This window comes from Cyrtonyx montezumae, unplaced genomic scaffold (assembly GCF_038088225.1).
Source record: "Cyrtonyx montezumae isolate F1298 unplaced genomic scaffold, pur_monq_1.0 scaffold_17, whole genome shotgun sequence".
Classification (NCBI taxonomy): Eukaryota; Metazoa; Chordata; class Aves; order Galliformes; family Odontophoridae; genus Cyrtonyx; species Cyrtonyx montezumae.
The window spans coordinates 28,916,059-29,038,896 of record NW_027071903.1 but is presented as its reverse complement, the minus strand read 5'-3'; the positions used below and the strand labels follow the sequence as shown (position 1 = coordinate 29,038,896).

Here is a 122,838-nt window from a genome sequence, read left to right as displayed (position 1 = left end):
TTGCTACATTCATTTGTTCCATCTTGCTTTCCACCGACAGCTTCCCTCCCTGCTCGCTGCCTGCCAGATACCTGCTGCTCACACTCTGCCTCCCCAGAACATCATAAATAAATAAATAAATACAGAGCAGAAACTTCAGAAGAGAGAGAGAGAGACAAAGCTGGAAGTTGGCAACGAGCAACTGAATGAAAATGTGATGGAAAAATACTGAGCAGGTGGACCCACGTGCCACCTCCATGGATGGTTTGTATGATGCAGCCATTCCCCCATCCCTAGCATTTGACTCTTTACGTTGTCAGCTCCCCAGGACAGAAGGCTGATCTATTTAGAGATCTGCAGAGTGCTCATTACGCTTTTAGACACCACTTTCAGAAAACACGTAAGAGTCCAAAGAGCACTGTGCATCCAGATCCAACAGGCTCTCAAACAGCAGAGTGCTGCAGCCAGCAAGTCAGAATCTCACAGGCATGGCAGGGAAGGCAGAGAAGAAAAATCACTGCTTTTGTTTCCATCTAAAAAGCTTTTCTCTGCTCACGTGTCCCTGACAGGCACTTCCTTTCAGCTGGCAATCAAACCCTGTCATAAGATATATATTCTCTATCTGCTGCTGCTGCATTGGCAGAGATCAACACCCAAAGTTTTCTTCAGCAAAAAGGTTTCCTGAGAGGTTCAAACTCCCTGGGTGGCCTTAAGTTCAACTGTGCATCATGAGTTTGCTGAGAAGGAGAAAAGCTGGCCCAGTGAATTGAAGCAGAAAACTCTGAAATCCTTGTGGTGGCAGCGGCCAAAAGAGAGAGGGATGTGAAGAACAAAAGGACACTGCACAGATGAGTATCAGCCTGGCCCAGCACTGCATGAAGTTCTCTCTGCCCCGTACCTGCCCAGTTCTTAAAGGCAAAATTACAGTCCACCTTTTCTTGGCCTTGTTGTAAGTGCCCAATGTCAAAGCAAAGCAATACATTGGGCCTCCTCTGCAGTACCCAGGCTAATCAGAGAGGGATTCTCCTGCACCTTAAGCATCACGGACACCCCCACCCCTCTATGGTGCAGGAACATCAGACAAGGACCTGTTGGCCTAGACCTGCCAAATCCTTATGAGACAGCCAGGCTGGAAATGGAACTAGCTCTTCCCAGCACCCTGCTTTTCCAGGATGGTTTAAGCAACTGCTTGGATGGCTTTTCCTGAGCGTGAGCCGTGTGCTGAGTGGCACAACTCCTTCCTGGCTGCGAGCCACCTCCTGCGCACACCACTGCTCCCACACCAGCAAGCCATGCCATGCCGTGCTAATCATCACATGGGTTTGGCCACAGCAACAACAGCTCCCCACGCACTCAGAGGAAAGGCAGCTTCCTCTGCAAGACACGACTCGGAGGCTGTTTTAATAGCCCACAGTCAGGTTTGCATTCACAGACAGGCTTCCTCCCATCCACCTCAGCTCCCACACTAGAAAACATAGCTGAAACAGCCTGCTTTTCTCCCGGGTTCCTCCTTCCCACCACATCCCTTCTTCTTGCAAAAAGCACACAGCTCAGTGGTTGGGCCCACCGTCACATCCATGGGTGAATTTCTGCTGCCACCCATTCAGTGTTTTTCTCAGATCTCATTCCTCATTGTGCCTAAGCACGTCTGATATAAAAGGCTGCCTTATGTTTTACTTCTTTTCTTCAGCACGAAGCACGCAGATAAGAGTTAGCTTCATTCTGCTTTGCAGCAGCGTGCTGAAAGCTCTCTTCTAATAGCCAAGCTTTTCTTGTGTCTGAGAAATGCCCAGCAGCCTCGAGGACTTAAAGTAAGAGCCCTCAGCACTGCTTCACTGCGTGTTTTCCTGCAGTCCTACTGTGAGCAGTGAGGTACAGCTGCAATCAGCAGGACTGCAATTGCGTGTAATCAAACTCAAACACATTCCTCACACAGTCGGGTAACGGGCTGATACCGGAAGTTTATCTAATAAGCCAATCTCGTGGCTTAATCATAACTCAGCTGTATCCAGTCAGAGCAGACTTTGGCCCAGCTGGGTCACCATCAGGTTTAACAGCCACCGTACACCCCAGACGTTGCTGTGAGGTTAATTAAAAGCTGATGATGAGGAGATGAGCTTAACTGCAAGGTGCAGGTCTCATCCAGAGCTGAGAGGTGAGCAGGGCAGCAGCATAGCAGTCACCAGTTGTGCCTGACTGCCTTCCCCACCGCCGTGACTCAGTGCAAGGCAGTTACTCATCTCTCCAGATACACAACTCTGGAAAATGTGACCAAGAGCTTTCTTGACAGGCAGCTCCAATTCCCGGTAAACAGAGGTAATGAAACGGCTGAGAACAGGGCAAGGATTTTTCCATGTGGTTATATAAAGCGACTGAAAACATTGCTAGAATGTTGATGTCAGTGGGACTGAACACACGGCTCTTCTGGGCCGCCACCACAGAACTAAGCATACAAACATCGCATTGCAGACATTTCTGTTGTTGCTCTCCCTCCGTGCCCTGAGCTGCACCCACAGCCATGTAAGGATGCGGGAAACACTATGGGAGTCCCAAACGGGCCGCACTGTGATTAAACGACCACTTCTGGTCACACTGTAGCCCTGTACTATAGTGATGGCGCAACTGAGCACGCTTTGATGCGATGCCAGCTGCAGGCACCCCATTTTGCTCACTCAGGACAGCCCAGCCCTGCGATACCCTCAGCCGAAGTGGCTCCTAGGGCTGCCCCAATGGCAGGAAGCGGCTGGAGGCCAGACATAGCCCTCACCCACCCCACCCCACCCCACCCAGCCCCGCCTCGCTCCGTAATGGCGCCCGCAGCCGCCGCAACCCACTGCCACAGACAGCCCCGCCCCTCCCCGCCCCGCTTCCCGACTGACAGTCTGGAGAGCCAATGACACCGCACGTCCCCACCCCGCCGCGCAGCCACCGCCCAATAGCACAAAAGCGGCCCTGCCCTCAGCCCGCCCTCCAGCCAATCGCCGCGCGGGGTGGAGCGAGAGCGGCGCGGCGGCTGGGCCAATCGGAGGGCGAGGGAGGTTGCTAATGGACCGTGGGTAGCGGGCCGCCGCAGACGGGCGGGAGCGGCGGTGGCGACCGGTCTGGGCCTGCAGGTGAGCGGGGACGGCGGCGGAGCTGAACCCGAGCGCGGAGGCGGCCGGGCGGTCTCCGAAGGGCGGTTCCTCCGGGGCCGTGGGAAGCGGCGGCGCGGTCGGGGAGGCCGTGAGGGGGGTGGGTTTCATTCTGTAGTTGAGTTCTGAGCGCATCCAAGAGGATGTCGGACGGCTTCCTCTTGCTGTTGGCGTGCGGAAGGCGGTCGGGTGGTAAGGTCCGGTCTGCCGCTTACACGTGGCTGATGTGCTCCCATTTCATCAGTAATAAGCATGTGTGCCTTATTATTCAGCTAACTGCTGCGGTGTCCTGTTTATCAGTGGTTATCGCGCTCGTCCGCACCCACAGCACTGTTCTGTTGGCGTGTAGTCATTGCTGATACGGCGTTCATCGGACGCATCCTTCGGCCCTTTGCATTCTTCGTATGTGACTTTTAGAGGTGTCATTTCCTTCTGTAACGCGGTGCCCAGGTGGGTGGTTCTGTTCTTGACGCCGTGTCCTTGGTGTTTTGTTGGTCTCTCTTCTGGGTTCATCTACTGCAGCTTCTTTCTCAGGCGCTTGTTCAGTGCTCGTGTTATAAGAACAGCTCGAATAAATGATCTGCGCTCCTCTTGTGTCGGTCCTACAGCAGCAAGAACAGTGAAGAACTGAAAGGTATCGTTTGAGTCCTCCTGCTCTCCTGTCTCGTTCTTGAAAGCAGTCATTTTTCAACTTTTGCTCTGGCAGGTCCTCAGCACTCCTGAGTGAGCTACCTGGATAGGGGATGAGGCTGATGGGGCATTGTGCTGGGTTCTGTCTTTCCTAGGGGTGAAATCTCTTCCCTCTGCAACCTCCAGAGAAGCCACAGAGGTTAAGCATAACGCTTTCCACCATCTGGAACTCTTTTTGAAGAAGTTAAGCTAAAAATGGATTTGTTCTGCTCCTCCTCTAAAAGCTGTGTTTTCACTTCAGTGAATATACAGCTGGTTTGTCTGTGTTTTTTAAAGCTGTTTTATTAAATGTCATGTGAAAACACACTGAAATGGGCACTGTTCTGCGGTGTAGAGAAGGAAAGATGACAAAATAGCATCATTTGTCCATGAAGAGACATGGAGAGTTTATCCAAATCTACCAAGTTACAGCTCTACTTACAGATAGGATTTTATGCTCCAGAAAATGGTGGCTTTACAGCAACAGTTCTACCCCTTTGTAGTTAATCACTGGATAACAAAAACATTCTGGGTGCTGCCGTTGTGCTGTTACTCATCTTTCTTGCTTTCCACCTCCTGCCTCTTCATCCTTCATGCTGCCAGCTCTGGCAGTGCCAGAGCTTGGGTTAAGTTAACAAGCAATGGGATTTAGTGACATCTGTAGTAGGGGTATGCATACTGGGGTCCTTAGTGCTTGGAGTTTCAGTTGAATGGTGTGGACACCAGCCTCAGCTGATGTTACCTGGAGCATGCAGATCATATTTGTTCAGGCTTTGGCAAGCCTGTCAAACATCAGAGAAGCACTGTCATGTGTTGTGTGTGAGCTCTGTGTGCAAGAGAGCTGCATGAAAGCTTGATAAAATTAGCAGGTACAAAACAGACTCATAGCTTAGCTGGCATTATTGAAAGTTCAGACTATTTCTGCCTTATGACTGTGTTGTAAGTTAGAAGTTTAGCATTTAATGATACGCTTCCCCTGACAGATGCTTTTGTTTGCAGCAAATCTAGACTGATGTTGTCGTTAGAATACTAGAAATGGCCTGGTGCTTTATAGCCTAATACCATGGGAAAGGCAAACAAGCTTTTCTTGTTGGTTCTGGAAATGACTGGTGGCTCTTGGTGCTCTGGAGCTGGTTTTGTGAACTTCACAGCAAAAGCTGAAATCTTTAAAGTTCTGCTGTGATGTTGGTGTCATCCACTTTTATTAAGCTTCTCTGGACCATCTTATTTCACGATGCTTTAGAGTACAGCTGTTTGTAATGTGTGCCGTAGATCAGCTGTTTCTATATATGGAAAATGAACTTCTGAACAAATATTTGCACTTCTTCAGCCTGATTCTTGGAGATTATGCTTATAAGCAGTATAAATAACTAACCACTCATACTCAGCTGACTGACTTCAGTATCAGATAGTTCATTTCAGTGTGCAAAGGCAATCTGTCCTTCTAGTGAGGACAAAGTCTCATTGTCCAGAATACGTGGGTGGCAGTGATACTAACCTAGTCAGGCAGTGGTCATAGGCTCTTTCATCTCTAGGAAGGATTGGATGCCCAAAGGCTTGTCTTTTCTCCACTTGTACCAACTGACTTGATAATCGTCTGTATCTGCTGATTCACCAGGAAGTGCCTGGCACTGGAAACATGCTTTACTGCTGAAGAATACTTGAGTATACTTCTTGTAGCTTCGGTCTGTCTAGGATAAGTAGCAATGACGGCTTCCTCTGTCAGTATGGACTGAGCTCTGCTAACAAACTGAACCCTTCTGAAACTTCTGCTGTTCTTGTCACTTGGATATTTGGTAATAAAATAGTGCTCTGGGTACCTAATGCAATCCAGGCTCCTTGAAGAAGAGGTCAGCAATGACAAGTTGGCTGCTAGCGGGGCCTTCACTGTTCTCAGAATACCCTACTTCCATCCCAGCTGCTAAACTTATTTACATCTCCCAAATATACCTTTTCAGCACAATGTAGTTTGCAGAAAAATTGCACCAGGAACATTCAAGTCTGATTGCTCCTTAACTGAAACGCCGTGTTGGTTGGACGTGTGGGAATGTGAAAAGCTTACATTAAGGAAAGCAGATGCACAAAGTGAACAGCCTTGTAAAGAGGAATTCCAAAGACGTGTGGTTGTAATATCCCTAACTGCCGTTCACACTCAGCGGGACTGAGCTCTCCGAGCTTTGAGTTGCTGGTGACTGCTCTATCAGTTCAAAACCTCTGCTTGTTGTATTCAGTGGGGGTAGGTATGTGTTGGTCAGGTCCTGTCTCCCTGCATCCTGCTCAATCCTGACACGTTGTTTTGTTTGTGATGGTGTGAATCAGACTTCTCAAGTGCCAGCCTTCCTTCTGCCATGGGCAACTTCAGCGTGAATGGCTCTGCAAATCTGTACAGTGATGGAGCTGAGCTGCTGGAAGAATAAGCAAGTCTTTGAGGACTTCAGAGCAAAGTGTCACCTCAGCTTTTGTTAATGTTCAGGCATTGGTGTTTTCTGGCTGCTTAAGTCAGGATTGGTCCAGTTCCTGTTGGCTCAATGGATGGTGCTTCCCTGATGTGCAGCAGCTGGGATCTGCTTGGATTTCAGGCTGCTCTTCTGAACTCTGACAGCCTGGGGATAGAGGGATCAAGCCTGAGGACAAACGAGGCTTTGGCAGTATGATGCTGTCTTTCAAAATGCAGTGAAGGATCAGAGCAGGTTCTTTTGCTTTTCAATCTGTAATGCAGTTCATATTAGCTCACTTAACTGTGGCTTGGTACTCATAGCTTTCCATTCTGAATGGAGATTTTGAGGTTCTCTGCAACTTGACCTTCCCTCCAGCTTAATGCTGTGCTCTGACACAAGGCTGTGTGGTATGTTATTGGCACTTGCTCATGCTGTAAGACTGCAGGAAGTGTTAGACAGTATTTTTTTTCCCCTCGCAAAGCTTCTACAAAGAGCTGAAGCCCTGCTTTGTTGCTCCATAATGCAGCAATTAGGGTGTGTCAGAGTCCTAAGTCTCTTCAATAACTGATGAATTATGTTTGCTTAAAGATCATAAATCTTTCTGATAAGATGCAATTAATTGATTTCTATGGAGTCATCGGAGCTATAATGGTCTTGTCGTAGTGTAACTTGTATACCAGGTGTGCGTAATAAAAGCTAGCTTGGTGTTTTTCAATGCATGATAAACAAGATCCAGCTGGCTTGCTATGTGGATTCCAATATATACCATCTTTCTCCTTATGTAAGATACAGAAGCTGCCTGTCGTACAGCACAGCCGTTCTGATGAGTTGAAATGATGTGCAGGAACAAAAGCAGCTCTGTCATCTGGAAGGAAGTGAAATTTGAGGCTCATTTGACTGTAAATAAGCCTTCATGGAGAAGTGAAAGACATGAGGAGTCTTTAGCCCTGTGGGCTATAGAATTTTCTTCAGGTATTTTCTCAAGCTAGCTGCCCTGGCATGTATATCTTGCCTTCTGAGGTGCTTGGCTTCTGCTCTGAATGTGTTGGACTTCTCTAAGTCAAAAGATAAAGGAAAAAAAAAGCTCCAGTTAAAGACATCTGTCTTTCTGGCCGTGCTGATGCTGCCTCATGTTATGAACTTTGTCCCTGTAGCCTCGCAGTACCTCCAGATCTAATGCATGAGCCAAGTATTGTATCTGGTGAAAAGGTCAAATTCCAGTGAAGACAGCAGCCAACAAATTCTTGTCGGATCGCGGTGTAAACAGTACCTGCTGCTTTGTATGCTCAGCAGCCAGCCAAATCCTGGCCTGGGTGCTGGCTTTGGTACAAGGCAGAGGGATTTGCACTGAGAGCTTGTGTGCTGTCCAAATACTATTCCAGTAAGCATCCTTGCAAAAGTACATGTCAGCGTGCCCTGTTTGTTTGGGGATAAAAAGAAATCTGTCACATGTCTGATGACAAAACTGCACTGGGCTTTGATAGGTGTGTGATGTCTCTGGTGAGGACTGCACTTTGCTTCCTAGTCGCGTCTCCTGAAAGTCCAAGTGCTCGAGGTGCTCAGCTAACTCTTAATAAATTGCTCTGTCCTTGGAGGTCTGAAACTCAGTTGTCTCTAAATGGCCAGAAGTGCTGAGGAGTGCATCCAGATGATCTCAGTGTGTTTCTGCTATGTTCTCTTCTAAGATATCTCTGAAGATAACAGGTTCTGCGGTGTGTACATAAAAAGATGAGGTCAGTACTGGTGTGGCCCTAATGTATTTGTATCCATGTATTTCTTTGGAGATCTAAAAGAGGCAGTGTAGGCTTAACACTTTTTTACTGGAAAGAATATATATATATTCTATCAGAAGTGCTTGGTAGAAGACAAGATAGTGGGTTGTTGATAAAACTTGAAGATTTTCATTGCTCCTCCTATATTCTTGTGTACTTAGGTAGCTGCAGTGCCCTCCAGCCATCTTGCAGCACTTTACCAAACCTTATTCTGGTACCCATTCCTGTCAAGAGACACTGCTTTAGGGTCTTTCCCAGATGTGTAGGAGCATACCTTCCTTACACAGGTTTGCACTGGGGCTGTTTCTAACCATCTTTCTCTGCGCTGGCTGAAAGGAAGACATGCTGTGACACACTTCTCCATGCTTCCTGCAGTGAGTTTCAAATAAAACACTGACACAAAGCTTAGCATTGTTCCAGAGCATTGTAGTGCCTCAAGTTCCCACCCATTCCTTAATAATATTCCCCATATTACAAGCCTCAGTGCCCTGTGTGGTAGCAACAAGCCCGTAACTTCTGGTTTTATGGTGAATCTTTTGGGAGAGGCATTGGCTTTGACTGTCATTAAAGAGTTTCCTGGAAACATTCCCTGAAGAACTCACTTCAGCGACACAGCCCTTCTCTTCTCTCTTCAAAAAAGGAAGAAAAACACAACCCTTACTTCTGATCTGACCTATGCACAACTGGGTTTCATTTCTCTTGCCTTGTAGGCTTGCTTTCAGGATCTTCTTCTGTGTGCAAGCGGTGAAACCAAGTTAAAAGTCCAGGAAATGTCTGAAACTTCTGAATTGTAGCAAAAAGAGAAGGCACTGCAATTCTTTGTAGGAACTCTAAAGGGGTAAGAAAGGGAGTTTTCAGTGCTTTTAATCTTTCCTGAGTATTCCTCAGTATTTGCTGTCAGCTGAGCTCTGAAAGCACTAGCAAGCTTGAACACAGATAGTTAAGAGGGTATTTGGGAGGATTTTTTATCAAACTTCCTTCCTGGGAACTTAATTCCTTCAAGATTTCTCAGTAGATGTAACTGAGCATAAAATAACTTCCTAGTATAGTCCTTTTGCAGAGGTTGCCTGTTCTTTGGGCTGTAGGCACTTCCGTAGAGCTGTGTCTTAACTTTAGCATCAAGTATTACCAATGCTTTGGTGGAATGAGTCTTCCAGGTTTTAAATTACTTACAAGAAGGTGTGAGGGAGGGTCCCTCTGGGAGTGGCTTTCGTCAGTGCCCTTGTTGGCTTTGCAAAATGCAGGGCTGCATGCAGCTTTGTTATGGGTGGGGGAGCTGTAATGCTTGGTAGCTCCCAAATGCTGCCTGTGCCTCCTTGAGTCATGGGGAGGAAGTGATCTCTGTGCCTAGAAGTCTCCTCTCACCAGGAACACAAAGGTGTGCAAGTCTGATATGCTGTCAGTCATCACAGTACAATGAAATAGCCTGGTGATGGCTTTCCCAATACCTGACACCTTTCGTAAGTGAGGAGCTTGCTGCAGCTCTTCTGCCTTCTGGGGTACTTTCATCTCTACCTGGGAAGAAATATGTGGTTATTTTTTTCCTTCTTATATATGCACAAGTGATGCACTCTGTTAACAGTAGTGCTGAAATAATTATTTTCTGATTGATTTCCAGCTTTATATTCTATGATGAAAGGGCAAAGGACAAGGCTGCACCAACTTAGCACTTGCTTTGCAGTGACTGATTTTTAGTCTTCAGTCACAAACAGAACTTCAGGATATTGACTGGAAGAACTGTAGCTCGTTAGGGCAACAGCTTCAGCTTCCCTAGTACTTCTCTTCATGTTGATCTTGAAAGCTCGTGATGCATGAAGAGGCAGGCTTGATTGCTTCCAGTGATGCACTCTTATTGTGCTTTGCTAATTTTGACTTGCTTGCTAAAAGCAAGTCCTGTGTTCTCTATATAGAAAGGCCAAATGTCTGTTTGTTCATATTAGTACTGACCCATTTTGAGGAGATTCAAGATTAAAATTTTCCTGGCTTGATGCTGTGGTTATCCGTACTTTTTCATCAACTGACAAGTTCATTGGGCCAATGCAAAAAGGGTTTAACGAAAGAGGAGCAAGGTGACCTCATCTCTGCTCATAAATAGGAACATTTGATGTGTGTGATTAGAAGCAGAGAGCTCTCAAATCTATTTCGGTAAGTTAAACCCTTACAATTTTAGAGCTGAGTGCTCTGACACAGCTCCTGCACATCTGCCCTGGCAGAGATGGGTCTGCCCAGGGCTTCAGACCTGGAGAGATGCTGGAAACATGCTGCAGCCTGGCACTGGGCTTACCAATGTTGCTTTCTTAGAATAAATTTGTTGCATAAATTGATTGCTGCAAAGAGCTGTGCAGCTGCAGCAGCGATGCCATCTCTGTTGCTTGCACAAACACTCAGGACTGAGCATGCAGGTCCTGAACCTTTAGCACATGTCATAAGTGTCTTCTAAGTAATAATCCGTGATTTTGTTCATAGATTCTTAAAGGGAAAAATACTGGTTTGTTAAGAGTTGAGAGGATAGTCCTGCCTACCAACTTGCTTATTCTCCTCTGAGCACCACCGAGCTAGTCTGCTTTTTTAAGGTAGCAACAGGCAAAAAAAAACTGGATATAGCAGTACCACGCAAGGTGTGTTTGTAATCCAAGGACTGTGGGGGAGGGGGCTCTGAGAACAGCGCAGGCGAGTTGGGTGAGCTACATTGAGTCACTGGTACGAAGTGCTGATGACTAATCATGCCCTGTTTTATTTTTAACAAATTCAGTAGTGATGTGAGAGCTGTAAACAGCTAACGCCTCGGGTCCAGGCGGCAGGAAGGTCAGAGGTAACATTTCTCCTCACTATTTCATTTAGAGAAGTAACAGAAGATGCCAACAGAATTTCCCTCAGTTGTAGCTGAGGAAGGTGTGCTCATCACCTGGTTGTCATCTAGGCAGGGACTGCTCAGGAACACAGTTCTCTTCTGCTGTTGGCCACGAAGAAGCCATCATCATCACTGTGGTTTGCTGTAGTTTCCTGCTCACTCGGCTGCACAGGTACCAGACACTTGTGGCTCTCCATCCTGCTGGCGATCAATAGCTGATGTCAGACTTGTTTTCCTCCAAGGGATTTTGCTGTAGCTGAACTGAGTACAGAAAGTACTTCTGAGGCTTTGTCCTCCTGAGAGGAAGAAGAGCAGGGCTTCAGTACGGCCTGTCTTGTTGGCATATCTTCTGAGTCAGAGGGAGCAGACAGTGCTGGAGCTGTTTCCTGGAAACCCATTTCCATATCAGCTTATTGTTCCTGTAAGGAATCCAGCTCTAATTGTACATATCGCTTGCACTTTGCAGTTACACGCTGAAAGCTCTCTCGTTTATTAGTACTATCAAATTGCTGTAACGAACCTTGGTGTGTGTGCAGCAGTGTTAATTAGGTAGCTGCATCTCAGCCTGCTGCTGGTTCTCACCCTCTTGTTGGGGTGCTGTGTATAAAACTTCTCAGAATGCATGTGTGTGAACAGGCAGAAAGCTTTCAGTCTGACTTGGCACTTCAGTAACAGGACCTTGTTAGTTCTTGTCTCCTCAGTGTGGAGAGGTTTGGGTAGCTGTTGTAACTGGGAGGAATGTCACCTCTGTCTTGGAAGGTCATAGCTTTTTTCTGAAGCTGCATTAGTTTCTGTTATTGTTTTGTCTGTCCCTTCTTGTGAAGATATTTCTGTGCTGCAGATGGATCAATGTGCTGTAGGCAACTGATCTAGGCTGGCAGCTCCCAAGGTAAGAGAGGTTTGCAGTGCGAGTGGGTCAGGGTTGGAGTGGCTCAGACTGAAGGCACAGATCAGTTGATGCATCTGTGAGGGGGACTGCTTGAAACATTTGTGGTTTTCCTTGTAACAGATATGAATCCTTACTGCTACTGATCAGCTTGCTTTCCCTCCCTTCACAGAGTTGCTTGGCACGTGGGTCCAGACAGTGACCGTTCTACTGAGGACAGGCTATTTCTCCTGGTTTGAAGACGAGTGACATTAGTAAGGCTTTACTTGTCAGTATCTTTCTTGGGTTATCTATGTGGTTGAGGAAGGACCAATGGAAGAATGTGGATGAAGTTCCTCTGTGAACCAAGTGTTTGAAAGCAGCTGGATCAGTTCAAGAATGTGTTTTTGAACTGGAAGGATATTGTTATATTGGGTGTTTTTTTTAAATTCTCCCAGCCTTTCCCCCACTTCCTTTTCTCAGAAGCTCTCAGAGGGATAGGTTTTAACCTAGTCCTCCTTTAGCTGTGGAACAACAGTGAATTAAAAGAAACTTTGAACTCTGTGGCACGTGAAGTAATCACCCTAAGCACACATGGGAGTTAGTAGCAGTATTTGCATAGGGCTGCAGAGTTCAGGCTGAGGAACTAATCAGCGTAGTTCTCTCAAGTTCTCTTTATCAAGACTTAAACATTTCGGAAGAAATATCCAAACTGCTGATGTTCCTTTATAACGTGATTTTTCACTCAGCTTCTGTTTGAGCTGAGTAGTCTTGGCCAAGGTCCCAAAAGCATGAACTGGCTGTGGGGTTTGACACCTGAGACACTGTTACAGTTCTAGTGCAGCACTGATAGGAACAAATCTCCTTCCCAACTGGTCATTCGGTTTCCATTCCTTGTGGTCAGTGCTTTGAGCAGTACGAAACAATCATCCTTTCATCTTAAAAGTTGCTAGTCCAAGCTGATTGACTTAGGATTTCAGTAGTACTGTTAACTGACTAATGAAGTTATCTAATAGTTTTGTATTCAGTGTGGCATTTGATGTTCATATCCAACAGTACGTTGTAGAAGACTTTAATATGGCATTTTATCTCCAGGTTCAACATGAGTGTGATGCTGGAAACCCCTGAGCTGCCGGCCGTGTTTGATGGGGTGAAGCTTGCTGCAGTTGCTGCTGTTCTCTATGTTATTGTTCGCTGTTTGAATTTAAAAAGCCCAACTGCCCCTCCTGAACTCATCTACCAGGACTCTGCTTTGTCCCGCTTTCTGCTCAAATCCTGCCCACTGCTGACCAAAGAGTGAGTAGGATCTTTTTTCCACACTGACTTGTGATTTGCCTATTGTATTTCATAAACCTGGGTGTTAATGAATGGGGGGGGTATTCTCTTGAGGAAGTGTCTATTTTAAGTCAAACACTTTGTTGTTGCTAGTGTACCAGGTAGCTGGGGTAGGACCAATGGCTTTCCATGTGTGGAAAAATGTCTGTGTCCCTCTGTACAGGATGTGTGTGCTGGTACTGCACTGTACAGCCTGTGGAAGCAGGTGAGGGATGGTTGCAATCAGCTCTTGTTCCTGTTCATGCACTCTCCTTTTTAGAAGGAAGGAAATCTGTCAGAGCTCACAGGAAGGAAACGTTTTCGTAGTTGTCCATGCACTTATAATGAATGCAGGGATGGCTCTTAGTTTTGAAGTGCCTACTTTTTGTGTGAAGTGTCTTAAGTTGATTGGACTTTTGAAATCTATTACCAAGTAAAGCTCATCATCATAACTAGTTTAATAAGGTGATGACATAATAGACAGCTCTAAGAAAATCGCTGTCAGTGTGAGCGTCTATCAACTGTGTATTAGAGCAGACTGATCCTTGGCCTCCCATTCTAGGGCCTCCAGAATCAGTGCATGGCCCATACTTCACCAAAAATACTGAGTATTTGCTACAACTTCGTGAGGCTTTGGAGGGAGGGTTGAGGATTTTGGTTACAGTATCTTTTCTACAATCACTCTTTCCAGTCCAATTTAAAAGCCCTAAATACACCAGCTGTCTAGTATAATAAGTACTGAGTGCTGCCCGATGGACTTTCCTTTTAGATCTTGGAAGTCAAGCTGACTTAATGATGGTCATTGTAGGGGAGCTGAGAGGCTTTTAGCAGTGCTGTTCAGTGCCTTGATTGCATGAGGTATAAGATCTTAGGCCATAGGGTTTGTAAACTCTTAGGGGGAACAAAGCATTAACTCTTCAATAGGAACCCAAAGGGGGTTTCCTAATGCACTCTTAATTTGAAAGTAGCATGTCTGTTGAAGCTGAGCATTGAAATTGAATATTGATTATTTCTTGTGCCCTAACTGTAAAGTAGTTACTTTCCTAGAAAATATCAAGTTACCAGAACCTTCTTAAGTATATTTTTGACTCTTGTCATCTAAATGTTGACACTCCAAGCTGGCATGTCTTTAGTCCCTAGAAGAACAGGCATGAAGCTCTGCTGATTACCAGTCTTTAAGGTATATTAATATCAGTAATCCTTGAAACTTAGTTGTATGTGCTTATTTTAAAGTAATTCAGAGTCTCTACCACTTCAGTTCTCATAGTTCTTTATCACTTCACTGTTCTCATTGCACAAGCTCCTAAGCAGTATCATATTAGAAATATGTTTTGGATTTCCACATAGTTGGAGAACAAAGCACTCCTGAAGGAGTGAAAATGCAGAATGTCTAAAAATTGTAGTACATCTGGTGTGTATTAGTTGCAGGCATGAAAAGCTTCTTGCAAAACCCCAGTGTTGTGTTAACAGTGTGCGATTTCAGGCTGTTTGTTTTCGGTGGATAAACTCAGAGCTCACACTTGCTGGCTTCTCTGAAAACTGCAGCAGTGATTTCAAACACCTCATTCTTGTGTAAAACATTGCCAGGAAGGCTTATGCCATCACAGGAAACAAACTCTGAAACGGATTTGGGAAAAAACATGTAAATAAAAGTAGTTGTTCAGTGTTGTCATCTGTCAACTATGTTCAGGAAGAGGGGAATATAATGCTGTTGGTGGTTGGAGAGACAACTCAGCTATAAGATTGTGTGTGATTTTGCTGTTCTATTGAGGTTATCACCATTTTTTCAAAATGCAAAGATGAAAAATACCAAAGAAGGCCTGTCTTTATGCATGAAAGTCCCCTGGAGACTAATGGGGAACAAATGTATTTAAATTCCTGCAATTATGCATGAAATAGTTTGTAGGGCTAATTAGGAAAACTATGTGGAAACAGCTTGTGCTGTACTCCACTGAAAATCCTTGTAAGACTTTGATTACTTGCTAATTATTCAGGGTGTTAGGAAAGCTGATTAAGCAGCTCTTTTCAAATTCTACCATGAAAGCAAAATAAGTAGCCCAGCTATCCCTCGTGTTATATCAGTGCTTGGTTTGCTGTAAGATCCCCCACTGATTCTTCTGTGCAGCTGGAAGCTGGCTTTTAGATGTGGTCTGTTCAGTGCCCTTGTGCTCAGAGGAAGGGTATTAAAAACTGGGTGGCAGAGAGAAAGCAGCAATAGGCAAGACTGTTCTATATGTGCAGCTATTGAAAAATAATTGAAAAACACTTCTCTTGGATTTTATTTTCTCTTTATGGCACTGTCCTTACCTATGGACTTGCTGAATAAATTGTAAACATAGCATCATTCAGTAAGCCAAGTGGTGGTGGGTGAATAATTTAAGAGCTTTGGATAGCAAAACTGCCTGAGGTGGCTGTGTGCCAGGTACTTGCAGATGCTAATACTGCTTCTTTACAGTTCTCTCAACTGCTGGAAGCTTTCTACATCCTCGTAAACAAAAGACTCTCTCTGCCTAAATCAGAGGGAAGCTTCATCTCTTTTATTTTCCTTCCTCAGCCCCTGCCCAGCTCTGTTCTTTGACCAAGTGAAGTAGCGTAATCAGACTTATTTTTTGTTCTGCTTCTTGCTAGAAACCTCTTTGATATCATTTCAGTTATTGGTACCCTCAGGTATTCAGGCCTGTCCACTGGCTGTCTCCTGTTCCCACCTTTCAGATCACTACAGAGAGCCTGCCATCTCTTAGTCCTGTAGAGATGTAGCATGGGTTCCTGTTTCTCATGAAGACAAATTTGGGCTTTGTTTCCTGTGCGGGGATAGAAGGTTTTTTGCTGCTCCTAATTCTCCTGTCAAGTGTGCTTGTGTATCTATTCCTGTGGAGTCATGGCACAAGTATCATCATTATGGAAGGGAATTGCTTCCTGCACACATCCTTAATACAGGCAAGTTCCTCAGAGACTGGAATAAAGGACTGTCAGGCATATTAGTAAACGCTGTTCAAGATCCAAGGCAGGCTTTTCTTGTCCATTGTTTGTGCAGTAATCTGTACTAGATAAGCAGGCATCTTGATACCAGAATATTCTTTGAACAGACCTTTCTCTTCTGTAGATGCAAGGAGAGAAGCAGTTAGAAAAGCAGGCTTTGGGCTTTATGTTCTGTTCCTCTATCTTGCAACCAACTTTATTTGATTCCTGTCAGCTCCTTAGTGCTTCACCCTGGATGAAACACTTCCAGGAGAATAGTAAGCTGAGAACAGTGTTACTCCTGGAGCTTTTGCAGGTGAACATGCTGAGAGGCAGAGGAGAGCTGCAGCTCCCTGTAAGTTAGTTGAAGTGTTGGCCATAGGAAGAAAGGCAGCCTTGTGGGGACCAAGTCCTTTCTGAGCGTTCTGCTGTGGAAGCAACCTGGCATTCTGCAGCTCTTATCTGCAAGGATGATATGCTGTAATACTCATCCACTCTTTTGACTAAAGCACTTCTTGTAGTCACTGGAAGCTGAGGAGGAATGTGTTGTGCACTTTCCTAAATAAAAGCTCTATAAACTGGATAGGAGGTAGCTTAACCAAAGAGGACAGCTGTACTTTTAGGTAGTTCTGGCTTTATGCAGTTTCTGTAGAATGCAGACAGTTCTACTCCACTGATGTTAATCTCTTTTTTAGAGGCTATGGGGACATGGGAGCTTCCTAAACTGTTTTAAAATCATGCTTGTAGATATTTGCTGTGTATTCCCTCACACTGAACGGTTTGGCTCAGCTGCTGCAGAAAAAGCTGCTTTCTGCATACTGAGGGAGAGGACTGAACTCTTCAGACTTCACAATGAGATTTCTTGATTGTAATTTAATCACTTTACCTAGCATGGGAGACAAGGTTCAAGAAAGGCTTGGTTTGTAAAGCATCCTTTAAATTCTTTTAGACAGGTCTGCAAAGGGCAAAAAACCAACCAAAGTCCTGTTGTGATGCAGGAGGCAGTTCTCAGGCTGTCCCCTGATGTGCACACATTACAGGCTTTCTTGGTACCTAGTGTACCACAGAACATCAAAGGTGATGCAAGAGTTAATGTTTAAAGTGTTAATCTCCTCAATTGAAATGAAGTAATACTCCAGAAATAAGCTTGTTGCTGAACTTCTGTTTCACTTCTTTGAGGATCTGAATGCTGATGCTTGCTTGCTAATATAAATAGCACTGGTTTTGTGCTTTGTTTGTGCTGCTTATGCAGCTGCTGCTTTCCTCAATTCCTGTATTCTGGGAAACATACATGCTCTAAAATCGTAATTTGCTCTCTGACAGCCACTAACATTTAATCTACTTGCGCATGATGAAGTTGTTTTTAATCAGAAAATGCTAGGAGGAAGTTTTTGACACACCTAGGTCTTCTTTTGCTTTAAGAGACTGCTGTAGACTATCACCTATCAAGATGAGGGGATGGGTTTCACAGCTAAAATGAAGCACTTGGAGCTAAAGCACTTGCATTTGTGAAGCACATTTATGTAACTGGGTCTGAATTCGTTTGGCCAGTTAAGGCACGTGACATGATGAATACAGTTTGCTAAAATCAGTTTCCATAGTAGTAACTTGCAACCCCAGACTTGTTCTGTCTGTGTTCTGCTACAGAATCCATTTACTGAAATCCTGTCCTTAAAATTCATAGCTATTGAGAGCCTTTATAAACTGCCTTAAACGCTTGTCTTTTCTCAGAGTACGTGATAACTTTTGCAGCTCACCAAATCAGAATGGGAAGATCAGGTGCCTGTGGACACAACCTGATCCTGGATCCTCACATCTGTGTGTGAGCAGCTTAGCTGAGCACTCTGGGGAATGCATAGTGAATCATACTGTGAAACTCACTATCCTTGGATAATCTCTACAAGCATGGTGTGCTACCAAAAGCCACTTTGGTTTGTAGCAGGCATTAGAGAGAAGCTGAGGAAGTTCGTCATGCCCTTGAATACTTTTCCTGCTGATTATCAATGACTGAGGGGAGCCACCTGCTTTTGAGTGGAGGCCCTTGTTTGAAATGTGTGCTTAAATTTAGCAGTCGTTACAGCATTTGCATTAAAATCTAAAGGATGAGGCCTGCCTGTAAGAGTTCAGTCAGCATGTTATCTAGCTCAAGTTTCCATGTGTCACATGCTATCCAGCTTGTTTGCTTAAGGTACAGCCATAGTTAACATCATCTGAGCACATGCTGTCCTGCCTGCAGGGTTATTGTTTCAGAGGAGCATCTTTTTTTCAGCTGTTTACCATGAAGAATGTTGGCCTTATTGCAAAGCAATGTGTACTAGCTGTAGCTATCAGCAATAGATAGTTGAGTGGTTTCAGCTGGACTGAATATGGAACTGGTTTTCATATGATATGACTGAAATAAACTCTAGCTTATCTAACCTGTACTTTCAAAGGGTAGAGTTGCTTGAATAATTCCTGACTAGTGTTTTCTTTATTGCCATTGTGGTATTGTGTGCTCCTGTGATTGAAAAGCTTTTTTCTGTGTTCTCTTCTGTGTATGGTTTTAGAAAAGCAAGCTGAAAATCTGTATAAACCCTCAGTAAAGGATGTATCTTGTCCTTCAGTCCTATGCAGTCTTGCACTGTAGGGCTCAGTTCTTGGTTTTAGAAATTCTTGTTGACTTGCTTTCATTGAAAAATGCAGACAGAAAGCCACTCACATGAAGACTTGAAACAGCAAATCTATCTACTGCCAAAATAGATAGACAAAAATAGTCCTGGGCAAATTGTATGCCTGATGCTGCTACAGATTTTAAGGATGCCTGGCCAACTCCAGCTTGTCCATCAGCTGGGGACAGCTTTAACTGCAACACAGATACAGACATCCCCCTGCCACTGCCTAGACTTCACAGGTTCTATATTAGGTTAGATTAGCAGCTTGTCTTGGTAATAAGTGTAGTGTTTTTAGTCATGGTACTAGCTGTCAGCTTTTGCAGCAGTCTGTTGTGGTGAGTTTTAACCTGGTTTAGTTTTCACTAGCTATGCAGGATTTATGCAATCTGGGCAAGTTCTTTCCCCCTCCCAATTGCAGTCTTGTGGTGTTCAGTCTCCTGGAGCCCTCCTCAAGGGACTTCTGGATTATCTATCTTGCTGTAAGTCTTAGCTGTAGCTTTTAAAGGTCAGTGGGAAAGAAAAGGCAGGTGAAGTACATGTATTTCTGTTTTATCTGCTTTTTCTTAAATGCAATCAGTATAAACTTAATGTTCTTAAGTAAGACTAAGTGGGAGTAACAAATCTCTTCATCAGCACGCTGTCCTGTGCACATTACTCATGCTGGATTTTGCCTTTGAATATTCATCTAGAAGAGTGCAGTTCCATGTGTAGTGACTAATACTCACACATCTTTGCTGCAGGCGGTGCGACACTGCAACAACTGACAAGAGTTAACTTGCAAGATAAGCTGAGCATTTTTCTTCCTCGTCCATGGGATGCTCAGAAACACTAACATTTGTGCTCTGAAGGCACCAAGCAGCAAATACACCCTTTCCACAGGGCTTCATGCTGTTTTAGCATGCAGATGGAAATGTGTAACCCGTAGGCAGCCTCTGTTTGTCATTATAGGTGCAGTCAGTGGTATTCCTGCTTTGGTTTAAGGGTGGGCATTGGTGAAACTGCATGTGCTGTTTGCCTACATAAGAAGGGCATCAAAGATTGAATTATTGAAGATCAGTGCTTCAGAAGAATTCTAGTCAGGTTATTTGAAGGCAGTCTAATTTTTTTCCCCTGAAAGAAACCAGCTGTGACCTGAGGATACAGGCTGTGGTAGGTGGCATGCTGTTGATAAAGCAGTACGTTTGAAGCCATTTGTCAAGATTCAAATGCCAGCAGTTGTGGTGATGTCTTGAAGACTTCTGATTTCCTTTCTAACAACTGTGTGTAGAAAGTCACAAAAACTTTCCAGTGCACATGCACATCCTGAAATGTGACCCATGAAACAGTGTTGATGTCTCAGTGTCTTCTGGAAGACCTGCAAAATCTTATTATGGGCTGTATTTGACAACTCTCCTCTCTCATCCACCAAGACAAAAATGCTGCAGCAAAATCTGTCCACAAAGGACTTCTTAAAGAAGTCAGTAAAGCACCATCTAGCATGGGATACAGCTCCTGAACTGCTTGTGAAGCGAATGACTGAGCAATGGAAGAGCAGTGTCTCCTCCATCTGTGCTGCAATGAGCAGTGTGTGCCTTGGGCAGAGCCATATGAGGCCCTTCTTGTTCGGCCTGGTTTCCATTGACTGTCCCATCACACCATCCCTGTGTATGTCTCCTTTGAATCGTGAGACAGTCCACTGATTTCTCTCCATCTCAAACAGCAGTTAAGGAGAATGAGCTTGTACAGCTTGTTGCTGGGAATCTGCACTACAGGCTGTTCTTGGCAAGCACCCAGCTGCAGTGTGTACTCCCAGTATGGGTATGCTGGGCTGATAAAGATGGATAATGCTGCTGCTCTCATGTAGATTATTTGCAGAGCTTTATAGGTGAGTGATAGAGTCTGGTTGAGGGGGGAGAGCAATTTACAAGGTTATAGGCATCAGTTGGTAGCTCTTGTAGCTTTTTTTTACTTTTTGAAGTAGTATCTCCTTCTGTAAAAATCTGTTTGGGAATTTTACTTGCAAAAACTGAAACTGTGTTATGAGCCATCCTGTGTTGCTTCAGCTATAAAACATCTCCCTTATGGATGATGGGATAGAATGAGTATCCTTCTGCTAGAACTGTGACTCTTGACTTGCTAAACAAGCCTGGAGAGCTTTTATACAAAGTGTTGTTTCCTTATTTAAGGAGTATGTAAGAGGGACAGAGGATTGCAGATCTGACACGAAAGAGCTGCCATGGGAAAGCAGGTCCAACTGTGAGTAGTGCGAGAGCATAAAGCAAGGCTTCTGTCCAGTCACACTCTAATGGGTTATGGGCTTAAGCAGTAAATCAGATGAGCATAAAAGCTGCCTAGTTTTGTGAGCACAGGGAAAAGCACGAAAGAACAGGAACTCTGCTTCATGTGATCTCAAGCAGTTGGAGGGAGTATGCGCAGGAAGCCTGCGCTTACAAGGGGAAGGGAGTTGCTGATCTCGATATACGTAGTGGTGCAGGCAGCTCTCAAGCTTGCTCTAGATCCCCTGCTCTGTGCAGCAGGGACCAATGCTCCTTAATTGGAAGCATGTTCCCTGGAGCTGCTGTTCTCCTAAATAATGAATCATTCATGCTTTCCTGTCAAGAGCTGATGTAACTCTTTATTTTTTCAAGGTGTTTGCTCAGTCCTTTGCAGAGTGGCCAGGCGACTGCACCACTGCCACTTGGTTAGCACTACCTCTGGTTAAACCCCTGGCAGCTCTACTTAGGCAAAACAGATTTTACCCCTTTAACCCCTCTCAACTGATAGCTGTTTAGCTTGGTGTCTTTTTGAAGGCCATTAAGCCAGAAGGAAAAAGACATTCTGCTTTGTCACAGAGCTTTAACGTGTCCTTGATAAACACAGTTGGTAGAATGCCCCTCTTATGTTAAAAGAGAGATTTATTATCCAGGGGAGTTGGGTTGGCCAATTCTCTTACAGGTCCTTGTGAAACTGTTCCTGCTTTATTACCAAACCCTACTTGAGTCAGAATTTCCTTGTACCTTGCTCCTTACCTAACTGAGAAAAGCATTTCAATGCAGAATTGTTGCAACCAGAGTGAATCTTGTGGTTTTAGTCTTCTAGACCTTGCTACCAGTCCTGTGTTTCTGCCACAGGCTTTAAGTGTTCAAGTGCTTACACAAGCCAGTGTGGCTCAATCCAGCAGGCCTCAGTGTTTCAATTAAAGCAGATTTACAACACTTGACAGGTTTTGAAGGTCGGTTTGGTTGGCTGGCAACGTGCTGTTCCAGCCTCGCAAGGCCACTGTGTAGTCTGCAAGAAGCATTTGTGCATGTAACGCTTCCATGTAGAGGAATGTCTGGTTTTTTGGCCTCTTCTACCCGTGCTGACTGCTCAGCATTAGAAGCCTATCAGTCTTATCACTCAGATAAGGCTGCAGAGATCAGTGCTGCCAGTTCAGCCATTCCAAAAACCAATTTGTTACTATATTTGGTACTGAGGGGAAGTTTTGTTATGGGATTGTTTATCTGTTCTGAAAGGCTCGTTAGCACAGCAGGGTATGCAATTAAATTACTGCCTCTTTCAGGTACATTCCACCCTTGATCTGGGGAAAGAGTGGGCATATCCAGACTGCCCTTTATGGAAAAATGGGGAGAGTGAGATCACCGCATCCGTACGGACATCGCAAGTACCTCACGATGCCAGATGGAGCAACAGCAACCTTTGATCTCTTTGAGCCTCAATCTGAGCACTGCATCGGAGGTCAGTCACGCAGCTGCTGGCTGCATTTAGCTGCTAACCTTGATTCTGTGCTCCGGGAGCTGGGGGGGGGGGGGGGGGGGGAGTGGATGAGAGCACTGCTACTTGATTCTCAGAAAGGTTAGGTGTTAATTGTGGTTATTGGAAGGGGCTGCTGCACAGTACTACCCAACGTGTGGAGACACACCGACTTGTTGTGTATTCATATCTCACACGGAATAGGAGAACCCACTAGACTAAATGTGTAGCTGGTGGTAACTTTTTTGTTTGGAGTGCTCTTTACCTGCCAAGACTATAGGATCATAGATCAGAGCATAGCAGTGTGGCATTTTTCATAGCCTGGTGCATATGCGAATTGGGCTTTTATCTCACCCTTACAAACAGATTCTGGGTAGTTTTTGTTGACAGTAGGTGTTTCAAGATCTGTATGGAAACAAACTGCATAGGGTATGAAGGAGTCTTAAGAGGATTCTATGGAAAGAGAGAATCTTGGTGATTCTCCTCTGCATGATGTATGTATATTCACAGTGAATGCCAATTTGAAGCTATTACTGGTGGTAAGAACAGCACTTAAAATTGAATTACTGTGACTTGACTTCAGTAGTACAAACTAAACTTCTGCAGTAACTGATTTTATTGTAAGGCCATGATTCCCATTTTGCCTCAGGTCAGGTTCTTAATGTGGTCAGAGTTGAGGTCTTTGTGATATAATACTACACTGTAACCACTTCTGTTATCACTAAAGAGAATCTGAACAGTACATCCCTAATGAGGCAAAAATCCACAGTGGATAGAAGTACAAGTTAGAGCTTTGTACAACAGAGCAGAGTGTGATAACTAACTGGAAGTGTATATGCTAATCCTGAACATAATTTACTGTGCTCACTTGAATTACAGTAATGACTTAGCTGATGAAATATCTCATTAACCAATGAACAGAGTTGGCGGATCAGTTATCATTATCATTCAGCCATGAAGCAGAGGACGGCTAATATCAGTCAGTCAGAATTTCTGTGCCTAGCAGAGTTTCATTTTGAGTGTCAGAATTACACTGAACTCAAAGCATGGACAAGCAGCAGGCTCTAGAGCTTCCATGCACTTAACAGTTGCAGTGGGCTGCCAGAAGGCAGAACGTGTGTGACGGCAAAAACACTTTTCTTCAAAGGGAAGGATTTTCACTCAGTCTCCAGGAAGTTTCTGTAGAACTGTTTGGGCAGTCTTCCCCAGAGTCAGAAAGCTGTTCATCTCTTGTAACATGAATTACTCTTCCCACATCTTGAGCACTAGAGCTGCTACTCTTCTATCCCATACCAGGCTTTTTGGCAGAATAGTAGGATTTTTAGCTCTTTTCTTGTAAGTGGTTTCCCATGGATGTGCAATGGAAAGTTTCTGAACCTCTTAATTTGCATGAAGTGACATTTACTTTTCTCTTTTTCTCTCTTTCTATGCACAGAGGATGTCACGATGGTAATCTGCCCTGGGATTGCTAACCACAGTGAGAAGCAGTATATCCGCACTTTTGTTGACTATGCACAAAAAAATGGGTACAGATGTGCTGTCCTGAATCACTTGGGGGCCTTACCAAATATTGAGCTCACTTCTCCACGAATGTTCACATATGGTAAGAACTTTATGACAGCTGATGACTTTCAAGCTTGTGGAATTTCTAGGTCTTAACCAGGCTGCTTCAGCATAACACAACTGCCATAGCTGTTTAGGCTAATTGTTTTGCACTGCTTCTTAGGAAATGAATCTAACTTATGAGGAAGAGTGGAGACTAGTCCTTGGGATTCACTTTTCCTTCTTTCTTATCCTAGTTCTTAAACCTCCTAATTAAGGTGGCAATTTTTTTGAAAGAAGAGTATTTTTAAAAAGCACTCATATCTACTAAGAACCTGCTGAATTGATTTGAGAGATTGAGAGATCTCAGTTTGAGAGATGCTTAAATGTCAGTTCAGTCGGATGTGAATAAATTTGGCTTGAAGGATAAAAGTTACGTCTGAGGCTTTGAAAATTCTCGTGAGAGGATTGTGTACCAACCCATCCAGAAAGTACATTTCCATCCTAGGAAGGATGTGGTCCTATTAGTCCCTGAATGTAACACAAATATCAAGGATTGCAGCAGTTCTGCAGCATGTCAGTAAAGCTACAGAAGTGGTAGTGTTTAACTACCATGATTTTGGGGTTTCACCCTGAATATAAGGAAATCTTTCTTACTCAAGAAATTAGAAGGAATGAAGTATTTTGAGGTGGCCTAAGAGTGACTCCTGCTATTCTTAACTGCCCTGCTAAGCACGTAACATGATCCTGGTAGAATGTGGTTCTCTTGCCTGAGACCTGATCTGCTTGTTCCTGAGTTCTGCTGAGCCCTCGTGTCCCTCTGTACTGCAAACATCTATAGGCAGGAATCAACTGTGGGATTAGTAGACTGGTGTTAGGTGCCTTTATTTATTTAAGATATCTTGTGCTTTGAAACTCTGAATCTGGCAGGCAGGTAGGCATTGATGCCTTGTTGCTTGTTTTATAGCTCTTTAATCCACTCCTGAGTGGAAAAACATTTCAGGAGCACCAATAGCCTTGATTTGTTATGAGGTCCTAGGCTAGTAGTTGCTTTGAGTCTGCCATGTCTTGGGAATCAAGCCTGAGCTCGTGAAAGCATTTGCTTTTTTGGTAAAAGCTGAGAGCTTCCTTCCAAAAATAGTACCTTCCTAGGACAGAGTACATTTCCAAAATCTGCAGGCTGTTCTCTGAAATCTTTGGTGGTATCATGCTAGCTTGATACCTAAATCTCATGCCATAGCCTGAATTTTTGAATAATCAGCTGAAATGGTTACTAAGTGTCAGGGGAGATTAACACCACCACCAGGGTATGGCTACCTGCCTGGAATAAGATGGTGATCTAACTTTTCTCTGTCTGGTATGAAGTGCTAGTCTTGATTTCTGAACCCTAGTCTCAATTTCTCAGGGTTTTCTGGAGCTGATGACAGACTCTCTTACTTCATATAGTTTTCCTTTAGACCTTAAGGAGCTGTTCTGCGCTGTAGCTCTGGAGACATACCTTTCTAAATCTTCTAAAGCCTTGGGAAGGGCAGGGAATGCCTAGCACTTCCTTTGAGCAAGACATTAAATCACTATGAAGTGACTCTGCCAAGAGTAGCACTAGCAAGACCCTGAGCAAACTTTGCCTCTAATCCAAATACCCCTTGTCCTTTCAGCTTTTGCTGGGTCCCTGACATATTTTTGGGGAACAAGTAGCATAAACTTGATTTGTTCAAGCCTTTACATCGGTCTTGACCTGTTGCTAGTTTAGCTTCAAGTTTCTGAAATGGTTGCCAGCTGCTTTTGAATGGTGATACTCAAATGCCATAGTGCTTTGACTGCTAGCTTCTTCCAGAGGAAACTAGAGCAGTGCAGCATTTGTCATCTTGTGGAAAACTGCTCATCAAGAATGCTTGCAAGGGAGTGCCCAAGCCCTGATGAGATGCTCATCCAGAAACTTTTTCTTTCACTGGGGGAAACACAAACTTTGCTCAGCGTTTACTCCAGAGCTAGCTGAAATCTGAGGTTGACATCCAGCAAGGGTATGTTGCATTTGGGGTGAGGGCAGACTGGAGCAGTGTTTGGATGGCACATTGTAGAATCCAAAACTCTTAGGATTTACCTTCTTGGAGCAACCCCACAGATCAGAGCTAAAATTCTGACCGTGCATGAATTAAAAGCTGGAATTTTATTATGTTCATATGATTTGTTCAGTTTGCAATCTGGAGTCTGATTGGAAGATTAACAAAGTGCATAGTCAGTTGATACCATAGTCTTAATTTCTCAGGCAATCTGAGGACCACAGTGCTGCCAGAAGCTTAATCCCTCAGTGTTGCAGCCTGTGGGATGCAAGTGAACACGAGCTGAGAGCAGTGTGCATCTGTGTAGAGGTGCTTACCTCTTCCCTTCATGCAGGGAGGCCTGTTCCTCTTGTAAGAAACTGCAGTATTTTACCTCAAGTGGCTGAAAAAGCTCTTAGCTGCTTGTGCTTAAACCGTTCCTTCTAGCTCCAGAGGGCACCTGCTTAGGCTCTGCAGTCCATCGAGTCCTCTGTCCTGACAAGCCAGCTCTGTGTTTTCAACATGGATTTAAGAACCTATGGCTGCCTTGCTGAAAGCAATGAGCAGGCTGCTTTCCAGATACTTCACTTCTGCTCAAAAGTGGCAAATTGCCTCAGAAAGACAATGATATGCTATTGTTTTTAAAGTTGCTTTTGAAAGGAAGAGTTTGGATTGTCAGACTGGCTGTTCCCATGATATTTTTTTTCAGTTCCTATTAATTTGGCAGTCAGTTGAAAAATGAGACATGAGCTAAGGTCCACAGGACTCATAAAACAGATGCATGAGTGTGTGAATCAGAGACCTTAAACCTGGAGGTTATTGAAAAATCAAGAGAAAGAAGCTGAACTTAAGGCATACAACTGGAGCTAGGAATGGAAGTCTAGGGCTGTTGGAAGATGCCTCTTGACACTGTCCTTATTTTCAGGTTGCACCTGGGAGTTTGGAGCGATGGTGAATTACATCAAGAAGACCTTCCCTCAGACCCAGTTGGTTGTGGTAGGCTTCAGCCTGGGTGGAAACATCGTGTGCAAGTACCTGGGAGAGAACCAGGCCAACCAGGAGAGGGTCCTGTGCTGTGTCAGCGTGTGCCAGGGGTACAGCGCGCTCAGGTGAGCCTGGGATGCTGTCCTGGTTTCTCCTGCAGGGTTTGGGGAAAAGGGCACTGTTTCTTTTGCACTTATTCAGTCTTTGTGAATGCAGAGTGCAGGAGCCAAAGGTGCAGCCACAACTTTGTTGATTTGACAGCACAAATAGAGTTTGTCAACAAAGCAAACAAGATTTCTGTGCCTCACCAAGTACAAATACTGGCCGCTTTCATTCTACACATGTGAGTTGCCTAACTTTGTCATGGCAGAAATGCTGTGGTGTGGTAAGAGGAGGCATTCCTCATCCAGTCCTGGCTGAGCAGTGTGACAAACTTCTGAGCTGATGCCAGGTTTAAAGCAATAGCTTACGCTTTCTCATCACTCTGGGAAGTATCACTTGGTTCATAATAGCTCTTCTGGCTTCAGTGTGGAGTTTCATAAGAGCTGTCAAGCTGAGGGCATGGAGAAGCACTTGCAATTGTGTTATTGGCCTGAAATTTGGAAGGTGAAGAGGCTAAGGCTTGTAGATGGCCTGCCTGCACACTGACCTGTCGTTCCCCTCTGGGAAGCCAAGGCTGTAGCTCTGCTTCACAAGAGCTGTAAGGGCTCCATCTAGTGTTAACACGTGTTCACTGATGGTGGATGAGTACAGCACTGCTGCTTGGAAACTGGTAGCTCAACTGATGCAAAGTAAGTTTCCATGTATGCACAGCTAAGGAAAATTAAAGCAGTGCAACTGGCTAAACTGACGCTTCCTTTTTTTCCCTATCTGTACATATAAACAGCTGCTGATGCGTAGCTGACTGCACAGTAACTTAACTGCATCACTGAGCCGTGAGAGTATTTGAAAAGCAAAGGAGGCTATTGATACCCCGGGGTATTTGTGTCAAGGTTCTTTGGACAAATAAAGATGAAACTATGACAGCACTGCGAGGGACTTAGCGTGGAATTTGGCCTTCCAGTATGGTGAAAGTAGCGAGAACTCCCTTGATTGCATTCTTTTGAAGCCAGCTCCTGGAACTGTTTTTGCAGCCATAACACAGGGTTTGCAAGGATCACATCTGGCCTTGGCCTGTTTGATTTATCTTCCGCAGTTGTGTAACATTGTATTCCTGGTCTCCAAAATGCTGTGAGCAATGCTATTCCCTGAGCTGGTTTCTTAGTACTGTGTAATGATTTGCTTGTGGAACGAGAGGGTAAGGGCAACCTGTTTAACACTGCTGCACTTGGATATCCATATGGAAAAATAACAGCTGCCTGCCTGAGTTTAATGCAAATCCTCTGTGGGTTCTCGTGGATTATTGAGCTCTTGACTCCACCTGCTGGGTAAACATCTACTAGCAAATCTCCAGTCATGAAACATCTGCTGTGTGTTACAGTGCACTCAGTGGGAAAGCTGCTCAGATCTCCTGTCTGCCCACCTGATATCTAGTGCTGCTTTTAAATGCTAATTAGAGAGAGCTAGGGGAAAGCAAGGTCAGTAAATATCCACTAAAAAGATGGGGTAGCGTGGGCCTTCTACCCTTCCTGTAAGAGGAGGAGGTACAAAGCATCTCCACGTGGAATTGGTAAGCCTTAGCCTTCCTGGACTTATTCTGAGAGGTGAAAACAAGTGGTCTCTTCCCTCTGTGCTATATGAAAGTGGATTGCTCTGGTAGATGACCAGTTAGCTTACAGGGTGGTTGTTTTTTTCTTAGCTTGTACAACCTTTGTCCCCAGATATCTTTAGGAAGTAAAAGGAAAAAAATTGGGGAAAAGTGATGATGAGCAAGATGAAGTAGATATTTGATATATGAAAGCCTTTTCAGGGCATTAAGCAAGCATCCCATAGATGGGCTTGGTAAAGTAGCAGCAGCAAAATGCCCCACCAGCAGAAAATGGGTCTGTTAGTTTAATGAATTAACACAAAGTTCGGGGAATTTGTTCCCCGAGGCCAAGCAGGGACACGTCTTCTTATTCCTTAATCTCTGCCTGCACAGACTTGATTCTACTTCTTGATCTTGTGGAATGCACCTTCACCATAGCTACGGGCTGTGGGGAGAGTCCCCACCTCTGAGACCTGTGTAGTCCTCAAAACTTTGGGAACTGTATTTTTGTCAGTGCTTGCAGCCCTTCATATTAGCAGTTGTACTGTCTGCCTCTGTAACTGGGGAGAAGAGTTTTAACTCCAGTTGTCTTGACATGACTGTAAAGGTTTGTTTGGAAAATCTTTTCCTGTCCTTATTCCTGTGGCTGGGCATAGTCATGGTAGGCATAGTCTGGCTGTAGGCAGAAGTTCCATGCTCCCGCATGGCTTACTGCAGGCAAACTTAGCTTGCTTACTCTCTGCAGAGGAACTTGTTGGTTGGGAATTCATGATAAGCCCCACTGCAGTTCTCATGGTATGTTAATGTTTAAATGGGAGTATTTCAGTAGCTGAAGTTACTTGCACCCAGCATTCTTAGGTTGCTCAGTAAAATGATAGTGTTTCCTCAGTAACAGCAAACCCTTTTAAGAGTAAAGCTATAACCTGCCCATGACCCTGCATAGCAAAGGAGTGCCCTGTATCTGGCAGAGCTCACAGAAGTCTGGACAACTTTAATTCTATTTTAACAACAGATAAGCTGTGAAGTGCTGTTCTGCTCTGAGAATAGGTAAAGACCACAACTGTGCTTCTTGCAGCTGCAACTAGTATTTATTCCTACAGTTTCTGCCAATGAAGCTGAAACAATGACAGCATATGTGAATGCTGGAAACATCTGCACAAACACTTTTCTCTGTAAAGCTATTACACAAAGTAAACAACTTATTTTTCAGCAGCAGGTTTTAGTTTTTTCCTTATTAGTTCCATTAGGTAAATTGCATTCAACTTAGGGAAAGGGATAACAAAATCCTCTTGTCAGTGTTGAACATCTTGACTGATGGCTCTTAAAGGCTCTGATCAGAACAGCTAATTGCATTGTGCAAAATGAGACTGCAGATCTGTTTTCTGATACCATCAAACTTCATCAAAGTGGAAGTCATTTCCTGGAAAAGGTTAAGCTGGGCAGGTGAAGCCCAGGGATGTGTTTACATAGCCTGCAGGCTGCCATAAGATGTTACGGTGTATTACTCTGATCTTTAAAGATCTCCTTTAGCAGATTTGATTGTTATGCACTTTGTTTACTTCTAGGGCACAGGAAACCTTCATGCAGTGGGATCAGTGTAGAAGATTTTATAACTTCCTCATGGCAGATAACATGAAGAAGATCATCCTTTCTCACAGGTACTGTAGCATATCACTTACACTGATGGTGCTGACTGAGTCAGTTGCTATATAGGATTTGTCTTCTCAGCCCTTTAAATTCAGACTCATGAAGGATTACAATTTCCTTGCTCAGTAGTTTGTAAGTAAAGTAAGGAAAAGAAAGGGGGACCTGTGTCAATCTCATATACTGTAAAATACACAAACTCTGGTGATCCTGATAGAAGAAATCATGGGATATTTGGGGGTTTCTTTTTTTCCTTCTGAGGAGACTTGCTTAATGAGTAAACAAGATGAGCACAGGAAAGCATTGTAATTAAACTTCAAAGTGGAGTATTCAGCATCTGTTTTACTTCTAGCCAAAGAATCCCCTATTCATGGAGCCTCTTGTTCTTTCTGCCACCTACCAGAGGTAGGATTAATCTGCAAGATCTGCTGCATGGGGCTGCTGCTTATCAAATAAGCAAACAGTCAGTCTGTAGATCTGGCTTCTAGCTGTTCTTCAGCAAAGAGCATATAGCCAGCAGAATACTTAAGTGTTGCTCTCCCTGGAGTGCAGATGTAGTTGTAGTATCCTTGTGCTACTGCTGTGATCTGTGGCTCTCACATATGGAAGGATTGTGTTTGTTAAACAGGTGACATGCTCATCATTGGTTTTGCCTCTATAAAAAATTATCTGAGTACTTCTAAGGCAGTGAATGTGTAAGTACCCATCTGTTATGTTTGAAGATCCCTGAGTTCATTCCAGTTAGGTATGTGTGTCACTTGCAAACCTTTGGTTTATTGCTTGCACTCCTGTGCAGCATGAAATACTTGCAGAAGGTGTTAGGTCAACTGATGTGTAGAGTGACCCACGTAATTCACTCCAGACTGACAAATCTTTATACAGCTTGACCAAGTTTAACATATCAAGATATATAAGCCCCCATTAAATGTGCACAGATTCATAAGCCAGAGAAAGGCAGCACTGGCTTGAAGGAGAATCAGTTAAGTAATCTTTTTTCCACAATCATTTGTGCTCTAAGGCAGCTCTCCCAAGACAAAAACCTAGTCTCCCTCTTGTTCTGCCCTGCAGCTGCCTTTAAAAGGGGGGAAAAAAAAACCTTTCCAACTTGTGGCCTCTGTTCTATTTGTTAAGGGAGCGGTTTGTTCTGTTGAAGAAACACATCCTCTCCTGAGGGCAATAACTAATTATGACAAGTGTCCATAGTAAATAGCTTTCTGCTAAGGTAATGCCCCCAAGTAATTTCTGCTGGATGAGCTGACGGCTGTGCTGGGGGAGACTTCAGGACCAGATGGTGAAGGAGGTGCTGTGCCCAGGACTACTAGTGCTCATGCATGAGCCACCCACGGGTTTGGGCTGAAACCAAAGGACCCTACCTCTAACAACACATGAAGCCTCTGTTCTAAATGCCCTTAGTGCTGTCTCTTCTGGGAAGATTCTTTGTAGAGGCTTCTCAGTGCAGTTTTTCAGTATTAAAGGAGAGCATTTTTCTCTGAAGTGGCTGTTAGTTTGTTACGCCTTATTGTGATGGGAGGTGGATGGATAAGCTGTGCTTATTCTCAAGAAAGCCTCATGTATGTAGCTCACTTCTATTCTTGTCAGATTGGTCCTTGAACTGGTCACGGCTTTGCTGCCATTGTTATGATGTTTGGATGATTTCTGCTATTCCTCTTTCAGGCAAGTTCTTTTTGGAGATAACGTGAAGAAGCCACAAAGCCTGTCAGATGCTGATCTGAGCAAACTCTATACAGCAACATCCCTTATGCAGATTGATGACAATGTTATGAGGTATGAAAGGGGACTCTGCTTCTCCTGTTTCAAGTGTTGCTCTTGCACACCTCTTGGTGTGATGTAGGAATCTGCTTAAATGCAGTGCTGACACCCTCAGAAATCCTTCCTTGCCATTACACTGAATAAAACATACCACAAAAAAAAAGTCTTTATTTTTGACACTCAGGGCTTCTGTAAAGTAATCCAGGAAACATTTATTTGTAAGTAATGTTTGAACCTGCAGTCTAGAATGCATTGGGAAGAAGCCAGTCCTGCCGAGAGGTCTAGAAAAAAATAGTGCAGAATGTGGAAAGCAGCTCAGAACTGCTCACAGTGTTCATACTCCATCTTGCATTTTGAAACAAACCCTCCTTCTGCAAAATACTGCTGCCATCTCCATAAACACTAGGGCTGGCTGAGATAACATGAACTTTTTAACTTGTCATGCTAACAGCTAAATTAAGCTCTCTGCTTTTATTAATCTGTAGCTGGTTGCTGCTTGTATCCTTGAAAACGACACAGCACTTTGTTCAGTGTCTGAATTCATGCCATGGCATGTTCTGCATCAGGCACTGACACCCTTACAAAATGCTGAAGCTGTATGCTGTCAGATGTACAGCTTTAAGGGCTTTTGGAGGACTAGCAGCATTGTTGTCTGTTGTCTTTCTAAAAGTGATTCCTAGGGGAAATCTTCCTACATGTCCCTCATCCCTGAGACCTGTGTAGTTTCAGCCTACAGCTGCATCGCTGCTTCCTATTCTCCAAGAGAGAAAAAAAAGGGCACTTGAATAGAGACTCACTGAATTGTGGGTTTAGGGTGAAGGGCTAAAGATACAGCAAAGAACTGTATCTACAGTGAATTCTGTGAATCTTGCAGGCAGGCCCTTTTTGTCCAGTAACTTTGAGGTTTGTAAGCTGTAATGGTTTTACATTTGAAAAGGCTTTCAGGTGAAGAAGTATAAATCAGTAAGTAATTCATACATGTGAAAGAAAGCAAGTGAAGTTTAAAAACAAAATGCCTCATAGGCTGCTGTATTTCAGCTTGTGTGATTAACTTGCTCTGTATGAAAGGAATACACATCCTGCTAGCAGTGTTTGAGTAAGCACAGAAAGCATAAAAGCAAGTGCTGCCAAAGGTGAATTTTGCAGAAGCAGCGAGTAGAAAAAAGGCATTGTCCATAAAAATCCAGGCATCATTCCAGTCTCTGCATCTATGTCCTTACTTGCAAGTGGGAGTTAACCTGTGTACTAGAAACAGGTGATGGCAATGACACTGTCCTTTTCAGGAAGTTCCATGGCTACAGTTCTCTGAAGGAATACTATGAAGAGGAAAGCTGCCTGCATTACTTGCACAGGGTAAGCTCTTGCAGTTGAGGCTGCTCTTGTACCTTCTTTTTTCTACTGGAGATGAAAATGCTTGCTGGTTTCTGTTGCTGATACCTTGACACAGCTGTCTTAGCAGTGATTTTTAGAGGTAATCAGATACAGCATCTTGGAGAAAGAGTTTAGTTCTTACTACCCCTAATGCTGGTGCTAAATGCTCTAAGCTCTTAAGAGTGTATAACTCTGGGTAGTAGCATCCAAGTGATGGAGATAAAGCCACAGGATCAGCTGAACCCCTCTGAGTGTAGGTGCATGAGATGGGAAACAGGTGGTAGCATGCAGCTTTAAGGAAAACAATACTCGATACTCTGGAGGAGGCACAGATGCTATCTGGAAGACAGATGCTTAGCAAGTGCTGCAGAATTGAAACTGGAATATTAATTCCTTCTTAATCTGCTGAACTGGTGGATGGAAACACTCCAAGGGAGTTTCCTGGACTTTAACCAAGGTGTCCATAACAGAGCTGGCAGTGGTTGCCTGGTGTGCAAAGCAGAGTAGAGCAGAAAGGGTGTGACTGTTTGAATTCTGAGAATGGGGAAAAATCTGTGACTCAATCTGTATTTGCTCTGTTACGCTCCTGTCTCTTTCCTGTCTTTTTTTTTCCATACAGTTGAAAAAAATTAAAGTGCTACAAGAGTACTCCACAGGTAAAAAGCCACCACTCTTCATTTTTGACTTTGTTTTTGTGATGGTTTTCCAGGTACAGGATAACTCTGAAATGAGATGTCTGAATCAAGCCAAGTAAGATGCTCTAGCAATTATTAGAAATTCCAGTACCACCTCCTTACTGTTTTTTTCTTCTGCTGTGTTTCTGAATATAGATCTATGTTCCTCTTCTGCTGGTTAATGCTGCTGATGACCCTCTTGTGCATGAGAGCCTTCTATCAATTCCAAGAGCCCTTTCAGGTATGTTGAAGCAGTCTGCACCAGGAGTGCATATTTCTGTACCTGCATCTCCCTTATCTCTTCACAATCTGTGATTACAAAGCAGCTTCACTTGCCTTCTTGCACTTGTAATCCTGTGGGAGGTGTACTAAGCCTCTTTAAAACACCAGTTGCTAGAACTAATGAGGCCAACCACGAGCAGGAAGAACTTGAGTCTTTCTTTCTGGCATCTTCTGCTGTTTCAGCTTATGTCAATTGCCAGCAATTTATATTCAGGTTACATTCCTGAGTAGGGAAAATTGCTTCCTCATGTCTTCATTACTCACTGAGATTTAGTGGAAGGGGGGTTGCTGATGAAGGGAGCACATTCATAGCTGCGTTATTTGATAATCAACTAAGATACGTACTTTGAAGAGAAGTTTTTGTCAGCTGTCTTCAGCCAAGAAAAAGGCAAATAACCTTTAGAAGCTCAGGAGAAGGAGCTGGTTGCTGGGTTTCTTTTTGCACAAATAGTGGGTGCACTGGGAGGAAAACAGGATTCATTCTTTCTTTTTGAAAGCTGTGATGAATTAATCTTCAGCTGCATCAAGATGGATCCAGGCACAGGGATTTTCTCGCTGTACTTGGAACGAGGTGGCTGATCCCAGAGCTTTAGAGTAGCTTGACGTGATTCTAATGGTCCTAGTTCCAGTGTGTGAATTAAAGATGGAAGGCTGTGACCTGTGTTGCCACAAGGGCCTACCCTGCAGCATTTCTTGGGCAGCTGGAATTGGTTCCAATGGACTGTCTTGTTCTGTTGCAAGTTTACATGCTTTTGACTTCAGATTAGCCACGACCTTTGTCAGTGCTTCTGCTTGCTTCATAATGTTGCTCCTGTTGGTTCAGATCCTGCACCAAGAATTAATTTTATTATCACAACTTAAGATGGTTCAGTTCTCAGCTCCAAGATGCTAACGTTCTGGATCTATATGCTTTTTTTTATTTTTTATTTTTTTACAGAGAAACGAGAAAATGTCATGCATGTGCTGCCCCTTCATGGAGGCCATCTGGGCTTCTTCGAGGGGTCTGTACTATTCCCAGAGCCTCTTACCTGGATGGATAAGCTTGTGGTGCAGTATGCCAATGCCATCTGCCAGTGGGAGAAGACAAAGTCTCACTGCTCAGACACAGAGCAGGCGGTGTCTGGCCAGGAGTAATCGACCCAAAGACTCTGGATCACTTCAGTTTATCTCCCCCCTTTGGGAACTCTTTGTTCCCTCACCTGCTGCTTCAGGTTTCCATTCCTTTTGATATCCTATGGCTGGGGTTTGATCACAAGGTTTCCTTCTGAAATGGAGTTAAAACAGAGGTTAATATCTGGTCAGAGAATCTTTGCTTATATAGTCGCTTGGGTTTGTAATTTACTGCTCTGCTTGAAGAATTAGATTGCTTACTGTGACTTCTTACAGGGTTTTCGAGTTGAAGACAGCTCGCTTTGATACAGCAGAAGTTTCATATGTTGAAATCACTTTACCAGCTGATCAAGAACTTGATCTGCAGCATTTAACTAGGTATAGATGACAGGGCACCTATGATTATTTTCTGTCCTGGTTACTAGAAGAGCCCTCTATCAAGCCACAGACCAGTCAGTGGTCCAGACTGTATGCCACTAAATCGTGGCTTGAAAAAACAGATGCTTGACTGCAAGTGGAGTACCAGCCTTGCACCATCTCAAGGGAGTGTGTTACTTCCTCAGAGTGCAGATACACAAGCCTGTCAGTTGAAAAATGTTTAACTTCTCCATGTTTCAGAGACCTGTGGGTTGGGCATCTTTTTGCTGAGATTATTGAGTTTGGGGTATCTTTTTCCCCAGCAAGAGAAAAGCTGCAGACTGGTAATGCCAGTTAATGTTTCAGTGTATTCACACCAAGACCAGACCAGTTACCTTGTCACGTTTGCTTCTTTTTAAATGTAGTCATATGTTTAGTAATGGATTTCTTGTTTGATACAGGGCTTTTTAAAGCTGGCTCTGGCTTCCTCATGGAGGGCAGTGATTCAGAATCTACAGGACCTTTTTTGTGAGCTCAGTATGTTTCAAGAATATTTTGTAGTGAGTACTCTGTTAGGGATTGAACTGTGGGGGAGGACGTATCTATTTAGATTTACTCACCTTGTATCAGGGTACATCATACCAAAATTCTTGCCCTTAACTTTCAAAGCATTTAATGGTTTTCAGACACATGACTTTGCCTTACAGTTGATGGGAACCTGATGAGTCTAGCCCTGTGGAACTAAAATGATTATCTTCATCTAACTACTTCCATATCTATGTAAATGCTGCAGGATTTTACTGGCTCCTCACTTGGATTTGTTTCACACACCCAGACATTCTCTTTTAGTTTTTTCATGCAAAGTGAAGTGTGATAGCTGTTTGCAGGAAGGATGCATTTTCCTTCAGGTGGCTGTTATGGTCTGTGCCAAGGCTGTTACTGAGGACTCTAGTTTATCACCTTGTAGGAAAGTTTCCCCATGACAGTCTGGAGACTGACAAATTGTGGTCAGCATCTTTTTTTTTCTGTTTGTTCTGTCGGTGTTTTTGTCTCATTGATCCATCCTTGGGACTTCTTTATCACAGTGTCAGTGAAGCTCCTTTCCCATCACACTTCCTGCATCAATTAGCACTTTATTGCTTTAGCCTTGGTTTGTGTTTCAGGCACTTTAGTGTGTAGTTTGAAACAAGCTGCAAGACTTCAGTGTGGTGGTGTGCAAGCCTTCTGGACTGCCTTGTCCCCAGACTTCATTCACTAGATTCCAGAGGTATGTTTTTTATTTTAATAAAGCAATAATTAACTATTGTAGCAAAGGTGCATTATCATATCAGGAAACTCCTTTCAGTTTGCCTTAGGCCACACACCCTGGCCTGTGACAATGAACTGTGGCTATCTCCTTGTTAGTAAATCCAGGTTTCCAGTTTTCTCCTCAAAGAAGTGGCCAAGTAAAGCTACTGCAATAGTTGGTAATGCCTGTGGCTGTTCCTTAAGAGCTATTTTAGGGAGTGAGCTAGCAGGGGTATTCTTAGCTGATGGATATCTTGTCTGTGCTGTGATCCTCATATTCATACTGCATCTGTGTATATCAGTAAAATCTGTCATACAAGAAATTCACATCTTTGCTGAAGTAACTGTTCCTGTAACTCTCACAGGATGTGACGTAAATATATTCTCACTTCAACAGAAGTGGAGTATAAATAACATTTGTACACATCGAATAGATACAGCATCAATTTAGGTGTGTAGGGTATATATATTTTTTTTTCTCTCCAGTGGGTTACAACTTCAGAAATCCTTCAGCTTTCATTATGTAGTACATCTGTGGCTTACACAGCTCACAGCTGTCTGCCCTGAGGAAGCAAAGCTGCTCTTCCCATGGCACATGGTGTCATCTTTGAAATGCTCCATGTTCTGCCTCAGTTTGGCTTTCCTGTGTGAGATGAATAACAACTCTAGAGAGCTTCCCTTGGTAATGGTAGCACTGTTGAGGTGAAGAGCCCGTCATATAACCCAATGCATAGGTAACTGTAAAAGGAAGGGCAGCATGTATGAAGCCTCCTCGGTGAGGAGTGTGAGTAGGGGCTTTCAGCACAGGTGGCTGAAGTTCTGCCTTCCTTCCCAGGACCACAGCCTTGCAGGAACAGTTCAGTTGTTGACCGGTCCAGAAAAGGAAAAGTGGAAGTAAGAGAGAATTGTTTGCTTGCTTCTGAGTTGAGGTTAGGGAGCTCAGTGCTTTTTCACCAAGTCATGCCAGCTCATCTGAAAGTAGAGCTTTGTTATGGGAAGGTTTTTCTTGAAGAGCTTTTCCTCCTTCCTTTTTGTAATGGAGAGCATTCTTGACAATCCAGGTTTTGAAGCTGTGTTTTCCTGTTTCTGATACACAAAGAAATTGCTTCCCCAAATGCACCTTCATTTCAAAGAGGCTGATGGCTGTCAATCATAAACCTTTCTAAGCACACTTTTTCAAGGAATACTCTTTCTTTCTGCCCTGCACAACCCATACTTCATGTTTCAGAAGTTTTGTGATGTCAGCAAATGGTCTTCACTTGCCCAGTGAGCCCTAAATGCAATATGAATTGTTCATCTTTGAGGTGAAGTTGTCTTTTTAATGTCATAATCAATGAGGATCATTATGGTGTAGCCTTGGAGTGCAGTTGAAGCCTCCAGCATGGTGAATCTGTCCTGAGCTCTGTTTAGTTCCAGAGTGAGTTAGAAAACGCATTAGCAGAACTCTTCATTTATTCTCATGTGGTATAGACCTCTCTTCCCATCACTGTAAGTAGCACTTGAACGAGGACTCTCTCGATCAGAAAGCAAGTTGCAGAACTATTATTTTGTTGGTGGTTAGGCTGGTCCAGCCATCATCTCTGTCAGTGTGTGGAGAGATGTGAAGCTCATGGGTGAGCAGCTGGGACCTGCTCATACTGAATACAAGGAACTTGCAGCTTCTGTTGCATCAGATCTGCCAGCATATTTAATGGTCCTTTTGTTAATCTTAATGAGAGGTGTTTTCAGATGGGCTGGCGGTGCTGTGGTTGTACTATAAAGACACGCTTGAACCTCCTGCAGGCTTTTCCTGATGGCTTTCTGCAGGTCTTGTTTATCAAGATGCAGGTTACAAGGACAGGGCATTAAGCAAAGATGTTAAGAACTGTTATCTCCAGTATTGAATTTAGCCAAGCTACTTGTATGTCATCTGTCGTGGGTCTGTCACGGATTCCTAGACCGCAGCCCCTTGACACGTGGTGCCTTGCCCTTTTTCTTCTCCCCTGACATCAGCATATCTAGAGACTTCAGTAACAGCTCTATCAGAGCTTTGGGGTTTTGCTTTCTAGTAAAGGGTTTCTCAGACACCAAGTGGTGAGCCACCTCTGGCGATGCACACTGTACAAGTGTGAGCTGATTAAAGGACCTTTGTGGGCAGCCTACAACTTGCTACAGTCTATTCTGAGGCTTAAAATAGCAGTGTATATAAGCAGTGGATCATCTTTCAGCTCTGCTCCTCAAATTTGCCTCTGGCCATAGGGATTTAAGTCATAAAGGGAGGGTTTGCTTGATATGTGGCTTTCTACCATACAGCCCCAAAGTTGTAATGGCTGTCAACTGTTCAGCAGCATAGCTGAGGACGGCTACATCTCAAAAGAGCAGAGCAGTAACTTCAGGAATTAATTGCCAAACAGTTCGGTCACCTGGATTGCTTCCAAGTTGTTTTAAAAATACAATATGTGGAGTTCATTGAAAATTCCTCACAGCCTTTTCCAAGGAGATCAGAAAAGGCTCTAGTCTTGTGCTGCCTGTGTATAAGTCATTTGTTGTGAAGAGTGTCATGTCAAGTCCTGCTCCGTGTGCTCCTCCTTCTGCCAGGTCTGTTGGTTGGGTGGGTTCCAGGCAAAAAGCAAACAGCTCTTCATGGTGTGAGGGCTTCCTGAGCTTTATCCACGCTTAGAATGGCTCAGAGCAATACAGAGCCAAGGAAGGGCTGCCGTGTAACAGTACCCTTTTTGTTGCTGGGAGTGTCTCTCAGCTCAGACATAAGTGCTGTCAATGAATCCAAGCAGTTGCTAGCTTTCCATACTGTAGTGAAAGGATTTCTGGGGTTATCCTGAATTATTGCATTTTGAACATCTTATTTTATGGACAAAAACATTGCAATGCAGGGCAGCATTTATCGGGTTGGATCTGTTGGTGTCAAACAACCTTTCCTGTGTCTGTCTGATAACACTGTCAAAAACCTCTGGCCCTGCATACCCTGTGGATAAAGCCAATGGCTCAGCTCACCCCGTGGCCTTGCCTGACCCAGGTGACTTTAATGCCAGTAAGGAGCAGTCCCACTAGGTGGCTCTACACAATGCCTTTCTGCTGCTGTCTGAATGAGCGTGCATCATCTGTCTCCAGACAGAAGAGCTTTGATTTGGAGCAGAATTTCCTTCTACCATCTCCATTGCAGCTTAGCTGGGATGCTGACGGCAAGCCCTTAAAAAAGAAAACCAGAACCAACACGACTTGCATTTGATCAAACCCAGCCTTACTGCTTAGCACGAGTCAGCAGCTTTCCAAAGGAGCATGTTTTCTGACAGCTCGTCCCTACTTCCCAAGGACAGGTGGCTGGAAATTCCTGAGAATCCCTTCACCTCCTTTCAGGAGGAGCCCCTTCTCTGAAATGCCAAACTGGAGGGGTGTGTGGAGGCCTCAGAAGGGCAGGCCTGTGCTCTTCTTGTGCTGCCGTGCTGGGACAGACTGAGTGACTTCTGATGTTCTCAGTGAGCAGTGTGGTTTACTGTGAAAATGTTCTCAATTTGGCAAAATTACACTCTGGAACAATCCCTAAATGCTGCCCTGAAAAAGCTTGTGTACCGAGGTACCCTCCCTGCCTGTTCTGAGTCAGATTCTCTGAAGCTGACAGCTGCAGGGGAGATGATTTGCAACTAGCAATGCAATTTTTCTATATCTGCTGATGTTTACCTTTAAAATTATATATATATATAAATATATATAAAACAGTGTCTTTGTTTATTTCTTTTTGTTCTTCTGTGTGATGTAAAATGGAGGTTGTTGCAAAACAAAATGTAATTTTGTTATCTTTGATTCAGTGGGATTTCTTTATTTAAAAATAAAGGACTTATTGAAGCCAGTGCTACGTGGAGTGGCTGTGTACAGTGCTTTTGGCGGTGGGAACCTCTTGGCCATCAATCTGGACAGATAAAGCAGCCATTTCTTCCTCTGTTAAAGGATTTCCTCTGGGAGAGGATCGTCTGATGTGGGAATATATTGAGCCAAGAAGATAATGTTGCTCTTCTCCTCCCTACCTCCAGGAGGGAATCGCTGCCCTCGGAGAAAGCCCAAGCGTGCAGCAGGTCGGTGGGAGTAGTGCCCAGGGCCTCTGTTTCAGCACATGGGAGGTGTGCCAGCCCTCGCTACCCCTGCCTTCTTCCATCTGGAGCCTTCCTCTGCTTTCTGTGCTCTAGGAGGCTGCAGTGTGAAGAGCAGTGCTACCATGGCATTGACTTTGGTTGTTTTCTTATGAGGGAGGTGTGGTTGCTTTGCCTCCCAAGCGAGCTGCTGTGTTTGCACTGGCTGCATGGTTGTCACACCTCGTTTCCCTGGGACTGCTGGCTGTGTGGAGAGCCCAGCACAGCCAGGCAGAGCCCAGAAGTGCCTTTCAATCCTTTTTCAGGCTCTTGCAGCACCAGTCTGGGAGCTGCTGAATGCGTGTGCCATGCTGCTCCAGTGACTGAGCAGGGCTGCTGAGGCTGGAGAAAAATGGATTTAACCCCAGGCCCCGCTCAGACAGGCCCCATCCTCCCGGCAGCTTCAGAGCAGACATCCTGTTTGGTTTGAGTCTGAGCCAGTGCCCTGATGAATGCAGCTCTTGTCAGCACCCTGCACCTCGGCTGCCTGCGGATGGGCTCTGGTCCTTGCTCTGCTAATGAAAGGCACTCGTGTGCAACTGCAGAGCTGGGGGAGGGAAAAAGGCGTGCTGTGCTGAAATGGGGATGGGGAAGGAAACCACCAAGTCCCAGGCAGGCAGCAGCCCCTTGCTCTTCTTCAAGCCCCACTGCTTTCGTGGCAGATGGCCAAGTGAGAAGTCCAGCATCTGACCAGCTCTTACATGAGTCAGTTTTTGCTCCACCAGCTCAGATCTTCTGGTTCATAACCCAGAACGCTGCATTCCTTGGCAAGGAGATACTTACACCTCCTCTTCATACCCTTATCTGCCTCCTGCTGACTTCAAGCTAGTGCTGCTGCTGCTCCTTGTTGACTGCAGGCAGCTCCTGTGCCCTTCCCTGCCCTTCTTGGTTACTTTCCATAGAGCTTTTCTGACCTGAACTACTCAGATCTGAGTTCCCTGCCAGGTGCACTGCTAGGAGAGGCAGCTTAGTTAAGGCTTTTAGAGGATTTAGGAGGGTACATTCTGAGTGTTTTCCACTGTCCTGCAGTTAGCATTCATCTCCTGTCCTCAGTGGCTGCTTTTCTTCCCCCCTGGCTGTGGGGCAGAGCAAGAGTTGGGCACTCAGCTCTGCCTGTGCCACTGCTTGATTTGGTGGCACTATATCAGAACCACCGACCCAGGTCTGAGACACACAGGAGCTCTGCTGTTAAATGCTTCTTTATTTCTCCGCATATATGTTTCAGGCAGCCCTAGCAGGGAGCTCCAGCCGTGGCAGCCTCTGGCTGTGTTACCCACACTGTGCTCCCTAGCGACCAGCTGCAGGCACACGGAGCTGGCTGTGGAGACAATGCTCTCCAGCAGCATCACCCCACAGAAGTAAAAGTGAGGCTGGAGCAGAGCAAGGCATGTGCTGCCTGCGTGCCAGCCACTGCCAGCTCTAGGGACAGGAACAGATGCAGGGCAACACACTCAGAGCACCTCATCGGGAGCAGTCACTCATCCATTGCTACAGTAAGAAGGTGGTTGGGGTTAGGGGACCACCTCTGATCTTATTTTACAGGGAAAGGGGAGCAGTCCCCAGCTCAGAGTGCCGTGTCTTCAGCCTCGATGCGGGGCCCGAAGAGCTGCTCTGCAGTTGCTTTGCCATCGTACTTGGGCAGGTTGCCACCGAAGTCTGCTGGCAGTATGTCAGCGTCAATCTCCTGGTAGAAGGACTCCAGCTCCTCACCATGCACAAACACCTGGCACGAGAGGAACCCTCAGCTGAGATGGGCTGTGACAAGTGGCCGAGGGACCCTAGCATTGATCTGATGGGCTGCCTGCCTTTCTTATCGCCCAGCAGCAGGCTTCTCTTCCTAGGGGATGTGCCCAGCTCATCCACCTGCTGCTCTCAGCCCGAGCTTGTCCCCATGTCTCTAAAAGCTGGGAGATTTCCCCCCAGCCCCACTGCTTTACCCAGCCTCTGCCACTCCGCCCCTTCCCCATGCTCACCCTCTCGAGCAGTTTGCTCTTCAGGAACGGTTTGACCACGTTGTAGGTAGTGGTGAAATACCAGGGCTGGTGGATGAAGTGGACCGCCTTGAACCGCGCTGGGAAGGAGTCCTAGGATGCCAAGCCCAGACATGGCTGGTTACAGACTGTGCTGGCCACAAGGAGACAGGAGAGGAGGCAGGGCAGCAAAAGAAACCCTGGCACTGCTTCCGCTCCCCTTCCCCAGCTTTCCATTCTCCTTTCCATCATCCCCTCCTTATTCTGATGAACAGGATCACAGAGGATCAGCTGTCCAAGTCCTGGGAGCACCAGGAAAGCTGCAGAGCCTCCCAGATGGCTCATTGCTTCCATTTCACAAGATCACATAGAAAACGAGCTCTCCATGATGTTTTCTTGTGGTGGCAATCTGAAACCCCTTCTCCACCTCACCTGTAGCATGTCCACCATCTTCTTGAGCTCAGAAGGTTTGATCCCTGATGCCTGCTGCATGGTGAAGCCCTTGAAGTTCTCAATGATGCAGAACCCGTTGATCTGTGTCTCTTCATTTTCCAGCAGTTTCTCCAAGATGACGCAGTAGGCACGAAGGATCTGGTTGCGAAGAGAGGCAGCAAGGTCTGCTATTAGTGCGACTGCAAGGTCTCACCTCCCTTAGACCTCAGGAGGTTCCTGTGGAGCATTAGCCTGGGTCTGCTCAACTCCAGCTGGTTGTCCCAACCAGCCCCAGAGCTTCAGAGCAGAGGGGGCACTGCAGAGGATGCTCAACAACCCTCTCAAGATGTCTCACATCTGGGTCAGAGCTCTGATATAGTCCCAGCAAATTCAGTGCCGAGCAGACATCAGAGCTGGAAGAACTTAAGAACTTATGCTTGAAGGTCTCTTTGCCCAGGAGCCCTTTCCATGCTGTGTGCCAGTTTCCTCCTCTGCCCTGCAGGTCTTTCATTTCTAAAGTACCCTGATCTCATGGTGTGGTGCCTCCCTTCACTCTGTGTCAACTAGGATGGGAGATGCACACCCCAACTCTGCCCTGTATCCTGCACATCAGAAGGGAAGAAGGGGAACTCTTTGAGATGGACCGTAGTCCCCTGGAAGGATAAATTCAAGGTTTTACATAAATCTGGATAGATGGAGCTTACATGTGTCCATACAAACGTGTGTCTGTAAGGGATGCTCTGCTCAGCAGGACAACCCCAGGAACAGAACAGTTCTGTAAGCTCAGGGAGCAATGGCTGGGCTGACCTCATCAAAGGTGATCTCCTCGTAGTCCCAGTTCTCGATATTGAAGAGCATCACTACCCGGCCATACTTGTCCCTGCTGGCCAGGATGCCAGGGTAGCCCGCCTCGATGGTGCTGCGCACGGCCTCGGGGGTCAGGTTGTCAAAGAGTTCAGGGTACTGCTGACGGAAGTTCACATAGCCTGGGGAGAGACAGGAGCTGGGCAGGATGGCAGCTGCTTGCCCATCAGGGAGCCAGGAGAGTGCTGGGGGAGCTCCCCACCCCTGCTCCCCCCACTTCGCACTGCGTGGGCACGAAATATGGAAACGTCCTGGGAAAATGTGGGTGAACAAAACAGCTCATCTGGGAGCCAGCACTGATAATTGCAACTCATTATCTTCCTGGCAGAAGCAAACAGCAGAGTGGGACTCAGCCAATGGCCTTCTTGCTCCATGTCTCTGCCAGCTGAGCCCAGGGACTGGAGGCGCTGGGAGGTACTGGGAAGAGTCAAGGGGCTGCCAGAGGACCCCCACCTTTCAGCAGGTCGTAGGCCCTGTGCACGTCAAACTTGCGGGCACGGATGAAGCGGAGGAAGAAGGAATCATCCTTCCCCTGCACCTTCTCGGCCACGGCCTTGCAGACGTCCTCGCTGCCAGCCCGCTCCTGCACCAGCTCCCGCAGCGCTCTGACTGCCACCTCCCTCTGCTCCTCCGTCTCATTCAGCTCATCTTTTGCCTGGGGGGGAGCACGGATGGGGTCCTCAGCATCAACACAATGCCCTGGGGACCCTGGGCACCCCACAGGGCCACCGGACCCAGCAGCCCAGGGTGCATTTTGGCACCAAAAAGCAGTGTTGTTAGAGCACATCCCCCCACCCATCCTGCCCCACTCGCAGCGGGGCCATGCCTCACCTTCTGCAGGGTGTGAGGGGGGATCTGCTGGCACCTCCCAAAAACAGGGCCGTGGTCCTTGGTGGTGAGGCGCTCCAGTTTGGTGCGCAGCGCCTGCTCCTCTTCTGAGACAATGCGGAAAGTGCCCGTCTAGGGTGAGGAAAGGATGGGGGCATCAGGCATCCTCCACTTATAGCCCCCCATCTCCCTGCCCACCTGCCCCACAAGGCTGGGGACAGTCCCAGTGCCTTGCAGGTCGTTCCAGGGAAGGACGGAGCTGCACCTGAGTAGTGCGGTGGGATAGGGATGGGGCAGTACTCACAACAGCAGACATGTCTTCTTTTAGCCTTGTTCAGCTGCAGGATGCTGGAAGAGAGGAGGAGGAATTACTTGTGGGTATCTGAAGACTTTGCAACCTTGGTGCCCCATCCCTTTTGCTCTGAGCCCGCAGAGGATGCGCTGGAAGCCTGATGGATGGTGAGAGTGCTTGAGAAACACCAGGGGTGTCTGCACTGCCAATAAGTGGGTATTGATCACTCGATGCCTGAAAAATGCTGAGCATTTTTCCTTTTGATGGGAAGCTGTGGGCAGAGGCAGCCCTGGGTTTCTGTGGTTTCACAGCCTCGTAAGCTCACCTCTGCCTTTATCCAGAGCAGCACAGGACAAGATCCCAAAGAGAGGAGTGATGCACCCCAGGTTACCTGGTGCTGGTTGGGCTGTCTTTGGGTGCCAATGGACCTCGTGCCAGCACGGGGAGCCCTGGCGCTGCCAGGTTGTAATGAACAAATGGGGTCTCAAATGCTCCCCTTGGCCCTTGGGCTCTTCTTTTGCTTGAGAGTGATGCAATAAACCTTCAGGCAGCGCCTTCGTCCTCTTCCCTTTAGTGCAGGCAAATGAGGAGGAAGGCCACCCTCCTCACCACCAACCCAGCACCCACCCTGCTGCCCAGCCTGTGTCAGAGATGTCTCTGCCGTGTATCCCAAGACCTCCCAGGATTCCCCAACAAGCACCCCCAAAATCAAACCCATCCCTGGAGGTCAGGGGAAGGCCAGGTTACAGCGTCCAGTGCCAATGTTTGAGGTGTGCATTGTCCCCATACTCACCAGGGACAGGGAAAGCCAAACCGTCCGTGGAGGGTGAGGGCCTGGGGGCTGCTGGAGCAGGGCCGGGCAGCAGGACCAGAGTGGAGCAGCACGAAATCCCAGCGAAAGCTTTGTAGAGTCACCAGGCTGGGATTAGGCCGTCACAAGGCATCAACTCACTGCAGCTTTATAATTAAGTCCGCGTAAACCAGGCAGGAAACCCCACTAAAGCCTTCCAAAAGAAGATGGGGAGAGGGAAGGAGGGAGCTGGAGGGCTGGAAGGGCGGGATGCTGGGCCCGATTAACGGCCGTACAAAAGCTTCCCATTGTGTAACTCGCTCATTAGTGCGGGGCCAGGGGTGGGCAGCGTGCCACCCCCTGCCTCGGCCCCAGGAGCCCGGTGAGGGTGCAGGGATGGTGGTGGGGAGGTGGATCACAGGTGGAGCTTCCAGTGCTCCCGGTGCTTGAGAGCAGTCAGCCCTTGGGATGTGGGCACAGCGTGGGGATGGCAGCCAAACAGGGCTTTTGGGGGTGATTTTGCGGTGTCGGTGCCACGCTTGGTGCTCCCCCAGCCCTGCAGTGGGAAGCGAGAACAGGGGCCCATTGAGGCCAGGCCTTGGCCACGCTCCTGCTGCTCTGGGGATTTGGGGGAGCGGAGGAAGGGGCTTAACACAAGGCGTGTTTTGTAACACGCGGATTTAGGGATTGGGATTCCAGCACGCTGCCCTGCGGGGCAGGAGGGGGGCACGGGACTTCTGCTGAAGGTGGGTGGGGAGCACCAGGCTCACGCCAAGGCCCTGGGAGACGGCTCAGGGCGGGGGACACACTGTGGGGACTCTCACAGGATCCGCCCTGGGCTCGCTCCCATCAGCATGGGGCTCAACGCTCCCAGCCGTGGTCGGACTCCGCACCTAACGCCGTGCGGGGCCCCTCGTGCCCGGCCTGGCGCCAGGGTACCGTGCCCCACGTGCTTCCCTTCGCAGCGGGTCCTGAATGGGCTCTTTGTACCACCGCCACCTCACGCGGGATTCGAACCCGCGGACTCCCCGCGCGGGTCAGGTAGGGAGAGGGCGCGCCTCGCTCGTGGAGAACGGAAGTGACGTATGGGGAGGCGGGGATTGCTGCCAAGGCGACGAGCAGCGCTTCCGGGCGGGAATTTCGGTGCTGCGGCGGATGACAGCGGCCGAGCTATGGCGCAGCGCATCTTGCAGCTGGCGGCCGAGGAGAGCCCCGAGCGGCTCCGGGAGGCTCTTGAGGGCATGGCGGAGGGCGAGGTGCTGGGGGAGAGGGTGCTCCGCTGGCTCTGTCAGGCGGGCGGGTGGGAGGCGGCTTGTCCTGCTCTCAAGGCGCGGGCTGAAGCGGGGCAGCTCACGGCGCGGCCTTCTCTTTCAGCTGGGTGACGTGGTGACGAGGCAGGCCCTGAGGGGCAGGGAGACGGCGGCGCTGCTCAAGGGGATCTTCAAAGGTGGGGGCTGGAGGCGGAGGGGGAAGAGGGAATGGCTGTAAACTGAAAGAAGGGAGGCTAAGGTTAGATCTCTTTTCGTTAAGAGGGCCCTGGCGCAGCTGCCCAGAGAGCTATGGGTGCCCCAACCCTGGAGGTGCTCAAGGACAGGTTGGGTGGGCAGCCTGAGCTGGTGGGGGCACCCAGCCCACAGCAGGGGGTTGGGACTGGATGGGCTGCAATGTCCCTTCCAACCCAAGCCATTCTGTGATTCTATATGGGGTTTTCTTCTGGGAATCTTGAGGTGTCTTTCAGTAGAACTGAACTGACTGGCTGAAAATGAGTTGCCAAGCAAATTCTTCTCAAAACGTTGGTACTTCCTGATCGTGGACAGCAGGTTGAGAGAACCAAAGAATGTGATAGCAGTGCTGAGTGTTTCAGCTGTTCTATCCTAGAGATTCTCATTTCCTGTACTCTTTTCTTTTTCAATCTATTTTGTCAAATATATAAAGAGAGGAGCTGCAGTTGGGTGACAGTTTAGCCCTGCAAATTTCTTGTGAAGTGACATGTTGCTTGTATAACTCTTTTCCCGTTCTTTATTTTCTCATGATAAGGCTCCCCATGTTCCCAGCCGAGCGGTGTTCTCAGGAGGCTGCAGGTTTACAAGCACTGTGTGCCTCTGGTGGAATCAGGAGATCTGCACGTGGGCAAAGTGTCTGAAATCATAGGGCTGCTGATGCTGGAGGTAGGAGCTTATTTGGGCCGGCTTTCCTATGGTCTCTTCTGGTCTCCCTTAGCAAGCAAAGCGAGGCACTTCACCAGACCTCTGAGGAAAATGAGTTATTCCTTGTCCACAGATCTGCTTTGGTCTTGGAATTTGCTTGTGTGTAAATATGAGCTTTGGATATTCAGACCTAAACTCCAAAATCATAATTGCATTTACTCGATTAACTGCGCTTCTCTATGAAGGACACTATTAAAATAGAAGTCTTGGGGATTAAATCCTCTTTTAGGAACGTTGCACTGTAGGAAGTGTCCTTTTCTGGTGTTTGGTGAGCACGTGGACATGTATGAGGAATTCTCCTGAGTACTGCCTCAGGTTCTTCCCTGTTGTTCCACCTCCTCCCAGGCTCACCAGCTGCCAGGCCATGCGCTGGCTGAACTTGCCAACTTGTTTGTTGAAGTTATTAAGGGAGGCAGTCTGTCCAATGGGAAATCCTTGGAGTTGTTTTCCACTGTTCTTACTGCGTTGTCCAACTCTAAGGAGAGCCTGGCTTATGGGAAAGGTAACCCTTCTCATCTCTTTCTCCCCAGTCTGTCTTCACTCCCTTTGCAGTGGGTTCCTAAAAGTCTTATGTTTTTTCAGGTGAACTGAATGGGGAAGAATTTAAGAAACAGCTGATAAATACCCTCTGCTCCAGCAAGTATGTACATCTCTGCCAGCTCCACTATACTTTAGTTTGTTTAAAAATCAGTCAGTGCCTATTTCTATCGGGGCTTTCTACAGATTGAATTCCCTTTGACACCCCACGGGAAAGAAGCTACTTCAATCTGCAGTTGCCAGATGTGTCCACAGCCCCATCAGCTCCCCTTAGTAGCGTGACAAAACTGTTTCATATTACTTTTTGAGAAGGAGTTCAGTGTTCTATCATCTTTGAATCTATGCCCTCCATGACAGTGTCTTTTCTAGCTGGAAAGGCAAGGGAACGCCCTGCTTCCAGATTTTGTAATAGTGTCTCATGAATGGATTGCAGGAAGTGCCAGTTTTTATTCCTTTCTTGGTGTTTGTTACTGTGGGGGCCAGGACAGTTTGGAGCCGTTCTAAATCTGGATATTAAGGTGGCAGTGGTGATTCTGGTTGGAAATATGGCTTCTAATCTTGATGTGGGAGACAGGGAAACTGGATAAAGGGGTAAAAAGTAATTCTACTTCCTCTCAGTTTTCTGACAAGTGTTTATTTTACCAGGTGGGATCCTCAGAGTGTAATACATCTTGCCAACATGTTCCGGTAATTCTGTTTCGCCTTCAGCAAGCATCAATGCCTTCCTGTGCTGCAGTTATGTTTGTGTCCCATTTCACGTGTAGTTTGGGGAAAGTACGAGCAGTCTGAGCATACCAGGCACAGCTCCATGAATGCTTTGGTCAGTGAACATCCACTTTGGATCCGTGTGGATACAAAACACATCTGGGCAAGCATGCTCCAAAGGCTGCTGTGAGCCTAGTGTGTTTCCCAGCTTCTCACAGCCACTTATTCAGTGGCTGCTGGCAGCTTAAGAGCAGAGACTTCTGTTGTATTTTCCTTTGTACACCCAGTGCTCATAGGTAATGTTGCTAGTCTGAGTTACAGACCACCCAATGGCTGTGGGGGTGTGTGGTTGTATGGGTTTTGCTTCCTGCTTGTAGTTGATTTTCCATGTGCGAGCCTTGACAGATTAACAGTATGTCAATGAACAAGCATGATGTGAAGGAGATGCAGGCACTGATGGTTGAATGGTATCCCGAGGGTTCTCTGACAAGTAATTCTGATGAGGACTTTGGGAGCACTTGTCTGTACATATCTACTTATGGGCTGAATCTGCTGCAGGATTCTAAAAGAAGACAACAGAAGTGATTAGGCTGCATCTTTGATTCAACAGGGATATTCCACTCTCAGGAGAGGAGCTGCAGTTTGTGGTGGAAAAGGTCCTTAGGATGTTCTCCAAATTAGACCTGCAGGAAATTCCCCCCGTGGTCTATCAGCTGCTGCTTCTTTCTGCAAAGGTAAGAGCTCATGGAAGCTGGTCTCCCCCTGAGCATATATTAGGAGGAAAAGTTCTCACAGGCTGAGACATGAGATGAATTTCAGAGGGGATTCTGATTGCTCCCAAATTGTTCTGTGGAGAGCAGGAGCAGGGCATCATCTGATTTTTTGGTTTTGTTGTTCTTCCCTCTAGCCTGAAGAAGCTCAGAGAAAGATACAATCTTGTTCTTGCTTGCAGGGAACTGTAACAGCAAACCTTTGGGAAATAAGGGTTGACCTCAGAGCCAGGAGGCAGCAGAGTGGATTGTCTTTGGTATTTTTGAGTGTAGCTTTGCTCACTGTGATCTGCTTGCTTCAAGTGAAACAGTGGCTTGTGCAGTGTAACTCTCTCCTGGGTTGTAGTCTGACTTGTACTAGAAATGTGTCACCTCCTGTGCTCATCCAGCAGGCAGAGGCTGCAGGTACTTGTCTGTCCTCCATCGGTGTTCTGGCTCTTCTTTATTTGTGACCAAGTGGATGCTGAAGTATGTGATCAAGACAAATTGTCTGTCTGTTACAGGACGTCATTTGTATCTGCTAGCTAAAATGTAATGACAGAAATAAGGCTAGGAGTTTGAAAGCCTTCCTAATTTATTAATTGGAAAGGATCTTTCACAATAACTTAAAAAAAAAAAGGAAAACCAAGCAACAAAAACATCTGAGAGGTTCCATTTCCTGCAGTTCTTCAATAATAACTGCAGCCAAAGGAAGCAGACAGACTAAACCAAGTAACTTCACCTAGAAGGGAGCAATGCGAGAGCATTCCCCTGCCTCAGCAATTGATGAAGGGTGATAAAGAATACCAGGACATTTGTGATCGGTGTGGGAATAGAGTGTACTTCTCTGGATCCTGCAGACTGTGCAGTTGCTTAATATAATGTTCTGCTTTGCAGGGCAGTAAGAAAACTGTTTTAGAAGGAATCATCAGTTTTTTCAATCAGCTGGACAAGAGACAGAAGGAAGAGCAGAGGCTTCCACAGTAAGTTCTCTCTCTGCTATTCCCTTTCTTTACTACTTGGGTATTTGCAGTCACCTTCATCCTGCTCGGTATTCCTTGAATGTGAACTGTCAGATCTTATACAGGCACGTACTTCTTGACACCTAAGAAATAATTTATGGCATTGGGTGGCTTGATGGGTTTTTTTCAGGTTCTTTTTGTCTGTGTTTTGATTCTTTTTTTCTGCTAACCCTCACAGATCAGCAGACCTTGAGGTAGCCACAGTGCCCCTAGACCAGCTCCGCCACGTGGAAGGTACTGTTATTCTCCATATTGTTTCTGCTATCAGCCTGGATCAGGACATTGGCGAGGAACTAATCAAACATCTAAAGGTACAGCAAAGATGGACCGGGCACTGCTTTTGAAGGTGTTGATGCAGGGCTTTGACAATCAGCACTGGTTGTCTTCAGAAGGGATTGAATCGTTTTAGGATCATTTTATGATAATATGAAGTGTTAAGTGTAAAGAGATATGTTCCTTTCTGTACCACAACAGCAGTGTGATGTGAGCCTGATAGTTTTCTTCAGCTTGTGTGGTCTTGCAGTTGAGTTGCTCACTGTTTTCTAGACTGAGCAACAGAAGGACCCTGGTAGAGCCCTGTGTCCCTTCAGTGTGGCCCTTTTGCTTTCGGTTGCAGTAAAACACAGATTGCAAGAGCAGGTATGTATGAGTTAAATACGCTGGGAACTTCAGTGGGGTTGTGTGCTGTGCTTTCTTGTAAAAGAAAGGAAGGATGATTAGGTCAGAGTCATATCAGAATCAGGGTAAAAGTGGCTTCAGGATGCTCATGGGGAGGCAGTTAGATTAGAGGTACACTCTGGCTTCTGAACACTACAGAAGACCCCGGGGCAATATCAGAATTTTCCAGACTTGTGTTTCCTGTGGACTAGAGCTGCAGTGTGGGAAGAGAAGCAATGTCCTCTTTTTCTAACGTTTTGGCTCTGTGGTAGCTACCCATAGTGCATCTGGCAGCAAGTTCCCCTCCTTCAGGCACTTAATAAGGTTGGTGTATTTGTCCTGTGAAAGAAGTGAGCTGAAGCTTTTGGCAGATTAGTTCTCTTACTGGAACATACCCAAGGCTTTACAGATCCCATTTCAAAGATCATTTCCTCTTGCCCTGTGATTTTATGTTCCAGATATTTGATTTCTTGAAAACATCAATCACAAGAAGCTGCAAGGACCTGCAGTTCTTACAGGCCTCCAAGTTTCTGCAGGATTTGTGTCCTCAACAACATGATGTAACAGCCGTAATTCTGGAGGTGGTGAAAAATAGGTGGGTTGTTGCCACGTGCTGCAGAGTGCTCAGTGGACTTTGGAAGGGGGAGTGTTTCAGCCTTACTAGAGTTCTCTGGGATCACAAAAGCATTGCTGACCTGCTGCCAAAAGTGAACCGTGTCAAAATCCAAAGTTTCTATCACAGTTTTATACTGATGAATTTAAACAAAAGAATAGATCGATAAGTCTGCTCCTCCACCCCATCTTAGTACGTGATGTTACAGATGACTGAACTGATCAGAGTTGTCTGTTTTTTAGTAGGAAAGGAGATGAAGGTATGAGTCATGCTGCTAGCTGTAGTTTGTGTTCTGATCAAGGCATGAGTGATGGGTTCACTCACTGTTTGCTTTCCCTGTGTGGTTAGTCCTTTAAACATCCTGTGGAATAGCTCTGTGATCTGTCACTGGTTGTCCTGTATTTTGATGTAAGGTATTCCTGTTCTGACTTGATGACCCAGGATCTGTATAGTCTGTACTTTCAGACTGCAGCTCAGCATCACTTTTGGGTGAGATCTGAGTGCAAACCATTCCCCATAAGAAGCAAACGCCTGAACTGGAACAGAAGTCTGATGGTTGGAGAGCCAGGAATGCAAAAGACAAGGGCTGAGCACATGCCCCTCAGCTTAAAGTCAGCCATGAGTTTGAGAGGGATGGCATCTTCCCCGATGTGAACAAGCATCTCTCAGTGCTGTTTCAGATCTAGAATCACCGTGGTAGATTTTGTAATAATCTGGTCTAATCTAAACGTTTCCTGTGACTAAGTTGTTTCTTTCCTGGTCTGTTTAATGTTTTCCTTAGTGCGTTTGGCTGGGACCATGTTACTCAGGGACTGGTAGACCTCGGCTTCAGCCTCATGGAATCATATGAACCAAAAAAGTCCTTTGGAGGGAAAGCTGCTGAGACCAGTTTTGGCCTTTCAAAAATGCCAGCACAGCAGGCTTGCAAACTGGGAGCGAGTATCCTGCTGGAAACATTTAAGGTAGTGTATGATTTGGAGAGCTTTTTGCTGGGCAAGACTATTCTTATTTTCTCTTTGTAAATGGTGTCAAAACCTTGCCAGTGGTATCTACACGAGTGCTTTACAAACAGTACTAGATTTAGTCTCTTTTCTGCCTTCGTCCAGCAGGAAGAGATCATCTTCATAATGACCCATACCTAATCTGTTCCATCTGCTATGGTACTTGTGTAATCTCCATTGTATGAGAGAAACTGCATAGAAAGTAGGGAAATTCAGAGGTACAGAGAAAATGTAGAGGTGGGATTGAAACCAGAATCTTCACTGAAGGGGTAAATTTGGATTTGGATTTGGATTTGCTTTGTACTGGACAGGACCTGTGCTCCGATATAGAGGAATATTTTAAAGTTATGTGGATTTTGTCTTTATTGTTCTTTCTCATTTCAGGTCCATGAGCCCATCAGAAGTGATATTCTTGAGCAAGTCCTGAACAGAGTCCTCACAAAAGCAGCTTCTCCTGTCAGCCACTTCATAGGTAAAAGTACAGAGAGAAGTGTGTACAGCTCTGTTGACACTTTGCAGGAGCTGAGGTTCTGAGAAGTTACATTCAGAAGTGGCTTGAAGCCAAGAAAATCAGTTGTTCCTTCTTTTTATTGAGGTGTCAGCTGCCTCAAATCACCTTGCATTTGTCACAGATGAAAAATACGTTTCAAGGCAGTTGCCATGGAGTAAGTGACGCACAGAACATTGGTATCCGTCAGTTCCTAGCCTTACCTTCCTTGTCGTCCTTGGGTGTGGGTGCTTGGGAGTCCCTGGGGCTGCAGGGATGCCTTTGCTGAATCCTCTTCTCTTATACCTCAGTGCCCTCTGGTGGGGTGAGGCCCTGCAGCTGGGTTGTGAGTATGTTGAGCTCCATGCCTGCAGTAGTACTCAGCTTGTCGATGCTCATCCTGTTATAGCCCTGTAGAAATATTTTGCTCTCTTCCCTAATAAAGACTTTTTTAGCCGCCTGACAGCAGACATTCCTTTTATTTCATTTTTTTTTCAGACTTGCTGTCCAATATTGTTGTGTCTGCTCCTCTTGTGCTTCAGAACTCATCCTCCAGAGTCACAGAGACCTTTGACAATTTGTCCTTTCTGCCCATCGACACAGTGCAAGGGCTCCTCCGGGCAGTACAGGTAAGGCTTTGCGTTTCTTCATAAATATCCTTGTTAGTTTAGTTCCAGTGATAGCTTTAGGCCACAATTATATGCATGATCTAATAATCCTTCTTGTAAAATAAGCCTTAATACTCTGCTATATGTTGTTCAGTGTGGCATAGAACTGTTCTTCAAGCTTGGGTATGCATATGCCCTCTAGCCAAAAAGAAAAACATATGGTGCGATCTGGAACGGTGCCGGACTGCTCTGTGCTGACCTTTCATCTGGAAGATGCCCAGATGCTGCACTGTAGAAAACTAAGTATATGGTGTTCAGCTGAACAGCTTTAGCTGTCACTGTTGATTTTTCTCTGTCTAAGCTCTATGTCAGTATTTCTCTTCGCCTGGACTGAGGTATTGCCCTGGAGTTCAACTTCTACCTGCTTGGTCCGCTCTGGGGACGACAGTTCTTTCCCAAACCCTTGCCCTTTGTCCTCACTAGCCTGCCAAGGTATCCTGCTGCTTCTTCTCTCCGGGTTTAATTTTATGTTATTTTAAAATATTTTGGTTTCCCTGCTATACTGATGACAGTATTAAAAATCAAGGGCCAGATGGACCCAAGGAAGATGAGCTCATAGGCCCCAAGGGCTTGGCATGCCCTAGTGTTTTTGTCTCCAAAGTATGTGTTTCTTTCCAGCCCCTGCTCAAAGTCAGCATGTCGGTGAGGGACTCCCTGATACTTGTTCTCCAGAAAGCTATATTTTCCAGGTAAGATGGAGAGAGGATTCTTTGAAGATATTTCTGCAACTCGTTTGCATTTATTTTTTTTTTTTTGAGCAGAGATACTTGCTGTGTGCTTTGGCTAAGTGTCTCCTTTCTGTGTTCTTCCCATAACTTGATAGTGACATCTATCCCTTCAGCCCAGGACTGTAATGCAGTCACGGCTGTTCCCACTGAGACACAAATCCCAACCCTCAGACAAGTGGTGTTTGGAAATTCAGAAAGCTGTTGGGAACTCCAAATAAGAATGCAGAATTAAAACCATTTCTAATACTCTACACAACTGAGTGCCTCCGGATGCCACAGAGAGTTTAGACAGAGCCACTGGCTCAGAGGGAAGGTGGCATCTCAGCATTCTGATCTCTTACAAAATGGTACAGAAACAGCCTTGTTGTCTTGGTAATGCTTTGAGCAATACATCCTGCTGCCTTCGTAACGCTGTGATCACAGAGTGAGTTTTGTGGGGCGATGGCTGTCTGATGATGAAAACAGAATTCATAATTGAGTGCTGCTATTTAAGGCAAGGAACTTGGTCTTCGGGAAAGATCTGGGATTTCAGTGAGCAAAGCAAAACACCAGCTTTCTGTGAGGAACTTTGCAGCTCTGGGAAGAGCTCTGTGAGTTGCTCCCGTTTAAGGTTTCAAGGGATGTTTAATGCTTGAGTCTTGATCTGGGGCTCTCCTTCAGTTTAAGCACTGTGAGGGCAGAAAAAGAAATTGAATGTTGTGATTGTAGAGCAAAGGAGTTCCCAGCAAACTACCAAACTCACAACTGCCTGGGGCTGTGTTGCTCTCCTGGGGAGTGCCACTGGGCCCAATCACACTGTTTTTGTGAACACTTTTTCATTATTGAGTTGTTCCTGTATTTCCTTTTGAACTTCTTGCTTCCTTTTTTCCTTATGCTTTGCTTCTCTCCCCCTGACTCACAGGCAGCTCGATGCTCGTAAAGCTGCAGTTGCTGGCTTTTTGCTTCTGTTAAGGAATTTTAAGATCCTGGGCAGCTTGTCTTCTTCCCAGTGCAGCCAGGCCATTGGTGCCACTCAGGTAAGTGCTGTTCTGCAGCCTCCAGTGCAGACATGTGAGGCAGTCTCCTTTCTAATACATAGTTTGAAACAACTCAGAGTGGTGAAGATACATCTTGGGCAAGGGTTAGTCCTGGAAGCAGTGCTTTTTGAAATGCAGTATGCAAAGAGAAGATGGTCATTATATCTTATAACACCAGTGTTCTGTGGAGCATTCCCACTGCTCTGTGATGGTTGTACAGAGCCTGGCAGCACGCTAAGGACCGTTTCAGTGATTGTTTAGAGGTCAGGCCCCTTATCACCTTGCTTCTGTTCTGCGATACTGAGAACTGCAAGCAGTATAATGTGACTAATATTCCCTCTCAGGTCCAGGCAGATGTTCATGCCTGCTATAATTCTGCAGCTAATGAGGCCTTCTGCCTTGAAATCCTGGGCAGCCTAAGGCGATGTCTGAGCCAGCAAGCCGATGTCCGACTCATGTTATATGAGGTAAACATGGTTTCTTCAGCCTCCTTTTAAACAGCTAGCAGCTCTTTTGTAGTCTGGTTCTTCTGTAACCCCAGGTAGATAAAGATCACGTTTTTGTGGAAAGCCATGCATTGTCTCAGTTATGTTCTTTGTGGGACACATGCTTATCCTGGAAACTGTAATGATTCTTGCAGTCCTTCTGCTTCGTTTTATTTTGGACCGTTATAGGCCCTTAGACACATTAACAGATTTTCCTTGTCTCATACATTGCTTAAGAGTCAATGGCCCTCTTCCTGCGGTGTGGCCTAGGAAATGTGTTGGTTGCTCAGTGGGGAGCAGTGTTGTAACAGTTGCTAGATAGAAACAGTGTTGCTGAGTGTGAATAGACTCCAATAAAGTCCTGTCTGGAGAGTCTGTGGAAACTTCCTTGAAGTTTATCAGGGATCCATCCTTTTTCCCCTCCTTTCACAGCTTTCTATTAATGTCTCTTAGATTCTTGTGATGAAGGGCATAATATAAAGAGTGATTTGTGGGTACATGTATTAGCCCAGAGCTAACAGTGGGATACTGGCCTGAGAATAGGAACACTGTTTAGACCAGAAAAATTTTGTTTCCTTCTCGACTTGGTTGACTGACCTTTGATGAGCTGCAAGTTTGGGGTATGACACAGGACTTGTGCTTGCCTTATCCATCCACTGAGATTTTTCATTTGGAAGGATTTTTGCTTCCTGCAGTTTCCCTGCTGACTTGTTTGGCCTTTGAAGCAGGATTTCACAGTTTGAAGTTGGATCTAGTGCTGGTGTTAAATAGCAGTGAAAGTCACTCTGGGCTCAATGCCACTGCTGCTAGGGAGATACAGCTTGTGAGAGAGCCCCTGCAAGGAAATTCATGCTCATTCTGATTCATACCTTCTTTCTGTTAAGCCTTTGCTTTGCCAGGTATGGGGTTTTACACTGAGCACATTGTTTCTTGCTCATAGCTACTTGCAGTGCCTAAGGGTTGTTTCTGTCCTGTGACGCAAACTTGTTATGCATATGGTTTGTTTTCTTTCTCATGTAAGCCAAGTTGTCCTTCCTTCCTGTCTTCAGGGTTTTTATGATGTCCTACGCAGGAACTCCCAGCTGGCCAGCTCCATAATGGAAACACTTCTGTCCCAGGTAAGGCACAACCCCGTGACATGGCTGCAGAAATGCTAAGCATTCTCCACAGAGACCAGTATAGCGAACCATTTAGGTTAGGCATTAGGAAAATAATTCTCCCACACACTTGAAAGATGAGTAAATGCTGTGGCACTTGTACAGGGAGGTGTTTGAATCCCTGCTATATTGGGAGCACAAACTAGGTGAATGTCTAGAAACCCGTTCATATTCTGTCTCAGGACACAAGATGGAAGAGAAAACATTTCTTGGGACCTTATCCAGTCCTTGACGTTTCTTGCAGCATCTCAGAACCAGTGCCCAGAGAAGTGCTTGATGTGTTCCTTGTTCCTTAGCAGTCCGCAACTGTTAGCTTACCATACATCCCCTAGGTTGTGTAATTATTTCTGCTGTCTTCCCACAGGGAGAGTACCCAAGTCCTTCTAGGATCTAGGAGGATTAACTCATCCCTCAGCAGCATTGCTCACAGCAATGAGACAGTCACATTTCCTCAATCCATTGGACGGGCTGTGCTTTCTTTGCAACAAGTGGTTTTCTTCACTTTTAATCATCTGGAGTTCATGCTGATTAATTCCAACTTTCCCATGTCAGTATAGGGTCTGAGAAGGGAACAAGAACAGAGCCAAGGCAGTTTTGGGGTAGCAGAGGGCAATTAATGGGAATTTGGTGCAAACATATTATAGCATCATTATATAAAACTTCCCATTTGATTCTAATCCTACATCAGTACTTGGAGCATATCTCCTTTGCCTGCTCTGCTAGATGACCAGCATGGTCTTTCACAGATTTGTTTTAGTGCCAAGTGTCACCTCCATACCTGCCTGTATCCTTAGGCCAGGAAGCTGCATGTCATACCAGGACCAGGCATTCAGTATGGGGACTGGGCAATGGGAACAGTGAGTTTTCTTCACTGTAGAAAGGATGGATAACACTGCAGGTGAAACAAGTGATGCTGCATGTTGAAACAGTAATCAGATTTATTTCAGTGCAGTGACCTGGCCTTGTGGCTGAGAAGCACGTGAGCAGCTGAAGAAAGAATTCTAATCACTAATAGAGCAGATGATGTGACTGAGTTGCTTGCATGGTCTCATTATCACAGTGCTAGTTTTCCCTTTGTAGAACTGAGTACAAAGATGATGATTTTCTGTGTTCAAACAACTCAAGAGGCTCGGTTACTAAGGAACTGGTTATTTTTATTCCCTGTTTCCTGTGTCAGGTGAAGCAATACTACTTGCCCCAGCCAGATCTTCTGCCTCCACTGAAACTTGAGGGATGTATAATGGCTCAAGGAGATCAAATCTTTTTGCAAGAACCGCTGGTAAGAGCTATGTTGGGTGGCCACAACTGCAAAGTCTTCTGTTCCACAGGAATTTGGTTGTGCTGCTACGTGAGCTGAATACCTTGTGCTTCTTCAACCTCTTCTAGCTTGGGGCAATTCTTTTAATGGCACACAGCTGGGCATGTTACTCCTGTCTGAGGCTATATCTTAGAGCTCTGCTATCAAAGTGGTTTGGGGTACCTGAGTGAAAAATGCACTGATTCTGTAGTTTTGTTATCCTCTGTTGAGCTCGCCTTGTTACTTTTCTTCTTTGAACAAAATTCCACATGAAATAATTGTGCAGTGTATGTGGTGGAGAGAAGAGCCTGACCTTGATCTTGCTCTTTTGATAATGTTGCAGATGAGATCTCAATTCAGAGGATTTCCAAGGGAATAAAATCAAATTCACTCCTTTTTTTTTCCCTAAGGAAGCTTCCGTGCTGTGCTGCAGTAGCACACCCAGAGAAGGGAGCACACGCTTCGTCTGGAGTGAGGCCCTTTTGGAAATGCCCTTTCTGTCTCCTTCAACAGTTAGAGTAGCTGGGTTGCAGGAGCAGTGGAAGATAAACCTGTGCATCCTATATAGGCAAGCTGCTGCATACAGCAGTGTGTGAAGCTAGAAACGGGTAACTGTAGGATTACAGAAAGCTCCTTTTGGGAATTAAGCATGTTCTTAAAACTGACGTGAACCTTTGAAGGCATCCACAGCTCTTTACATCACTGTGGCATTCTGTCCCATGGCGTTGAACAGCCCGACCTCATCTGCCTGTCACCTCTGTCTCGAAGGCTAACTGTGACTGTGTGGCTGCTTCCTCCAGGCCCATCTGCTCTGCTGCATCCAGCACTGTCTAGCCTGGTATAAGAGCACTGTGCACCTATGCAAAGGAGCTGAAGATGAGGAGGAGGATGTGGGATTTGAGCAAAACTTTGAAGAGATGCTGGAATCTGTCACACGACGGATGATCAAGAGTGAGCTGGAAGACTTTGAACTGGTAAATCAGATTTTCAGTCTGACTCAGTGGAAGAAGATGCTGAGTTCTTGTCAGGTTTTGAAAAGATTTTTTTCATTTGTTTCCTTCGCCTTTTAGGATAAATCAGCAGATTTTTCTCCATCTTCTGGTGTTGGTGTAAAGAATAACATCTATGCTATCCAGGTGATGGGAATTTGCGAGGTCTTGATTGAGTACAATTTCAACATAGGGAATTTCAGGTAAAACATCAGATCTTGCTCTCTAGCAGTGCTTCAGCACTGTGCTGTGCCTTGCTCTTCAGGTGCAGGACACAGAACCTTGGAGGTTCAGGGTAACAGTCCAACACACAGTGATGCTGTCTGAATGTATATGCTTTGTGACACAGACATTAACAGACCCTTGGGGGCATCTTTCTTTTGAATGCCACGTGATGTGGGAGGTGTCATATAACATTTTGTAGAAAGACAGCTCAAGGAGGAATGGATGGGGGAGGAAGGGAGGCACCATATCATGGTTTTATCATCTAAAACAGTGTCCGTGTGTAGTTCAGCAACTGCAACTTCAAATTAGGAGCTCTAAGACTGGAGTTATTCTACTAATACCTTCTACTACTTTACTGCAGTAAGAACAAATTTGAAGATGTCCTAGGCCTCTTTACGTGTTACAACAAACTTTCAGAAATCTTGAAGGAGAAAGCTGGAAAGAACAAATCTACCTTGGGCAACAAAATTGCACGGAGCTTCCTCTCCATGGGCTTTGTGTCTACGCTGCTCACAGCTCTGTTCAGGTGAGAGCAGTGTCACAGCTGGAGTGGCTCACGAGCTGCTTTTGTGGTGTCTGCATGCTGGCTGATCTTCTGCACCGTATACGCGATACAGATGTTTTCATTTCTGCACAATGCGTGTCTGGTGCCATCGTGTACTGTGTAAGCAGCATCATAGTCCAGGCTGTGAAACTCATGGCACTGACAAAACAGCTTTCCCAGACCTTGCTTATGACTCATAGCATTTTGGAGAATTTCTGTTCTTCCAGTCATGGGCTGTTCTTAGTCAACAAATTCTAGTGTTTGAGCTTCAGTCTTCTACAGATCAGAGCCAGATATCAACTTGAACCATGCCTGTTAATGTATCTGGAAGTGCTGGTGAACTCTGTCCTCAAAGGGTCTTTTCCAGCCTGGATTCAGCTAGTGATTTCTTAGGTAAATCTGTATTTAGATCTTGAATTCCACTTGGCAAACAGAAAGCAAGCAGCAGGTGCAGAGTTCTGTGTAGCGTGTTGCATGCCATTTGAACTGTGGTGTGAAGAGCTGCAGCGCTGCTAAGCCATCCCTGTGCTTTTTCAGTGTGCCCTCAACTCCCTGACAGTGCTCTTGATTCTTCAGGGACAATGCCCAAAGCCACGAGGAGAGCCTGGCAGTTCTGCACTCCAGCACAGAGTTCCTGCGCTACGCTGTCAGTGTGGCACTGCAGAAGGTGCAGCAGCTGGAGGAGACAGGACAAACTGACGGCCCGGATGGACAAAACCCTGAGAAGATGTTTCAGAACCTCTGCAAAATCACACGGTGAGTCACTTGGAACAGTCAGCCCTAAAATGTAGCAAGGCATTCTGGGGATCTTAGATTCTCAAACAGGCTTTTGAAAGAAGTCTGTAAGTGTCTGAAACAGTTATTATCGATGGGATGTGAGAATTGCCTTACTTTGCTCCTGAGAAATCAAGCAGAGGCACCATGGTTTCTGAGGCAGAGTGAGTGCTACAACTCTAATAATGGTACTTCAGCCTGGGAAAAACCAAACACCATCAAACCCTCATTTTCAGCCTCTTCCTGACTTTTGGCTCATCACCTGCAGTCACAGAGGAGATAGGATGGGTACAGGATAGATTCTTGAGGCCTCTGGAGTGCTATGAAGTTAAAGTTCACATCAGTGCAGAACAGATATAAGAGGGACACAAACTTTAGGAAACGAAATATTTAGACCTTCTGCAAGGTGTTTGGAGATATTCCTTCCTGGTGTAGGGAACCTGCTTTGGCAGGGTGGTTGGGCTCGATGATCTCTTGAGGTCCCTTCCAACCTCTATGATTCTGTGATATTCAGGCATGTAATTCTTTGGAAATCTGAGAATGTTAGCTTCTAAATGTCTTCTGGGATTTGTGCTGTGTTACACAGACGTATGGCTGCTTCAGATCCCTCACAGCAGAGATCACAAAAAGCCATATTACCCCTGCCATGAATAGTGCCCATTTTGTGTCTCATCCCAAATAAGAAGTTATTTTTCTTGCAGTCATTAGGGCTGCATGCAAGGTACATGTTTACATGATTGGACATCGAAATAGAATAAGATCACCTATATAGCAGAGGGAACTAATGAGAAAAAAGGAGAAGGGAGTAGGAAAAGTGGAAGAAACAGGGGAGCAGGAAAATGATGTTTACCTGCAAACAGAAGTGTCTCCTTTGAGCCAACCAGTTTTACTTTCTTCAAAGCTTTTCACTTTGCTTTGCCTGACTTTACCTTTCTGATTTTATTTATGTAGAGCCCCATAGAAATACCTGACATTTCACACATTCCAACTGCCAAGAGATGAGCTCTTTTTGTTGTTGACAGATTTGATGCCAGTGGTCAGTGTCTGGGTAGTCTCCGAGACAGAAAGAAAACTGAAAGAAATGAGTCCATAAAGATGGACTTGAAATGGGGTTGGAAGGTCCCTTTGGCATGTGGGAAGGATGAAGTTATTTAGCTGTGCAGGTAGAAAGCAGTGGATATTTTGCTCACATCAAACAGCGTTCTTCTTTTAAAGTCAATCTCTTTTCCCTCTTCTTTCTTACAGGAAAAAGCACTTCCATTTAGTTATATTAAAAATATGATCCTAAGGGTAGAGCGTGTGATTACTCCTATTCTAGCTCTTGTAGTGTGCATTTAGCTTTAGTGCGCCTCATGATTTTGACTCCTCCCATCCCGCAGGGTTCTGCTTTGGAGATATACTTCAATTCCCACTGCTGTTGAAGAGTCAGGGAAGAAGAAGGGCAAAAGCATTTCCCTGCTGTGCTTGGAAGGTTTGCTGCGGATCTTCAACACGGTGCAGCAGCTGTATGCTGCTAGGATCTCCCAGTTTCTACAGGCCCTGGGTAGGCATGTGGCACAATTCTGCCTCTGGTTTCTACCCTCTGTGTTCTAGCCCATGTGTGTTCTTTATCCATAAATACCTAGAGGGCTCCAGTCCTTGTCTTCTTAGTCTGTCAGCAGAGGATAGCTGGAATCAAATATAGCCCAAATATAGCCCTCTTCTATTCCAGATTTGCCTCTAGTGTGTTTCTGTGCTCACTAAGGTTTTGCAGCCTGTATTCTTTCCCTAGCTGTGAGCAGTTGCAGTTCTTCCCAGTTCTGGAAATAAATCCTGTGTTCTGCTCTTGGCATTTAGCTCTTTTCTGCACCTCTCTGTCTCTGCCAGATATTACTGATGGTGACGCAGAAGAAGCGGATATTAATGTCACAGAGAAAGCTGCCTTCCAGATCCGACAGTTTCAGGTAAGTACCACTGTGTGCTGCAAATGTTCCAAAGCACTGGTAATTCTGGCAGCAAATGCTGTTAGTTCTCTATTTCTTGACCACAGAATCAAGTGTGCAGTAGCAGCTCTGATGCTCTGACTCACTGGCTGTTCAGAAAAGTTTCTTATTTGGGGCAGTGTGCAGAGCAGGATTGAAGTGCACATGTGGTCAGAGTTGTAGGGTCCCATAATATTGCATAAAACATACTTGACTGAGTTGAACATGGACCTCTGTGTAAGCACTCAACAAAAAAGAGCACGTGCTCTTTAGAAGAGTCCTCTTTTTTTATATTCTGTCATTCTTAAATGTTGCAAGTTCCTTTATTTGCTGAAGCTTCTGGTTATTTGCTTCTTAAAATGTCCCTGCAAGAAGCATGCGCACTTATGGACTCTGTCCTTCCTTTCCACGATCAGAGATCTCTGGTGAACCAGCTCAGTAGCTCTGAAGATGACTTCAACTCCAAGGAAACACAGTTACTCATCACAATTCTCTCCACTTTGTCCAAGCTCCTGGACCCAGGCTCTCAGCAGGTAATTCACAGCCTTCTCAGCTTGGTGGGGATGTGTGTGGGAAGAACATTACCAGATGGGATTGATATCTGAGAGCTTTGATGTGTGTGTGTTTTCTGCCTTCTCTTGCAGACTAGACCATATTAAAATTACAGTTTTGATAAGTTGTCAAGCATTATCTTGTCAAATGACTGCAAGAACAGTGAAGAACAAGTTGCCTTCCCACCCTCCCTCCTGCATGTTCTGATGTTACCTTTGGGCATCTGGAGTCTGAACCACTTGTTCTCCTGCGCAGGGACTCCTAGTAGAGCCTGGATGTGGTGTTGTTTCCACATGGGAACAAAGCCAAAACAGGCCAGCAGATTTGTGACCAGTCCAAATACAGCTCTTCAGAAAGGACTGGCTGAGTGCCTGGCTCATTCCATGCAGGAGGCATTTGCTAAAGTAAATACTAAAGGTCCCCCAGTTTTACGGACTAGAGACAGCACTCTAAGCGTGCCAGAAGTCTGGTGCCATCACTTAACTTAGATTAAATGGAGCTGTTATTCTGTCCAAGGGAACATATAGCATTGCTGTGTACTGGATCTCAGCTTTTCACTTGTTTGTAGGTTAAGTGTCCTTTGCAGAACATAACAGAGTATGGCTGAATGCCCTTCTGCCAGAAGGGGACTCTGCTGGTCTCTCTTTGCTGTGTGATTCACCATCTTGAATGATTTGGGTTTGTTTTTGGTGAATTCTGTGCTTCGTATCTTTTCTCCCCTTATGCAGTTTCTTCAATTCCTGACTTGGACAGTCAAAATTTGCAAAGAAAATGCTTTAGGTATGTAAGCTTTGAGGGTCGTGTTCAGATGTGTTACATCACAACTGATATTAGACTCTTGGATGCTCCGCTGTTGTGCCTGTCCTATTTTCACCTCTTTGTTGCAGATACATTCAGGTCCCACTCACTGACGGATTGCCATGACTCTGTGGTTATTAGCATGGCTATTAGGAAAGAAACTCCACCTCTATAAATATTAACAAAAGAGAGGCCGCTTACTTGGCTTTTTATTCTGGTTATTTAGGAGATCTCTTGCTCAATTTTGCATTTATACTCTGCAAAGCATTACTCTTGATGTACTGTATTCACACTGCTATCACTCAGTGCTTCTGGTCCCCATTTTGCTATGAGCTGGGAATCTAGTATGTTGTATTCCCCCTTGTAATATTATATGCAATGCCCATTATTGTAACTAAAGGATTTTGATTAGAATTTTCATCTACCATGTATCATTTCTGGGAGTGTAGGCTGTTAAATCCATACTGAATCTGGGGCTTTCCCTCACTTGGGTGTCTGATGTTCCTGAATAGCTAAGGGAATTCTGCATCTAGTAACATGCACTTTTGTTTTCTCTTCCCCACAGAGGATCTCTCTTGCTGTAAGGGTTTGCTGACTTTGCTGTTTAGTCTTCATGTTCTGTACAAGAGTCCTGTCAGTCTGCTGCGTGAACTTGCACAAGACATCCATGCTTGCCTGGGAGACATAGATCAGGTATGATGCAGAGTCCACAGCAGCTTAACTCACATCACTTAGTGCTGTCACAGCAGAATTGATTTCATCTCTGGAGCAAAACGTGTGACAGCAGCTGAAGTTTTGCTCACCAGAATTTTTCTCCCCCTCCAACAGGACGTAGAAATCGAGAGCCGGTCTCATTTTGCCATAGTGAACCTGAAGACTGCAGCCCCTACTGTCTGTGTGAGTCAAAACCGTGTATGAAACAACCAGCTACTCTTGTTCAAGTGGCTTGTAGATTCCAGTTATGCCAAACTCCTCCAATAACTTGTTTTGCTACTGCTGTTTCTGTTTTTAGCTGCTGGTTCTGGGCCAGGCAGATAAGGTCCTTGAAGAGGTGGACTGGCTTATCAAGAGGCTTACCGTTCTGGGATCTGATGCACCAGGTAATAGAAGAGGCCCGTTCTTGCTGTCACACCTTTGTCAAAGACAGGCAAAGATGGAGTAAAAAGATATTTGGGGATTTTGAGGTGGTGTCATTTGAGGGTCAGTTAAGCTCTCCCTTTAACTGGTTCCATGTCAGCAGTGTAAGGTTAGTGAGTTGTCACAGAACTCCTCCAGTGACTATTTTCCCCGTGCCACGCTGGTGCTGTGTGCACCTGACAAAAGATGGTCTTTTGTGTCTCCCACCTGCGTAACTGAGCTCGTTAGACATACATTCATGTGGTATTCATCTCTTTCTTCTAGAAGACTCGACTCAGGCATCAAACCAAACCCAGGCTCTGGAGAAAGGTGTAATTCTGCAGTTGGGAACTCTGCTGACAGTTTTTCATGAGCTGGTGCAGACAGCACTTCCTGCAGGGAGCTGTGTGGACTCTCTGCTGAGAAGCCTCAGCAAGACATACGCAATCCTCACCTCCCTCATCAAGCATGTGAGTGAAGCTCTGCTGGCAGGGGGATGGCTGGGATCTAAAAACTTTCCCTGTCTGCTACAGCAAGCTCACAGTGACCCCTGGCAGCAGCTACACTCAGGACTGAGCTGCTGATCTCTTGTATAAGATGAATCTTTTTTTCTGCTGCCTTTCATGTGCTCATTTTCGTGACTTTTCTACAGTAGTGATAGCTATTCCGGAGGAGATAAAGAAAAGCTTTTCTCAAGCTGACTTTGGTTGAGCTTGGCTTTGAGTGGTTCCAGTGCCTCATTCAGATTCTCCAGTGTGCAACAGTGAACAGTGCCAGCAGTGTTCTTGTGGTTCTCAGCAATCCTGCCCTTTCCACTCATTCCCACCCCAGGCTTGAAGCATTGGACCCGGGGTTGGGGACGGGAGATCGGGACACGGGATGTAGTCCCTCTGAACTTGGGGATCTCCTCGTGCTTTGTCAGCACTCCTTTCTTAATTGGTCAGTGGTAACTGGGTGAGCTGCTTTGAGCCCTTGCCTGGAAACACAGGTTACAGGATGGGAATAGTGCATCTAGAAGAGACTCACTCCTGTTTTCTTTGCAGTACATCCAAGCTTGCCGCAGCACCTCAAATGCAGTTCCAGGGAGGCTAGAGAAGCTGGTGAGTGTGAGCAAATCACTGCAGGACACGGCTCCTTGCCTTGAGCTGGGAGTAATCCCAGCCTCTCTGCTTCTTTGCAGGTGAAGCTCTCAGGTTCCCATTTGACCCCACAGTGTTACTCATTCATTACTTACGTACAGGTAAGACATAAGCTAACAAAATCAAACTGAGTCTGTGTGATGCTGAGTGGTGAATCAGATGCAGTGCATAGGCACCTTTTAAGATTACTATCTTCTTGACATGACTGTAGCTTAAGATATTTCAGTATCACTGGGACTGAGCATGTTGAATTCTGCTAGAGCAGGGGAGGAAGAATGTTTGGAGAACTCCCTTATGTTCATGTAGGTTTTTTGGATGAAGTTCATGCTGCTGTTAATCACAGCAGCAAATAAAGGTCAAGGGCACTGCAGCCATCACACTACAAAGTCATGTGGGTGCCAAGGACAGCAACTTGAGACAGGATTGAAATGTGTAGACAGGAACTGAGTGCTTAAATGAAGACCAAAGGAACTGTAAACCAGACATGGTGTACTGGGGAAAATAGTGGTATGCAAAGCTATTGTTTCTGGGACTTCTCACACATACACACATATTTGTGAATGCACAAACCATGAAGTTATTGTTTCTTTTCCTTTTTGTGTGTGTGTGTGTGTAAAATCACTCCCAGTTCCATCTATCACTACCTTTCTGTCACAGAGCTAGTAATGCTGTTAGCTGGCTAGGCCAAAGAGTTCTGTGGCTTTACTTGGCCGGTCTTTCTTCCCTGTTTACCCTATAATGCCATATCTTTTGGTTTCCTTCTTCAGAACATCCATAGTGAGAGCTTAAGCTTTGCAGAAGAGAAGAAAAAGAAGAAGAAAGAAGGTGAAACTGCTGCAATCTCCACAGTCATGGTGAGCTAGACATAGTGTCTGTTAGAACATGGGCTGGGCTTGAACTTGAGATCCATACCTCAAGGCTTCTTTTATCTGGTGGTTTCTTAGACATCACCAGTGACACATTGGCCTCTCAGTAGAAATCTGATTTCTTCAGCCTGAACTTCAGAGAAAAGTTTCAGAAAAATTAAACACAAATCTTTACTAAATGCAAGCTAAAAGCTTGCAGGGATGAAACAAAGGTGAAGTCTGATTTGTTTGTAGTGTCTGATTATTTTGTATTTGGAGTAAGCTATGACATGACAGCTCATTGCCTGCAGAACATAGGCATGTAGTGCCTGTGCAGAGCTGGAGCAGAACAAGCTTTTCTTAGGCTGTCAGGCATATCAGGGCTGTGGTCTGGAGGACTGTAAAACTGCAGCACCGTTCTGGGAGGCCATTTAAACCCAGTAACAAATGAGGTTGGCAGGCTACTGAAGGTATGTTTCTAAAAGAGGGAATGATTGTGGTCTCTGTGTCATGCTACATCATTGGATTTTGGGGGAATCTAAGCTGCTGATACAAATGTAGGTGCTGCATTGTGCTGTAGCTGGGATACTTGTTGATGACTGTATAAGGGAATCTCAAGGCTGCTTACTTCAAATCTGGCTATTGCTCTCTTTTCCACATTTCAGGCTAAGGTGCTTCGGGAGACCAAGCCAATCCCAAACCTGATTTTTGCAATAGAACAGTACGAGAAGTTCCTTATCCATCTTTCCAAGAAATCAAAGGTAATGTAAATGTCTTCTGTGATCTCAACTCAGTGGGAGCAGCATTATCACGGCACGGGGGAGAGCTACTGCCATTCCACCTTGAGAAAACAAGATCAGATTGCTGCTCAGATTAGAAGAATGTAGGGGCCTCACCCCTCTTTCATTCAGCCTTTGCTCCAGCCTCATCTACTGCTTTCAGATTGCTGATATCAGGCTGAGAGCAGGTGTCACTGGAAGTACTAGATGAACATAAAGCCCTTAATTCCAGCTTTCCTCGCTCAGCTTCCCCCAGCACAGTTCATAAAGGGGGGGAGTACAGTCATAGATGTACCAAGATGAGGTACTGCATGAGTCAGAATCTAACTGGTGAGCACTTGGCTCTTGTGAAGAACATAAATGGGCCACTGGATTTCATAGGGGCAAGTGCTTTTTCACCTACTTTCTGCTTCAGCACTGGAAGGCTGCAATAAGGTCTCTTCTCCAAGCCCTTTTCTTATGCCATGATGTCCTGCCCCCTCCCCCTGCTTTCATTTTGGTTGCTGCAGGTGAACTTGATGCAGTACATGAAGCTGAGCACCTCCCGGGACTTCCGCATCAACGCCTCCATGCTAGACAGCGTGCTGCTAGAGCAGAACACTGCTGAAAATGATGCTGAAAACGAAGCAGACGACAACCAGGTGAGAACTCATCTACCTGCTGTTACTGGTGGGTTTCCCCTCTCCTGCTTCCAGGTACGTGCATCAGCTAGGTATATGTAATTTTAGGAGTCACCTGGGTTAATCCTCACTTTAATGCTAAGCTGATAGGAGTGAGTGAACAGGACTGAAGTCCCCTACAGTCCAGCCCTTCACCTTTAGTGACCTTTGTGTCCACATTCCAGCTGCCTCTATCTCTGGTCTTAAAGGACAGAGACCGTTCTTAAGGCCTTGGCGTTTGTGTCAGCAAGCAGAGGGCTGGCACCACTACCTCTGAGGATCACCTGGCCAGCATCCTTTAGCAGACAGTGCTGGAGAAGACAGCACAACCAGTGTTGGACAAAAAACACAGCTTTTTTTTGCTGATTGTCCAGCTTTTTATTGTTGCTTCTGTCTGTATTTCCCTGAGTGTAACCACCAAGGCATGAATTAAAGGGGTCCTTGGGAAAAGCTCTGGGGAGGGGAGAGGAGTCCTGGATTTCAAGCTCAGAAGAGAGTGCTCAATCCTCTTCTGTACGTCTAGTTTCTTAAAGTAAGTGTTCACTGGACTTCTCACACAGTACTCCTAACTCTCAATTTCTCTCCAGTCCAGTACAGCAGATGAAAACCAGGAACCCCAGAAGAAAAGAAGGAGGAAAAAATAAAACGTGGTTACAGCTGCTGCCTCCTCCTCCTCCTCCAGTGCCTGTGCTGAGGTAGCTTCACCTTGGTCTTGGAGAACTGCACGTACAGAGATAATTGATTGTTTCTCCTGACAAATACTCAAGACTTCTTTCTTCATCCCCATGGGTGTGCAAGCAGTGACTCTGTCAGCTGTCTCAGGTTTTGAAGGTGGCTGCTGCCCTCTGACACGCTCTGCCATTCAAATGTACTGCTATGAAAATCTTCCCCAGGAACATCCTCCTCTTAGCACGAGAAGGATCAGTCTGTTATGTGCTTTGGGAAGGACAGCCAGCTTCTGCCATGCTCTCTGGCCATTCTGCACTCTCACGTCATCACTTCTTCTCCAGTGACCCTTTGGTTATTTCAATTATCTGATATATATCCAGTGCTTCTCCTGGAAGACAGTGGGACAGTCAGTTCCTCGTGTTCTGCAGTACACTCAGAGACCATACAGCATCAGAGCAAGAGAGTAAACAGACACTGTTTGCTTTTGGCACGGAGCATGGAGAAAGCATGGGGCAAGAAGCCTTACATCTGTTCAAGCTTCTGTTTTGTGCAGCGCTGGGAGTGCAGAAAACAGCACCAGGAGGAAGCTGGAAACAAGGCCTGTTCTCCCTTGAAGCCTGCTGCTGTGCCTAGCTCCTGAGGAGACAGGTGACAGCTTCCTCTGGAGAGCCAGAGCACGGGCTGCCTTATGCTTCTGCTGCCCCTGATGCACTGCCTTGTTTAGTGCTTTGTTCCCGACCCAACAGGTATTCTTTCCAGAGGCACGCTTTGCCTGTGAAACTCCTAATAAAGGCTGCCTAAGGCTCAAGTGTCTGCTGTTGTTCAGTGAGGTTCTTAACTGCCAAAACGTTGCTGTGTATTGACAAGGTGCTATTTAAAGCAGCTCCCAGCCAACAATTAAATGCTCGTTGGCAGCAGGTAGAAGGTTACAGAGTACAGACAGGAACAAGTGTGAGCCTTGGGATGGGGGGTAAGGGGGGAGGACACAACGCTGCTAAGGCTGCAATGTGCAGGAACACTGGGCAGCGTGGGAGGTGCTCACCTCGAGGAATGCCGTACTTCTTCTCCATCCCAGTTGGGTTGGATGGAGTCACACAGTTCATGGTCACCTCCTTCCTCAAGCACTGGTCGATGTCCACAGCGCTGAAGAAAGCCACGGACTGCGGCAGATCCTGGAGGCCCAGCTTGTAGGCAAACATGCACCTGGGAGCACAGAGAGACCAAACGGGGCAGTGCTACACGTCACGCTCAGCTCCGACCTGCAGGGCACACAAACCAAACCCAGGGAGCAGAACCCCAAAGGCAGCACCACGCTCGGAAGAAAACCACAGGGAGCGCCTCAGACCGAAAACTCCCGAAAGGAAGGAAGCAGCTACTGCTTAAAAGTTAGAGCACAGCCACTAACTTCTGTCACGCTCAGCCCGTCCTTCCCACCCCGCACTCGGCCTTTGATCGGCCGCAGGTTGCTCTGCAACAAAAGCAGCTTCACAAAACATCGGGCAGCCGCCGGATTACTTTGCACCCACGTCAATCAGCGGCTGGAAGACAAAGTGCTTTATAAGTACTGGGTAGCAGGAGGGTCAGGGATTGCCAAAGTGGATGTGGGAGGAACAGAGTAACAGTACGTTCAGCCTCCTAGGAAGAAAGGACCAACCCAGCCCTTCACTTCTGGCTAATCCTCCCACGCAGAGCAGATGTTGGATTTTCCCAGCAGGAAGCCCTGTGCCTGCAATAGCTGGTATAAAGCACAAACATCAGGGCGTCTCCTCCCGCTGTGCACGCTGCCTGGGCACAGAAAGGCTGTTTGCTGTATCCTTACCTCAGCCCGCGAGAAAATAGCTCTGCTTTGGCCAACTCCTGTATCAACCAAATACCATAAAGCACCGGGAAGGGGATTTCACAAAGCTGCCCGAGTTGGAGCCAGAGCAAAAGGAGTCCTGGGGCTGTGAGGGCAGGAGGGCTCCTGGCTGAGCTTAACCCAGCAGGCACAGGCCAGGAAGGCAGCAGGACTGCTGCTAAAGGGGCAGCAGAGCTGTGATCCTCGCTGCTGGCCCCAAAAGCAAGGAGAGAAGAGGGGCAGCCAGCCTCAGACTCCCAACAGTTCACTTAAACCAAGGCTGCTGCCACGTGACGTCCGTGTACACAGGAAGAGATGCGCTCACAGCCCCTCCACGGCGAGGACAGAGCTGGCAACGTGCCCCTCTTGCCAACAGATTATCCCTAGAAGCCAAAGCTAGCTCCAACGCACAGCCACCAGAGCCACAAATAAAGGAGCTGCATCCAGAGCTGCACTCCAGAGCTGCCAAGCCTCCCCTGAGCAGAGAAAACCTGCAAGCAAAGCCATCCCCTCGATGTCATGCTGTCTCCCAAGGAGATGCCTATCCCCAGAGGCACACAGCTCACCGTGTGAGCAGGTTGGTGATCTGCAGGGCCAGTGCTGCCCGGTAGCGGTCCTGCTCCTGCACCAGGTAGCGCACCTCGTCGTGGATGCTGATGCAGAAGCGCCCGTTGATGTCGTACTCCTCAAAGAGCCACTTCATGGAGACCAGCATGAGGTGCAGGTAGTCAACAGCCGAGCTCTGCACCACCCAGTTCACTCTGCTGGTTAGAAACTGGGGAAGGGAACACAGAGAAGTGCTAGGAGAGCATCTGAGGAGTATTCCTGTTACGAGGGAGGGGGCTGGTGAAGCAGGGATGTTGGGTTTCCTTGGTGGCACACCTCAGAAGGGCTGGATTTGGGGTTGCCATTTCAGACAAGCAGTGAGAGCAGCTCAGCACCCACATCCTCACCTCCCCTTTGGCCACTGCAGGCTCCAAAGCCCTGCTGATGTGACAGCCCAGCACCGGGGTCTGCGGCGAGGGGGACAGAGCGATGCTCTCCAGCTTGTTGAACATTTCGGACTCGGTGCCTCCAGCCCACATTCTCTGAGCCACCACGTCCCACTTCTTCTTCCTTCGGGACCTACGGGAGCAGAAGGTTTGCTGAAAGCACGGGACAAGTCCTCAACGCTCCCTCTGGGGCTGGGACAGTGAGATACCCCCGTAGCACTCAGCTGGGAGAGAATGAAGAGCCCCCATGCCCAACTGGGGAGCAGCTGGGAGCAGGGCTGCAGTGCTGCAAGCACCCACAGGGGTCAGCAGCCCTCACTTTTTCACGGCTTCTCTCTGAATCTTCTGCACATCCTGGGCCGACACTGAACCATCTTCCGCCCTGTCCACAGCCAGCTCCAGCTCCTTCACCAGCCACTCGCCCTCCTCGCTGAGCCGAAACCTGGGCGAGAGCAGCACCCGGCTCAGGGTGACACATACCCTGGAGGCAGCCAGGGGCTCACCCCGCAGGCAGCACCCACCTCCGGATGCCCTTCGTGACGGCGTACATCTGCTGGGCCTTCTCCCGCGCCTGCTGCTGTGTCAGCCGGTGGTTGAACTGCATCAGCAGCCGCTCAGCGAAGGGCTGCCCGGCCCCGTAGATGCGGCCGTAGTTGAAGACCTTGGCGTGCTCCCGGCTGATGCCCACCGTGGCGGCCGTCTTGCTGTGCAGGTCTGTCCCGTCGCTCTTCTTCCCCTGCAGGGTCATCCAGCCGAAGGCTGTGCACCCTGCGGCGTGGAGGAGGAAGGGGTGAAACAGCACACAGAGGGGGGGGTCGCGGTGCCCTAGGACACAGCCCCCGCTCACCGTGCATGCCGGCGAAGTGAGCCTCGCCCAGGACCGCCGCTATCCACAGCTCCTGCGAGTCCACATCCGCGCCCACCAGAGAGTAACCGGGCGGCACCTGGACCATGGCCTTCAGCTCACTGCCCACGCGGTCAGCCTGCGGGACACGACCCCATGTCTGCACCACACCCCGTGACCTCAGCCCCACAGCCCCAGCCCGCACGCGGCCCTACCCGGGCGTTGCTGGCTGTCAGCCACGTGGGCTCCACGGCCCGACGGGTGATGGTGCCTGCGGTCACCACCTGCGGCAGGATGGCCCCGTAGTCCTCCTCCTCGCTGTAGGACGGGTGCCTGTTGTACGGGCGCAGGGTGAGCACAGCCCCATGGGCTCTCCCAGCCCGGCCGTCCCGCTCCGTACCTGGTCACCACGCGGGGCAGCTCCCCCTTCTTCAGCCACACAACCACCTGGGAGCTGAGGGACGTGGTGTGAGGGATGCAGAACACGTTGCCCACGCAGCCCCGGCCACAGGGACTGGAGGTGCTGGGCCGCTGACCTGACCCTCTTGTGGGCATTCCTCCAGAAGGACACCATCTTGTTGATCTCCAGGGCTCTGGTCCCGTGGGTGCGGCCCACAGCGGCCCGCAGCGTGCCGTCCTCCATGCGGGGCAGGAAGTCCTTGGCAAAGGGGCTCCCCACATTGTTCTCATTGCCGTCCTTCAGCAGCAAACAGGTGCCAGGGTTCAACACAACGCAGCCCCACACGCCCACCAGCCCCCACTGGGGACACCTGCCACCACCCAATGGGACAAGGGAGAAGGCATCCCCACGACTTGCCTTGTGGGGTAGCTTGAAGAACCAGCACCCGGGGACGTTGACATCATTGTAGGGGCCGTTGCCGTGGTGGAATGAGGGCTGGCTGATCTCCATCAGCTCCAGCAGCCCGTCCTCGTCCTGCGAGCAACAGCGTGAGGTGATGCCTCCACTCTGCTGGGAGCCCCCAGCACAAGAGGATCATGGAAACGGGATCAGGTTCACCACTGCATCCTGCAGGGAACTCTGCTTACCTGCATCTGGTTCTGCTCTGCCCTGCCCGGCCGCTCCACGTCCAGCTCCAGCTGGCTCAGCTCCTCCACCTGCAGCACAGAGCAGGGCAGCTCAACCAACCACCCCCAGCCTTGAACACGAGGCATTTCCTCATCCCAAACCCCCACAGCCACGTACCTTCTGCCACATGCTGCTGCCCTCCAGCACCATCAGCTCATCCTCCACACCAACGTCCTCAGGGGGCCGCTCCTGGCCCCGCTGCAGGCAGTGCTGCCGATACAGCCGCTCGATCGCCCTGCCAGGGCACGGAGCGTGACCCAACACTGCAGCCCCTTCCAGAGCTCCACATCCCAGCTGTAGATGCTCCGTGCCATGCACTCCCTCACCTGTGCGGGCAGACAGGCCCCTCCAGCTCTGCAGGGGCTGCGGGCAGGTTGTCCTGCCGCCCCGGCACCAGGTAGCCCCATCCATGCTTCTCTGAGTAGTGCAGGGGGAAGCCGTCCCAGGCCAGGCGCATCAGCTTCGGGGTCACCCGCATCTGCAGGCTGATGAGGCTGGGCCCAGGCACCCAGCCCTCCTCCTCCAGGCGTGGGCACAGCTTGCGGTACCAGCTGGGGGGCACGGCCACGGGTCAGGGAGCAGGGCACGGGCACCGGGCACCCCATGGTCCCCAACTCACCCCGGGTGGCCCGGGAGGTGCTGCAGCCTCTTGGGCTGCAGTGTGACCGTCTCCTTCAGGCGCTCCAGGCAGGTGCGGCTCTCGGAGGCTCTCAGCTCCTCATCCTCACTGGGAGGACCGGGATCTGGCAGCACAGAGGGCTGAGCATCCCTTCAGCCCATTGCCCTGCAGGCACCACAGCATCCCCCCCCACGCTCACCTTCCTGCCACTCCTGTGCACAGCCCATCTCAGAGGCCTCGCTGTTTACTTTCTGATCCTTCTTCTTCTTCGGGGGCTTCTTCTGCTTAAATTCCTGCGTGTCCCACTCCAGATCCCAGAGCCAGGGGTCCTCCTTGTACCTGCAGGCACACTGTGGCTCTCCCCCTGCACCCAGAGCTCAGCCTGGTCCCGTGCCTCCCCCTGTACCTGTCCTCGTGCAGCAGCTGGCAGGCATCGTTGGCCAGGTTCATCAAGGACTTTTTCATCTCCTTCTGCAGCTCCTCATAGGTGCCCTGAGCATCATCCAGGTACCTCCTCCAGTTGCTGTTGACCGGCAGGTAGGACACCCCCATCTCCAGCATCCCAGCAAACGTCACAGGGTGGGGGCACCTAGAGCCCAAAGCCAGAGCTTGGGAACTGGGTACCTCCCGGAGGGGAGCTGCCCCCCAGCACCAGCCTACACACAGTGAGAGCAGGCCTCGCACCCGCGAGTTCACCCAGCCGCCTCCAGCCCCTCTCACCTCTCCATGAAGAGTGGCAGCTGCTCCTGGAACACCTCATGGGTGGCCCGAACATCGCTGGCACAGTACGACATCAGCTCCTGGGGACACAGCGCGATGTCACCAGGACTGGGAGAAACCACAGTGCCCAACACAGCTCTCCCCAAACACACAAATCCTTTGCAGCCACGCACCAAAGGGAAAAAAAAATAACAGATGCTGTTCCTGCCCCACTGCCATCCCAAACATCACTGCTCATACCTGGAAGTTATCCCTGACATCGGCCATGGTGCCCTTCACAAACAGCTCTCGTGCCTCCTTCTGCAGTGGCTCCCCACCCACATACAGCGCATGCACGTCCGCCAGGTTATTGATGCTGCTGACGTGCACCCAATCCCACGAAGAGATCTGCAGCAGGCAGAGCCCACCCCACAGCAAAGGGAGCAAGGGTAAAGGACTAAAGCACGGTCATTCCATTCCAGCCCATCCCACTCTGTTCCATTCCACTCTATCCTATTCAACCCTCCTTTCATCCACTCCATCCTACTCCATCCCACTTTGTTCTATCACATTCCATCCCATCCAGTTCAATTATCCCATTCCACCGCATCCCATCCTACTCCATCCCATTCCAACACGTTCCTTTCTACTCCATCCTATTCCATCGCATCTCACCCTACCCCCTTTCCATTCTTTTCCCATCCCATCCCATGCCTTCTCATTCTATTTCACCTCGTTCTGTCCCATCCAATTCCATTCTACCCCACTCCACTTAAACCCCATCCACCCACCCCCTTCCCTCCCATCCCATCCCGTTCTATTTTATCCCACCCCATCTCCACTTCCTCTGGCAGCCACTGGAAGCGATTCGTGCAGCGGAGCCACTCCTGAGCTGCAGGAAGCAGCTGGGGCTCAGCCTCACGCTCACCGCCGGCCCCTCGGCTTTGCTGCGTGTCTTCTTCATGTGCTGCCGGACCTGCTGCAGCCCCCTCCTCTTGCCGTGCTTGGCGGCCATCCAGAGGCTGCGCTGGAATCCCGTCAGCCCCGAGATGGCCATGTGCATGCTCATGGTGTCCAGGAAGCGCAGCCGGGTGCCCTGCGGGGAGACAGCAGGCACAGGGCGGGACGTGCTGGGGGAGAAACGTGCTTCAAGGCACAGCCACACGTGCACAGCAGCGTCGGCCAACGCAGAGCTAATGCAAATGGTTACCCGGTTTTGATGAGGCCCTGGCACCGCTGACGGTGCCCCGTTGCTGGAGGTGCTCAAAGATAGCTTGGATGGGGCCCTGTGCAGCCTGAGCTGGTGGGGGCAACCAACCCGTGGCAGGGGGTTGGAGCTGGGGGATCTTTTCCAACCCGAGCTTGTTTTACAGCTCCATGACGTGGGCAGCACCAAGTGTCACCACGCATCCCACCCAGCTCCGAGCGACACGCGGCAGCAAAGCACCCGGAGCACTCACCTGGATGAGGTACTGCTCCCTGACAAAGGCGCGGTCGAAGGACACATTGTGCCCCACCACCACCCTCTCGCTCCCCTCCTGCAGCCTTGCAGCCCCCTCCAGGGGCACGAGGTCGTGCAGCTCCAGGCGGGGTCCCCACGAGTAGCGCTGCTCCAGCAGGCGCCGGCTGCACCACGAGTACCTGCCCGACGGCGGCAGCGGTCAGCGCGGCACAGCGCGGAAATGGGGGGGAACGGGAGGAAAACGGGAATCCAACGCCTTGCTCACCACGCGTGGGGGGACACCGCCACGGCCATGGTGGGGCACTGCCCCGCGGCCACGCACACCTCCACGTCCAGCACCAACGCGCGCTCCCGCGGGCATTCCACCGCTTCGGTCCGCCCGTCGGGGCCGTAGCGCGTCCAGCCCCGCTGCCGGGCCCAGCTCGGGGGAGCGGGCGGCAGGCGGCAGCGCAGCAGCTCCTCGGCCGCCTCCAGGTAGGGCAGGCTCTGCTTCTGAGCCAGGCGGCGGAAATGCTCGTCGATGTCGGCTCCGTACATGCGGGGCAACCGCAGGCGCACGTCGGGCAGCGCGGGGCCGCTCCTGCCCCACAGGCCGTGCCGCCGCAGGTGCTCCACGCTGCGCTCCACGGCCGCGTCCGAGTGCCGCACGGCCGCCCCGCGGAAGATCTGCTCGTGGAGGTTCCGGGACAGCATCTGGATGTGCAGCGGGTTCACGCGGCGCTCGCTCCGCTCCGAGGGTTCGGGCTCACGGCCGCACGGCTGCGGGCGGCGGTCGGAGGGGCCGGAGCACGGCCGGGATGCGCTGCGGTGCAGCGCTGACCCTCGACGGAGCGTACGGCGCATCGCGCTGCTGCTGGGTGGGGGGGGAGGGGGGTCTTCCTGCGAAGGGGAGAGCGGTGGGGGCTGCAACCGGCGCCGCTAAAGCGTGCGCCGTGCGGGGCCGCGCGGCTGGGGTGCAGCAGCCCAGCAAGGCATGCACGCGGCCGCAAGACCTCACCGCACCCACCGGTCCCCGCACAGCGGTGCAACGCGGAGCTCCGGGACAACTTCCGGCCGCGCGGCCGCCCCGCCCCTCCCCCTCCGCGTTCCCCGCGCAGCCGCAGTGCCCCCGCCGCTGTGGAGGCAGTAGGGCGCGCGAAAAGCAGCGCTTGCAGCCGGCCGCGTGGCCTAATGGATAAGGCGTCTGACTTCGGATCAGAAGATTGCAGGTTCGAGTCCTGCCGCGGTCGAACAAAGGAGCTCAGGGTTGGGGCGCTTCTTTTTGTTGCCCTCACTTTTTCTTTCGGACGGTGGCAGAGGGCTGCGCTGCCGGGGCCGTGCGGGTACCGCCAGCGCTGCGGGGCCGTGCGGGCGTGGTGCGGGACTCGGGAGGGCCCTGCGGGGCCGCGCCGTGTGCTGCAGTGCCGCGCCGCGCCGCCAGGTGTCGCTGCGGTCCCGCCGCTGCCGCCCGCTCGGGGCCGCTCACCTCGGGCAGGGCCGGGCCGGGGCCGTCGGGGCGCGGGTTTTGGAGTTTCCCGCCCCGCTCCGCGCTCGGGTGCGGGGGTGGGGGCGAAGGATGGGGGGGGGGGCCCGTGATGCCGCTCCCGCCCTCCGGACACCGCGGAGCGCTCCGTGAGCCGGGGCGGAGCGGGGACGAAGCCCCGAGGACGAACCCGGTGGCAGCGCGGGGTCGCGGCACCGGCCCGTCCGGGGGGGACCTCGGCCCTTGGGGTGCGTGGGGACGCGGTGCCACGGGAGCAGGGCGAGGCCGCACGCGCCCCTCTTTGTGCGCTGAACGCTGCCTGGAGTGTTCCCGCCCCCCCCCCCCCCCCCAATAGGGACTTTGTGGCTCGAGCGAGAAGGGGTGGGCCGGGGGATGTGGGGGGAGTGGGGGGGTCGGGGGTCCCCACCGCGAGCGGCTCCGGGGAAGGGCTCCGTGTCGGGGCTGCCCTCCTGCCGGTGCGTGGTGTTATCGCCGATTTGCCCTTCTTTGCGGTCTTTGGTTCGTTTAATTTTCCAATTCTTATCATTATCGTCATTGTCATTATTTTGAACCCGCTCCTCTCACGGATCCCCCACCGAAGGGAAATGATAAAAAGCAATCCCGACGAAACGCTGTCGCCGCCGCTCGGGCCGATGCAGCCACCCGCTGTCCTCAAGCAGCGGGAAAAGGAGAAAGCCAACGCCGACCAAAGCGAGCAGCCCGCTGGAATTTTAGCAGGGCCGGGACTGGGGTCAGGGTATTAACGCGCGACTCGGGGCGCGGCGGGTGGGGGCATTTCCCCCTTCTCCCCTCCCTCCCCCCATCCCCCACCTCGGGCCCTTTGTCCGTGTGCCGTCGCGCCCCGTCGGGGCCGGGCACGGAGCGGCCGAAGGAGACCCCGGAGCCGAGCGCTGCGGGCGGACAATGGGGCGGCGGCGGGACTTTGCTTAACCCCGGTGCCCCGCAGCCGGCCGGGGCCAGGGGTCAAGGGCTTCGCCGTCCGCCGGGGCACGGGGAGCGTCACGTCGCGGGGCGGTGGGGCGGGAGCCCCCGGAGCCCTTCGGAGCCGCGGGACCGAGGGGCCCGGGAGGGCTTTTTGGGGGGCGGCTGCGGAGGAGCGGTGCCCCGTGGCTCTGCCTTCGCCTCTCGGCTCGGGGAGGGATGAGGGAGGAAGGAGCCGGCGCTCGGGCTGCGGAGGCACGGGAGAAATGGGCATTTTATAGGTGACGTACGGGCTTACGTGGGAGCTCGTGCCCAGCACCGCTCTCCCAGCGCCGTTTCTCCTGACACCTTCCCGCAGCGCGCACCCCCCTTTTCCAGGCTGGGGCGGGGTGGGGGGGGGAGCGGGAGGGGACAGCAAAAGGGAAAAGAAAAGCGACCCTTTCTTATCCCGCTCGGGAGACGAGCCCCGGAGCTCCGAAAGTGAGCGGAGGGCGAGGGGCGGGCGGCGGGGAGCGGGGCAGCGGGCCGGGACCCGTCCCCGTGCTCGGGGAGAGGGGCGAAGCGGCGGGGAGGCGGGCAGCGCAGGTAAGGGAGCGGCGGGCACGGGCCATCCTGGGGGGGGGCACTGCCCCATTTCCATCCACCTTTCCATCCCCGTCCCCGGGCCGGGCCCTGCGCTGCTCCGCGCTCCGTCTCCCGAGGCCGAGGAGGGTTCGGCGGGCGGGGAAACGCGGCGGTCCCGGAGTGCGGGCGGCCCCTGCCCCGCGCCCGTCGCCATCCCTCGGACGTGGGCCGGGGTCCCCCGGGCAGAGCATCCCTCTCCCGGCCCCGGGCTCCTCCCGTGCGTGTCTCAATTCACTCAGGCTTGACTTGGCAATAAGCTCTCTCAATAAGGTGACAATAGAGCCCCAGTGGGACCCGAACAAAGAATTTGAAAGTAGTTAAATTGCAGGACACGTCCATCGCCTGGGTGCTTGAATTAAAGAAAAAGGGAGAGGAAAAAAAAATCGGAGAAAAGAAAAAGGAGAGGGACTTTTCTTTGGGCTGGTGAGAAAATGCTCGGGGTAAAAGTTGGTTTGGCGTCTTCATTTCAGCGACAATGGAGCAGAGCTAATTCAATAGGAAACGCAGGGATTTTTTAATGAAAAGACCGCCAGGGTTACACCGAAGTTAAGCTCTTGTGAATTAATTATTAGGGCAAATAAACTGGGGGGGGTGGGGGGGGGAGCGCTCGGGAGGGAGTGTTGCAATTTCTTCATATTCTCCTTTTCGTGTTTAACGACAATGCCATCGGGTTTCGACTCTAGGAGAGAGAAAGGATTTCTTACACTCCCCGGGAAGAGGAGAAGACGCTTTTTGTGGTGTTCCTTAATTGCTTTTAAAATAAAATACTGCGGAATTTGGCACCGGGCTCCGCTTTTCTGCTTCCAGCGGCGTTTGGGGCCGTAGTTCCTTTCGCGGCGATTCGCGGATGAGAAAGGAAAAGGACGGGGAAATTTAAAGTCGCGGATGTCGAGACGGTGCGGTGCGGTGCGGTGCGGTGCGGTGCGGTGCGGTGCTGCGGGGCTCCCGGCCGCGATCGGAGCGATTCTCCTCCGTAGGAACGTGCCCGGGCACCGCTGCTCCTTCAGCCCCGGAGCCGTGGGCACGGCTCGGGTGAATCGGGATTAAGCCGTGGGAGAGGTGCGGGAGGGAAGGCGAGAAAAGGTCGGGGGCGACGTGAAGCTGTGACTGGAGAGGGGGATTTATGAAATATATATATGTATGTAATCAAATATATTTTTTCCTCGATCTGCAAGAGCTGCAGGAGAAACGCTAAATGTATAATTGTGTAAAGGGGAAAATAAGGATGAGAAAAATGGAGGGGAAGAGGAGGAAGGAAGAGAGGGAAGGGGAGGAAGGCACCGCGGCACTGCCGTGCCCAAGTCCTGCGTTCGGCCGGAGCTCAGCAGCGGGATGCTGCGGTCACGGCACGGCACGGCCCGGCTCGGCTCGGCCTGACCGTCGGGGCGGCGTGGACATCACGGCCCGGCCCGGCACGGCTCCGCCCAGCTGCCGGCTGTAGTGACCCTCTGCCTCTTTTTCCCTTTCTGTCGCCGCCCCACAAGGAAAGCTCCTGGTCCTGCTCTGCCCGACGGCTGCGGTGCCGCTCCGAGCCGTGCTAAGCTGTGCCGTGCCGTGCCGTGCCGTGCCGTGCCGTGCCGTGCCGTGCCGTGCCGTGCCGCTCCGGGGTGCGTCGCGGACTTTCAGCACTTGGACAGCGGTGCGGGAGCGGGGCCGTGCCGGGCTGGACCGGGGGGGCCGGGGGAGCCCGCGCGGTGGTGCTCCGTGCGGAGGAGGCAATGGGGAGGCGGAAACCCTTCCTGAACGCCGGGGATGGGGATACGGCCGAGGGGGCTCCGGGGCGCACCCCGAGCGGGGAAACTCGCCCCCATCCTCCCCCCCCCAAGCTCGAAGAGAGCTCCGGGACGCACAGCCGTGCCCTGAAGGTGCGGTGCAGCCCGGCAGCGGGCACGGGGCCCCGAGGGGGCGGAGGCGGGCGGCTGAGCGGGGTGTGGGGGGAGCGACCCCTTTCCCCCATCCTCGGGGGGTAATTAGGGGTGACACAGAGGGGCTGCGGTTTCTGCTCGATGGAGCTGCCAGCGACCAACCCCCGCCGCCGCCGCCGCCTTCCTCCCGTCCTCCTCCTCTCCCCCTCCCTCCTTCCCTCCCCCCGCCTTCTCCCCTCCCCCTCTCCCTCCTCCTCCTCTCCGCCATGGTTGGAGTGAATCGGAGGCTGCCGGGCTGACGTCAGTGCGGGCAGAGCCTGCCGCCGGCGGCAGCTCCTGGACACCGACCAGAACCGGCACCGGCAGCAGCCGGCAGGACGCGAGGAGCCCGAGCACCGCCGTCCCCAGAGCCGGGGGTACCGGGGGCACCGGGGGCAGAGCCCTGCCCGCCCCACCGCCCTCCCTCCGGGAAGGGCGGCCCCCTCTGCCCGCTTCGCCCACGGATGGCCCCGTCGCTGCCCTCTCCTCGGCTGCAAGCGTGAGTGTGGCGGTACCGTGGGTCCCCGGGGAGGCTGCGGGGAGAGGGGGCTCTGCCCCGGGGTGGAGGAGGAAGGAGTGAAAGGGAGGAGAAGTCGGGCCGCTCCCCGCCGGGAACTTGTATCCCTCCGACTGCGGGACCCCGCCGACCCGCGCCGCTCCCGGTTCCTCCGCCCGTCGGGGCGAGCAGCCCGCGTCCACGGCGGCTCCGGGGCCCAGTACAGCGCGGGGGGAGAGGGGGGAGGGGGGGGCGGGCAGGGAGTGCCCCCGGTCTTCTTTGGCTGCCGGGGCCGCTGTGCTCCGGGCACCTCTCCCCGCGAGTCCGGGACGGGGCACCCCGACGGGGAGAGCAGGGCCCCTACGGGGCGGCGGGGAGCCGGGGCCGAGCGGAGCCGCACGCTGCCAGGTGGCTCCCGAATGTCCCCGCTGGCCGGACGGAGCGGCGTGCAGCGGGAGGAACGCCTGACCGAGGCCGAGCCTCGCCGCGCATCCCGGCGTTAGGCCACGGCTGAGACCCAGGGATTTCTCCTTCAGGCGCAGCGAGGGCTGCTGCGGAGCACCGCTCCGTGGGGTGGGGGGCACCGGGACACCGCGCTCCGCGTCCCCTTCTCGGGTTCAGCTCCGAGGACAGCGCTGGGGCCGCCGCTGCCCGTGCTGCGATCTTCCGGCAGCCTCTGTTAGGGAAGGATTTTTTATTTCACGTTTGCTTCTCTCTGTATCTTTGCTTCACTTTTTTTTTCCCCTTTTCTTCCTTTTTTTTTTTTTTAATCTTTATTTATAATTTATTTTATTTCATTTTTTATTGACTTCATTCTTTTTTTTCTCCCATTCCGCCCTCCCCTTACCACGGACGCTTATTTCCTCGCTGCTGCTGCTTTCTTCTTCTTCCTTTTTTTTTTTTTTCTTCCTCGTGTCTCTCTGGAAGTAAAACGCATTTTAGGCCTCAGCCTCACAGAAACCCGACCCGTAGCAGTGCAGGTGCACTGGCAGCGTGCACCGCCCGGACCTCCCCCGCAGCCCCTCGACGTGCGCTCGCCCCGCAGAGCGAGGAGGGCCCGGGGCCGTCCCGTCCTCGGTCCCGGTCCCCGACGGCCGCAGGAAGGAGCAGCCGGGCTGTGGGACGCTGCGGCTGAGCCTTTCCAACGCCGGGGCTTGCTTAGACGCGGCTTTTAATTGCAAAACAAAGCAACGCGTTTCCTGAACGCCCGTCGGGAGCCGCCGCTCCCGTGAGAAGTTGGCGAAGCCCCGATTGTGGGAGGAAAAGAGAAAAACAATTAAGACACGATGCAGCTCGGGGCGGCGAGGCGCGGGGGTTACTCTAGGTTGGCTAAAAATAACTTCTCCTAATTAAAGAAAAGTGACGTCAGACGTGCAGGACGTAGAAGAGGGGAAGGCAGCGGACTCGGCGCGGGGCGATCACGTTCAGTAATTCAGGGGAACGGGCACCGGGGCTGCTCCGAGGTGCGGGCAGCGGGCGGCTCCCCGCGCCCGGCCCCAATAGCGTGGCTCCCCCGGGGAAAGGAGCGGAGCAAAGCCGTGCCCGGGTGCGGAGCTCCGTGCTGGGAGCAGGGCCCAGGGCGCGGAGGCCCCGCGGGCGCGGAGCGGCGGCCGTGCAGCACCATGGCCAGAGCCGCGCCCGCCCCGTCGGGGCCGAGGTCGCGCCGGGCCTCCCCGCGCAGCGCCCGGGGACGGCTGGGGGCGACCCCTCTCAACCTCCGCCTGGCGCTGGGGAGATGCCCCCGCTTTTTCTCGGAGATACGGGGCTGTAGCCGAGGAAGCGTGCTGGGTTTTTTTTCCTTTTTTATTTTTTTTCCCTTTTTTCCTTCTTTTTTTTTTTCCTTCCTCGCGGTTCTGCGTGTGCGTGCAGTGGAAGCGCAGTCCCCGCATCCCCGCGTCCCGCCGTGCCCAGGTGCGGGAGCCCCGGGCCGTCTCCGGGCTCTGCCCGCTGTGCCTCGCTCCGTGCCAAGGAGCCATTTTGTGCGCTTAAATTGCGCCCGAAATAAATAAATAATAATAATAATAATAAAATAATAATAATAATAAACTAAAAAAAAAAAAAACCAAAACGTTTAAGCAATGCCGATAACCGCTTAAACGCAGACAGCGATTTTTCTCGCGGGCCTCTCCCCGCACGGAGCGGGCCGAGCCGAGCGAGGCGTTGCCGAATGAAGCAGGAATAAAAATATATATATACAGACATACGTGATTCCGCGAGGATAAATCGCGTCCTTCACCCGGCGGACAGGGGGCCCCGCTCCCCGGCCTCGGTGCGGGGACAGCGGGGACAACGGGGCCGGAGGAGGGGGGAGGCGGCCGGAGGGCATCCGTGGGGAGGACGGGGCCGCCCCCGGGGGGGGAAACTGAGGCCGGGCCGCGGACTGCGGCAGCGCTCGGTCCTTCTGCCCCGCGCTGCCCCGCGGGGGGTGCACCTTCCCCCCACCCCACGCGGGGAGCGCAGAGACGGCGATCGCCGTCACGGTGGTCGCAGTAAATGAGGGGAAAATCCGGAGCCGGAAAAATGAAGCAGATCCGATTGGTAGCAATTTTTTTTTTTTCTCCCCCTCTTTCTCCAGGGCTGATTAAAATAGCCACAGCCGAACCCCTCCCGAGCGGCTCGGGGCCGCGGGAATGGCTCCGAGGGGCTGAGGAAGGAGCGGAGATTTGCCCCCGGCCGCCGCAGGGCCGTCGGGGCGGCGGGGCACCCCCGGGCCCCGGTTCTCGTTAGGGAGAGGCGGCCGGGAGCCGGGAGCCCGGCGCTGCGTGCCGAGCTGGCAGCTCCGCTCCTACAGCTTTTAGCCTAATTGAGCTCGCCCATTTTATTTCTTCCCTTTTGATTTTATTTTATTATTCTGCTTTATTTATTTCATTTTTTTAAGGAGGAGAGGAAAGGGATAAATCACCCGAGCGGAGCGCGGGCGGCACTGGGAGCCGTGGCCGTTCCCGCAGCGTTCGCTCCGTCCCCGTCTCCCCCTTTCCTCCGAAGGTCACGTTTGAGTTGAGCCCCGGATTTAAAGGGAAGCGAGGTTTAGGAGAGGAGACGGATTATTCTGTGGGTTTTTTCTTTCTTTTTCTTTCTTTCTTTTTTTCTTTTTTTTTTTTTACCCGCATTATTTATTTATTTCGCGGTGTAGGTCAGATCAGCGCCTCAGATAAGCGTATTTCCCTCCTGGCATTTGGTTATTATTCTCACCGTTGTTATTATTTGTATGCGCCGGATTTGTCACTACAACGCGTACGGCGCTGACAACCCGCGAGGGAAACAGCGAAACGCGGAGGGGAAATAATTAATATGGGGGAGAAAGGGGCGTCGAGGGGATCCGTGCGGGCTCGCAGCTCGTCCTCAGCCCGGAGCTCATCGGGACGGGGCCCTTCGGGGCAAAGCACGGACGGGGCGGGCGCTGCGGGGCTGAGGGAGGGCAGAGGCGTCGCGGGGCAGGAAGAAAAAGAGATGGGGAGGTGGAGGGAAAATGTAGGGAAAGGGGCTAGGAAAAGGACGGGGACAGGGGGAAGGGAGAGCTAAGGGCGGGGAGAAAGGAGAAGTCCGCTGCAGGGCCGTGCAGGGGGTGTCGCCCGCCGAGGGGACACTGAGAGGGGAGGGGGGGGGTGGAAACTGCAGCGCAGCCCCCAGAACAAGAGCGGAGGGGCGGCTCGCCGGGAGGAGGGAGGAAGGTCCCGGGGCGCCGCGAGTTTTGGGGGGGGGGGAGGGGGGTGTCCCGAGCCGAGCCGAGCCGAGCCGAGCCGGTCCACGAGAGCCCGCCCCGTCCTGCCCGCCCCGTCCAGCGGGGCTCAGCCGGGCCGGGCCGCGAAAGCGCGGGAAAGGGGGCGCTGATTTAAATGCGGGCCGGTGATTGGCTGAGCGAGGCGTGACGTCACTTCCCAAAGGGGGCGATTACCATGCGAGGGGAGTAGAAGTTGGGCAGCGGGGCGGGAGCGCGAGTGCCGCTGCCGGGTCGGTACCGCGCCGGGCTCGGCTCCGCGGGCTCCGCGCTGCCCGCCGCTCTGCGTCCGCCTCGCAGCGCCGCTCCGTCTCTGCTCCGCATATTCATCCTTATTTTTATTTTTTTTTCTCTTTTTATTTTATTTTATTTTATTTATTTTTTTTGTCTCCGTGGTTCCCCGGTGGCAGATCCCGGCCGCTCTGCCCCGGCCGTGCGCCTTCGCCCTCCCCTCCCCCCCGCCCCGCACCCGACGGACGGCAGCCCCCGACGGAGGGATGTTTCTGTCTTTGGTTATCTAGCTGTATGAGTGTTGTGGAGCCATCATAAAGCTAGATAACCGAAAGTAGAAATGACTTCCAGACCTGCGCGCCGGGGGGGAAGAGGCTGCAGCAGCACCGGCGGCCCCGCAGCCCTCAGCAGCCCCGCCCGCCGCTCTCCGCCCGCCACCTCGGGGCTCCAGGTAAGCGCCCGCCCCGTCGGGCCGCTCCGCCGCGCTCCGGGCAGCGGTACCCGCGGCTTCGCGGCACCGGGCGGGAGGGACGGGGGAGCCCCGTGCACACGCGGTCAGCGCCAGGTACGTGGGAGCGGGCAGCGTGCTGGGAGAGACGAGCCCTCTGGGCTGCGCTGCTAACAAAGCCCCCCCTCCTCCCCCCCTACACTCCTCCCGGCGCAGGTTGTGGTCAGACCTCGATAAAAACCCTCTTCGTGGTATTTTACTCTGTCCTCCTTCCTATTTCTTCTCCGTCTTTATTATTTATTTATTTGTATATCCTTTTTTCTGCTTTGGGCTCGATCCCGACCTCCCGTAGAAGGCCAACTTGGTGTTCGTGCCTTCACTTTCCCTTGTGAGTTCGCTGTTGCCGAGGAGGTCTGCGGGGGGGTGAGGGGGGGATCCCCAGGACGGGACCCGCAGCTCGGTGCTCCCCTCCGGCAGCGCAGGCACAGAACCTCCCGCACCACCGCCGCGACCCCCAGAAGTTGGAGCGTAATATGTATTACGATGTCTGGCAAATAATGGGGGGGGGGGAAGAAAGAAAGGAAAAAAAAAAAAAGCAATTGGCAAATCTGCATTCCGTTCCCATGGCGACACAAAGCACCGCGCTCTCCGCCGAGCCGCCCCGGCACGTTTTTGCAGGCGGTGTGGGGTGAACATCCCCGGTCGGGGTCGGGGTCCCTGGGTGCTCTGTGGGGCACTCATGGGGTATGGCCGCCGTCCCTCGCCCGGTGCTCGAGGGGACGGTCCCTGCGCCCTCGGGGGCCGTGATCGCCCCCGGGGTGTGGAGGGGTGGGGGGTGCAGAGGGAGCGGTCCCCACCGCCCTCCCGGGGCTGTTCGCTGCCCCCGCGGTGCGGGAGAGGAGCGAGATGGGCAGGACGCTGCCGCGCTTCCTCCGCTCGCGCGTGTGGGTGCGGGTGTCCGGCCCCTTCCTTTTGGCAGAAGGGAGAGGGCAGCACCGGGGCCTGAGCCCACGCCCGTCTGGGCGCAGGAGAGCGAAAACTGGAAGCTCCGCGCTGCCCGGGGGCCCCGCACCGTCCCCGGCGCAGGGCCGGCATCGGCCGCCGCGGAGACCCCTTCCAGGGCCAAAGCACCGCCGTAACCCCGTCAGGAGAAAGGATCTCAGCCCCAATTCGGCTGTACCGTGGGAAAGCAAAGTTGCGAGGAGCGCTGTTAATAGAGATTCTAATGAGGAGTCATTGGAGAAATTAAAAAGGGGCAGAGAGAGAGACGGCGGCGGCAGCGCTCATTCCGCAGGAAACCTCCCAGGGAAAGGCAGCGTGAGCGGGAGCGCTGAGAAGCATGAAGGCCTGGAATTAGACTATCATTTAGAAAGCGTTACTAATCTGAAGTTACAGCGGTAATTCCGTGATTTGCTGGGTCCCACACGCAGCGCCAGAATTAAAGATACGGATTTTGGAGGAATGGAACTCAACGGCGGCTCCGCGGCTCGGCGAGCGCCGAACGAATCATTCATTCCTAAGGCAGCGAAAGACGTGTCATTAGGAGCCGACCTCCTCCTCTCCATCTGGAATATGCATGCTCGATGCAACCCCAGAATCTGTGGAGGAGCTCGGAGGTGGGAGGAGGGGACGTAGCCCTTCCGCTCCTCCGTTGCGTTGGTTATTTTTAAGACATAATTTTCCAATTATTTGCACAATATTGTGTTTGGTGCCCCCGTTCCTCTGTTTATTCATTTTCCCCTCCTGTGTGATAGCAGCGAGTCAGGTGCGGGCGTTGCGGTGGAGATGCTTTAAAACTGGAGCGAACAAAGCGAGCAAGGTGCTTGATGAATGCATTTATTCCGGAGTAATGATTTGATGGGGGATGGAAGAAAGAAACATTCAAATTCCTAATGAATGTAATTCAGGGGGAAGCGTTGGAGCGGTGGTGGAGGAGAGCTGCGTGCTGGAGTGCTGCTGCGTGGCACAGCGCGGGGGGTACTGCTGTCCCCCGGCTTTTGTAGTGGCAAAAGGTGGATGTTTAACAAGAAAATCCAAGGGAAAAAAGCACATGTGTATGTATGCGTATATATATACACGCAGATAATAAATGTGTGTGTATGAATGCATAGGTGACGTATGGAATAAAATGGAAGTGTGGCGATTGGGGTGTGCATGTGAACTCCTACAAAGGATGAGGTGAGCCCTGTCGCCTTGGGCCTGGTGCTCGCACACCACCCTCAGCTCCCACGTTTTCCCTCCCCGAAGCCCCCTGCTCTCAGCTGGTTGTCCAGGTGCTTTGTGGGCTCTGGGGATGGTCCGTGTATCCCAGAGCTGTTCCCCCAAAGCAGGCTTGAGGCAGGGATGGAGCACTTGGCCCTTTATGTTCCAGGCAAGAAGAGCTGTGCTCGCATTCTTGGTGGGGCTCTTCGTTTTCACCCTGGGAGTTGGCAGTGAGGGTGCACCCATCCACATCACAGTGTGCAGCCTGGTGCTGCTTCTCCTCTTTCTGCCCTCTGTTGGGCTGCTGACCCACCTCCTTTGGGCGTGGGATGGATTTTGGTGAGCAGGGCCACACCTGAAGCATCCTAGCAGCCTGCTGCTGCTCAGCCCTGCGCCCTGCTGGTGTCGGTGCCAGCCTCATCCTTCCCCCCAAATCCAGAAGGAGGATGCCTGCTGGTGCCCCATCAGCTGTGGGGCGGTGCAGTGCTGCGGGCAGGGAGCAGAGTATGGCTCCCAGGTCCCTCCTTGCTGTAGGTGGCGGTCCCTTTGCAGAGGTTCAGGGTGCGGTGTAGGTGGGGTGAGGCCTCCGAGGCCGGGTGTGATGTCTTTGTTCTTCAGCAGTGCTGGGGGTGGGCAGAGGGAGATGGGGATGTAAGGATCCGTGCGCGTGTGCCTCGGGGGTAAGTGGAAAACGCCGTTAGGGGATCGTTGCCATAGGGCATCGCTTGCTCAAACACTTTTCTTTATTTCTCTTCCCCAAAACTTCTCCCCTTGCAGTGGGATGGGCTCATGGGTTTGTACCCGGTGCCCAACCCGTGCGGCCCCGAGTGGGTGGGGACGGGGCTGCCCGGTGCCTGCTGCTCCAACAAGCTGCTGTGAATGGAGGCAGGGCCGCTTGGTTATGGATGAGATCCCATCAATGGGCATTTTTGTGGAATGGCCTGGCGATGGCTGGCGTGGAGCTGGAGGCCTGGCTCTGCCGCTCCTTTTGTCTCCCTGGTTCATCGCGTGCTGCCTGCACCCACCTGCCCTTGTGGCCCGGCTGTGTCCGTGCCGTGGGGCTGTGCTCGAGGCCCTGCCCGGGTTTGCGGTGTGCAGCTCCTGTCCCCTCAGTGCAGGGTGCTCGGTGAGTACCAGGTGCTGATTTGGCACCGGGAGCTTTTTGGAGCTGTGAGCATGAAGGTGTTTGCATCTCACACGTGGTGCAGGTGCCACGTGTCACCTGAGTGCTTTGTCACCCCAAATCCTCACGAGCTGTTGGGGTCGGTGGTGTGAGATGGGGACGCTGCCAGCTTCCCTCTGCCACCCTGCCCGGGTTGGTGTGCCACATTTTCAGTGTTTCTCGCCCCAAAAATGTTGGCAGAAGTGAGGCAACGGCGCTCCGGGTGCTGCATCTGTATTTGTTCAGTGGCTCAGGTTGGGTTTAGGGGCATTTGGCTGCACTGCTCAGGAATGGAGGTAAAAAAAGAAAACGGGCTGGGGAGGAAAGCACACAATCTCCGTCAGTTAGCCGTCTCTTGGAAACTCGGCTTGCTGTTCCTATAGAGGCTTTCTCTTTTCCTTCGCCCTGGTCTGGCCTTAAGTACCACTTTAAGTGGGCTTTGCTCATTCACATCCAGGCTCCTTAGAGCAATTGAGCCCGCGGGGGTTTGAAAAGAAGGGACAGTCCCTCAATGGCAGGACCTTGGGCCAGGCTAATTGGTTTTGGTTCAAGGGGATACTGGATTTGTGAAAAGCCCAAAGCCATCTTTCCCACGCCAAATCCCGGCCCTTCAGAGGGGGAAGTGAGGGGTGCCAGGTGGGGAAGGGGCTGAAAGAAGGGTGATGTGCTCGGAGCTCCATCACTGCCCCAACACCCACTGGCCCCAGCAGGGGCGGGCACCCTGCAGTGGCACAGGAAACTCCGTGCCACTCCGTGGAAGCATCCCGCTTTCATTAAAGCCTGGCATCAAGGCTGCCTCAGAGATGCTGGGAGGAGCAGAAGGATGGGACCTGGGGAAAGCTGGCAGCACCAAGTTGCTTGTGTGCGTCTTTTATGTCTCATTTTGCTTTGGGATTTTATTCCCCCCCCCCCTTACGCTGAATCTCTCTGGCACCATTCCAGCAGTCCCATGACCTTTACTCTCCCAGATCCATAAAAACCACTTAATTATTAGGCCGAAAATCAAGGCTTGGAAACAAAGCCAGCTTATGGGACCATCATTTCTTGATGTATTTCCTGCGAGGACATATTTCTGGGCACCTTCAGAGCCATGCACACAGCGTGTTGGATATATCAAGGCATTATTTATTGAGGAAGTCTTCACACTCCCTCATCTGTTATAATTAACTGATGACATTTTTTTCTTAGGTTCAAAATATGGTGAAAAAGTATAATTAGCGTGAAGCTGAGGCACTGCATTAAAATGTCTCCTATAGTTAATGTAAGATCGTGCCGCTATTTATTATAGGAGGGGTTGGCTCTGACCTCTGTGTTGCCTAACACTTTTTATTGTAAAGATTCTTGAACTTTTTTTTTCTCTTTTTGAGACCCTCTGACACTCCCATTGTTTGCTGCGGGCCCTTGAAATTCGGCGGGGGGAAGCTGTTCGGCGAGAGCGATGCCTATTCTTTGTCCCCTAAATTCCTTTCAGGTTTAGCTGAATTATGAATCATTCAGAATCGCAATTTCCCTTCGGTTGCCTCTTTGAGGCGGGGGTTTGGGGGGGTGGTGGGGGAAATAAACACGTTGTTTCTCTGGAATAATAATCGCAACAAACCAGGAGCACGGTGCCCTGGCACAGCTGGCTTGGGTGGAAGAACCATCACGACCGCCTCTATGAGTCCCCTCCGCATCCAACCGATCCGTGCCCCAATCTCTCGGTGCTGAACTCCTCCAGGTCCCGGTGCTGGGAGGAGAAAAAAAAATTGCATTTGTGTGCATGGGTCCTGGCAGCCCCAGCGGTTCGCCTTCCTGCACCACCGACCCCGGGAGAGCAGCCTTCTGCCGCTGCCAGATAACATTAGCTCTGTATTTCATAGTGGCAGAAATCTGTGCCGAGGCTCCGGGCTCGAAATCCCTCTCCCCGCAATGAGCATGGGGCGGAGGGAGGGGAATTCGCTACACTTGCGTACAATTGTTTTTGGGTGGGTTTTTTTTTTTTTTCCTTCTTTTTGCTTATATAAACAATGTATTATTTATTAGGCATAAATAATACATTTTCTGTATGTTTAGAATGCACGTGATTTCTGCAGATTAAAAATGTACGGGGTTTAAGGCACCGAACCAAGCGCTCGCAGGTCGGGTATGTGACTGTGATCTGGATGTAGGGTGTAATTCTGCCTCTGCTGCCTGTGCCCGTCTCGGGCTGTGTTGAGTCGGTCGCAGCCTGTTTTATGGCTCGTTCCCTCTTTCCCCAGTCGGGGTAGCTGCACGGTGAGGTGGAATTGAGGTTGCACGGACAGCTGTAAATTGAGCATTTCCTAACTCGTGAAGTGCTTGAGCATGGAGTTCAAATGAGGCCTTTTCAGGGTTGGGTTTCTGCATGTGGCGTTAACGGCGTTGGTAGGGGATGAAAAATGTGGGGGTAGAGATGCCGTAGAACAGCAGAGCCCAATCGGACTATTGAAAGCGCTCTTTGAATAGGTGGGGGAGTCAACAGAGCCTACACTTGATGTGAGCTCAATGGCCAAGAAGATGTCTCCAAGCTGAAAGGGGGAAGCCTTTGTTCACCCAGCACCAGCCTCGATGTTTTCTTTGCCTTTGGCTTTGCCTCACTCGCTCCTAGGGAAGTTCGGGCTCCTTCTCTTGAGGGATCTTCATTGTGTTAACCCAATTACACGTGGGAAAGCCGGCGTGGCCCTGGGAGGGTGCACACGCGCGTGCTCCTGGCATCACACCTCCCGACGTGCGCTGCCTGGGTCGTCGCCTCGCATGCTCCTTCCTCCCATGCAGCACATGCTGGAGGGAAAAGGGAGGCCTTTGTGCATTACATGGGAGATTAAATGTCTTTTTTTTAACTGCTGGAAGAATTTCCTCCACTTTCCTTGGGAGGTGATGGTGTGCAATGTGGATTTCTTTGCTGGAGATGGCTTTCTATTTCCTTTTCTTTGTTTCCTGGGAATTCTCTTCATTCTGACTTGCAATATCTACGAGGACACGTTTGGCTCTCTCTGTTTTATAGCAGAGAGGACTCCAGCAATTGTTGGCCTTGTGGGTTCCTGGAGCCTGGCTCCTGCTACAGGGGCTGCTCCCGCGCCGTGTTGGGGTTTCCATTGTGTGGATTCTGACCGCTGTTCCATGAGCATCTTCTTCATAACTTTCCCCCTCTCTTCCACATCTCAGTTCAGCAAAGGGCCTGTCTATCTGGATGCAGGCAATAAACGTCTGTTCTCACCCTGACTTCTGTTAATGAGATAGAGACAGGTAAGCATCACACATACCAACTTTCCTGCTCTCAGCAACATCAAGGAAACGGTGACAAGCTATTAATGGAAAGTGATGGTCTGGGTGCTAATTAGTGCTTCCTTTTCAACTTTTACCTCCATGTCTTCATGATGCCCATCCCAGCCTCTCCTTTCTCCTTGCATCCCTTTGTTTCCAGCACGTTTCTTGTTCACCACACACATCCCATCTTGAACAGGCTTCTCTGTTCTTTTCTACCAATTGTTTGCTGCATCTCTTCATTCTCTTTTTGTGCCCTTTTTTTCCCTTATTGCTGCCTGAACCTCCTTTCTCAAAAATAAATAAATAAATAAAGAGCACGATATTGTGGTGGGGTCCTGAGATCTTGGGGATGGGGCCATGCAAAGTTGGTCATGAGTTTCTTGTCTTCATCACTGGGCTGTGATACCTGCTTGTGGCACTGGTGCACAGGGTCACGTCACCCTGGGGATGTGAGGTCAGAGATCTGTCCCCTCTTCCCACAGGTGATGCTGTGGGGAGTCTCCCACCATCTCGCTGGTCACGGAGCAATTAGTATTTAAAGCAGATCCAATGGTGATGCCCAGAGGTGGAGTGGGATGGCTCTCTGCCGCATGAGCCTGTAGGAAATGACCAGTTCTGCTAAACCTTAAGTGCTCTCACTTGTCACCAGGTCCAGAAGGGGCTCTTTATTTTCCATCTCCACCCCAACCCCTGCTGCTGCAGCAGTGTGATGCCTGGCCTCAGCTTGGTGCCCATTCTCTCCCATCTTCTAGGCTGTCTGGCTTCCCCGAGGACCTGACCATCCCCTCCTCACTGTTTTCACATGGGCTGTGCTTTTCCTGCTGCCAGGCGCGTCCCACAGAGCCGCCTAATCTGCCCCTGTCATTCCCAGTCACAGGCTCGGCACACACTGTAGCGTTGTGGGGAACACTTGCAGGGCAGCTACGGTTTGCATATTAGCTAATTAATTTTCATGACCAAAAGATGCTGCCTGGTCTCCTGTTTATACTCCTCGCCGCTCCCCTCTTCCTCTCCTTGCTGACACACACACACGAGACGACACATCTCCTCCGAACATCAGCATCCTTCCGCAGCCTTGCGATGAGAGTGGTTATTCTGTTGGCTTGTCAAACGCGGGTTTCCCAGCTTCATGGTACACAGGGGCCCCCTGTTTCACATTTGCTGATTCTTATTAGACCCAGCGCGCGAGGGCCCCGTCTCTCCCAGCAAAGCACCGCGCTGCATCCCATCCATAAATCCAAGCCTGGAACAAAGCCTCCTCTACCCTGCCCCATATTTCTACCCAGCCTGCCCGCTTTCCCCTCTCTCTCTCCCTTTCTCTTTCTCTCCCCCTCTCCCATGCTGAAGGTTTCCTAGTGCCAGGGAGATATGATAATTCTTGTGAAGAGAGCATGAAATGCCTCTGCTCTTTGTGTCTGTTTAATTCAATGAGAATCCCAGCCCCAGATGTCATGAATGGTGGGCTTTGTGCTGGCCCTTCCTAAGCCCTAACCGCCAGCCCTGCTCTCTGTCTTTCTTGTTTCCCACCACTGGATACTGATTAACAAACTAAATTATTTTTCCTCCCTAATGATGTTTTCCCACTTTGCCCACCAGGCTGGAAGAAGCCACGGGGAGGAAGGAGTTTGTGCAAAGGATGAGATAGCCAGGGAGAAAATTAAAGAGACAGTGTTGCTCTCTGGGCTCTGGCAGTGCAGGTCCGCTCGGCTTTATTTCCTTATTAGAGGACATGGTCGTGTCTGGCTGTATTTTATGTGGCTGTGTGTATTTCAGCCAAGGGGATGGGCTCGAAAGCATCTGTGCAAGGTGTGCTCTGAAGCATGCCAAGGTCCGTAACTCACTCGCAATTGTGTGCACGAGTTTGCAGGGTCCCAAATTTAAGGTCTCTTTTTGAGCCCTTTCTTTGTGAGTGATGTTTGGTAATTACTTAATATCCATACGTGGAGGAGCTGCTTTCTAATTGAGACAAATTCTCTTTTCCTTAATCAGAGCTGACTCCGAGTTCGTGGAGCAGGATGCCTTGGGAAGGGCTGGGACATCTCCACCTGAGCGAGGAGAGGTGAGTCCCTGGGAGTCATGCTGAAGGACTGAGTCCCTCTGTGCAATGGGAGGGCAGCTCTTTTACCTGATCCCTCCCTCCTGCAGCCAGATTTCCCAGTGAGGCTATTGAACCAGGGCCAGTTGTTAGCTGCTGCTAGACAAGGCCAGTGGTGACAACCCAGTGAGCCTGGATGGAGCTGGAAGCAGGCAGCCAAGGCAGACTGTGCAAAACCTACCTGCTTTCCAGAGCCCAGCAGTGCTCCTCACCAGGCACAGACAAGGCTGTGGGCAGCAAATGCTGTCCTGGAGCTGGGAGAGAGGGTGGGTGCAAACCTGTGAGAGCAGGAAAAGCGGTAGGGAGGAAGAGAGCCTTACAGCAAAAACGGAGGGATTGAACGGTGTAATTGGGAGGTGGTAAGAGAGATGTAGCTGGGAGTCATTGAGGCGGGCAGTTGGTTTGGCATTTTGTTTTTGTTTGTTGCTCCTTGGTTTAGATGCAGAGAATAGCAGAGAAAAGGGTGTTGCTTGTCTGCACCCACCGAGCACAGCCACTGCATACAGCACAGTACCGCCTTGTGTACGGCCTTTGCTTCCCACCGCAGTCACATCTGACCCTTATTACTTCTGCAAGGTAGAACAAGGCAGGAAAAATGGCTGTGCAGTGAGTTTCTTCATGTGCCAGGATTTATTAAGAACAATAGGGGAAATCAATCCATCTATGTAGAATACATCGCAGGCTGCAATGGGATAAAGCATTTATTCCGCTCTTGAAGGGTAGAGCTATAACTCATGGGAGGCAAAACCCTTAGTGCTCCGGAGTCCCTTCCCTTCATGTGTGCAAAGAAATGCTTTAGCCCATGGCAACCTACCCGCTATTGAATTTGTGTGGAGGATCTGCTGCCCTTCCCCTCCGCCGGCCCCTTTTTGGAAGGCGAGTCACTCATTAAAACACACCTCTGGAAAACGAAGGGGCTGTCTGTTCGAAGGCATCTCTTCATCTCGGCTTTATTTAAAACAGAAGGGGAGAGAATAGAAATGTCTTGGTGACGTAAAAGTAACCCCCCACCAATTTGGAACAGAGAGATTAAACCGGTGCAGGTTTTGCTGCAACTTTCTGCTGATGCCCAAGGACCAGGCACAGCAATTACAGCAGTGAGGGACAGGTTGGGTACTGTGGCAAGGCAAGCTGATGCCAGGGAGGGCCATGTGCTGTGGCTGAGTGTGTCCAGTGCTGGGTAGCTAAATGTGTGTCTCTGTATGTAAGTACTACCCTGTGCCCGGCTCTGCAGCTCTCGGTAGACGACATGCAGAGCAAAGACTGGAGCAGTAGTTAGCAGGGGCAAAAGGTGACTGGGATTTGTCATAATCTTTCTGGGTGTGTGAGAGTCTGAAGGCGGGGGGGGGGGCATTAATAGTGAAATGGTATTTTCACTAAGCCTATTTTCACTGGGTCTAATCTATCTTGTGGGAAGAGGATCTCTTCAATAGGGCAGACCCAGCAAGGCTCATGAGCTGTTTGGAGGGGGTCTGGAGAGCTGAGGAGCATGGGCAGGGGGAGGCGTAGCAATTGAGTGGACGCATGTCAGACGGTCTTCCTCAACAGAGATGACTTGGTAGGTAGCGTGCTGTTGGGCAGATGGGGTTAATTCTTACACCCAAATCAAAAGGCGACCGAGGGGGGAATGTTTTATTAATGAAAGCAGCCCTTTGTGAGTATTCCTCCTGAGGCACGTTCCCTCCACCCGCTGCCTTCCCCCCTGGCTGCTGTCTGGCCCTGCGTCTTGCTCGGTACCTGCTCAGCTGCCACTCACCCACTGATGGGTTTCATCAAGAAGTGTCTCAGCATGTCTGAGTCCTGGACCGGGTGAGCAAGGCCATGCAGGAGGAGAGTCAGGACCTTGGCTTAGCCAGCATGAAGAAAAGGATGTGCCATGAGCGGCAGAGCTTGGGCTCTCACAGGTTGTATGCCAGCCAGTTGCTTGCTGCACAGTCCCCTTTTGGTGGTATCCAAGAGTGAAAGACACCATGCTTTGTAGAGCACAAGGGAAAATGAAGGTCAGATGTGGGCACCTCAGTGGGTAGGGATGAAGGGGACAACTGGAGTTGGGTTGGGGAGGTTTGGAATGCCCCCTTCCCATCCAACTTCCTCGCTCTCCTCCCAAGGAATGGTCTCTAGAGAAAGGGCAGAGGAGCTGTTTCCATGCTCCAGAAAGCACTGCTGCCCGCTTCCTTGGGGGCACTGGGCAGCTTGTTGTGCCAAAGGATGGGGTTGTGTGAGGGGGAAGGGCTGCGGGCAGAGGTTATTTCTGTCGCTTTGTTAAAAATAAAACAAAAGCTGTTTTATGACAATTGATTCGGAAGAAGGAGGAAGCAGAGCTCAATTCCCAGAGCGCCTTTTAGAAAGGCTCTGCATGCGCGCGCGTGCATCGTACGTGTGTCAGAACAGAGCACCCAAGGAAGGCCAGGTCGGGAAACCTTGCACGGAAGCGGGGAAGAGACCCCGATGCATGGCTGCTTCCCTGAGGGAACCCCCGCAGGGCTAATGTTTGATCTGAGGCTCGGCTGTACTCCTCTGAAACCTTGGGATGTCAGGAGCTCAAAGGGAGCCTGGGACAGAAGAGGATGCTATTTGCATTTTCCTATGAATGCATCTATTTGTATAAATATGGTGTCTCTGTGCATGCGCACACCCCCCTGTGCATGCATTTGTTTGAAGAGCAACACGCTGTCCCCGTAGTGTTCTCCTCTTAGGGCCAGAATTGGTTAGTCTGAAATTCAGGCTCTTCCTGGAGGAGCTGTCACTCCCCTCCCTGCTCCAAATACAGCTCTGCCTATGGACACAGGAGTCCCGAGAAGTTTTGCCATGCAATAGCGGAGTTTCATTGTGGAGGATTGTGACTCCCCCTTTCAAATTTGCACAGACATCAAAAGAGTCTGGAAGGTTCAAACAGATCACAATGTAATCAAAATGCCAAGCCACCGTCTGTTTCTGCCTTTGGGTTGACAAGCAGGATTAGCACCCAAGGGAAGCAGGGTGTAATAGTGTTTCACGGGCACTGTGAACAGCCCAGAAGTGCACGGAGTACAGAAAGGTTAGCCGAAGGGCAGGTCTAGCTACAGACGCGTGGTTGGGGGGTGGATTTTAAAGCAAGGAGCTGTACGCGTACAACCTCTGTGGATATTTCCTTTAGCAGAAGCAGGACTGTCCTGTATATGCCTATGTCATGCTAGAAGCAGTTTAAGCTCAACTGGAGAAAGCCAGTCTTGGCCTGGAGTACAAGAGGAGCAATGAGCAGCAGAAGCGGTTGACCTATAGTGCTGTCATGATAATGGTGGGGCTCTCCATGTAGACAACGCCAGAGTGGAGCAGCCAGCCTGCCATCCCTTATGTTTCACTGTCTAACTGAGATGTACAACACAGCTTGTCTGCGTACGGCTGTAATCGCCCTCTTGCCTGGGTAACGTGTGCTCTGGTTCTCAGCGGAGTTGTGGAGCAGATGCCAAATTTTCAATGTGTGTCATGTGCCTATTTCGCCATGCAAATAGCCCTATCTTGGCTAAAGACACATGAAATGCTTCCTAAGTACTGCTTTTAAGTCAACAATTGCTATAGCCATCCTGAGGACAGCCCATGACCACGGTTGAGAGTTCCTCATTCAGCGTCTGATATTGCTCGCTTGGACAACTGAACAACACCAGTGTTTCCATTGTGAAGTTCCCATTAAATGGGAAACACCAGGTGTCGTTTTGTCTGTGCTGCCTGTATGATTTTACCTTTTCCTTTTATAACTGATTTTGTTTTAAGTTTGTCTTAAGTTGAGATTTAGGAATGTTGTGCATGATTTAGAGGTGCCTCTGCAGTTTTGGTTTATTCTGTTTCAGAGAGGAGAAAGGCAGGATCCCTTCAGCACCTAAAGGGGCTGTGAAGGGGGCAGGCTCTTTATCAGCGTCTCTTGTGATAGGACAAGGGGAAATGGTTTCAAACTGAAAGAGGGGAGACTTTTATTGGATGTAAGGAAGAGGTTTTTTTATAATCAGGGTGGTTAGGCAGTGGCACAGGCTGCCAGAGAGGTGGTGAGTGCCCCATCCCTGCAGACACTCCAGGTCAGGCCGGATGGGGCTCTGAGCACCTGATCAGCTGTAGGAGTCCCTGTTCAGTGCAGGGCAGTCGGACCCGATGGCCTTGAAGGTCCCCTTCAAAAAACAGTTCTATGGTTCACTCCCTATATCTGGGCAGGCCTCGGTTCCCCTCATGGTCCCAACATGGGAGCTGCGTGGCAGGACAGGCACGGCAGGAGCACAGCCGCTGCTGTGGTTACGCAGACATGGCGGTGCGCTGTGGTGATTCTCCACAAGCGCTGGGCTAAAGCCCCACGCTTGGCGCGGCCGATGAACAGCCTGGCTAAGATGGCCGCTTGCCCCTCCTGCGGGTGCGCTCAGGCCCTTGATGGTGTCTCCTTGTCTCCCTTTGTCTTCAGGGCAGCAGCGTGGCTGCCCGTGCTCCCAGGTGCCAGCTGCTGGGTGGAGGGCAGCCCGCCGGGCAGGGCGCTGAAGTAGCGTGGGCCCTGGCGGCCATTTTGAGGGAGGCGAGCGCTGCTCGTAAGATGGCCGCATGGGCACGAGGTGGGGTGCAGCGCTGCCTCGTCTTCACCACGCTGCCTCCCTCACGCCGTCCCCTCCTTATCTTGCTAATTACCAATGAAGGCAGAACAATAACGGGAGCTGGCATGCCCCAGTTCTTTCTCTGCCACCTCCTTCCTCGGGCGGAAAATCTGCACACACACACACACACATGCACATGCACACGCACCCCCGCCCGCCAGCCCCTCTGTGATATTAATTGAATTAACATACTTCCTAATTTGCCCTGTGTTTTCCGCGCGCCGTCTCCCAGCCGCCTCGTCATGGCTTATCCAACTGGTGGGGAAGGAGCGGACGCATTCTTCCCCCTCCGCTCGTTTGGTTGTATGCGAAAAATCCTTAATGACATATAAAAGGGGGTGGCGTGGGGGTGGGGATGGCGGGACAATAGCCCATGAGGGATTTGGCAGGAGACGTGCAATATTTACCGAGATAGACCATCCTTGCTGTCGTTTTGTTGGTGGATTACGATGGCCGTTTTCCCCGCGTTCCTCCATTTATTTATTTTTGTGGTGGCGGGGGGGACGCGTTGGCACGCCGCTGCTTTGTGTGCCTTGCTTCACCTATGAAAAGGACACATTAAGGTGTTTCCATAAACCCCTGGATGACAAAGAAAGCGCCTTTCTGCTCGGCTTGTAGGCAACAATGACAGAAGCCTTTAAAACCATGATTTCCCCCCCCTCACACTCCCCCCCCCCAACGATTGCAGAAGGCTTCCCCTAAAAGGAACTTAAATACATATCATTAAATCTAAAGCACTAAGCTCTGCTCCTGCTAACTATGCCATGCTTTTTGTTTCTGATAGTATTTGTCCATTGCAGAGCGTGAGCGAAGGATGCGGAGCCTCCCCCGCCTCCCTCCCTTTGTTTAAATGACAAAATGTTTCAATGTTTTTGTTTAGAAAATAAACCTTGCTGGGTTTTCTTTTTCGTTTTTTTTTTTCTTTTTTTTCTTCTTTTTTTCCCCAGCTTTTATTTTTATTTTGCATTTATCTTGGCGTGAAATCCAGGCTCCTCCTCTTCCCAGGTCTTGGGCATCCATGTTCCTCGTGATCGCTTTTCCCTCCTTTATCTGAAAACACAATGTTATTTTATAGCATTACATACCAATAATATTTTGAATTTGAGTATTTGGGGCTTCAGGATATTGCAATATTTTTTTTCTTATAAGCGATGAATGAAAAGCGATGATTTAAGTGTGTAATGCACAATACAGATGCCATGCATTGTAAATACATTTCAGGGGCATAAAATCCAACACAGAGAGCCGGTGTTCCACGAAAGCCGGGAGTCCAAAAATAACTGTAAAAATGAATTGTCTGTCAGGATGAATCTCTCAGATCCTAGCCAATATTTGCAGGGTTACAGTATACAACTGGGTTACTTAATGGCATGAATATCTCATTTTAAAATGCTGATGACAAACAAACAAACAAAAAAAAAGAGGTGAAAGAGATATTTGACTGATTATTGGGTACTGTGGATTCCCTGCATTTAATTTCATACTTAGATGCTATTTGCTTATACCATGTTTATGGGTATGTGCTTTAGCTTCATATAAATCTCTCCTGTCTGTCTGTCTCGCCGTGTTCTTTTCTCTTCTGCTATCCCATCTGCTTCTCGTGGTCCTTCTCCTGAAACCACATCACAGGACCCAATGGGGATAATGGGAATCCGCCTCTGGTCTCTATCATAAACATGCCAACATGGGCTATTGTGTTGGGAGCCGGCGGTCACCAGATGGTGCTTGGTTGCCCAGGGTCTGTGTCACTGGGTTTGGTCTCTCTGTAAGCCAACAAGCCCTGTAGTGTTGTATCCCCCCAAGATCTACCCACTCTAGTTAAAGACAGTGTAGGGACGTTGGGTGATGTACCCCAGAGAGGAGATGCATTCGGCTCTTTGTGGATGTGAGCTGCCCTTGCAGACCTAAGATTTGTTAATTCCTCCGCTCAGCTGTGTTCACCCTGTCTGCATTCACGGGAAGGAAAATCAGTGTATGCACTGGCTGTATGCACCGGGTTTGGGAAGAGAGCACAGAGAAACCTCTGCATCGGTGGGGTGCAGACTGAATCAAGACATCTCGTCATTCCTGGGCTGCCAGACAGCTCCTGAGTGTTCGCAAAAGGTCCCACTTGTGTTGGTATTGTGCAGAGCAGCTGAGCTATGGGGCTTGCCCCGTGAAAAAATGTTCAGGGGATCCAGCCAGGAGAAACTCAGGGTCAAATCCGGCTCTTCATTTGGTGCCTGCATGTTCTTGTGAGGTTCTGGCCATCGCTGTGCATGTGAGCTGCAGAGTGGGAATGAATGCAGAAATAAAGATAGAAAATAAAAACAGTGAACACAGACAGATGGAGAGAGCCTAGCATAATTACATTTAGTGGAGGGCCGCCATGAATGAAACCAATTAAAGGAGAAGCGATGCTTGTATGAGGGAGAGGGGGGAAAGACCTCTCTGTATCTTCTCAGGCATCCACCGTCCGGTGGGGGTGAGTCCCTAGGTCATGAGCGAGCTTCTGCATGCTTAGCAGGACTTTGCTTATCTGCTAGGGTGAAAGAGAAGGAAATGGGAAATGTAGGACGCTGGCAGGGCAGGAGCTGGCTTGCAGCCAGCCCCAGCCTCATGGTCCCCATTGTCTCATGGCTTTAATGCGTGCCTAGAAATCCAGTATTTAGGATTCAGGTTGCCATTGTAAAGAAGAAAGGTCGTGCTCAGCACCGCTTGGCGTGGATTCCTCAGGCAGCTCTTTTGCCTGCGTGCCCTGCACTGGGGCTGGCTTGGCAGAAAGATGTGGGTCAGGAGTATGCAGGCTGCTGTACGGTGGCTTTGTGTTTTGGAGAGGGTAGAGGAGGATGTCCAGGAAGTCACATAAGGGGTGAAGCATCAGGGCAAGTTTGCACAGGCTGAGCACGCCTTATGGATGAGCTTGGCTGAAAACCTAGCAAGCCACACTCGCTTCAGGGCCCCAGAAATTGCTGCTTTCTATCCTTCCTCCCCTCTTCTGCCATCCTGTTCTCTCGGGTGGATGCCTTCTGGGTAGAACAGCAGCTGGCAAGGCTTGGCCAGAATGGCTCTCAGGGGCATTATCACAAGGCTTGGGATTTGGGGTGTTTGTTGCCAAAGCACAGCACCTGGAATCAAGGGCTGCTTGGAAGCTTCAGTCTCACTTAAAAATAATCAAATGGTGCTAATGAGAAATGGGTTTATGGGCATCATTATTACAGGGAAGACTCGGGAAACAAGACAGAGACATGTTTGGGCCTGGAATTACCAATCTGAGGAAAGGTCCTCCAAATCCTTGGGTTTATTTTAGAGTCAGCCTTAGCAGTTTTGGGCCGTCACATTCCTGGCATTCAAAGCTGGAGGCTGGAAGTATAGGATGCTGCATAATATCAAAGGGTGTGAAAGAGAGCCTGAGAAATCGTTTTCACTGGGTTGGACGGGGGCTGGGTTGGATCCTGCTGCATGTACCCATGACTCTTAGAAGTGGTCCAAGCCACTGGTTGTAGAGAAACTTGGAAGCAAAGGTCTGTACCGTGTGTTTCAGTCTCTGAAATGCAGTAGTTGGCAATGCTGGTCCCAGCTGCCCAGTTCTGCAGCCAAGCAAGGGATGCTTATGCTTATATGTGCATGGAGGTGGAGACAAGGCTGCACAGAGGCACACTGCCTTTTTAAAAACTTTCTTTGGACTCTGCTTAAACAGACAGGTCAGCACTGTGCTCATCGCCATGGAGGGCTCTGCTTAAGAGCCAGAGGAGAAGATGCTGTCCCTGTGCTGTCCTCCTGGGGCTGAGCAAGAGTAGCTACAGCCACATTCCTGTCAGGTTTCTGTTCAGAGTGGTCTCAGGGTAGCATGCTCCTTGCTGGAGCAAGTCGGGACTTGTATGGGCTGATCCTCTGGCTTCTGAGGTCCTTTCAGGCCTGGCTTTCAGCTAACAGCCCTCACTGTTCATCCGCAGCATTTACACAGTTCTGGTCTGGTGCTGTCCCCAGGCTGGGCTTTTCCCATTGGGGTGGAGCTGAGGAGCAGAGTGGAAATGCAGAGCACTAATGAGCGGGTGCTAGGCTGGGAGCCATCATGTTGCTTGTGATCAGACTCATGGGTGACATGGCAGAGCAAGCTGGGAGCTTGGGGAGAAAGCAAATGGTTCATGTACGTAACTGCTGGCTGGGGAGCCCATTAGGTCTTCCCTTGCAGAGGAAGGCGTTACCTGCAGCTCACTGTGTTGCTGGTGGGCCCTCAGACTTCTGCCTCCTCCCACCCCAAATGCCAGAGGTTAAATGAGTGCCTGTGATTGCTGCAAGAGCTTAAGGCTGTGAGGACTCCACTCCCTAATTCACAGCTTGCAACATGACTTAGGGAAGCGAAGGCTTGGGCTACTTATCTTCATTTGTGCAAGGGCTAATCCTCCTGCCCCATTTGAGCATGGGCCAGGAGCCGGCCACAGATGCCCGCTGCATGCGGGCTTCACACACTGCCCACTGCAAAGGCAGAGCCCAGCTGCTGGGATTGCTGGCACTGCTGCTCATCCTGAATCACAGAATGGTGAATTTTCAGACCTGCATCCTCTGATCAGACCCAGTGTGTGTCACACTGGAGGCAGAGGGACACAGGGCTGTTCGAACCGCACACTGTACCCGTGAGGGATCGGCTTTATGGCTATGCAGAATTACTCTGCGTTTTCTAGGCCACTTTTGAAAATGGCTGAAAATTTGCTTTCCTTAGCCTCAAAACTGAGCTCTCTCGTTGGCTCTGCAAATGATGGGCAGGGACTTGAGATCTCCTGTGACCTGAGAGCCTGATGAAGTTGGGAACAGCTCAGCAAGGGTGGAAATGGGTTTTGCATGTTGTTTTGAACGCAGTCACGTTCGCTGCTGTTGTTCCCCTGTTTGGGGCACGATGGTACAGTCCTCCCCCAGCTCCCCTCTGCTGCCAGATGTGGGTCCCTCAGAGCTGCCCCAGGGAGGGAGGTTTGGTGGCAGAGCTCCAGGGAGAGGGGCAGCTCTGCTGACCGCTGCTTGCTTTGCCATACAGCCCCGGGGAGCGGGAGGCAGCGTGACAGTGCAGTGGATGTTCTCGGCAGGTCTCCTGCCCGTGGAGCCAGCGGTGACACATCGCTGACATGAACTGAGAGGAGATGCTGGCGTGAGATCCTGGTCGTGTCAGCTGGGATCAGGTAGCAGGCCTGGCCATGGCCGCCAGCAGCTGCCCTGAGTGCTGGTGAACATGATCCGGAGCCAGTCTCAGGGTGTTTGGTGCATGCCTGCAGCGAGGTGCTGTCCTAAAGCTTGCTGCAGCTCTCTGCAAATGCTGCTGGAGGGATACTGGCGTGGATGTGCTGGGCTTGCAGTCAGATGACGGGTGCCATCTTTGCAGGGTGCAGCAAATGTTTCAGGGGGATTTGCTTCCCTACAGATCCTATTGCTCTCCGGGGAAGATAGGAGAACTCTGGTCCTGAAGGGATGAGCACTGCCTGCACTTTGATGGCAGACGTCCCGGGAACTGTAGGGAAAAAAAGACACCCACTGATTTTTTCATTTCTCCCCGTTTCTGTCTGCCTATCAGCCTGTCAGCTCGCTAGATGCTAATCCACAGCAGCAGCAGCACAAATAAAGCTAGACTGGAGGGATGCTAATTTATGCCTGGATTTCATGCTTTGTTTTACTTCCACACTTTATTGGACAGAGTAGGCTTTGTGAGTGACGTAAAATATCGTGTGCGCTCTCCCCGTGGCAGGTTCCTGCACATGCAGCAGGAGAAGTTCATTTCTCTGTATCGCTGCAGCTTTGCATGTGGCCTTCTCTGTCTTTCTGGGTATTTTGGGGGGGTTGCTTCTGCTGAGCTCCCATCTGATGAGGACTCATTCTGAATTTTGTCGTGCTGCACTGAAAGCCAGGGATGTATTTCCAGCCTCATCTCGCCTTCTCTGACGGTGCCAGCATTTATGCATCTAAACTGTAATTTTTTATGCTCTAACTGGGGAACCAGACTACAGCCTCTGCAATTTGCATGAATAAATGTCATGTAAAACCATCTGCTCATGGACAGTGACCAGCTGAAAAGTTATGTTGGGAGGCAATCCGTTCAGAGCGATCGGCAGATCTATTTAATGAGATGTTGAGATTTACACGCCTCCATGTCTGAGAGCAGGGGCATGGGTAGATGGATTTAAAGGCAGGGATAGATAGATTTAAGGTCACAGAAGCACTCCGAGCCTGCCAAGCTTGTTGTGTGGTGGAGGTGACCCTACCTTGGGTGGTGCAAGCAGGGAAGGAGGTCCATCAGCACTTTGAAAGGTGCTTTCAAAGGTCTTAGAAAAAGGTAAAATGTAGAGTATATTCAATTAAGTGTTAATAATGAAGGGCCTCGCGTAGCTTCTTGCAAGGTTACTGCAAGGGATCCATGCTGTGACCCTTGGGGTCTCTGAAAGGCAGGATCAGCCCGCTGAGACGTGTGCTGAGGTCTTCAGCCCCTGTTCGAGGTAAAAGGAAGGAGTTACCCTCATCTCACAGCGTCACTGTGCTTAAAAGGCTGGTGCCAACCTTCCCCTGCAGCCAAGGCTTTGTGAGCCGAGTGACAAATCTGTGGGCAAGGAAGGAACAGCCAGGGGAGAGCTGGAGAGGTCTCAGAAATGGCCACGTTGGCTGGGATCTACCGACCCCTTTTGTGTTCCACTCCTTCCCAGCTCCCTCGGAGCAAGGCAGAGCGAAGGGCCAGAGGTGGCTCTTGTACCAAGCTCTGCCCTCAGCCACGCTGGGTTCAATCCTAAGTGAGGATTTAATTGCATTCAGTAAAATCTGTCCAAATTTACAGCACGGAAATGAGAGCAGAATTGCAAGTGTCCTTGTTTCTCGGTGCCGTCAAATAGCTTTTCTCAGCCTTGAGTCCTGGCAAGCTAATCTCTGTAGAGTTTTATTTCATATGGTGTCTGCATTGCCCTATTAAAACCACAGCTCTGTTCCTGATTCTGTACATGTCAAGTGCATATCCATGTGTATTGGAGCAGAGGGATGTGGCAATAAAACTGTTCATGACTACTTGTTTGGATAAAAAGCACAGATTTGCTTACTTGGCAGTAGCTTCCCCTTTTTAGCAGAAATATTTGCACAGCAGCTTTCATTTTGTCACAGTGGTCATGGGAAGGATGCTGCACTGCCACTCAGGTTCTTGGGTCTCTGTGTGCGGTTTCGCCGTGGCTTGTTGGGAGTGATGTCCAGAAATCTCCTGCGGCAAACAAAAGAGCTCCAGGCGGTGGTCTGGCTGCGGGAGCTGCGTGGTGGGAGCTGGGCTTCCTGCAGCCCCCAGACCTTTCTGCAGTGAGGCAGGGCTCTGTTGGGCTCCCATCACAGCTTGTCTCCTTTCTGACTAAGCTGACGGACAGGAATAGCTTCTTACTCCTAAGGTGCATCTGTTTCTGGAGGAGGACGTGGGTTGTGGCATTTGTGTTGGCAGCTTGTGCCGTGCTGCTCGGCGAGGCTCTCTTCGGGCTGCTCTCTGCTGGGATTGGGGGGGACCTGCGAGCAGCACCGCACCTCGTGTCGCACCGAGCATCGTAGGTGCACGGAGGTGTCCGCCTTTGTGCGGGTCTCGGAGGTCTCTTTGTTTTGTCTCCCTCCGAGTACCTTGTGCAGATGCATTTGCATATATGGAAAACGTTGTCATCATCTCCTCCCCCTTCCCCAGCTCATGCTGCTCTGCTGACTCGTGGGCATTTCCAGCTGAACGGTGCTGCCGAGCCCAGCCAAGCATGTGGGGCTGGGGGCTAAGCCCTGTCTGCTGCCTCCCTCCCCAGAGGGCAGTGGGGCGGCTGGGGGGCGGTCAGGACATCAGGGGCGTTTTTTCTTAATTTTCTCTGACTCGCCGTAGGAAGATGGTCAGATCCTGAAGGGTTGTTCCCTCAGCCCTTGGCCCCCTCTGCTCCCTCCCTCCATTCTCACACTGGCAGCAGCACGGCAGAAAGCATCCAAACCACGCTGCCGGTCTAATCCAAGTTCAAACCATTTTTGTCCCTACCCAGAAAGCCTGGGAGCGGTCCCACCGACAAATCTCTCGCTCCGCCGGCCGCCATTCACCCCCACAAAGACGTCCCATACAGGACACATTCAGTCCCTAATCCTCTCTAAGGTGCTGCAGGCTCTTCTCTTCCCAAACCCACACCTGCTCCGGGAACTCGAACGCTCCGAGGTTTGTCCCCTTGCTCTGCAGCCTTGGCAGGGAAGGCTGGGCCATCGGAAGAAGGGGGTGGAGGAGAGCCGGGGCAGCTGCGGGCCTTGTGTTAGTAAACACTTCCTTGGGTTCACATTTTAATTCCTTGCCCCCCTCCCCATCTTCTCCCCCATCCTTTCCCTTTTCTGTACGCTCACACAATGAGACCATTGTCAAGGGGTGATTTGAATGAGGGGTCTCCGGGCATGTTCCCAGCATTGTCAAACAGAGTGGGAAAAAAACCACAACTCCAGCCCAGCCAGGAGGACCGGACCAGACTGAGACAGATGCCTAAATTAGTGACAAAGCCTTTTGAATGTCCCCCCTAGACAAGGGTTGCCTTGTGCGTGTGTGCGTGTGTGTGTGCATGCTCGTGGGTGTGTATTTGTGGCTGGGTGGCAGCTTGCATGTCTCCCCATGTTAATTAGTTTTGCATGCATGTCTGATAAGGTGCCAATGAATATATTTGTCCTTCCATTGGCGAAAGCTGTCTCGGCGGCAGGGGAGATGCGGGGCGCTGGGGGTGTGCTCAGCACAGCCCGGGGTAATTGAGCTGTGTGGGGCTGGAGGAGAAGGGCTGAGAGCCCGGTGTGCATCAGCGGGGCTGAGCTTCCCAGCCATGGGTCGGCTGCCTTCTTTGCAAATTGCAGAGAGTTTTAAAAGAGAACTGAAGCTTTTTTTTGGTTCACTGGGTCTTTCTGTTCGTCTTTGCTGATTGTCTGGCTGAGGGTCTGTGGGCTCTTTCTTCTCCTTTGCCCTGTGTCTCTCTCTCAAGTCCCTTAAAAGGTGTTTATTTCCAATGGGTTTGTATCCATCTTTGTATGTACACATACACATGCAATCACTCACACAAAGCCCCAGCAACAAAACCTCAGCCTGTTTCTCCAGCAAGGCAGCCGGATCCACTGCCAGCTACAAAGCATGGGAAGGAGCAGAGCTGGGGTGTGCAGGGCATGGAGCAGTGGGAACAGGAGCTGGAGAGACAAAGGGAGCGGTGCGGCCAAGGATTTATCAACATTTGTTCGGGACAGAGTTATTAATTACAAAGATGAAAGTCTTTCTGCTTCCCTGGCATATGGACCAGCACGTAGTGTCATTCCTAAGGTGCATCCATCCGTCCGTCTGTCCATCCACACACCTGCATTCTTCAGATTCACCCAAGAATCCATAGGATTTAGGGATGTCAACACCAGTTCACGCCTGATTATTATATATTTTTTGCACCCTTCTGCTTTAACCAGTAAGACTTAAGAGCCAACATGCATTTACTGAGCAAGAAGAAGCTCTAGAATGGCCAGAGATGCCTTCCCTCCCCATGCCCCCCTCTGCTGCTGAGCAGCTGCTGTGCTGAAAGAGCAGGGAATTACATGGCTGAGCAGCGACTGCCACGGGGCTGCTCTGAAGCGAAGGTCATTTGGGGAAGTTTTGCTGCATGCAGGGTTTGGTGGCTTTGCTTTCTCTTCTATGCTGGGTTCCTGGCATGGGTGCTGAGGGTGTGGAGAGCAGTGGGGCTGATTCTGGTTGGGAGATGGCTTGGTTGGAGCAGCGGGGTGTAGGTGCCTCAAAATCAGAGAATTGTGGAATAGCCCAGGTAGGAAGGGGCCCGTAAGGATCCTCGAGTCCTCCCTGCTGCCGGAGCAGTGGGCACGTTGAGCAACTCTAAGCATTCATGGGGAGCATGCAGGAAAAAGAGACCCCCACGGAACGCAGATTGGAGAACAAAGGCAATTTCGTGTGGCTTATCAGCGGTGCCTAATTGTGCAGGGTGAATAATGAGCAGTGGGGGAGGCAGCTCTGCTGTCCTCCCGACAGGCTGCAGCCCATGTCTGGAGAGCCCGAGTCAGTGCCAGCACATGGTGGGGGTCCTCAGAGAGGGCCAGCCCCATCCTCTGCATCTGTGCCCCTTTCAGAGCCGCTGGGGCTCCTCTGTTGCAAAGCCATTGTGTTAACCCCACATCATAGAATCGTAGGATCGTGGAACTATGGCATTGCAGAACGGGTTGGGTTGGAGGGGACTTTAAAGCTCACCCAGTTGCAGCCCCCTGCCACGGGTGGGGTTGTGGGTCACTCGAATGTACCCTATAAACCAAAAGGGAGTGTGCCACTGGGAGAGGTCACTGCAAGTACTTGGATCCGCTGTTGGCCTGTGGGGTGCATGTGTTACCCACAGCTGACTGTGATGCAACGTGGCCTTGAATGATGAGGAAGAGCTGGGAAATGGCCCTCAGGCTGCTGCAGACCCCTCCAGAACATCTCCCACCCCTCTACCCCACTCTGTGCATCCCACCGCTCCCTCATTCTGCTTCCAGCCCCACACAGGGCCATGGAAACCGCTTTGTCAGAGCTCGGTGCCAGCCCGATCTGCAGGAAGGGTTGTTTTTTTTTCCCCCTGTTGGGCTGACTATTCCCACACAAGCAAAGCCTCTTAATGAATCTGTGGCAGCAAAGTAGGTGAGGCGCTCACCCTGCCAAGGCTGCTTGGCACGGCTGGAGTCACGTAACCGTGCTCAGCTGCCAGCGGGGACAGAGCAGGAAGAGTTAACGTGGGGACAGCGTGGGGACAACTAATCCCAGCAGGACGGGTGGCACAGACCTGTCCTTCCTCACAGCCCCCTCACCGCAGCCCACCTCTTCCTCTCCCACCTCCTCCCTTCACTCATTTCTCCCATCTCCATCACATTGTCACTCCTCCCCCGGCCCCTCCCGTGCCCCCTCTCTCCATCCAGCACGTTCCCCTCCCGCACGCTCCGAGTGGGAGTGAGGGGCCGTTCGTTTGGGCTGCGGTGGAGGTCACAGCTATATGGGGATTGTTTAAAAGAGATTTGCCCACATCCCAGCCCATGTGACCAGCCTCAGCTGCAGGTCTCTCTTTCTTAATCTGGAGATAAGCGTGATTATCCGAAGAAGGGCTGTTCGGAGCTTTGTAACTGTGACAGGGGAGCTTTCAAGTCGCACTTTGCTGGCAGAGCAGCGTTTAAAGCCGGGGAATCAGATTCCAAGCGTGGCTTTGCATCTCTTTGCTGCTGGGAGCATGGCGCGGGGCTGGCAGCAGGGATGGGAGCTTTATTAGGACTTTGCTTATGATGCGGAAAAGGAACCGGGGGAGGGAAATGAGGGGAAAAAAAATCCCAGTTCACCATTTCCCAATTGGTGGTGGTATCACAGCGAGGCTCTGCTTCCAGGCGGGCACTGGGGTCCCATTGGCCTGACATGTGGGGAACAGTTTGGTGGCCAGGAGGTTCTGCTGCTTTCTGTGCCATGCAGCGCGGGCGCATTGTGTCTCTGCTCTACGTCCCCATCCCCAATGCACAAGAGGTCCCCAGGGCCCTGTTTGGAAATGAAATGCTTGTGGCAGCTGGGGATGCTGTGCCTGGCTGTCCCCAGGACCCCATTCACAGCAAAGCTTGCTGGAGGTGCGTCTTGGTGTGGTTTTATGTCTTGCCATCTCATACCCAAGGCACAGTCCCCAGAGGCCTCTTGCACCAGGACAGGCGTCAAAATAGGGTTTAGTGGAAGTGTTCTGCCATGGAGCAGATGCGACTCTGCTTCTATTTGTAGAATAAAAACTCCGAGCAGAGTCTCATCGCTGCGTCTCTTTTGATGGAGACGGGTCAAGGAGAAAGGAACCTGGATCCAAGCCAGGGGCTGGAATCTGGGTCGAGGCTGAATGAGAGCTGAGTGCCAGCAGCGCTCTGACCCGTCGCTCGGGCAGCACTCGCTGTTCTTGCTGTCTCCTCCTTGGAAGGGGTTCAGCTTCAGGCCAGCCTGATCCAAAGGGCACCTGAACAATTCCCTCCTGCTCGCACCCACTCACTGCTGGAGCTGGTGACAATCTGCAGCCCCTTCTCCTGGGTTTATTTGAGGGAAGCAGTTTCTTGTGTGTGTCTCATGACACAGAAAGATATCAGTGCCCTTCTTCCTCTTCCATGAAGGCACAGCTTCTCTTTGCATAGTTCGGCCATGGTGAGTGTCCAGCCTTAAAGCAGCCCAGGTGAGAAGTGGGGCAGGACGCAAACAGGGATGGAAATGTGTGTCTGTGGGGCTGGCAGCTCACTGTACTTCCAGCAGGGGGGAAGCAGTTCAAGTGCATCATCTTGAGCGTGAGCTCTGCGCCATCTCCTACATGGTCTGCTGTCCCCGGAGCCCACGCAGCTGGTCTGTGGGTGGGAGCTCTGTTTTCCTTGCACCCCTGTGAACTTGAGTTTTTGTTATTTTTCTCTGTGTGCTGCTTACACGAATCCTTCTCAGTGCCTGCAGCTTATTCCATGGCTTTACCAAGGATCTGGCCAACATATGTAGCCTTCCTCCAGGGCACGGCTCTTTGAGAAGCTCGAAGCTGGACACAGCATGTTTTTCCCAGTGGCTGCAGGGCTGAGCAGCCCAAATCCCGCATTGCACAGATCCCACACGTGCTCTGGGTGGGGGAGAAGCAGAGCTCCCCCCACTCCTGGCAGCCTGTGAGCAGCAGAGGGAACGTGGGCAGGAGCATGGAGGTGTTGGTGGGTGTGGGCAGGAACACACGTGTGCTGGGACAGCCGTGCCCATCTGCACTCACACGTGTGCCTGCATGGCAGACCGTCCCTGTGCCCCTCACCTGCTTGAATCTGTGGGGTGCAGGGGGAGAATGGGGCATCCCCTTTAAAAGCCACTGAATTAGGATTGGATCTCTAAGAGAAAGGGTTGAATGGATTGCAAGGGTTGATTTATCTGCTAGGTATGACTGCCAGCTTTCCGGACGTGCACAGACTCACGATGGCCAAAGTGGGAAGGAATCCATGAGCACCAGTATGTCAAAGCAGGACAGGCCGTGTCCCCAGCTCCCCGCAGCCTGGCACTGGGGAACATCTCAGTTCTGCAAGCCGATGGGGCCAGCTCTTCCCCAGCAGTGACTTTGCCTCCTCCTATTTGCAAGTCCCCAGCACGTTTTTGTCTTGCCCTGACAGTGGGATGGGATGGCCAGGGGCAGATGGACAGCCCTGCAGAGCTCAGGTACACCAGGACCCGAGCAGCTCTGCATGGAGAGCTTCTTATGGGCTGAGGGGGGATGAAGGGATGTGAGGTAGGGTGATGCTGCGTGGAGCAGAAGGGCAGGTGGGTCTCAATGGAAGCAACTGAGAGATTTGGGAGATGGGAGCAGGATGGAGGGGACCTGGGGCTGTGGAGTGTGGTTCCCCAAAGGTGAGCTGAGCCCAGCAGCCAGGGCAGGGTTCGGCAGAGAGCAAGGGGAGCTGTGAGGGAGTGTGGTCATGCCATGAGGAATGGGTGAGCTGCTGCAGGGTTGGAGGAGGGGCTGACACAGGAGTGACACACTGTGCCACCTGAGTGTCCCCTGTTGCAGCATGGGGCAGTTCCAGGCTTTGCTCTGTTGCTGTCGCTCGGGGCCGTTTGCTACAAAGCCCCCAGCACCTTGGTGCACAAATCCATTTTTTTTTGTGACACACAAAAACAAAAAGATCGGACCAAAAAAGAAAATATATATAAATTTTTTTTTGCTCGCCACCTCATTGCCATAGTAACGGAGGTCCTGAGGACGCCTCCATGAAGTAGGTCATTGCAGACCCCGCTTTGCTGCTGCTCACAGCCAGTGCTGGGCATCCCCATTGGTACGGGCACAGCTGGGCTGGAGACGTACCCTGCAGTGGGGTACCCCATGGCCATGCCCTGATGGGGACACCGTGACATCACCCAGGTGCCATCGAGGGTCGTCCCACACCCAGACACCAAACGTGGGAAACTGGAGTCCCTCTTGTTGGTGTCCCCAAGTCAGGGCTCCCTCCCATCCCCCTCCTCCTACCTCCCCCCTTTCACTGGAGCCTCTCTCCTCCTGATTTGCATAATTTTCCATTTTCAGTGTCCCCTTTTCTTTTTCTCCTCTCCATATGGTGCGTCCCCCTCTCTGCCTGGTGCAGGAGCCCTCCTTAACAAGCTCGGCAAAGCCCTCTCTCTCAGGGGCTGCACATGAAAGATGCTCTGTAAAAACAGAGGCCGGCAAGGAGCCCTCCCCCTCTCCCCCTTGATTTATAAGGGGCCGGGATGTGGGAACGTTCCTGGGTCGTGCTTTGGAGCCGTCGGGTGTTTGCAGCCGTCTGCAGTGGCTGTTTGCTCCATCCATTCAGCGCAGACCCCTACGGCTGCCGCTCCCCGCGTCTTTCATCTGCAATGCAAAAAGAGCGGTGGGGAAAGTTGGTGCCTCTCCTGCATGTCCCAGCCCCTGCTTTCAGCTGCTCGGGGATGCGCTGTGCCTGCCGCATCGGGGTTGGGCTGTGCCCTCACTGCTGCTGCGTCCCCGCATGGGACACGGGTGACAAAGGTGGCACAGGTGAAACAAGTGACACTGGTGGCACACGTGACACGGCTGGCACGAGCTCCCTGACCAAGCAGCCTTCACCATTCATTCACCATCCATCATCTTCTCCATCCCAGCACGGCCTTTCCCGCCACCCTGCAGAGCTCCATCCCCAGCAGTCCCATGGCAGTATCCATGTGCGGACCCCACTGCCACCCGTGGGGATCCCACCAGTGCCGTGCTGCGGGGCAGAGGGTGCCGGCCCAGCATTTGACGGGTTAAGCTGGTCTCCAGCTAATTTCTCCCAGCGCTCCCCTCCTCCTCGCACTTCTGTATGCAGCAGGCAGGGCCTCCGCGCAGGTTCCTGCACTGAGCTGTTGCCAGGGGAGTAGTTAGGCGAGTCTGAGCTATGCGGGGAAAAGGCCCGGGCTGTCAAAGTGTCTGAGATGAACCATAGCCCGGTCCCCCTGCAGCTGGGCCCAAGCATGCATCAGCCCTTGTTTGGAGCCTGGGAATGGCAAAGCCCAGGGAGGTTCAAGGGCAAACTTGCTATTCATTAGTCAGGGGTCCTTGACGTTCCCACTCTCTGTCTCCCTTCTTCTTCTTCTTCTCTTTTCTGTCCCTCTTTTGACAGATTCCTGGGTGCTTTGGGGGGAAAGCTCCCCTCCTCCTCCTCGCCCCGCCAAAAGCCCTCCCCATAAAATTCCCCGCAGGGGGACAACAATGACGGCACCGGGAGCCGCATCCCGCGGGCATCCTCTGCCCCCCGGTGCCGTGCGCGATGCACTCACTCCACGTGAGCTGCACATCGCCCATGTATTATCACTGCCATGCTCACAGGAAATTGTAACTTGAGATAAGAAAATGTCAGCAGCACTCTCCTCTCACCGAGCCCAAAGCACCACCAAGTTCCTCCATAGGAAACGCAACCATGTGCCCAAGTGCACAGGGCGGGTGCGGGATGGAGGGAGCACTGCTGGAGCTCGTTAAGGTTGGAAAGACCACTAAGATCATCCAGTGCAACCAGCAGCCCATCCCCTCCTGCCCCAACAGAATCCATGGCACACAACGTTTCATTGCTCGAAGAATCCAAAGCCCGCTTGTAATTACCCAAAGCAAACAGCACGTGTTCTCAGTTTCAAATGCTTTTTCCCTCCCCAGGCACCCAGAGCAGAACAGAGGTGTAACGCTGAGGAGCTTCAGAGAGCACAGCTTTGGTCGCATTGGAGTTGGAGGTCTTGAGCTGGGGAGGAGGTATGAAGGCTCTGTTTGCATGACAGCATGCGAGTGTGCTACAAGAAAGATATCGGGGGCTTGCAAAATGCAATCGGGGACAGAAGGGTGGAAAAAAAGGGGGAGAAGGGAGGGAGGGCCAAAAAAATCACCAGTGAATAAAGGTTTTCATAGTGACACACCGGCACGATTAAATTGTCCAGAAAGTTTCTCTGCACCGGCGGAGCGGGGCCGACCTGGGGGAGGAGCTGAGCCCCTCCTTCGTGCCCGGCCCCAACAATGGGGCTTTGGCACACGGCGGTGGTCCCGTCAGGCAGAGCTGCCTGCACTGATGGGCTGGCACTGGGGGTTCCACTATTGGGGGTGCTGCCATTGGGGCTGCCATCACTGCGGGTGCTGCTGCTGGGGGTGTCTGCCAGCACCGGGTTCTGCTCAGCTGGCTCCTCCAGCCCCTCCTGCCCCAGTTACCCCACACTGGGCAAGTGGATGGTGTCCCACAGCAGCAAGCGCATGAGTTGAGGTTCTCAGCGGTGTGAAGCAATCTCCAGGCGCCAGCACGGGTTTTCCCTGGTGAGCACGATGGCACAGCATCCCCCTCCTCTTCTAGGCTTGGGGATGTGCCCCTCCACCCTTTGTGTCCCATCAGATGGGGGACATTTGGGGTGGCTTTGTGTTATATAGGACAACGCATTGTTGGCCGCTGCCTGGCTCTGTGCTCCCTGCACACACACACACACACACACACACACACACACACACACACACACACACACACACGTCAGCGTGGGCTCTGCCCTCTCTCTGAGCCATCCCAAAACCAATGCACGTGACCCGGATTCTTCTGCCCCTCTAACATGTAGGCTTGCTTCAAAGTTGTGCAAGAGGAAAGGGATTTTCCTCGGGTTCCCACCAAGCGCTCTATGAATACTGCAATAAAGGGGTTACAGGAGATCACTATTTTGAAGACAGAGAGAGAGAAAGAGGAAAAATAAACTAAAATAACCACCCGTGGAAATTGCAGCCCGGACCCCAGAGTGCGGAGTGTTTGCACAGTTCAAAGAGCGGCGGCGGATCGCACGGCGCCTGCTCCCAGGGCGCCTCATTAGAGCCACGCCGAAGATTTATCTCTTAAAATGGGCTCGCAAATATTTTATAAAATTTGCAGTATTTTATACAATTACGATTTGGTGCACTAAAAAGAATAAGGGAGCTGGCTGCCGGTGCCTTTTGCGCCCTAGATCCGAGCGCGTGGCAGAATTAGAGGTGTGTTTGTCTTCGCTCTTCCCGGCGCAGCAGTTTGTAAGCAAAGCAAAGGGAGGATGCTGCAGGACGGGGCTGGGCTCCACGCGAGGAGCCCCTGCTCGTGGGTGGTGCAGAGAAAGTGGAGGAAAACTCAAGGGAAGGGGGGAAGAGGGCTCTGTAGGGCGTGGGGTGAAAGCTGCAGGACGGTGGCACAGCTTCAGCCGCAGCTCCGTGCCTTATAGGTATCACTTTCCTCAGGCAGCCAAGGGCGCTGAGGGCAGGGAAAGTTAACGTGAAGATTAAAACATCAGAGGGCTGCTCCTTTAGTGGCTCTGACATGCAGAGTAATCCCATGCCCCAGAGCCTATGGGGAAGGGCAGGCGGCAGCCCCTGGGTGGGGCAGGGGGAGCGCGGGGCCACGGCTCCGTGGGGCAGGAAGGGGTGAGGTGACACGGAGTGGGACGGCAGCGGGTGGTGGGGTGTGAATGGGGATGGGGTCGGGGCCTCGATCTGCCCGTGCTCCCGGTTCTGTCCTCACTTCTGCTGATGTTACGGACGGATAGTAACCTGTGTGCTTTTCCTTTCCTTCCTAGACCCCAGTGAGAGGAGGAGGGATGTCCTGAAGCTGAGAGCTCCTTCCTGGCTGCCCTCTGCCCGATGTCTCCGGGATTTTCCAGGAGGAACCCAACTGCCATGGCCCCAGCAAGAAGCAGCTCCAGTTGTGGAAGGGTCCTGCACTGCCTCCCTGGGGAGGGAGCCTGCCAAAAACCCCATGTAACTCCTGTACGTCGCCTCCAGGACCCAAATACCCCTGGGCTGAGAGGTGTGAGCACTGCCTGAGCTGAGTGCGGGGATGTTGGTGGGACAGACCCCGTGTTTAGGGTCTCTGCTCATGGAGCAGAGCTTGGCCCACGGGACTGACCACGGGCTGACCATGCTCGGTCCAGGCAGCGTTCCTTTGCACTGTCAGAAAAATGCACTGTAATTCTCCCCGATTAAAGTCAACCCCACCCCGCTGCACTGTTGCAAATAAACACTCCTTTCTACAAAAGCGAGCTGTGTGATGTGGTACAGTACTGAGACAGAGGAGGCAATGGGCACGGAGCTGCCTGCACACACATGGCGGGGAGCAGCCCAGCGCCGAGCAAACCGTCTCTATTTGGCCCGAGCCCTGCCTGGGAAGCCGCCGTTAAACCCAACGCAAACAGCCCCTGTGAAAGGGCATAATGAATATGTCTCCGGAATGATTTGGAGCTCCTTCTGCTTGCAGAGCGGGGTTCCCCATTGTGCCCGGCTCCCGGCGTGCTCTCGAGGTGGCTGCTTTCCCAGCTGAAACCCGAAAAAAGCAAACAATGGGTCAAGGCCCGCATTGTGCGCGTCCAGGCAGGCAGAAGGAGCGCAGCCCGGCATGGCCAAGTTCAAGGCTGGGCAGGGGGCCGGCCGCGCGGGGATGCTAATGGGGCCGCGCTGGGCGGGGGGGAGCGGGGGCTCTGCGTGCCATTATCCTAAAAGCACCTTGCAGGGCAGCAGTGGGGGTGATTGCCCGCTTTAGCAAGGGGTGCTGGCGGTGCCGGGAGGCATTTGGGGTGCTGGGATGACTGGAGGTGGCCTACAGGGACGGCGGGATGCGCGGGGGGGAGATGGCGCGGTGCACCGCTGCCCACGCCGTGCCCGCGGGACGGGGCTGCTTTCGGTATCTCTGCCTGCAGAGGATGCGGGCACGGCTCGGCCCCTCCCGGCAGCTCCCCCCCCCCCACCGCCCCCCATCCCCCCCTTTCCCCGCCGGTTCCCCCGTCGCGGCGCGGCTCCCCCCGGCCCGGATGAAGTGTGTGGAGACAGGCGGAGCGGCCCGTGGAAAAACACCATGGAGGGCCCGCACAAAGGGGGTTTTATTCAAATTTGTTTAGAGTTTAGCGGATTTGCATGAAAAATGTGTGAGAAAAGCCGGCTCCAATGACCTCATCCCCAGCTGCCATTAATGTTCAATTAAGTGCTGAATAGCGGCAAAGGGGGGACCGGCCGGGACGTGCAGAGAATCCAGGCTCGGGCGCAGACTGTGAGAACCGGGCGGCCCCCCCCGGCCGTCTGGCAGCCCCTCCCCGGGCGCGGCGCCCCGACGGGATCCCCCCGCCGCCCCCCTCGCACCGGGAGCAGCGCTCAGCCCTCCGAGTGCCCCCAGCTCGGCCTGAATCGAGAGGGACCCCTCCTGGGGGGGGGTGTCTGGGAGGGGGCGATGCCCGCCCGAAGCTGTCGGACGGGGCCCGGCCGGGGCAGAGCCTCTCTCCGCTTCGCAGACAGAGTCAAAGCCCAAGTTCAAGTCCACGCCGAGGGGCTCTGCCCCGGGATTCCCAGCTCCTTCCCATCCTCCGCCTTTTGTTCGCCTCTGACAATTGCTCTTTATTTCTTGCACACCCCCCAACCTCCCCCCACCCCCCCGCCTTCCCGCACTTGGCACCGTTTAGCTGTCTGCCTGCAAACTTAACAACCCCGGTTCTTGGTATAAGCACTCCAATTCCCCCTCTTTCCCCGTATAAACGCAGCTCTCCCCGGGCGCCCACCCCCTCTCCCCCCCTCCGGCTCCACGCACCGGCCCCGGCCCCGGTCCGTCGGGTACAGCCGCGGCCGGAGCGAACTTTCTGCTCCGGGACACACGGGAGCGAACCGGATCCGCACAGCCCCCCCCCACCCCCCACCGGAGCCGCCCCCAGGCCGTGCTGCCCCGGGACAGCGCTCAGGTAAGGGACCCCCACCCCACTGGGGAGCTAGCACGGGCACGTTTATGGGCTCTTTTTCTGCACCCTCTCCCCACCTCACCCCCACACCTCCGAGAATAAAACACCGCACGGAGGTTGTGCCCCCCCCCTCCCCCGGGCCCGAGGCTGCCTGGTGCTGCCTGGAGGGGGAGGTCGGGAGGCCACGGAGACTTCCCCAAACTTCCCGGGCTCGGCCTCTCTCCGCCCCCTCGGGAGGGGAACACCCACCTCGGAGCGGGCCGCTGGGCACAGGGGGACCCCGGCGAGAAGGCACCACCGGCGGCCTCGCACCTGCGAACCGGAGCCGTCGGGGCACCGGGCCCGCTGCCGTCGGGGCGGGAGCGTGCTGAGTTCCCGGCGGGGCTCCGGGGGCAAATCCCACCCCCGAGTTCCAGCAGCCCGAGGGGAGAGGGTGACAGCCCCCGGCACAGCCGCTCGGGCCCGGCCGGTGCTGTGGGGTTGTCCGTGGGGTGCACGGCACCGGGCGGGGTTTGCCGTCGGGGAGCACGGGGCCGCGGTTGTGCCCACCACCGGATTTGTTTTTCGGCTGATTTTATTTTGATTTTGATGGAAAATTTGGGTAAAGGAGATGGAATGAACTATCTCTCCCGTGGTTAAAATAGAGAGAAGAGAAGGAGGGAACGAAAATACCTTAACTGGGGAGAGGGGACGGGATCTGGGGTAAGGAAAAAAATAAGGGAGCTGAAAGGCTGCGGGATATGGCTTGAGGAAGCGGAGGGGGGGGATTGGGGGTCCAGGGCACTGCCCCACTTCGGGCACAGCACCGCGGTGCCCCTCCGCAGAGCCGCGGGGCGGGGCGGCCCTGCGCGCATTCGTAAAATGTCACATAGAGCAGCATCACAGCGCGTAACAACCCGGTGTCATAAAATACAGCATAACATGTAAATAGCGGTGCGGCGTGTTGTAGGGATGTAGCACTCGGCACACAGCTCTGTGCTGTGCTTCCACCAACCCGGCTCCCCCATCCCCCCCCCTCCTGCAGGGGCTGCCCCCAGCCCCGTAACGGGGTGCCCCACTCCCATCCCCTCTGGCGCCGGGAGCGGGATCGCACCGTTTCCGCGCAGGTAGCGGGGACTCCGCGCCCATTTCCCCACGGCATCGTTATCCCAGTGGGCTGCGGGGGGTGGAGGTGGGGCGTGGGGGGGCTCCTGGGGTGCTGTGGGGCACAGCCACCCCCATCGGTCCCCGTTGGGAGCTCCCCAAATCACAGCTCAGCACTCCGAACGGGCGCACGTTTGAAAATCGCAGCGCTGTGGCACATCGGGGTGCGGACACGCCTGCATTGGGAGGGAAAGGAGCGGGGTGGTGGGGGGGCGAGGTTTTATTGGTATATATTTTTTTTCTGTAGCTATTAAAAATACTAAAGAAAAAAAGAAAGAAAGAGAAAGAAAAAGCGCAAAGGTGCCTCCAAATCCCGTCCCATCCGTGCGTTCCCTGCTCTGCTGATGGATAGGAATAGGGTTCCACCCCCGTGTCCGCACACGCGGCTGTTTCTCCCTCTCCGACACTCAGCGGATGAGCCGGGGGGTGACAAACCACCTCCGGGGCCCCACCCGCGACCTCGGAGCACCCGCTGCGGTCCCGCAGTGCCCGGGTGGCAGCGGCCGGGCCGGCGTCGGGGTCCCTCGGGGTGATGGAAAGGG

The 122,838-nt window shown here is 50.8% G+C and overlaps 4 protein-coding genes, 1 long non-coding RNA gene and 1 other non-coding gene across 10 annotated transcripts; 4 read left to right on the top strand and 2 right to left on the bottom strand.

Moving 5' to 3' along the window:
* Window positions 1–3,038: 3,038 nt before the first annotated feature.
* Window positions 3,039–36,137, top strand: ABHD2 (abhydrolase domain containing 2, acylglycerol lipase). 2 transcript variants are annotated; one of them, XM_065734001.1, is made up of 12 exons: window positions 3,039–3,092; window positions 11,899–11,980; window positions 12,801–13,001; window positions 22,170–22,345; window positions 23,796–23,963; window positions 26,867–27,050; window positions 30,178–30,270; window positions 31,931–32,041; window positions 33,310–33,379; window positions 34,228–34,312; window positions 35,291–36,091; window positions 36,122–36,137. In XM_065734001.1, the coding sequence occupies exons 3-11, from the start codon at window positions 12,808–12,810 to the stop codon at window positions 35,485–35,487; spliced, it is 1,278 nt and encodes a 425-aa protein (XP_065590073.1). In that variant the 5' UTR covers window positions 3,039–3,092; window positions 11,899–11,980; window positions 12,801–12,807; the 3' UTR covers window positions 35,488–36,091; window positions 36,122–36,137. The 2 variants fall into 2 exon arrangements, with proteins under 2 accessions (XP_065590073.1, XP_065590074.1); XM_065734002.1 differs by lacking the exons at window positions 3,039–3,092; window positions 11,899–11,980; window positions 12,801–13,001 and adding an exon at window positions 17,890–17,908.
* Window positions 36,138–42,427: 6,290 nt separating this feature from the next.
* Window positions 42,428–46,484, bottom strand: RLBP1 (retinaldehyde binding protein 1). Its single transcript, XM_065734321.1, has 8 exons — window positions 46,408–46,484; window positions 45,627–45,670; window positions 45,326–45,454; window positions 44,948–45,149; window positions 44,438–44,616; window positions 43,631–43,789; window positions 43,202–43,312; window positions 42,428–42,951 (listed from the first exon to the last, which is right to left on the bottom strand). The coding sequence occupies exons 2-8, from the start codon at window positions 45,636–45,638 to the stop codon at window positions 42,793–42,795; spliced, it is 951 nt and encodes a 316-aa protein (XP_065590393.1). The 5' UTR covers window positions 45,639–45,670; window positions 46,408–46,484; the 3' UTR covers window positions 42,428–42,792.
* A 1,092-nt stretch (window positions 46,485–47,576) lies between these two features.
* Window positions 47,577–70,341, top strand: FANCI (FA complementation group I). Its single transcript, XM_065734354.1, has 37 exons — window positions 47,577–47,675; window positions 47,779–47,851; window positions 48,442–48,572; window positions 48,957–49,113; window positions 49,194–49,251; window positions 49,794–49,835; window positions 50,464–50,587; window positions 51,500–51,585; window positions 51,803–51,935; window positions 52,171–52,263; window positions 52,740–52,876; window positions 53,676–53,856; window positions 54,280–54,367; window positions 54,881–55,011; window positions 55,669–55,739; window positions 56,680–56,794; window positions 57,139–57,261; window positions 58,329–58,397; window positions 59,614–59,715; window positions 60,534–60,707; window positions 60,804–60,925; window positions 61,309–61,473; window positions 62,068–62,247; window positions 63,645–63,808; window positions 64,132–64,208; window positions 64,643–64,759; window positions 65,507–65,558; window positions 66,142–66,269; window positions 66,405–66,473; window positions 66,589–66,676; window positions 66,978–67,162; window positions 67,736–67,792; window positions 67,873–67,932; window positions 68,599–68,685; window positions 69,342–69,437; window positions 69,965–70,150; window positions 70,324–70,341. Exons 1-37 carry the CDS (start codon window positions 47,577–47,579, stop codon window positions 70,339–70,341), a joined length of 4,038 nt encoding a protein of 1,345 aa, XP_065590426.1.
* A 705-nt stretch (window positions 70,342–71,046) lies between these two features.
* Window positions 71,047–79,166, bottom strand: POLG (DNA polymerase gamma, catalytic subunit). The gene is made up of 22 exons (XM_065734003.1): window positions 78,589–79,166; window positions 78,322–78,502; window positions 77,790–77,957; window positions 77,123–77,269; window positions 76,883–76,962; window positions 76,569–76,751; window positions 76,362–76,501; window positions 76,163–76,286; window positions 75,870–76,094; window positions 75,661–75,778; window positions 75,504–75,572; window positions 75,274–75,390; window positions 74,993–75,153; window positions 74,857–74,910; window positions 74,672–74,789; window positions 74,460–74,595; window positions 74,134–74,380; window positions 73,932–74,054; window positions 73,574–73,745; window positions 73,187–73,395; window positions 71,826–71,986; window positions 71,047–71,171 (listed from the first exon to the last, which is right to left on the bottom strand). The coding sequence occupies exons 1-22, from the start codon at window positions 79,164–79,166 to the stop codon at window positions 71,110–71,112; spliced, it is 3,573 nt and encodes a 1,190-aa protein (XP_065590075.1). The 3' UTR covers window positions 71,047–71,109.
* Window positions 79,167–79,479: 313 nt separating this feature from the next.
* TRNAR-UCG (transfer RNA arginine (anticodon UCG)) lies at window positions 79,480–79,552 on the top strand. The gene has a single exon. It is a non-coding gene; the product is annotated as a tRNA-Arg (tRNA).
* Window positions 79,553–81,251: 1,699 nt separating this feature from the next.
* LOC136047263 (uncharacterized) lies at window positions 81,252–119,174 on the top strand. Of its 4 annotated transcripts, none has more exons than XR_010622072.1 (4): window positions 81,252–81,312; window positions 96,766–96,835; window positions 117,108–117,200; window positions 119,015–119,174. It is a non-coding gene; the product is annotated as an uncharacterized LOC136047263 (long non-coding RNA). The 4 variants fall into 4 exon arrangements; XR_010622070.1 differs by lacking the exon at window positions 81,252–81,312 and adding an exon at window positions 83,599–83,754; XR_010622071.1 differs by lacking the exon at window positions 81,252–81,312 and adding an exon at window positions 88,134–88,151.
* The last annotated feature ends 3,664 nt before the right edge of the window (window positions 119,175–122,838 follow it).

What these genes read in the sequence shown, in the direction of transcription:
- ABHD2 (XM_065734001.1), top strand. Translation starts at nt 12,808, where the DNA reads ATGAGTGTGATGCTGGAAACCCCTGAGCTGCCGGCCGTGTTTGATGGG. An exon ending in CAGGGGTACAGCGCGCTCAG is followed by an intron (nt 27,051 to 30,177) that starts GTGAGCCTGGGA and finishes GTTTACTTCTAG; the next exon opens with GGCACAGGAAACCTTCATGC. An exon ending in AAGATCATCCTTTCTCACAG is followed by an intron (nt 30,271 to 31,930) that starts GTACTGTAGCAT and finishes TTCCTCTTTCAG; the next exon opens with GCAAGTTCTTTTTGGAGATA.
- RLBP1 (XM_065734321.1), bottom strand. An exon ending in AGATGGTGGACATGCTACAG is followed by an intron (nt 43,313 to 43,630) that starts GTGAGGTGGAGA and finishes TTGGCATCCTAG; the next exon opens with GACTCCTTCCCAGCGCGGTT. An exon ending in AGAGCAAACTGCTCGAGAGG is followed by an intron (nt 42,952 to 43,201) that starts GTGAGCATGGGG and finishes CTCTCGTGCCAG; the next exon opens with GTGTTTGTGCATGGTGAGGA.
- FANCI (XM_065734354.1), top strand. Translation starts at nt 47,577, where the DNA reads ATGGCGCAGCGCATCTTGCAGCTGGCGGCCGAGGAGAGCCCCGAGCGG. An exon ending in CTGCAGCCCCTACTGTCTGT is followed by an intron (nt 66,474 to 66,588) that starts GTGAGTCAAAAC and finishes TTCTGTTTTTAG; the next exon opens with CTGCTGGTTCTGGGCCAGGC. An exon ending in TCTGGGATCTGATGCACCAG is followed by an intron (nt 66,677 to 66,977) that starts GTAATAGAAGAG and finishes TCTTTCTTCTAG; the next exon opens with AAGACTCGACTCAGGCATCA.
- POLG (XM_065734003.1), bottom strand. Translation starts at nt 79,166, where the DNA reads ATGCGCCGTACGCTCCGTCGAGGGTCAGCGCTGCACCGCAGCGCATCC. An exon ending in CAGCTGCTGCACGAGGACAG is followed by an intron (nt 76,502 to 76,568) that starts GTACAGGGGGAG and finishes GTGTGCCTGCAG; the next exon opens with GTACAAGGAGGACCCCTGGC. An exon ending in CACCTCCCGGGCCACCCGGG is followed by an intron (nt 76,095 to 76,162) that starts GTGAGTTGGGGA and finishes CGTGCCCCCCAG; the next exon opens with CTGGTACCGCAAGCTGTGCC.